This window comes from Marmota flaviventris, chromosome 8 (genome assembly GCF_047511675.1).
Source record: "Marmota flaviventris isolate mMarFla1 chromosome 8, mMarFla1.hap1, whole genome shotgun sequence".
In the NCBI taxonomy this organism is placed as follows: domain Eukaryota; kingdom Metazoa; phylum Chordata; class Mammalia; order Rodentia; family Sciuridae; genus Marmota; species Marmota flaviventris.
The window spans coordinates 56,215,777-56,336,847 of record NC_092505.1 but is presented as its reverse complement, the minus strand read 5'-3'; the positions used below and the strand labels follow the sequence as shown (position 1 = coordinate 56,336,847).

The 121,071-nt window shown below is 46.9% G+C and overlaps 1 protein-coding gene across 1 annotated transcript; it reads left to right on the top strand.

Moving 5' to 3' along the window:
• The first annotated feature begins 30,186 nt into the window (after nucleotides 1-30,186).
• Pdia5 (protein disulfide isomerase family A member 5) lies at nucleotides 30,187-120,292 on the top strand. Its single transcript, XM_027936098.2, has 17 exons — nucleotides 30,187-30,464; nucleotides 52,753-52,879; nucleotides 55,165-55,252; nucleotides 64,887-64,970; nucleotides 65,226-65,271; nucleotides 69,173-69,265; nucleotides 73,113-73,173; nucleotides 77,858-77,925; nucleotides 86,193-86,284; nucleotides 86,376-86,447; nucleotides 92,570-92,706; nucleotides 103,763-103,833; nucleotides 104,337-104,497; nucleotides 108,255-108,385; nucleotides 112,840-112,910; nucleotides 119,618-119,752; nucleotides 120,065-120,292. The coding sequence occupies exons 1-17, from the start codon at nucleotides 30,225-30,227 to the stop codon at nucleotides 120,143-120,145; spliced, it is 1,758 nt and encodes a 585-aa protein (XP_027791899.2). The 5' UTR covers nucleotides 30,187-30,224; the 3' UTR covers nucleotides 120,146-120,292.
• The last annotated feature ends 779 nt before the right edge of the window (nucleotides 120,293-121,071 follow it).

Sequence of the window (121,071 nt, the reverse complement as noted above, 5' to 3'; positions counted from 1 at the left end):
CCTGCAATCCTAGCAACTCAGGAGGCTGAGGCAGGAGGATCGCAAGTTCAAAGCCAGACTCAGCAGATTAGGGAGGCACTCAGCAACTCAGTGAGACCCTGTCTCTAAATAAAATATTTGTAAAAAAAAAAAAAAAGGGGGTGGGGGGCGGGTAGCTGAGGATGTGGCTCAGTGATTAAGCACCCTAGAGTTCAATCCCCGGTACCCAAAATAAATAAATAAATAAACAAATCCAAACCCTGTGACTAATGTCTCTATCAAAAGGGCTCCTGGAAGCATTTTCTTTTCCAATACATGAGTTTGAAGTATTGCTTTGCTCCAAAGGCCAAGAAAACACATCAGGTGTCAGCAAATGCCCCCTCCATTTCCTTCAACATGGTCCCTCCGCCCCTCATTGATTTGTGGTGAGTTCTGGTCACTGAACCTCTGATGTTCTGACACTGGGGAAGGAAGAGAGAATGAACAACCTGGGGTGGCCGGGGGAAGACAGGCTGTAAAGGTTAAAATGCTCCAGACTAGAGCAGAACACAATGGAAATCAGTAAACTCATCAATAACCAGAAGAAGGTGAACAAGGACTCACTCAACCTAAATGCTCGCTGGAGGGGAAGATGATCAAGGAACAGTTAGGACAAATAAAAGAAATGGGTAATAAACTCCAGGAGCACATTACTCCAAGATGTCGTACAAGAGGGAAATATAAATGAATTCACAAAGGGTCTGGACAGATTAATGTCGGAGAGGTCAACGGATGCCCAGGGAGGCTGGCATATGCCCACCTTGAAGGTCGACATGGGGGAAGGCTGTGGGTACCTCCTTCCAAACAATGACCATGTCTGACTACATCCCTAGGGAGGAATTGCCCAGGGGTCAGGAATGAAGATGCGTGCTCTGCATCACGGACAGCGAGAAAACAGGTGTGGCTAGACTGAAAGAGCTTTGGGAGAACAGGAAGGGGATTTGCTGGGATAGGTAAAGAGAGGTGGAGGGAAGGGGTGAAAGGAGTCCGAGATTCATAGAAGGTTGTAATTCCTTTAGTCCAGCCCCTTCCTTGAAAGCATGCAAAAATGGAGCTTTAGGGGCTAAATTCATTTGTCCAGGGGCTGCCTGTGTTAACAGCAGAGCAGAGATGGGAATCCCGAGGCATTTTTACCACACCATGTGGTGGATAGAGTCTGGGAGGTCCTTGGAGAAAGACCATTACTGAATCAATGAGCCTCACAGAGCAAGTGTCTTATCTCCTCTGAGCTCACTATGAAGTGCCTGAACCCTCCCTAGACGGCTCTTGCCTGGGGGTAAAAGTAGACACTTGGCAAAAGTCACAAAGTTGTATTTCTTGGGCTGTACCCTCTTAGCATGGAGAGGATCACAGTATTCTTCAAAATCTTGTCAGTCTTTGCAAGCCCCAGCATATACCTCAGCCAAGTCCTAGAAGCTGCCCTTGCTTGGCCCTCGTTGCCTTGGTTGTTTGAGTTAATGCCCTCAGACTACTAATGCCTCATCTGAGTGTCCTCCTGGTGTCCAACAATATCTCTACCTCAAGCGTCCTCCTGTTTGGAGAGAGGGCATTGTTTTGCAGGATGCAAAACCATTGGCTTCAATTTTCCTCTGACTGTTCTTTTAAATTATCTCTTAAAAATGGAATGAAAGCAACTCGTGGTGTTCCTTCACTCTGGGCGGCAGCTGTCCTGCTGTAGGACTATGGTCACAGTGAGAGGATGATTAGTGACACGCTTTGCCGGCTGCACTGGGAATTCTCCCTGTGCTCCAAAACTGGTTCCTTGCCCTTGCATTTCTCAGTTGTCTCCTGTTCCTAACACAGTGGTGAGTACATTGCAAATGTTCCATAAAGATGAGTTGAATGAACTAATGGAAAATTCCTCATTTCCAGGTGAATGTTCTCTTCCAGCTTAGGTTTTTCAAAGGTGCCTCACACCAATTCCTGTATCCTTGTCCTCCCATTTCCCCTGCAACTTCCAGTTAGGCTTGTCTGAACCTTAGGGTGTAGTTGGCTCAAGTTCCAGCTGGAACCCTGTGCCTCTGGGATGCACTGAGATGACAGAGAGAGGGGTGTCCAGCAAAGAGCCTGGGATATCCCAGATGACTCAACACCATTATTTTCTTTCTTTTGCCTGAGAAAGAAGCAGGAGGAGACATCAAAGGCTTCACACAAGGAACTTTATTCAAAATGAAAGCAATTTGGAGACCATAGTGTATCCACCTCTGGAATAATGGGGTAGTTCTAGTCCTTGAAACTGAAAAGGGCTACAACAGTGTTATTTATTACAATTTTACTTTAGACCTTATCTATTTCCAATAAAGGGTTGAAGCAAGTAAAAAAAAAAGTGTAAAAAAGCAGACATCTATGTATAAAAAAAAGAAAAGAAAAAGAAAGGTATCAACCAGGTTGCTGGGTTCATGTGATCCAATGGAAAGGCTGAAAAGTGAGACTAGCTGGAGGCTGATTTTGTCCAGGGGAACAGAGCCACAGGTCCCAAGGGCATGTCTGGGCAGAGCGGGGATGATTGGCAGTGGATGAATGTATCACAGGTTAGCACATTAGGGAGGGAGACCAAAAACGTACATCCGTGGAATTTCTTGGGTAAGGCAGAGTTCTCAGCGTTTCTTTGATCAATCTAAAAAAGTAGAAACTTGGTGAAAAGGCAACAAAAGAGGTATGCCAATAGATATGAACTTGAAAATGAAAAATACCATTGCTTTGAAGGAGGCAAATTGTACTGATACAATAGAATGGTATTTGAGATCTTAACCACTGAGTTCTTTTCTTCTTCTTCTTCTTCTTTTTTTTTTTTTTTTTCATCTTCCCATCTCATTCTGGCTTAAGGCAAGGAGAGAGAAACCTCCTAAATTTCTAGATACTAGGAGGTACAGCTAGTTCTTGGGAGTGGGACAAGAAAGCAAACTAAGGCAGAGAGCCAGAGGATCTCAGTTGGGATGAGGGGATCACGCAGCAGTGGTCTGTAGTGGGACATGATTAAACTCAGGGACACAGCACCAACAGGACAATGTGGTCTCCATTCAAGGGAGGATCGTACATTAACCCAGCCCAGCCCAACCACAAGGCCTCCAGACAGACACCACCATCCACCTCAGAACTCCACCTTCCTCCAGGAGATCAGATGAAGAAAAATCATCCTGAATGGATATTATTTTGTTTTTTTGTTTTTTGGTACAAGAGGTTGAACCACATCCCAGCCCCCCACCCTTTTTTAAACAAAAAGCTGGGCATATTTAACTTGCACAAGTTGATTTTTTTCCAATTTATAGGGTTTTTTATTCTAATTTGTTACATATGACAGCTTTATGTTTTATTCAGAGACAGGGGCTCGCTGTGTTGCTGAGGCTGGCTTTGAACTTGCAATCTTTCTGCCTCAGCCTCCCAAGCCGCTGGGATTACAGGCATGCACTACCATGCCTGGCTCTGAATTGATACATTTTAAATACAAAAAATGGCTAAGGAATACTGAATTTTAAAGTGTACTTGAAAACGACTAGATTATACATTTCTTCCAAAAGCAGAGTTGAAGCCTGGGGTCAGAAATTAACTTGAGTTGTAAGAAAATGAAGTTACATGTTTGCACACCTGAGTCTGTGGGTGTGAAATCTGTACCTGCCATTCTGATTTTTATTGTTGCTGTTGCTATAGTAACACCTCAATTAACCAGAGAGCATCCTTCCAGGAGCTGTAAGCTGCAGAAAGAGCCCTCAAATGGAGGTGAAGACTGTTTCTAATGGCAAGTAGCCCCTGGTCATGGAGCGGCAATAAAAAACAGTAAAAATAAAAGGTAGGCAGAGCCAGGCAGGGTGGTGCACACCTATAACCCCAGCAGCTCAGGATGCTGAGGTAGGAGGATTGCAAGTTTGAGGCCAGCCTCAGCAACTTAGTTAAGCCCTAAGCATTTTAGTGAGACCCTGTCTCAAAATAAAAAATAAAATGAGCTGGGGATGTAGTTCAGTGGTAAAGTGCCCCGGGTTCAATCTCTAGTACCCCTCTGCCCCATAAAGGCAGAGTTCACATGGATATTGGTTTATTTGTGTGCCAGAAATCCTTATATTCTCTTCTCCCTTCTACCACATCTCAGCTGTGTGACCTTGGGTAAGTCTTTGACCTCTCTGAGAACAAGAACAATGGCGGAATTGTGAGCCTGCCTGAGAAACTGTGATGTACTTCACACGTGTAACTCATAATCTGCCTTGTAGATGATTATATCCTAATGGACATAAATACAACCCAGGGTTGTATTTGTCTCTTAACCCCCCAACACAGCGTTTGTTATGTGCTAAATGTCACAATGTTCAACATAGGTATATGGTGAACTGAACAGGATGAACACAGTAAGCTCAAAGGGCTCCCTGGAAAAATGAAGACCACAAGAAGGGGGGTAAGGAGAGAAAGGAATAGACACAGGGAGAGGAAACAGAGCCAAGTTGAATGATCAAAGCAGGAATGGAGAACAGTCTAGAAGGAGCACTCCAGAGCAGTGTGACCTTGGGCAACTGAATTTATCAATTATTATCACTCTGCTTGTCTTGATGCAAGAAATGTATTCTAGTCACTTTCAAGTACACGCGATAACATTCAGTATTTCTTAGTCATTTTTATTTATTTAAAATATATCAATTCAGTTAAAACTAATAAATTAACTAGTTATCAGTTTTATAAGTTAATTTGGGCCCCATCTGCCAAATGAGAATAATGGTAGTACCTACAGCATAGGATCCATGAGAGGTTTAAATGAGTTAGCATAAGTACCTGGCACGTAGTAGGAGCTCTGTGTTAATTCTATCATCATACACATATACAGTGCCTATGATTTAATTCCATCAGTAATTAAAGAAATATAAATGAAAACAAAACACCATTGTTGTCTATTGGCAAAGATTTAAAAAAAAAAAAAACTGTGATTCTTGAAACTTTCACATCCTGGAGGAATGTAAAAGAAAATGAAGAGATGGTAACAGGGGAGGAGGGGATTATTTTAAGATGATTTCTTCGGAAAGAAGTGTGCATGCCTCTCTCTCTCTCTCTCTCTCTCTCTCTCTCTCTCTCTCTCTCTCTCCACATCTAGAGTGAGACCCTGGCGCCTATTCTTCAACTTAGGCTTAGTGAGGAGGGCTTCAAGGAGACCATGTAGAAAACTAAATTTGTGACCCCTGCAACTGGAGAAGGGGAGCACAGAGACCATCTTCTGTCTTTCATCCCAGGAAACCAAAGGGCATGGCGGGCCGGCAGGTGGGCTGCCCCAGGGGTTGTGAGCAAGATAGGTATAGTCACAGCCATTGCAGGGGAGTCTGAAACAATGAAGAAAACAGAGGGACCCTTTAGGACATGGAACCTGGCAAATAGATTTTGGATATGATGCCCAAAGCACAGGCAATAAAAGCAAAAATAGACGAAGAGGATGACATCAAACTCAAAAGCTTTTGAATAGCAAAGGGAAGAATCAACAGAGTGGAGAGACAAACTACAGAATGGGAGGAAATATTTGCAAACTACTGATCTGACAAGGAATTAATACCCAGGATATATAAGGAACTCAACTCAACAGCAAAAAAGCAAATAATCCAATTAAACAATGGGATCTGAACAGACAATTCTCAAAAGAAAATACAAACAGCCCTCAAGGATGTGAAAAACATCCTCAGCATTTCTGGTTATTGGGGAAATGCAAATCAAAACCATGATGAGATATCATCTCACCCCATTAGAGTGACTGTTATCAAAAAGACAAAAGCCAACAAATGCTGGTGGGGGTACAGAAAAAGAGCTCTCCCATGCTGTTGGTGGGCACATGTATTAGTACAGTCATCACAGAAAACAGCATGAGGTTCCTCAAGAAACTAAAAATAGAACTACCATATGATCCAGCAATCCTAGTACTAGGTATCTCTACAGAGGATATGGGATCAATACATCAAAGAGACATGTTCACTCTTAGGCTGACTGCAACACTATTCACAATAGCCAAGACATGGAAGCAGTCAAGTGACCATCAACTGATGAACAGATAAAGAAAATGTGGTACCTTGAACAAAATGAAATACTACTCAGCCATAAAAAGAATGAAATTCTGCCATTTGCAGCAACATGGACGAACTGGAGGACATTGTGTTAAATGAAACAGGTCAGCCACAGAAAGGTAACTATCACAACGTCATATATGGAAGCCAAAGCCATTGATCTCATAGATGTAGAGAATAAGGCAGGTTGGAAAAGGAGGGAAGGGGGAGATAGAGAGAGGTTGGTCTGTGGGCACCAAATGAAGTTAAACCAAAGGAATAAGCTTTAGTGTCCCATGGCTCAGTACAGTGACTCTCATTAACATTAATTTATTGCATATTTCAAAATAGCTAGAAGAGCTGAGCCTGGTGGCACACGCTTGTAATCCTAATGGCTCAGGAAACTAAGGCAGGAGGATCATGAGTTCAAAGCCAGCCTTAGCAACTCAGCAAGGCACTGAGCAACTCAGTGAGACTCTGTCTCTAAATAAAATATAATAAAGGGCCGGGGATGTGGCTCAGTGGTTGAGCACCCCTGGGTTCAATACCCAGGACAAAAAAAAAAAAGCTAGAGGACTTTCAATGTTCCCAATAAGAGATCTTTAATGTGTGAGGTGAGGATATGCTTGTATGCTAATTAGATCCTTATACATTGCATACATATCAAAATATCACACTGTATTCCATAAATATATGCAATTAGTATGTATCAATTGAAAAATGTAAATTTTAAAACATAAAGATGCCCACAAGAGAGTCAGTTTTCAATAGCTGCTGTGCTATTAGAGCACAAGCCATTTTATGACAGTACTGGTTAAATAAAAACTTTCTTCCCCTCCTTCGCATTTCTTCCTCCCTCGCTGAGACTGTGGAGGGATGAGAAGCAGCAGGCAGTGAGAAGAGAAAAGCTGAGCACTCTCCTTGCCAAAGGCAGACAGCTTGCCTGCAACTGATCCCAGTTGGGGGAGTGGGGGAGTCATCTTATCTTTGAATGAAGAGCGAAGCACTAATAGAATTAACATTCTATCACGGAATTTAAGATAGTATTTGCATCTTAAAGTGATCTTAGGCTGTTTTATTATTTCGAAGCAAGTAGAGTTTACATTCAGGGACAGAGTAGATGTCCACTCCCAAGAAAGTTTAATGAGACCTGGGAACCAGAAGTCGTTGTTTCATCATCGCCTTGGAGGAGACCTGTTTGCTCAGTTTACTGATTTGTGCATTGTTGCAGGAATGGTGCTGAATTGTTGCTGTGGATGACTGTATTTACCTGCCCCTATCCAGCCCCGAACCCCTACATCCAGCCCGGAATTCCAAACCCCAGACCAAAAAACAAACAAAAAAACCAAAAAAACAACAACTCCACCCTCTCAGGTTTTACTTTGTGAGTTAATGGAGGTGCCCCACCCAACTCCTTAAGAGAAGGGTGTGCCTCCAAGCCCAGCCAACTGGATCTCCTCTCCAGATTCTTGAAAAGTTAATTTCCCCCCACCTTGATTAGTTCCTGTACCTGGATCCCTGGAAATTCCCTCAATCCTTTGGGGTACCCTGTGTCCTCCAAATAAATTCCCTTTCCATATAAATTAGTCATGGTTGGTTTCTGCTCTCTGCAATGAAAAGATCCTAGGTGTCAAACTGGAGGGAAAACATGTGGCCGAACAGAGCTGGTAGATGTGACAAGTATCATCCCAGGAGAGGGATTCCCAAGCTCCTCTAATGGAAATGTCACAGAGCACATCTCGGCTCCTGTGGAATGAGGAGGGTTAGATAGAAGGATGGACAGATACATAGGCAGACATAAAGGTAAATATGGGTAAGAATTTTATTTCAAATAGCTTGCATTCTCTCTCCAACCCAAAGCTAATTAACAAGGCAAATGGACTTGAACAAGCAAGTGTGGTTGAGGGAGTCATGTATTTTCTGAAGGGCTGCTGTGGCCTTTCAAAATGAGACATGGAATTAGGAGATTATATCAAGTTAGTGAAAACCAATCACTTCATCATGAAACTATAGACCAATTTTGTGGCTTTTTCGAGGAACTCTTTCCTGAACACTGTCTCTCTTGAGCAGTTTTATAGAGTTTCTGAAACCGGTTTGCTATTATTCGAGGCTTAATGATGTCAATCTCAGTAGGTGCCAGTGAATCCAATGTCCTGGGGTTTGAGAAGAATAAAATAGATTAAAATCAAGAAATGTGAATTGAGCCCTGTAGCAGATGTTGTTGGTTCTCTGACCCATAGCCACCTCCTTCTACATCCTTTCACATAGAATAAATGTAATGTTCAGATATCAAACAGTCATGTATTTCAGGGATGAATTGCCCCAACCCTAGTCCAGCACACAGCCTTAGTCATTCAAAATAATTCTATTTATTTTTCTGGTGATTGTCTTTGAAAAGGACAAGTGACTGAATTATGTCCAGTGGGATATTAGTAGTCATTTGCTGGGTAGATTGTTTCAGGAGAGATCTTAAATAAAACACAAGGAAAATATTGTCCTTTTCTGTTTCTAGATGATGATGTGTGAGAATGTGATACCTGGAGATAGTGCAGCCACCTTATGTCTATGAGGAACCCAGTTAGCACATGGCAGAAAAGAGAGATGGACAGAACTTGGGTCTTTGATGCTATTGTTAAGCCAATAACTTGACCAATCCTAAAATGCCTTACCTCTGCCCTTCTTGTTACCTGAATTAATGGTAAATCTCTTCATCACTTCCCTTATTTTGAGTTGTTTTCTGTTTCTCGAAAACCCTTTCCCTCTGCAAGTTTATAATCTATTTTAGAAATTTCATTCTATGGATCTTTCAAATCTATGGTACCAGTTGCTCTCAGACAAAGATATTTTTCCTAACTGGTACTCACATCCTTTTGAACATTTCAGGAATGATTATTTGAGACCACAGAACTCCCTCGGTAAGCAAAGCATCTTATTACTAAGTAATTATAAAATGCTCCCCGAGGTTATGTTCTGACAATCTTTTTACCATCTTCCTGGCCTCCCCATCACCTTCCCCATTCCATATTACTTCCCTGATCTGACCTGTGGACCAGGGGAATACTCAGAATATGAAGTATTATTACAAAACAAATGTCATGAGCAAGATGCTCTATCATGTAGACACTATAGAGGAATTTTTTTCAGCCTTGTGACAATATTAAAGATATGGCTTTCATATTGCTTGTTCCTGAGAGGTTGTTGGAAGCCAAACACTAAAAAGAACTCCAGGAGATCATGATCAATAGCATACTGGGAGAAACACAGCACCTGATGAGGACGAGGTGGATGCCCACGGTGGCATAAAGCGGGGTTAGAGTACTCCTGCACAAACTCTTCACATCCAGACACAAGCCTCCTGCACATGCAGGCACAGTGGGTCCAAGACTAGTCCCTGGTGGTGGAGATGCAGAAATAACTGGTATGACTTCCACGCTGCTGAAGAGTTAAAAAAAAAAAAAAACATCGGTGGTCACAGTGGAGAAGAAAAGGTTATTCTGGAGACCAGGCAATCACTGGGGAGAAGGCAGCTCTGACCTTTGATTCGCTGATTAATTTTGCAGAAAGGCAACCTGCAGTACATTGCCCCCAAGAGCAGGCAGGCCACAACCTTGACCTAGATATCTGAGAGAGAAACAAATGGCCCCACAGCAAGCTGACTTTGGGGCTTTTCCAAGAGAGCAATTTGCAGGGAGTTCCCTGGGGTCAGCACTCACTCAGACCGAGGGCCATTGTGTCTGCAGCAATTACCACAGTTCAAATAAACGGCCAGTGTTCAGGAGGCTGACCCAAGAGCCTGTGTGGCATGGAGGCCCACCTGTTTCCTACCTCTCCTGCCTCCAGCCTCCACCCATTACTCTTCTGTCACCTTGGCTAAACCTGGTTTTCTGCCTGTGAAGGCCCACCTGTCCTACAGGTAATAAAGTGAGTACAGTGGATGTCTTGCTGTGTGGATTCACACTCCTTTACCAGCGAGGCAGTGCCCCACTCCTCCCAAGTGGTTCCCAGGGCAGTCATCCCATTGGTACCAAGACCAATAGGATGGTCCTTGGCCAAAGTCGATTGGTTCTGAGATACGCATCAACTAAACTGGGTCAACTGGAGTCCTACCCTGAGAAGTTTAGAAACAACAGAGAAAGAGGGGTGTCAATCTTACTTTCAAAACCGAGGACCAACAAACTTGAAAGATGAAGATAGCTCTGTTTGGCAGAGCAGAGAAAGATGGCCAGCAATGAGAGAGAATAAGAAGGGATTGAGCCCAAAGCAAAGGCCAGAAGCTTCCTGGAGCTTCCCAGGGCTCCAGCCTGCTCCCAATCACATCACAAGACCACATTCCACTGGGAGCCCCATAAAATCCTCTGGGATCTTTCTGTTGTTGCCTAATTCAGCAAGAGCCACTTTCTGATTAAAAAAAAAAAAAAGAACAACTGAAACATATTAGAATAGACAAATAGTTTAATTAAAAAAGAGAGAGATCAATGCAAAAAAAAAAAAAACCTAATCTTTCATGATTCAACATGTTAAAGTTCAGGGATGCTCAGCACTCATTCAACCGATGCGTCTCTTGTGCTTTCTCTGTGCAACTTCCAGTCCTCACAGAATGTGCAGTTCGGTGTGGAATATGGGCATTTCACAAATAATCACCCAAATAAATACAGGATGATAGAACTCTTGGTCCCTTTCCCTTAAAGACTAAATTATGTCCCACACAGGCACTTAAGAAGATAGAGATGCATTTTAATGGGTTTAAAAGGTCAAGTCCCGGCATGCCAACGGTTAAACTTCAGTCAAGTGGAAAATATACTAATCCCAGCAGCGATTCACCTCCTGCCAGATGAGTGAGGCGGCACTGTGCATCCGTGGGCTTCACGTTTCCCATCATCACCTTTATTGCCCTCCTTAAATCCTGGGGTTTCAATTTTCCTTCCCATCAGAGTGATTCTGCTTTTAACCACCCAAGCCCTTTCCCCCTGTGATTCTCTAGCCCCAGGCTGGTGCATCCACCTCATATAAGAGAGCCATCTCTCCCAAGCAGAGGGCTGCAGAGACCCCAAGGAACTGTGTTGTCACTGATTTATGACTCCCCGTCCTCTGCCTGTTGAGGAAAATCACTTTATCAAGATGAGAAGTCAGGGGTGGGGGTGGGGCAGGGCTCCGGGCATCTCTCAGAGGCCCGGTGTGTACAAGTCATCAGGACTGCTTGTGAGTGATGCGGAGAGAAATTACTAAACATTGAACAGAGGTGTGTGATTTGCCTTACATTTATTCAGTTATGCTTTTCAGGATTGGCAGGATGAGACGGAGCAGTTCTGAATATAGAAATGAGGCGCGGAGGCAGCCTGCTGGCACACATTTTAGGAAAACTAGTTTTCTGCCTCTTTATCTCCCATTCAGGGGATCTGAACGCACTTGGGGCTCATTAGTATCACCTTCATCCTCATCAGGGTCCTGGTCACACATTTCAGAACTGGAAGGTTCTTGAGCTTCCTTTCCCTTAAAGACTAAATTGTGTCACATGGGAGGAAAGCAAGGTTCAGGAAAGAGAAACAACTTGTTCAAGGTCACCCTGTGAAGTTGGGGCAGGGGCTGGAAGCCAGATCCTCTGACTTCTGATGCATTATTGTCAAGTGCTCTGCCACTGAGCTGCACCCCCTACCAACCCCTTTGTAGGTAGCCTGGATGTATGATGTGGCTTTAGCAGTGTATGTAGCAATCATAACCTTAGGGTGTCCCCAGTATCAGCCAGACATATGAAAAAACACATAGGCAGATTTTTTTCTTACCATCTATTTCCATCTAAGTAATGTGATCATGTTGTAAAAACTTGGAAAGTAGAAAACAATTAATCTTATCCTAACATAATCCATGTTAGCATTTTATTATTTTCCTTTCTAATTTTTTTCCTTTACATTTTTCCTCTGCATGTAGTTGTGACTAGAGTATATCCACACAGTCTTATATTCTGTGTTTTTCATTTAATTTTATAGCATACACATTTTCCATGTTATTACTTTATCTTCATAGCCATAATTTTAACGATTACTTAATATTTTACCAAATAGATGTATCACGGTTTATGTAGCCATCCCTGTACCATTGGATATTAGGTTCCTCTAGTTTTCCATTAACATAAATAATGCTGCAATGAACATCTTACGCATATAGCTTTTCCCCTATGTTTATGTTATTTTTTAGGATAGCTTCCAAAAGTGGAAGAGCTAGGCCAAGGTTTCTGAACAGTTTTATGGCTCTTGATACATATTGCCAAATTGCCTGCTAAAAGCTTCTTACCAATTTACATAAACAATTTTGAATAAGAGTCAAAAGGGTGACCAAATAAGACTTTGCAAGGAATTAAATAAGAACCTCTTCAAGCACATATCGTGTGTGCATGATGGTTAAATACATCCCAGCTTGAATGCTGTGGGGTCATCATATTGCTTTCATAGAAAAGAGGAAGATAGCAAGGGCCCTGGGACTGGCCATGCCATTATTATTTCCAGGCTTCTGTGCTATAGTTTCCGTGGCTGCACAATAGATTCACCTGAAATACTTTCAGACTGCTGAGACCTAGGGCTGGCCCTCAGAGATTCTGGCTTAATTAGATGGACCTGGAGTGCAGTCTGGCTCGGAGATTGGAAATGTTCCCCAGGTGATTCTATCAGGAGTCAGGCTGAACATCCTTGCATGGACCCGGATCTAGGGAGGCCAAGACGACAGAGACAAAGACCTTGAACAACACCCCTAGATCTGTTTCCTTCTCCATTTCCTGTGCCATGGGGAGAGCTCAACCCACGGTACCTACAAGTTTCCCTGCTCCTCCCATCCTGAGGCTGGAAATGCTTGCTGCATGCAGGCCCTGACTCTGGATGCTCTGGGATTCCTCAGAGGATGAGATGAGGAAGCCCACAATGTCAAAGCAAGCTGTGGAGCCTCCAAATGGCCAGCTGAGAGGCCAAAGGATGGGAATCCCAAATGGCCAGCTTTAGGGTACTGGTACTCACAGCATAGTACCTTCATATCCTGGAGTGTCATGCATCCACTTACAAGAGCTTATTTGTGCTGAAATGTATAGTTCTTCAAATTTCTGAATGAAAAAAGGCCAGGTGCAAGATGTAGGTACAGAATGTTCTGATTTGGGTGAAAAGAACACTATTACATACATATTCACTTGTCTGTGTGCAGAAAGTGTCTGAAAAGACCTGTAACAATGAGCAGCAGTGGTGGTCTTAGAAGCGTGGCTTTGGAGGCATGGGGGTGGGGAGAGTGAAGGGAACATGAACTACTCACCTTAGACCTTTTTCTACAGCTTGTATTGTGTGCCCCAACATGTTATTTACTATTGAAATTTAATTTTTTAAAAAATTACAGGTGGTCTGGACCTATAGTGGTTTTTTGACTTATGATTTTTCAACTTCACTCTGGTGTGAAAGCACTATACATTGAGGTAGAAACTGCACTTTGGATTTTGAACTTTGATCTTTTCCTGGATGGACACTATGCAGTATCACACTCTCTTGTGATGCTGGGCAGCTGCACTCCCTTAATTAGGCCATGCGATCACGGGAGAACACCGCCAATGTTCTACAGTGTTCTGTGCTGCTAAGCTATGACATTGGGTAGGATAAGTGCATTTTTTACTGCATTATTTTCAAATTATGATGAGTTTATCAGAACTCCATTTTATGTTGAGAAATATCTATAAGGTTTTGCAACAATGGGGGGGGGGGCAGGGAAGAGAGACGAGAATAATTTTCTTGAACATTCCTCATAGCACATTGCAGTTCTAAAAGTGCTTCCACTATCTCTTGAGATGAGTTAGGCCAATGTTATTCCCATTTATAGAAAAGGAGACTGATGTTCCAAGAATTAAAGAAATAGGAAAAGAATCAGAGCTGGTGAGAGGTGGACTGGAGTCTAGGGCTTCTGACTTGCAACCCCTGGACTCCAGCATCCTATTTACTCATAGCTCAGAAATAAATCCTAGAGGAGCAAGGATCTTTTCCCACGAAAACCCATTTCCATTTGCTATGGCTTCTCCTGACTTCACTCCCCTGTCCCCCAACACACACACCCTGGAGCGTGGGAGGCATGGAAAAGTGCCTTGGGGAACTGATCCCAAAGGAGGCTGAGGAGGAAGAGGAGCTGAGGGCTCAATTGTCTGGAGGTCTTTGGTGATGATCTATGAAATGGTCAGCATGACTCTGCCCTCAAGGGGACAGTTATAAGCTCTCCTGCCTCCCAGTTTGTGGGCTGGATAGAGGGGAGAGGCCGTGTGGGGGTGAACTGGCTGGAAGTGGGGGGCGGGAGGAGGAAATGCAATTATTTATCATTGAAAATGCAAAGTTCAGCGTTTAGGTGGCTCAAGTTGGCTCATAGCCCAACCCCCATCACAGACTCTGGGCAGCAAAAGGTTAACCATCAATCATGACAGAGTCTGGGCTTGAATTCCCCTAGGCCCTGAGGCAGAGCCCTTCAGAGCAAAGCAGAGAAAGAGACAGTAAATAGCTCACACTCCTTCAGAGTCCCATAAAACACCACACCCGCCTGAGAATCTTTAAAGGTCATTTGTGTACCTGCCTTCCTCACAGCAACCTGTCCACCTCTCCCTAGCTAAATCTTGGGAGTTTGTTGGGAGAGCGAGGGTCTGCACCTTCCTTACTTCTATGTCCCCTGTAGTACCTCGCCTCCAGGTGGCATAGAAACGCCTCCATAAATGTATATTGAATAAATGGCATGCACACCATCAAAGATGATGGCCGATATTAACTGTTTCATTCATTAATTAATTCATAAACTTTATAAATTATATCGTATGTAATATGAACCCAACATTATTGTTATCAATTTCAATAGAAAATTGAAATTGTGATGCGTTTATTTACTGATGTTTGATTTATTTAGTTTGTGAAATAGAAACTACCCCTTCCTAAGTCCATTTTACAGATGGAGACACTGACACTTGCAGACATAAAGGAACTTGCCTGAGGTCACACCATAAGTGAGTGGACCACCAGGCCGGCAGGACAGCAAGACTCAGTTGGGCTCTGTCAAACCCAGCCCACTTTTCAAGGACAATGTATTTCTCCAGAAGAAAGCCATAATTAAGCAGTAGAAGATTTCCCAGAGAAGGATGAAGAGTTAGAGTGGTGGATTCAGAGGCAACCTTGATAGGGAAAGATTTGGACTTGTTAAGAATGAACCCGTGAGGAGTGTTTATCTGATGAAAAATTTATCAAGCCACTCTTATGATTTGTGCACTTTTCTGTTCGCAGGTTATGCTTCAATAAAAACTAAATTAAAAAGAACGAGGTAGCAAATAGTCCCCCAGGCTCCTGGTGCTGTCTTATATAGAAGGATGGCTGGTTAATTCCTCAGCTTCCCCCTGGGGTGGGAGAAGGCAGGTGCTTGCTCCCCTGGAATCTGCCCCTGCTCACAGCATCCCCCACACTGCCAGGGAGCTGTCATCCTGAAATAAAGGCCAAATCAGGTCCTCTTCTGCCTACAATTCCTCAGTGGCTTCTTGTTACCTGCAGAATAAATCTCCAACTCCTTGGAAAAGCAGCCCCATTTGTGCCTAACCAACGTCCCAACCTAGTCTTTCACAGGAGAAGAGGCACGGGCAGCACTTAAACACGGAGACCCTGGGCCCCGCCATCTCCTGGCATGTGATGCTGTGCAAGTCCCTGAACCTCTCCGAAAGCATGGTGATGGCTACGTGCCAAGGCCTGGTAAGAGAGCAGGGATGATGGACACCCATGGCACAAAGCAGCGTCTGGCACCCAGGTGTCGCTTGGTGACTGTGAGCTGTCACTGTTTGTGTTTCATTTGACCACTCAGATGCCTGGCATTATCTCTTCACCTTTCTCTTGCCACAGAGGCCCATTCATCCTCTCCATCTTCTTATGCATTCAAATTTTCTTCTAAGATTTATTCAGCTGTCACTCCTCCAGAAAGGCTCTCCCACCAATGTGGAACTTGTCTGTGCTCTCTCCTGCTCCTGTGGAGTACTATCCCCCATCTTCTGTTCTGTAGCACCTGCTGTACCATAAACACTTTTGTGCGTGGGGGGGTGCTTTCTCCTTTCCCTCAGTATAAGCAAATCTTCTTGGTCATCTCCAATAACTTCCCTGGGGTGGACTGTGTCTGAGATGTTTGTCCAACAGGTGAGCCAACATCCCAGCACTTTCTCTGAAACAAGTCCACTGTCCCTAGCAATTATTCTGCATTGCGTGGCTCTCTACCTCCCTCCCCAAAGGACTGCTGACAGAACTAGGGAAGTGCAACTGACTCAAGCTGGACTGATCAGCATATTTAGTCCTGGGATTTAGAAATGGAAGGAACATCTACTTATTGTTCTCGACAGCAGTGTCCCATCCTCTCTGTTGGGTTTAATTGTGCTCCCTACCCAAATAATGTTGAAGTCTGAACATCTAGTACCTGTGAAGGTGAACTTTTTTGGTCTCTGCAGGTGATCAAGATAAGGTGAGGTCTTAAGGATGTGCCCTAATCAAATATGATTGATTGAAGTCCTTATAAAAAGGGAACATCTAGCCAGGCTGGCAGTGCATACCTTTAATCCCAGCAACTCAGGAGGCCTAGGCAGGAGGATTGAAAATTCAAGGATAGCCTTAGCAACTTAGGCCCTGAGCAACTTAGTGAGACCCTGTCTCAAAATAAAAGATCTGGGAAGGTGGCTCAGTTGTGAAGCACCCCTGGGTTCAATTCTCTGTACCAAAGGGGAAAAAAAATGGTGGGGGTAGACATCCAGACACAGAGCCAGAAGATAATGTGAGGACAAGGGAAAGGCGCCATCTATAAACCAAGGAATGCCCGAGATACTAGAAGCCAAGAGAAAGTCAGGGAGCCGATTCTCCTTCAGAAGGAAACAACCCAGCTGACACCTTGATTTCAGGCTGTTGACCTCCAGAGCTCCAAGATAATCTGTTTCTGTCCTAAGCCACCCAGGGGTACTTTATTACAGCAGTCCTAGGAAACAAATGAATCCTCGCTTTGGTGAACTTCTCCTCCCCTCTCTGCTCATGGCTCAAGCAGTATTTACTCCTTCTCCTCCCTGCTCTTTCCCTCCTCGGATGTTATCATGGATGTTGCCCTCTTTGTCATCATCATCATCATCATGATCATGGTCATCGTCGTCATTGTCATGGCTATTGCAGAGCCTTACGTTGTGCAAGGCACTTTTCTAAACACTCTAAATTTAATCTTCATAGCAATCTATGAAATGGGTCCTGGTATGGTTGCTATTTTGCAGAAAAGGAAACTGAGACAAAGAGAGGTTTAAGTGCCAAGTGTCACACAGCTGATAAGTCACAAAGCCCAGATTTAAACCCAGGCAGCCTGCCTTCAGAGCCTGTGTCTGTCCTCCACCCTTGTCTAGTGACCCTCACACCTGGAGACAAGTCCCAAGCAGGGCTAATACAATTCTCTAAGGATTCTTCTTTTTAAAATAGGAACTTGGGGAAGATGAGCCAAACTTGGTTGGCCAGATTTATCAGGCACCATCAAGGGGTCCTGTTCTTTAACATGTAGAAGGAGTAGAGAACTAGAGAGATGAATGTTATCTGGTCCCTGTTACTCTTTGACCAGGAGGACTCACCTCAACCCTGCCCTTCCCAAAGCTTGCTTGTAAGAACCGCAAGTCATACCTTTGTTTGAGCTAGTTATGTTGGTTTTCCATCATTTGCAAACAGAAGATTCCAGACCAGCACACTTGCAAATTAGAAGCTGGGACTGAAAGACTCCATTCTCATTTGAGGGTGGTCTCTTGAGTGGCAGGGATAAAAATAAACCTTGACTTCTGTGAGGTGTCAATCTCTTGCAAGAGGCTGGGTACCAGAGAGAGCTGGGCTTTGCAGGGGGACATGCGGGGAGCATGTGTTAGAAAAGCAGAGAGGAGATGGTGAGAGAGAACACTGTGGAGTCCTGAGAGTTCCTAGTTCTGAGGCTTGGCTGCGTTCCTGCCCTTGAGTTCTAGGAGAGCTCCCTGTATCCATTAATCTACTCCCCCTTTTCAGTTTAAATTGGCACAAGTTGGTTTCAATAGGTTGCATGCAAAGAATCATAAATAATACACATGCAGTAGGAACTCAATAACTGTTGAATATAATGGAGGGTTCTTAAACAAGGCAATAAATAGGATGGAGACCATTCCTTAGGAATATTGCTCTGAAGCTTGCATGAGAGAGAGAATATAGATGGGGTGCAGTGATAACAAAGAGGTACCCACAGAGGTCAGCGTAAGAGGTGACAGGGCCTGAGTGACTGGAAAGGAAAGTAGAGAACACAGAGGAAAATGATTTGGTGGAACTAAGCCTTGAGGAGAGTGGGAGTAGAGGAAAAAAGGATGTCAAAGATGACTGGGAATCTGAGCCAGGTTTCTAGAAGGAAGGATGAGACCATTAATAGAAGGAGGAAAGATGGGAGGGAAGATGAGCAGGCTCTTGCACACCAATGTTGAGCTGAGGTAGCAGTGATGGAGCTAATTAGAGTAACTGAGCAGAAAGAAATGAAGCCTGGCGTTGAGCAGAGAAGACTGGGGAATCAGCCTTAGCAGAGAGCTGGAGCTGGTAGAGAGGCCGAGGCAGCCCAGAGAGAGCATAAAGGAAGGAATGGAGATAGACAACTAAATTTAAGACATAAGAGAATAAATTACCTGCAAACTAGAGAAAGAGCAGTCTGCAAAGTAGGCAGCAGAGCAGCATGTGGAGTTGGAGGAACTGAGGAAGCAGTCTCCAGAAGGGGAGTGGTGAATGGTGCTCAAAATTGCAGACAGGCCAGGAAAGGACAGCTCTCAGGGGATGGAGACAAGGTGATTTAGCTCACTGAGGAGGAGATCTTGAGAAACCACCAAGGGAGCCGTGAGTCACTGATGAGGGAAGGAGACAGATGGTGAGGCCTTGGGGACGAGGGCCTGTACTGATTTAATGCCACAGTAGGAGGGGCTGCTTTTGCCTCCTTGGGGAGAGGCAAGGATGACTTTCCAATGAGGAAAAGATCTGGACCACCTGTTGGATAAGGAAGGTGAAGGCTTTAGGATATAGCCTGAATGAGTTCATAAGCAACCTGAACTACTCTGCCTGATTCAGGGGCAGAGGCTGAGAGAACTGGGCTGGGGGAGGGGGCGGGGGTAGAGACTGGCAGCAGCCTCAGTAGAGAGAGAAGATGTGAGGAACTGATACCATCCAGGGTTCTTGGTTGTAAATAATAGCCTTTAAATTCCGAAATTTAAAGGCTAAAAATAATGCATATCTATAATCACATATTTTCTGGGGGGTCAGAGATTGGGGAGCAGTTTAGCTGGGTGGTTCTAGTTTGTGGGCTCTCATTAGATTGTACTCCAGATGTCAGGTGGGATCTCAGTCTTTTGAAAGCTGACTGGAGCTACAGGAACTTTTCCAAGACGGTGCACCCACTGGAGTCAGCAGGATACCCCAGCTCAGCACTTCCTTGCTATTGCCAAGGAACGTCATTCTCTCTCACTTGGTTCTCTCCGTAATACTGCCTAAATGCACTTATGACATGGCTGCTGGCTTTCCCCAGAGTGAGTAATCCCAGAAAGACAGGAAGGAAGAAACCGCAATGCCTGTTATGACCTCGTCTCACAAGTCACATATCTTCACTTTGCCTATTCTATTCAAGAAAAGTGAATCATTAGGTCTAGGCCATACTCAGGGAAGGGTGATTAAGCCCCAGCTCTTGATGGTAAGTGTATTAAATAATTGTGGGCATATTTTATTTTTTTATTTGTTCTTTCTAGATATACATGACAGTGGGGTGTATTTTGACATATTATGCATACATGGAATAAGTATAACTTGTTCCAATTAGGATCCATTATTGTGGTTGTATATGATGTGGAGTCATATTGTTGTGTATTCAGATGTGAATAGAGGAAAGATATGTCTGATTATGTGGGTGTATTTTAAAATACATAGGAACTAGGCACAGTAGTGCACCCCTATAATCCCAGTAGAATGAGAGGCCGAGGCAGGAGGACTGCAAGTTCAAAGCCAACCTCAGCAACTTAGCAAGGCTCTGTCTCAAAAAATAAAAAGGGCTGGGATGCAGCTCAGTGGTTAAGTGCCCTTGGGTTCAAAAACTATACCCCCCCCAAAAAAAAAAATTCATAAGAAAGTTGGAGAATTAGACTTTAAAAAATAGGCAGGAAGCTCCAGTTCTCCAGTTGAGGCCCACATGAGGGAACAACCTGCTGAGGGAGGACACTGGAGGCCTGACACCTAGACCCAAGTACTCCTCTTGTAAACATTCTCTATGTCATTTGTAGTGTTTTCTCCAACAACAAAATCACTGGTCTGATCGGCTGATTGGCTGAGTTTGGACCACCACCTATAACTGGCATGCAATGTGGTTTGGGGGCTTCTGTCAACATGGGGCAGAATCCTAACTCTCATCAAGACGTACATAATTGCACAGTTTCCACCCACCTCCCACCACCTCCTGCCACACCCCATATGATCAGTCTCCATCCCAGAGAGGCTCCTGTCTGATTCTCCAACCCCAACTGGGTATCCCACCATTCAATTCCATTCTGACATTGGTTCCCAGAGTTATTGCAGACTCTGAAGGTTACAGGACTGCATCATGTTTGTGTCAGCGCAGGGTGAAGAAACCAGAATGCCAATGAGGTTCTTATGCTTCAGTGGAAACAAGATATTGGAGCTACAGAAGACAAAGGAAAACAACTCATCCCTGAAGACTCCAGAATCCTATCTCTGAGAGTCCCTACGGTTCTCCAAGGGAATTTGGTATAGGGAAGCATTGGTATTCCTATTACACAGAGGTTGAGGCTTTGATAAATTTAAATGTTACTGTTAACAGAAGGGTGACCCCCAAAGGTAGAGGATATGAGGATATCTTAATTCTGATACTTGGCTTTAAATATAAGTGTGAAGTCTTTTTTATATGAATGCTATTTTTAAGAAAAAAAAATGCTGTCTTCTAAGGTCAACTCTGGATTTAGTTTTAGCAAGACAATTTTTTTTTTTAATGAGCTAAAGTCTGGGGCCTTGTAGGTGAAACCAGTTAGGGTGCTAAGATCTGAGAAGGTAAAAACAAACAAACAAACAACAACAAAAACAAACAAAAAAAAACCCCAGACATACCATGGAAATAGGTCCTAAGGGAGATCTGACCAGGGGGAGGTCAGGCATGCTCCCTCAGGTTGTTTGGTCTCACCTGGGGTCCAGGCTTCCAGAGTTTCCATAGCACAGGCTGAGGGGTCATGACTGGGTAGAGTTTGGAGGGACCCCAGCCATATGGGAAGGTCATTTTCTAACTAAGGGTCAAAAAGTGTGCCTGAGAGGGCCACAGGTTTGAGCAGCCTACTAGCTAGAGCCAGGAGGAGTAGATGGAAAGTAGGGAAAGATGGCTAGAAGGGATAAAGATCTGGATCTTATAATATGATGCTTTCTTAATGAAATGTCAGATGGAGGCCCTACAACTGGGCCCATGATGAATGTCCAATCAATGTCCAATAATGAATTACTAATTATTGTTCAGTCACCAACTGCAATCTCTCCAGGCCTGCCATGGAAACAAGGGGCTGATAAAGACACCCTGAAGCTGCCCTTAGAAGATGCCCTTTAAACCTGAGGTTTAAAAGGATATACCTTGGTCTGGGGCTGTATCTCAAAGGCAAAGCACATGCCTAGCAGGCATGAGGCACTGGGTTTGATCCTCAGCATCACATACCATGGAGATAAAATAAAGGCATTCTGTCCATCAACAACTACATTTTTTTTTTAAAATACAAAATACAGCTGGGTGTAGTGGCTGTATATATAAAATACAAAAAAAAAAAAAAAAAAAAAAGATAGACCTTCACCCAGGTCTGTGAGGATTCTTTTTGGTTTTAAGATTATTTGATCAGTCAGGCATACCTGCAATCTCAACTACTCAGGATACTGAGGCAGGAGGATGGCAAATTTGAGGCCAGCCTGGGCAACTTAAATTTCTTAAAAAAAAAAAAAAGACTGGGGGTGTAGTTCAGTGGTAGAACACTTGCCTAGTGTATGTGGCCCTGGGTTCGATCCCCAAAACTGAAAAGAAAGAAAAAAGATTACTTGATCAGCCTGTTCTGCTGTTTGTCTATATTAGCATTAGGAAGGTTAGCATTGTCTGTATTGTCAACCTTTCTTGTCACAGTTCATTTCAAACATTTAATGAGCTCTTATTATGTGCCAGGCACTGGGAGGTAGCAAGATAAATGAAGTAAACCAGACACAGCCTTTGTCCTTAAGAGTTTACAGTGTGTGTGTGTGTGTGTGTGTGTGTGTGTGTGTTTTGGACTATGGGGATTAGGGTGGTTGAGAAACTAAACTCCAAAGGAAAATGTAACACATTATGAAGACTAATAAAGAAGAGATGGATATTTATCCATACAAGAGCTAGCCAGATACCTTGTATACGTCATCTAATACTCCTCATTTTAGCCCTGTGTAACTTACTATTCCCACTTACACAGGGAGCATCTGGAGTTACATGATTTCTCTGATACCACCTGGCTAGTAAGTGGCAGAGCCAGGACTCTTGTCCATGTCTTTCTAAGGTCACAGTTGTTTTTTGTTTTTTCAATTGTCATAAATAAATATAACCCCAAATTTACCAATTTAACCTTAAAAAAAATCCTGAAGTCTTGCTTTATTTATTTATTTTGAAATTTACACATTTCCTTTTTCATAGTTTAATTTTTTAAAATTTTGGTATTTTATATATATAACATGAAATTTATAAAATTTATCATCTGGGGCTGGGGATGTGGCTCAAGCGGTAGCGCGCTCAGCACCACATACAAACAAAGATGTTGTGTCCGCCGAAAAACTAAAAAATAAATATTGAAATTCTCTCTCTCTCTCTCTCTCTCTTTAAAAAAATAAAATTTATCATCTTATTCATTTTTAAAAAATATTTTTAAGTTGATGGACCTTTATTTTATTCATTTATTTATATGCAGTGCTGAGAATAGAACCCAGTGCCTCACTCATGTGAGTCAAGCACTCTACCACTGAGCCACAACCCCAGCCCTCATAATATTCATTTTTAAGTGTACATCTGATAGTTTTGTTGTTGTTGTTGTTGTTGGTGGTGGTGGTGTTCTTTTTTTTTTTTTTTGTATCAGTAATTGAACCCAGAGGCCCTCAATCACTGAGCTTCATCCCAGTCTTTCTTATTTTTTATTTTGAGACAAGGTCTCGCAAAATTGCTGAGGCTGGCTTTGAACTTGTGATCCTCCTGCTTCAGCTTCCCAGCGTGCTGGGATTACAGGTATGCACCACCAAATCCAGTTCCAATAGTGTTAAGAATATTTACGTAATTGTGTAACCAATCTCCAGAGCACTTTTCATCTTGCACAACTGAAACTCTGTCCCTATTAAACAAGTTCCCATTCCCCTCCTCCACTCCTGGCAACCATCACACTACTTTTCATCTCTAGGAGTTTGACTATTCTAGGTAAGAAAAATCACAGGGAAAAAGAAAAGAAGAAGAAAAGAAAAATCACACAGTATTTATCTTTTATCTTTTTGTGACTAGCTTATTTAACTTAGAACAATGTCTTCAAGTTTCACCCATGTTTAAGGTATATCAGAATTCTCTTCCTTTTTAGTGCTGAATGGTATTCTGTCACGTATCATACTTTCTATATCTATTCATCTGTCCTCAGACACATAGGTTGCTTCCACTTTGGTTCTAATGTGTACATTGTTGCCATGAATGTGGATACACAAACACCTCTCCAAAATATCTCTTCAATTCTTTTGGATACATATCCAGAGGTGGAATTTGGATCATGTGGCAATTGGTTTTGGGGTAGTGCTTGCAATGGAAACCCAGGGTCTGGACCATGCTCTACTGCTCCATTATACCCCCTTCTCCTGGTAAGTAAATTTTTTTTATAACTTTATTTTTTTTTATTTATTTATTTATTTATTTATTTATTGTTATGTAGTGCTGAGGATTGAACCCAGGGCCTCACACGTGCTAGGCGAATGCTTCACCGCTGAGCCACAACCCCCCGGCCCCATCCTACTAATAAAATTTTTGAGGAACCACCCCATTGTTTTCCACAGAGGTTGTAGCATTTTACGTTCTCATCAACAGTGTATAAGGGTCCCAATTTTCCACACCCTTGCCAATACTTGCTCTTCTTTCTCCCTCCCCCTTTTTTCTCTTCTTTCTTTTTTTTAATAGCAGACATCTTGGTATGAGATAGTGTCTCATGTGGTTTTGGTTTGCATTTCCCTAATGATTAAAGATATCAAGCATCTTTTCATTAGCTATTTGGGGAGAAATATTAGAAATGTGGTCTATTTCAAGTCCTTTGCCCATTTTTAAATTCATTTTTATGGTTATTCATATATTGCAGTTATTAATCCCTTAAGAGATACATCATTTGCAAGTATTTTCTTCCTTCTGTTGATTGTGTCCTTTGATACACAAAAATTTTCAATTTGATGTAGTCCAGTTTCTCTCTGACTTCCTTTGTGCTTTTTGGTATCTAAGAAGTCATTGCCGCACTCAACATCACAAAGCTTCCCCTTGTGTCTTCTCTTAAGGGTTGTGTAGTTTTAGCTATTTAGGTCTTTGATGCATCTTGTACATGGCACAAAGTAGAATCCGATTTCATTCTTTGCACATAGATATCCTATTTTCCCAGCATCATTTATTGAAAAGACTGTTCTCTATTTTTAATCATGTTAAGTTACAGTTCAGAGGCATCAACAACATTCACAATGTTCACAACCATTACCACTGTCCACCTCCAGAATTTTCATCATCCCTTTCAGAAACTCTGCACCTATTAAACAATAACTCCCCATTCGCCCTTCCTCCAGCCCTTGGAAACCACTCTGTACTTTGCATCTCTATGAATTTGTCACAGCCTGTGTTCTGAAGGACCGTGCTCTTCACGGGGAATTGTGCACAGAGCACAGAGAGGGATGCTCAGCCCTGGGCTGGTGGAGTGTTGGTGGGAGGATGAGTGTCAGAAGAGGCTTTTGGAAGAGCGAAGCCCCAGGAGGAGCCGATATCAGCCAAGCAAAAGAGTGAGAGCAGAACAGAGACGCCTGCAGACATGGCCAGCGGAGGCAAAGGCTTGTGAGGCAGCACAGGGAATTCTGAGCATGACCAGCATCATGGTCTTTGCTAGCCCTTCACCCAGATGTAAGGTCTATCTTGTTCCTTTTTTGGATTCTCCTCTTTGCACCTTCTTTATTCAGAGCCAACTATTCTTTCCCTCCAATCTCATCTCTCCTCTTTTTAAAAAAATTGCAACTCTTATTGAAATATAACATGTGTATAGCATAATCCGTGAGTGTGTGTGATGAGTTTTCACAATGTGAACAAACCCAAGTATCCTGACTCAGAGGGTGAAACTGAGCCTCATCGGCACCCCAAGAAACCCCTTCCAGAAACTCCTCACACACTTCCCCCAAGGGTCTCATCCCCGTCTCCTCCTTGTGAACCTTACATACACATGGAGTTGCACAGAACAGATCCTTTTGTGTCTGGCTTCTTGCCTCACTATTTTTTTTTGTTGTTCTGAGCTAATTCCCATCCTGCTGGAATGTCAGAAAACGGTCATTGTGCTAGTCCCCATCCCAGCTGCAAAGATGGAGGGGACTGGCAACACAAATGTAAGGTGCTTCACTATGCACAATACACCACAGGATGGAGGTTTCTCTGGCCTGGCCCCTCCGGCTGCAGCTGGAGAATGGATGGCTCCCATTGAGGGCTGTAATGGAGGAGAGACGGCACTTGCCCTGTGCTCTCCTCCTAATATTTCAAGGAGAGTGAAGCTTAGAATTGTTCAACATTCCCGGAAGGGCCATAAATTGCATTTTAGCTTGTTTCAATTGCAGAATGAAATGGCCTGTTTTCTTGGCAATTTTTACTTCTCCCTCCCAGTCCCTTGTCCTTGGTTCCCTAGCTGATAGGTACATGGTTTCTTTCTTTTCTTCCTCTTATCAACTCTCTCCCCTTTTGGCAGTAGTTTTTTTTTTTTTTTTTTGGTACCAGGGATTGAACCCAGGGGCTCTTAACCACCAAGCCACATCCACAGTCCAGTCCATTTTTATATTTTATTTAGAGACAGGGTCTTGCTAAGTTGTTGAAAGCCTCACAAAGTTGCTGAGGCTGGCTTTGAATTTACAATCCTCCTGCCTCAGCCTCTGGACCCACTGGGATTACAGGCATGCGCCACTGCGCCTGTTAGATTTTTTGTCTGAGTTTGAGCCTCCTTGACCAGGGGCTTTTAGCCAATCTTGGATTCAGAATATCCTGGAGTCATAAGCAATTCTGAACATAAGTGATTGACCCTGCCCTTCCCTGTTTAGTCTTTTTAAAAGCTGAGCTACTGCATGAGTTACACAGAGTAACTTAAGTCTTAGCATGCCATGCAAATAATTAATTCAGCTTGATTAATAAACTCACATTTACACATGGAGACAATCATGTATGGATCATTTAATCAAGATATAGAACATTTCCAGTATCCAGAACACTGGCTCCTTTTCCCCCACTCCTCCTTCTCCTTTTCTTTTTTCATCCTAGGACACCCTTTCTTGCTCTTGAACCTCAAATAAATGGAATCATGTGGTCATATTCCCTTGTGTCTGGCTACTTTCGCTCAACTTCATAACAATCTGAGTTTCATCCAGGCTGTTACATGGATCAGTACTTTGTTCTTTTTTTATTACAGAATATGCTGTTTTATTTATCTATTTTTCTGTTCAAGGACATTTGGGTTGCTTCCAATTTGCGCTATTGTACAAGTTTGCTGGGGCTGCCATAAGAGAGTAACGCAGATTGGGTGGCTTAAACATCAGAAAAAAAACATTTTTTTCCCCTCATGATTCTGGGGCCTAGAAGTCAAGATAAAGGTGTTGACAGGGTTGGTTTCTTTGAGGACTTTGCTTCTTGGCTTAGAGAATCATCTCTCCATATCTTCACATGGCCTTTTGTGAAGATATGTGATCTATTCTTTTATATTTATAAAGGACCTCATTGAACCTTAATTATCTGTTTTAAAGCCTCTAAATGCAGTCACATTCTGCTTGGGGCTGGGACTTCAACGTATGAATTTTGAAGGACACAGTTCAGCCCATAACAGCTTCTATGAATTGAGCTGCTATGGGCATTTTTAAATGTGTTTTATACATGTAGAGTTGTCCAAAGCAGTTGAACCAATTTGCACTCCCATCAGCAATATGTGAGGGTTCCAGTTTTTCTATATCCTAATCAGTTGCTTAATTTTGCAGATGAGAAACAGACTCTCAGAGAAGAGGTGCAAGCCTCACTTTTCCATATGTGGATCAGGAGCTTGAGGTTGCAGAGCATGCTGAGGAAGCCTTGTCCCCATCCTGCTTTAGGAATTTCTGAAATCCCCCAACACATTACTTCACTCAGTCATTCATCTAAAGCAGAATTGGGAACCACCTGTGGCTCAGGTCCTGCACTAGGCTCTGAAAGTGAGGTGGTGGGCAGCAGAGAAAGAAATGTATATGTATATGGGAACAACAGACAACAAACATGACAACTACATAAGTACATTTAGTATTATGGCTTGGATATAGGTATTCCCCCCCAAAACTCTTGTGTTAATGCGGAAATGTTCAGAGGTAAAATAATTGAATTGTGAGAGCTGGAATCAGTCTATCCTAGTTTGACTGGACTGACTGAGTGGTAACTGTAGGCAGATGGGGTGCAGCTGGTGGAGGTGGGTCACTGGGGATATATCATATAAGGGTTGTCTTCCCTGTGATCCGTTCTTTCTTTGCTTTCTGGCTACCATGAGGTCAGCTGCTTTCCTCCACCCTGCCCTTGGGCCATGATGTTCTGCCTCACCTTGGACCCAGATCAATGAACCCAAGGTAGACTCAGGCCTCTGAAACCATGATCTCCAAATAAACTTCCCCTCCTCTAAGTTGTTCTTGTCACGTATTTTCATCATAGCATTACAAAGTCGACTAAAACATTTGGTATCTGCTGGGGATTAACTCCAGGAATACTCACAGATACCAAAATCCATGGATGCTCAAATTCCTTATATAAAATGGCATAGTATTTACATATAATGTAGGTATCTCTCTATTACTGATAATATCTAAAGAATGCGAATATTATATAAATAGTTGTTATGCTGTATTGTTTAGGGATTAATAATAAGAAAAATGCCTGTACCTGTTCAGCACAGACACTTTTTTTTTTAAATGTTTTCAGTCTAGAGTTGGTAGAATCCACAGGCGTGGATTCAGACACAGAAGGCTGACTATAGTTGCAGATTGTGGTTAAGTGCTGGACAAATAATCAACCAAACCCGAGCTAGGGAATAAGGAGTTTAAGTGGGAAGGGTGAAAGTGCCTCTAGATGGGTTGTTCTGAAGGGCCTCTCTAAGGAAGGTCAGAAAGAAGAGCTCCCATGGATTAGAAAGCACCCATCAAGTTAAGGCGAGGGAAAATGTCCAGGCAGGGAGACTAGGAACAGCTTAAGCCCTGAAGTGGAGCTGCTCCAGGGAAGGGAGGGGCCAGGAAAAGATGGTGAGGAGCTGAGGGGGCCAGGGTGGGGGTGAGGCTGAAGGGGAGGTCTAGAGGGCAGGGGCCCAGACCATGCACAGCTGCAGGTCACAGTAGGATATTGGATTTTATTCTAAGGATAATGGGAAGCTATTGGAGGGCTTCGGGGAGTGACCAGAAAAATTCAACTGACTTATCACATAGGAAAGAAGCAGGCACCTTCTTTAGAAGACTCTCACTGTGGCCTAGGAGAGACACGTAAGTGATTTAAAGGGGTGGGGGGGCAGGAGAGATATATTTTGGAGGTAGAACTACTGGGACACAATGAGGGATAGGATGGGCATGTTGAGAAGAGGGGTTGAGTCAAGTTTTAACATCTAAGTTTTGGCTTTGAACCTCTAGATGGAGGGCAAGGGACTTTCAGTTATACTCTACAAACCTCTTGACTGTGCAATTCTTTCATCCAACTAACTATTATATATCTCGATCTTTTGGACATAGTAGGTGTCCAACAAACAGATTTTTTTTTTTTTTTTCAATTGGGGATTGTGGCACATGCCTATAGTCCCAGCTACTCAAGAGGCAGGAGGATCGCAAATTTGAGGCCAGAGTGGGCAGGCCAACAAGACTCTTTCTCCAAAAAATAGAAAACAAAAAGGGTTGAGGGGTAGCTTAGCGGCAGAGTGCTTGCCTAGCATGTGCAAGGCCCTAGATTCAGTCCCCAGCACCACAAAAGTAAATAAATGTTTTTTTTTTTCTTTGAAAAAAATAAAGGATGTTTTCTTTTTAAAAATTTTAAATTAAGGTAACATATAACATTAATTAATCATTTTAACATGTACAATCATTTTAACGTGTAAAGTGACATTTAGTACACTCACAATGTTATGCAACCATTACCTCTGTCTAGTTCCAAAATTTTTCATCACTCCCAAAAGGTGTCCCCTGAATTCAGTAAGCAGTCTCTTCTTGTTTCCTCCTTCCACCACAGCAACCACTAATCTGATTTCTGTCTCTATCATTTATCTATTCTGGATGTTTTATATAAGTGCAATCATTCATTATGTGTGAGCTTTTGTTTCTGGCTTTTTATTAGCATAATGTTTTTGAGATTTGTCTACATGGTAGCATGTATTCATTCTTCATTCCTTTTAATGAGTGAACAATTTTCCAATGTATCAATATACCACATTTTGTTTATCCATTTGTCCCTTGAGGACATTTGGATTGTTTCTACCTTTTGGCTATTGTAAAAAGTGCTCTTATGAACACTGATGTACAAGCGTTTGTTTGAATGCCAGTCTTCAATTCTTTTGAGTGTATATATAAAGAGTGTGGATCAAACCGTTTTCCAACAGCTCGATAAAGTTTTTCTGAGGGAAAAAGAAACGATAGGTGGGAGCCTGGGAGGCAGGGATGAGGGCTTTTTCTATCCTCCCCAAGAAGCACTGGACTTTGCCATTTATAAGCTGTGTGATCTGGATCAAATGCCTTAAATTCTCTGGGCTGATTCCTAATCTTTAAAATAGGAAGAAAGACCCCCCCCCCCCTATACTAATTGCTTCCCGTAAGTCCTTCCTTTTTCGCATTCACTTCAAGCTACTACCTGGCTCCGGAAAGTCCACTCGCCTGAATGCTCTGAGAGGTCGCAAACTACATGTCCCAGCAAGCCCTTCTCCCGGCCACCCCTCCCAGCCTGGTGCGCATGCTTTGGCAGACGTGGCACCGGGAACTGGGAGGCGGGGAGTGGTTGGGAAGTGGCGGTGGCTCTTGGCTCTTGGCGGCGGCGGAGCTAGCGGGCGGGCGTGGAAGCCAGAGTGGAGACAGGAGGCGGCGGCAGGTAGCGGCGGGGATGGCACGGGCCAGGCCGGCGTGGGGGCTGCTGCTGGCGATCTGGGTAAGGCTGCGGGGCGAGGGTGCGAGCGGGGGGCCGGGCCGACACGTGCGCCGGGCTAGCCGGGCTGGCCAGTCCGCGTTCTCAGCTCCCGGCCCTTCCCGGGGCGCGCGGGAGCTGCCTCCGGGCACCCGGGTCGGGGCGTGCGTGGCAGGCAGGCGGGCACCCAGTGGCCGCGCCGGAGAGAGCGAGTTGTCCGGGTTCCGTCCCCTCCGAGCGCTCGCTGGCACCGGGGCCAGCGGCAGCCCTGGAGCGCTAGGCTGTAGCGAGGTGCCTGCTACACGGCATAACTTTGCTAGGGCGCAGGTCAGGGGTCGCCCCCAGCTAGGGCGGGACTCTGGTGGGCCGGGGGATGCCCCTCGCCCCAGACTCCGGCTCTGCACCTGTGTGAGTGCCGCGTGGGTTGAGGGTGCTTTCCACTTGCACACAGGAAACCTTGTTTTAGAGCCACCCTTGTTCTTGGTTTCGACCCCAAAGGGCTAGGAAACTGCGGCTAGCCACCAGGTTCGGCCCCACCGGTCTGGGTGGAGTCGCCACCCGCGGGGAGTTCTCCGACATCTCTCCGATGTTGGCTCCAGCAGTACTTTCTAGCTGTAGCGTGGAGTGGCAGGTCACTTAAAGTATCTTAGTTTCTAACCCATGAGACGGGGACAGTCAAGACACCGCCCCCCCGCCGCTCCCCCCCCCCCCGCACATATATATATATATATATATATATATATATATATATATATATATATATATATACATACAAGGTTGTTGGGAGGGTGGGATGACAAGTCAGAGAAGGAAACTGCAAAAATCACACAGGAATAGAGGATGGGTGGGTCAGGGTGCTGGGAAGGGCGAGAGGAATCTGCTCTAATAAGGGGTCCTCTGGGCGTCCCTGGGAGAGGTTGGAATGGGTGTGCCGGGCCAGCTGAGGACCTGGGTTTGGCTCTTGGTGTTGCTGTGGGTGTGTGATGGGATGAGTGGCCTTCCACAACTTTTCCAGAACTTCTTATCTCTCTCATGTTAGTACCATCCTGGCTCCCTTTTGTCCTGAAGTTCCAGGGAATCTCCAGCTCCTGGAACCCAGATTTTGCAGTTTTTTTTTTTTCCTTTTTGGGTGTGGCAAGGATAGTGGGAAATGGGAGAAGAAAAACTGTTGGCTTAAACATTTCCATCTTCCAATAACTTGTCTGTCTGGGATCACCAGTGACGAGTGGTCCAGCATTTTCTGATTGTCCGAAGACGGTGGGGAAGAAAACTCCGCTGTGAGGTCTCCATTCTCCTTTCAGAATAGAACCAGGCTGGAGTGAGGCTCTTCACTGTCTCTTCACTGCATCTGGGTGTGTTGCATATCTCTGCCATCAGTTCCCTGGAGGTCTCCAAGCCAGGCAGGACTGAGCAGAGGATGGGGCCATCTCCTCCCTGACATCCATCAGGTCTTTGCCCTAAGATTCTTTCAGGGGGTTCTGCCATCTTCCCTTTTTCTCTTCTTGTGAAAATGGAGAGCTTGGGAATCCGAAGTTTCATTCAGCAAACATTTATTTTTATTTGTCAACCACATTGCTTGGCATAGGGTTGGATTTTGGGTAGGGAACAAAATATACATGGTGCCTGCCCTCTGGTGTTGTCCTAGGCTGGGCTGGGTGTTAGTCCTGTGAGTAAAAAAGAGAAGAGCAGGTACTAATACCCTAACTAACTGCTGGTAGCTACCATTGAATGGGAGGCATATATTAATTTAGAGGGAGGTCAGTCTGTCATGATGGTGGGCTGAGCAGCATCTGTAGGGAGTGGGTGCTGTAGTTAGCTAGACAGTGGAGGCCTGCAGTGTCCTCCTCTGGGCCATGTGGAAGAGTAGGAAGGTTTGTGAGAGCACTAGAAGCTGGGAGTCCTGAGCAAACAATGTATATCTTTTCTTTTCCCTAAAACAAGAGTTGGCTTAGCAGGTACAAGTTGGAGGGAATCTATAGGGACAGTGGTGAGTGACTACTGGACACTGGGCTGGGCCTCTGTAAATTTGAATGCTAGTGGATCAGATAAGGGTTTCCTGAGTCCCTGGGAGCAGATTGTGTTTCTTTGTTCATTCGGTATTTGCTGAGGACTGATATGTGCACAACACTGGGCTGAGACCCAAGGAATATAAAGAAGAACAGTGGTCTCCTCCCATCCTTGGATTCACTTCCTGCAGTTTCAGTTACCTGCAGTCAACAAGAAGGGAGAGTACAGTACATTATTTTGAGTGAGAGACTAGATTCACATAACTTTTATCACAGTATAGTTGTAAATGTTATATTATAATTAGTTAATGCTGTTACTCTCTTACTGTGCTTAATTTGTAAATTAAATTTTATTATAGGTATGTGCTCAAAGGAAAAACAGAATAGGTAAGTAAGGTTTGGTACTATCTGTGGTTTCAGACATCCATGGGGGTCATGGGACTATCCCCCTTGGACAAGGGGGACTACTGTATAAAGGAGTCTGCAGGGATTTGTGTTCAGGGATGTACACCCACCACATTATAGCAAAAATATGGAAGTGACTTAAATGCTCAACAACAGCTAGTACAGGTATGTACTTCTGACCCTGTTCATACTATGGAAAGTGGCATTTGTCTTTGTCATTTTGGGCCACCATAACAAATATACCATAGCCTGAGTGGTTTATAAATAGTAGAAATCTATTTCTCACGATTCTAGAGGCTGGGAGTCTGAGACCAGGGTGCCAGCATGGTTGGGTTCAGGGTTAGGGGTGGTCTTCCTGGCTGCAGACTGCTGACTTTTGTTTGCATCCTTACGCGACACAAAGAAGACTGGTGAGCTCTCTTGGGTCCCTTTTCCAAGAGCACTGATCTCCCTGATGAGGGCTCTACCCTCACAGCCTAATCACCTTCCCAAGGCCCCACCTCCTAATACTGTCACAGTAGGGGTCAGGATTTCAGTGTGAATTTTGAGGGGCTACAAACATTCAGCCCATTGCAGTGCTTATAAATAAATGTATTGATTATTGTTAAAATGTGTTAAGCTGTTGATGAAGAGTATCTAAACTTGTGGAAAAATGCCCAAGTGTAATTACCGGAAAAGCAGGATATAAAACCGGATCCCAAGGTGGCTGATGTTCCGTGTGTGAAGAATTAGCTGTGCTCCAAATGTTAGCAGTTATTATTCTGGAAGGTGGAGTGGTGGATGACTTTCACTTACTTCTTTGCTTCTACTTTTCATATATTTTCCCTGTGAATATGTATTAGTTTATAATCAGATAAGTTAAAGATTTTATAAAAAGCTCTCCTTGGAGATCTTCCTTTAACCTCCCAGAAACATACTGGAGTTGAGAGTGGCACTGTCAACACCTGAGACAAGTTAGCCCCAGAGCTCCCAGGTCATGTATCTCTGCCCTTGGGAGCTCCTGTGGTGGAGGCTGTGCTGTCCCATGGAGCCCTGTGAGTGACATCAGCCCTGTTCCTCCCTTTCCTGGAAGCGTGCCTGTGGATTGCAATCCAGTCTCTGTCCAGTCCACAGGATGGAGAGGTGTCCTGTCAGGGCTGGAGCACCCTCCGTAATTCAGTGGTTCTCGGACATCAAGCCAATGACAGCAGCTGTGCTATGATCAAGTTTTCACTGATCCACAGACAAATTGGACAAATAACTAGAGTGAATGTTCTTGCTGGTATTTTTTTTCTCCGAATCCAAATATTTTAAGTTAAAAAACTTGTCTGCTATTTTTTTCTGACTTGATGTCCCTATTTTGGTGGGGTGTTTCTAGTGTTGTTTTTTTTTTTTTTGAAAAATGAAACTGCTGATAGCATATCGTGATTTCCTTTTAAAAAGTCCTTAGTAACATTTATTTTCAGGTGTGTATGATGCATATTTTAATTTAAAAATATATTTTAAGCTAGGCTTGGTGATGCATACCTGTAATCCCAGTTACTTAGAAGGCTGAAACAGGAGGATTGCAAGTTTGAGGCCAGTCTTAGCAACCTACTGAGACTTTGTTTCAAAACTAAACAGCTGGGGATGTGGTACCCCTGCGTTCTATCCCTAGTACTGAGGATATATATATATATATATATATATATATATATATATATATATATATATAAAATATAGCCTGAGATTCAAAAGTCTGAGAACTGCTCTCATTCAACCCTTTTATTTTGTTTTGTTTCATTTTCCAGTGCTGGGGATGGAAACCAGGGCCTTGCCAATGCTGGGCAAGTGCTCCATCACTGAGCTATACCCACCCCAGCCCTCATATTTTATGAGGGAATGATGAGGCTCCCAGAGGGATGAGATTCACAGCCACCCACTTAGCAAGGGCAGAGCTGGAGTAGAGCCAGACCTGCTACATTGTAAATTGGCTTCTTCCCACTCCTGTCCTCTCAGTCCCCCATCTTCCGCCTGCTCCCCTGCTTTGCTCCTGATGGTGACTCGAAGCTCAGACCCTAGGGAACAGTGGGTGGAGGTAGGGGAGACAGATGTTTGCCCCGTTCTCTCCTGCAGAGCTTTTAAGGTACACTCACTCAGGTTCTGTACTTCTCTGGGACCATTATATATTTAATAGGCTTTTGTGGGCTGGCCTGGGGACCTTATTGCCATTTATAATGCTGTTTGGAACCTGGAGTGCACTTTTCCCACAGAAATAAACACATTAAGGAGGAAGTCTTAAAACAGAGCCTGTGCATCAGGTGGAGCTGTGGCTGAGTGCCATCCGCGTGACAAGTACCGACTGCTGGGGATTTGGTACAGGGCCAGGCAGTGGGCACTGAGTGACCAGAGAAGGCTGCATGAAATAATGAGTTGGGAGCTGGCCTCATGAGAAAGGCAGACTCCCAGCCCTGTGACCAGAGTGTGGATCCTCCTGTCTGGCTGACATGTTCCTAGCACCTAGCCTAGCCCTGGTGCGCAGGGGTGTGTGTGTGTGTGTGTGTGTGTGTGTGTGTGTGTGAAAGAATGAATGAGGCAGGCAGGGAAGGAAGCCTCCAAGACTGAGACCCAAGGAGGGAGAGGCCAGGCTTTGAATCTGGCGATGGGTCATAAAGAAGCTTAAATGCCCGGCAAAGCCCGGGGGACTGGATTCTGTAGGTGATGAAGAGATGTGATCAAAGCCGCCCTTTTAATAACAACATCAATCAGGCCTCGTGCTGGGTTGGGTTGGGTTGGAGGGGAGAGGCTGGGTTACTTTTCCAGAATACACTTTCATCCTCTTGCTTTTCTCCCTGTTATCCACAAGATAGAGTCAAGTGTGACGTGGTGGAAAGAACGGGCTTTTAGCCAGCTAGACCTAGCTCGGGAGCTCTGTGGCCTTGGGCCCTGCCTCACTTTTCTTGTTGGTAAGTGGTGATAATAATATCCATCTTGCAGAGTTGAAAGGATCAGAAATAACACAGGTTCGCAGCACAGTGCTTGGTGTGGGAAATTGCCTGGCCAGTGGAGCCTCTGCAGCCATTGCAGGCTGTTAAATACAAAGTGATGGAAGATCAGTGAAGAGGGGTTGGTGGGCAATGGCAGGCCAGGGTGGGGGTGTGACATTGATGCCATATAGGGGGTCCTGTGGTGCTGGGTTGCTCTACTGAGGCCCTTGGGCCTGCTCTTGACTTGCCTTGCTCCCTCTCCCCTGGCCCCTGTAGAGACACTTGGTGTCATATGCAGAGGGGCTAAGGATTTAAGTGCACTGTGTTTTTTCTCTGCTTCCTCCTGAAAGTGGATGCTCTCTTGAGAACAGAGATGCTAACCTCATCAGTCCCTGGAGGGTTTCACCCTGGCTTTGTGGTCTGCTCTGTGGGCTTTCTTGTCTTGCTTAGTGCTTGTGGTAGGTTTTGAAGCTAAGTGACAACAGGCCGGAAACACGCATTACGTATAATGAAGGCTTAAGTTCTTTCACACTGTCTGAGTCTCCCCACTTGATGTGCTACCCACCCTCCCTGCATCTCAGGCCCCAGTGGGAGAGGGAAGGAGCAGCAGCGCTCACCGCTGGTGGGCCGATCCATTCTGCAGCATGTGCTGGAGCCTCTGGCTGCCTGTTTGCTGTGCTGTCCAGAATTTTGTAAAACCTGTTACATTTGTAGAGGGCCTTACCTTAGAGTTTACAAGGCATTTCTACATATTTCTCGTCAATGTAGTGTTGTGTCCTCTGTTAACTTGGTGCGGTGAGCTGGTTAAGTCCTCTGACCCCAGAGAGGGTTGAACAGAGGTCGGAAGTAAGACATCATTTGACAAGATTGGAGGTGTGTGTGGCCTTGAAGGTGAAGGCGTAGAGGAATAGGCTGGGACACACAGTGGCTCACTTGAATGTTTAAGTAGCCTTGCTGGCAGCTGTTTTCCTGGAGTGTCCCTGCAATTTGTTGGTTAGCTCCTGACGGCTGCAGTGCAGGAGGGGCAGCCAGATAGACATGGACTGGCTTCATCCTCCCCAGTAGCTCTAGTTGCTGTCCCCTCTGACCTCCCTATGCTACATACCAGTCTGTGAGCGCTTCTCACTGTTAGCTTTGCAATCATGCAGTGGGGGGTTAATGACACTCAGATGGCATGATGTTAGAATAGCCTTTTTGTGTCTTTTTATTCCTCAAAGTCACACTGAGGTCCCAGTTGTATGTGCAGTTTCTAACTCATTATAGCTTGCCAGGGCAGTGGGGGGAGTATCCATTCCCACCAAAGAATCCTGCAATTCCTCCAGCTCCTTGGTGTCATGAATGAGTGAGCAGATCCTTTAGTCCCTGTTGGAAGGTGCTATGGAAGATCCAGATGGAGAGTTACAAGTGGGGTTCAAGCACCCAGGTGACCCAGCATCTGAGCCCATTTGTGGGCGGGGCTAGAGCCAAGTAGGTGAGAGTGCCCAGGGGCCAGTGGGTTTGCTGTTGTCAGGGGCCTCATTTCGCTATGTTCTGGCCAGAGTATTATGTGTGCCCCACATCAGAGTCCTGTGGACCAGCCTTGACATCCAGTGTGTGTCACAGGTGTGCCCATTCAACAGATACTTCTTTTCCAAATGCATGTTTCCTGTGAATCTGTGAGCCAGTCCCCACACTAAGGTATTGAGGAAATAATGATAAATAAGATTGATACTGTCCCTCTTCCCAGTGGCTTAGTGGGAGAGCCACTGATTAATGATTTCATTCACACAGTAGGTGCTGGAAAGAAAGTGTAAGGTAGTAAGAAAATGTGTATCAGGGATCCCTTGCCTGATGCCGGGCTTCAGGACAGCCTTCTCTGAGAACTTATGGGCCCTCTCTTAGAATAGCTTTTAAATGTATAAATCAGAACATATAGACTTACAAAGGAAACAGTTCTGTTGAAATAGAATACATATTGAATAATATGATAGCAACTTTGTGATCAAATAATACTTGCTTTTTGGGGGGAGACCAGTACCAGCAATTGAACTCAGGGGCACTTAACCACTGAGCCACATCCCCAGCCCTATTTTGTATTTTATTTAGAGACAGGGTCTCACTGAGTCGCTTAGAACCTCGCTTTTCGCTGAGGCTGGCTGGCTTTGAACTCGCCATCCTCCTGCCTCTGACTCCTAGGTCACTGGGATTACTGGCATGCACCACTGTGCCTGGCAATATTTGCTTTTTTTAATTGATGAATCAGACAAGAAGATCTAATTTCAGTGTAGGTATCTTCTGTAATTTTAAGCACCGATGTACATGAACAGTATTTCAGGATATCTGCACCAATTGGGACGTGATTAGAAAAGGTGATTTCTGTTGGTGGCAAAGTCAGACACTGCTGGTAATTGCCACTGTAATGTGCCACCTACTTCAAACATGCAGAAAGCATTCAAACATTCATAAATACATTCATAATAAAAGCTGGATTTCAGTCAGAGGTTGGTGAAAATTAAGATGTAACTTCTTTCCACCCAACTTCATAGACTCCACTGCAAAGAAAAAGGATTAAAACTTGAAAATAAGAGATGACTTTGTAACCTTTTAATGCAATACTGGGGCAGTGTGTAAGAAGCCCACCTGAGGCCCATCTGGTGCCCTGGGTGATGTTTGTTTTTCTTTTGAACCCACACACTGTAGGGTTAAGTAGGATGTGAATGGTTCCTGTTTGATAGAGAAGAGAAACCCAACAGTTATTGCCCTGAAGAACAGAGCCAGTTTGGTTTCTATATTAACTCAGTATTCTTTCCCGCCTCCCCTCATTGGCTATATGTGTATTACTTCCTTATATCCTCTTTTTAAAAGTATTTTTAAAAGCTTTTTTCCCCCTTATATCTTCTTTTGACCAAGCTTTGTCATTTTAGTGGGTCTTTTTTTGTACCAGGGATTGAACCTTGGGGCACTTAACCTCTGAGTCACATCCCCAGATATATATATATATATATATATATATATATATATATATATATATATATGAAATAGATAAACAGCAATTTTGTGATAAAATAATATTTGCTTTTTTAAAAAAATATTTCTAATTGTAGATGGACACAATACCTTTATTTTATTTTATTTTTTTGTGGTGCTAGGGATTGAGCCCATGGCCTTGTGCATGCAAGGCAGGCGCTTTACCAACTGAGCTAAATCCCCAGCCATATTTTCTTTTTTTTACTATACATATGAGACAGGGTCTCACTAAGTTGATTAGGGCCTTGCTAAGTTGCCGAGGCTGGCTTTGAACTCGCAATCCTGCCACTGGGATTACACCCATGCCCACGCCTGGCATTGGGTCCCTTATTAATGAGTTAAATATTAACTTTGATATGTGCTCAGTGTCTGTTTTTTATGGGAGTTAGAGTGTAGGGCAGGAAGAGGAGGTGGCTGAGGGAGGGCCGAGGAATAGCAGCATGCAAAGGGCTAAGGGAGAGGAGGGTGTGTGAAGAAAACAGAAAGGATGACCAGAGAGGTAGAGAGAGACCAAGAATGTCTTGCCTGGTCTAAGAGGTCAAGCACAAGAGCTGATCTGGTGTGGTGAGAGGATGCAGGTTTCAGAGGGATGAGCAATGGATGCAGGTGAGGTGGTAGAAAATTCTGCCTGTGAATGGAGTGGGGAGTGATGTGGGGTCCAGAGAGGTTATTAAAGGGCGGATAAGTGATAGAATTTCTCCAGCCTGGCTGTGGATAAAAACCACTTTAAGAATATGTATGACCCTCCAGACATGTGGGTTGATATTCTCAAGAAGGTAGCCTAGGAATCTGTATTACCAAAAGGCCTATATCTAGAGCTGCGCTTTGGCTACAGAAATTTATAATGTCATGTTTTAGTCAGGTTTCCATGGCTATAACAAAATACCTGTGATAGTCAACTTAAAAGGAGGAAAGGTTTGTTTTGGCTCTCAGTTTCGTGGGTTTCGGTCCATGCTTGCTTTGCCCCATTGCTTCGGTCCTGTGGTGGCCCAGGACGTCATGGCAGGAGCATGTGGTGGAGGAAACCTGTTCACCTCAGGGCAATCAGGTAGCTAAGTCAGATAAGAGGGGGCTGGGGTTGCAATATCCCCTTCAAGGGCATGCCCCAGGGATCTAACTTCCTTCCAGTAGATCCTGCCTCCTGAAGGTTCCACCCCCTGCCCAAAGCACCACCGGCTGGCCACCATGCCTGTAACACACGAGTCTCTGGGGTACTTCCAGATCCAAGCTGTAGGCGGTAACAACATTAGCTTTGCATGGTGGAGAATGTTTAGCCAGGCACGGTGCTGCTCTGCCCCGAGTGGTGTGCCACATGTTCCCCTTCACAACACCTGCTCTGGTGTCATGTGGCCTGAGCACACGCTGTTTTTGCTGAAGGGACTTGGGGGACTGCAGGTAGCAGAGGAAGGAGGATCAGGTCATCCCCACGGCTCTTTGCCATTGGTCACACTCAGTCACGGGTTGGAAGGGAAAGCAGACTTGGCCTCTCGGCTTTGTCCTGGATGGAGCCCTAGGGGAGGGAGAGAGCTTGAGCACTATCTGTGACTCTTCACGTGGGGGTGCATAGAGAAGAGCATCGCATCTGTGCTCTCAGGCGTCTGTCGGGGCCCTGGCCATACGGCCTTGGCTTGACCCGTGGCGAGTCTCTTAACTGCCTTGAGCCTCAGTTTTCACATATCTACAGTGGGAGTAGTACCACCTCCCACGCTGGTTGTTTATAGCAGTTTTGCAAACATTTTTACTGTGACTCCTGCAAGAACAGTTGTACATTTTAAAATATAGTCCAGTATATATAAATAAATACAACAGATATAAAGCTTCCCCTAAATGCTTAGTCTTGCTACCTATGCTACACACTGTGATTGCTGTTTAATGTCATTTTAAAAAGATGCTGGTGTCACCCAATGGATTGGTTTCATGACTGCTCTTGGGTTGTGACCTGAAGGGTGAAATCATGGTAAACCCTCTCCTTTAGAGGACCGATGGTGATAATGTGCGTCAAAGCGCGGCTGTGCACTGTGGGTCATGAGGGGGAGGGAGTTGTTATTTTCTTATCAATTAGCAGAGATTTGAGGCAGAGTTGGATTTCCGGAGTGGGAATTCACCTGCTCTTCCTCCTCCCAGCTGCCTAATTCAATGTTCCCTCTACCAGTTCTTCCTCGTTAACAGGCCTGGCACACCGGGTTGGCAGCCACCCAAAGCCCTCTTGGCTCTAAAAGAGGTTTTCCAAAACATTAAAAGCTTCAGGGACTTAAGTCTTGGTTAAATGCACTGCAGTTGCAATTTCAGGATAAGAACCCTGTTTTTATAAGCTCTCAGATCAATTGTACTGCCCCTGACTTGTCCCTGTTGACAGCCACATTTGTGCTGTGGGGGACATGGGGGGAGAGGGAGATTGCACTGTGGAGCCCTAAATATAAAGTGTGCTTTCTTCTTGTTGTTCTTATCTTTTAGTACTGGGGATTAAACCCCGGGCACTCTACCTCTCAGCTTCATCTCCAGCTCTTTTTATTTATTTATTTTTTTATTTTGAGACAGTCTTGATAAATTGCCCCGCCTAACCTCTAACTTGCTATCTTCCTGCCTCAGCCTCCCCAATAGCTGGGATTACAGGCACGTACCATCGCATCCAGCTAAGTGTTATTTTTTTTTTTAATTTATTTTTTTAGGTGTAGATGGATACAACACAATGCCTTTATTTTTATGTGGTGCTGAGGATCGAACCCGGATCCCCTGTGCTAGGCGAGCGCTCTACCGCTGAGCCACAATCCCAGCCCCTAAGGTGTTATTTTTTTAAAGAAAGCAAAATGTAGGTTGCTATTCCTAATCCAAAATGCTTGCAACTGGAAGTGTTGGATTTCAGATTTTTTTGAATTTTGGAATATTTGCATAGACACATAATGTGATATCCTGGTGATGGGACCTAAGTCTAAACATAGAATCCATTTATCTTTTGTAAACCTTTCATTACACGTGGCCTGAAGGTAACTTCATACCTTATTTTTGGCATACTTGCATTTTGACTCTGATGTGGAATTTTCCACTTGAGCTCATGTCAACACTCAAAAAGTTTTGGATTTTGGAGCTTTTAGGATTTTGGATTTTTAGATTAGGGATACTTCACGTGTGTAAGAAACGCAGTCAGCCTTATTTATGGGAACAAATAGTGAGGTGTGTGTGGCTATAGGAATCTGTTTTCTTTATGCTTCAGCTTGGGCACTGGGGTCTGTCCGATTTGGTTCTGAATCACAGCTCACTTACTCCCTCTGTGACCTTGATCAAGGGCTGTAGTTTTGACCTTGGGTGGAAGATTTGGTTGCCACCTTGTGGCACTCTTGGCAGGGGGTGAACCCTTTAGGAGCTCGGCTCTAGTGGAAAGAAGTAGGTCACTGGGGCCCTGCCCATGAGAGGGCTCTTGTGTGGCTCCTCCTTCATTCTCTTTTGATTCCTGTCCATAAAATCTGCCATCCACTTCCTTCTCTGGTCATCAGGCTCCCTTACCCGAGGTGGTGGGTCTACCTGATCATAGACTAGAACCTTCAAAAAACCGTGAGAGCTAAAAGAAACCTTTTCTCTTGGAGTTAATTATCTCAAGTATTTTGTAATATTGACAAAAAGCTTAATAATACAGCAAAATCCTTAACTCAGTCTCTTTATAAAATGGGTATAATAAAGTACTTCTTATGCTTGTTAAGGTAATTAAATTAGAAAATCATGTGAACTGCTTAGCTCATTGTGGGTCACACTGTTGTTCTGGTCATAATGGGCTAATCCATAGGCCCTGAATTTTGGAATGAAAGAATCTTCTCTTGGATTCTTCTATTCCAATGCTTTCCCCCCTGCACGTTCCCCTTTCTGGGGGTGGTGCTGAGGATTGAACCCAAGGGCTGCTTTTACCACTGAGCTACATCCCAGACCTTTTGATTTTTTTATTTTGAGATGACATCTTACTAAGTTGCTGAAGCTGGCCTTGACTTTGTGCTCCCTCTGCTTTATCTTCCCGAGTTACTGAGATTACAGGCATGTGCCACCACGCCTAGCCATTTCCCCCTTTAATAAGCATAGTTAACTCTCCCAAGTGCAGCTAGCTAGGAGTCCACCCCCCCCACACACACACACGGAGTGTCACTATTTGGGGACTCGTGGTGCTCGTGGTTATTTTGAAGGCTGCCAGGTAGACACTTGAGCATTTGGAAGTGTGGTTGATGAAGTCCCCAATCTTGACTTGCTCTGAGGCCTTCACTTCTGGTGAAGAGTGGTGCTTAGCCGTGAAGTTGATGACTTGCTTAAAATTTGACTTTTAAGGAGCATAATTTACTCATATTTTAAAATTAATGTTCTTTTGTGCATCTTTATCGTCAAAGCCATTCTACAAGTATTTGCAGGGTGTATGTTGCATATAAAGCATTTTGCAGATTCTGTGTAATAGTTTCTGTAAAAAAGCTCTAAGCTCATGTGGGAAAGTGCCACTGAGCACTTATTGGACAGAGACATATCAGAAGGCTTAGGAATAGGCAGGGACAGCGTTGGGTTCTGAGCATCTCTTTTTTTCTTACTTTTGTTGGACAAGTTTTTTGTTTTCATCTGCCGCAGTCTGTCTGGGCACAAAATAACCGAGCCGCCACAAAACCTTGTAGGTTCAAACAGCAACTCTTTATTCCCCAACTTTCACCGGCACTCTACACACACTTCCTGGGAATACACTCCCTCCACCGGCTCCAAGTGCCAATTCTCCCCACTAGAAGTGCACGGGAACTCCAAAGTCCCGGGCGCCCGAGGCAGCAGAATGCGCCCTAATTGGCCCCCAAATTTGGTCTTGGTACCAGTGGTGGGGTGAGGTTCTTTGCCTCACCTCTGTCCCAGCAGGATCCGCCCTAATCCTGGAGCCGCCCTAATCCCAGAGCAGGGTCACCTTTCAACCATTCCCTCTAGCAAAATGCCAGGTGTCATTCTCACTAAATTGTGGCTCTCAACATTCATCCCCTCTTGTTTGGAAATAGTGCCAGACTTATAGAAGAGGTGCAAGAAAAATACAAAGGATTCTCAAATCTCCTTTGTTCGGTTTCCATGAATATTAGTATTTTATCACATCTGTTTGATTGTGTTCTTCCTCTACATATGTAAAGTTTACATATAATATCCTTTGCCCCATAAATACTTCAGTACAGTCTTGTGCACATGTTTTGTTCAGTGATGGTTTGCACTTCCTAGAACTGATTCCTGTAGGTTAAATGATGCATGACTGTATTTCCTAAAGTGCAGGGACATGCTTTCATAACCACACTGTAGCGGTTAAAATCAGAAAGATAGTACAATGGCCCTTCGGTATCTTTGGGGGATTGGTTCCAGGAACCGCTACAGATAACAAAATTCATGGATGCCCAGGTTCCTTAAATAAGATGGTGTAGTACTTGCCTAAAAGCTACACATACACTTTATGACATCATCATCTCTAGCTCACTGGTAATGCTTGGTTCAGTTGAAAATGCTTTGAAAATAGTTGTTAACTTATACTGTTTAGGAATCATAATAAGAAAAATAAGTATTCCTGTTCAATATAGATGAAAATCAAAATTTGTTTTTCCATCCAAAGTTGGTTGAATATATAGATGAGGAATCCACAGATACAGAGGGACTCACAGATTCATTACTCAGTTCAAATCACACATTGCATTTAGTTGTTGTTCTTTAGTTGCGTTTAACTTGGAACAGTGCTTAGTCTTTTGTGGCCATGACATTTTTGAAGAATTTTTCTCAGTTTGGTTTTTGATGGTTTTTTCCATTCGGTGCATTATAGCAGGAGGCATGTGATGTCAATTTGACCCATCACTGGTGTTGGTAACGTTGGCCCTTTAGTAGAGGGGGTTTCTGCCCTGTTTATCCACTGTAAAGTTGTATTTTCTGTGGGGAGATACTTTGAGACTGTTATTTTCATAACAGTAGCCAAGTGGCTACTGTTTATATATTTAAATTGGATACTTATTATGGCAAGTTGGAAGATTAGAGAAAGGGAAAGACTATATAGTATCCAGGGACAAAACCTTGCATTTTTTTCCCTTACCAGTTTTTTTCCAAGTGTAATTTTGTTTGCTTATGGTTGTGGTCATACCATGTGTATTTTGAATTCTGCTTTTCAAAAATTTAACATTAAGGCAAATATCTTTTGCATTGCACCATCTTTGAAAGCATGTCTGTATTATTTTCCACTTTGTATAACCATTCCTCTGCTGATGGACATTTGAGTTGTTTACAGGTCTTGGATCTTCCAAATAGGGTTGTATGAGTCATTTCTGTGTCAGAACTTCTGCTAATTTCCTCAAGGCAGATTCCCAGAAGTGGAATTATAAAATCAAAGAGTACAAATATTTTCAAGATACCTGATGCATTATGTCAATTAGCTTTCCAAAAGAATTGTGTAGTTTATGTGTTTGTCACAGTATATGGCAGTTGGACCCAATATTTTAAGAGATAAACTAATGGTGCTTCTTAATCTTTTTTTTTTTTTTTTTTAAATTTTGAAACTGTAGCCCACCAGTGAAGATATGTGTTGAGATTAATTTCCTGGATTTTGAATTATGAGAGCATTGGTATTTATTTCCAAAGATAAATTATAGTACAATGTAGCCCATTACTCTTTTCAAGTGGTAACGTTGTTCCCCAGCAGTGGAATGAGCTCTGATGTCTTGGAGATGGCAGTATCTAGGGAAGATCCTTCAGGCTGGAGAGGGATTTGAGATCTCATGTGTGAGGGCTTGGGGTATTTCACCTGGAGGGTCCTACAAGGGGATGTATTTGCCATCTTTAGAGTGTGATTGCCTGATAGTTGGTGTGGGAAGTGGAGGAATTTAAGCATTTTAGTGATTGGAGCTGTCCAAGATGAAATGGGTAGGACAGAGGATGTGGATTTATAAGTATTAACATATCAAGATCCCACAGCCTTCTGGGTCCAACTGAGTCTAGCCATCTCAGGTGATTTTGAGTCCTTGGCTCATCTGAAGATGACATGTGAGAGGATTTCTATATAGGGAAACCAATCAGCCCAACTCAAAAGCATTCACTTGCAAGAGACATCCTGGCCTGAGTCTCCTGGAGGGTCCCTTTAATAGAAAAAGGCTGAGGTAAGGAGACTGGAGAGTTAATTGTCTTGACATTTGTGGGTAGCTGTTATGAGATGGCCAAGATACCTGATAATAATAGGGTCAGGGAAAACCTGGAGACTTGGGAGGAACACAGGGCAGATCAATCCCTTGTCAGTCTCTCTGTCTCCTTCCTTATAAACAATTTATCTAAAGTATAATGCAAGATTTGATGCCTTAGGCACTTTGAAGTATCCCCACTGAAACAGATGTTAATATTTCTTTCTAGTTAAGGCTTTTGTTTGAGTAGGTATTCTAATCTATCTGTATATGGGCCAGAAGATCCAGAATAATAGTGCCTTAAAAAGACTATTTATTTTACTCCTATAGAAGGGATGTTGCTGGGCCAGTGTGTCCCTGTGTGGTGTTGGGGAGACAGTCTTTCTCTGTTGTTAACTCCACATCTTTAGTAAGTCCTTCTCATGGTCTCAAGGTGGCTTCTTGAGTTTTGGCTGTCTTGTCTAAATTCCAGCAGGAGGAAGAAGGAAGGGACTAAGAAGACTCATATCAGATGTCTTTTAGGGAGAGTTCCTAAAAGTGACCATGAACACCTGGGCCTACATTCCAGGGACTGGAATTTTGCCATATGGCCACACTTGCTCCAAGGGAGACTGAGAAGTGAGGCTTTTATTGTGGGTAGCCACATGCCCAGGGAATCAGTAGCTTCTTCACAAGATGCGATCACCTCTGGTAGCCTTCAAGTCAAGTGTCCCAGAAGTCACAGTAGGAAAGAAACTTTGGAAGTCACTTTGAGCACCCCCATTTTCCAGAGGAGGAAACCAAGATTTCACGGAGAGATGACTGGTCCAAAGTTGGAGCCAGTAACTGTCAAGGTCAGAATTAAACTTGGGTTTGACTCCAAGTACATTGCTCTGTCTCCAAATCCTGAGCTCTAAGTTCTCATCTAGCTCAAGTCCTCTGACTTCGGGTTCAGACCTCATCTGTTTTTAACCTTTTCCTTGAGTCCCTTCACCACTAGCTTCTTCAGCTTCTAGACTTTTAGAGTCTGACATTTCAAAGCTATTTTGAGCAAAATGTGGGTTAAACTAAATTAAACCAGTTTCTTCACAGCTCCCAGCATGAGAAGGGTATCTTTTTTCAGGTGACAGAGCACTAAAAAGGTCGAGTTGCTGCCCACCTCCACCCCTTCTCCTAAATGTTAAATTTCTGTCCCTAAATCTTCCTTTGTTAGCAAGCCACTTTTACGTAATTAACTGTCTCTGGCTTCAGGATCTGCAGCAGAAAGTAAATCTATAATGACAGACGGCTTTGCTGGTTACAGCGAATATGAGGGCGCTGGCACACGCCCCGGAGACGGAGCTTTTTAAAGCGGAGGGTGTAACGTGCATGGACTGTTCTCCCTGATTATTCTCCACAATTGTACGACTCTTTAAGTCTAGTGGTGATGGTGGGTGGGTAGCCGGCTCATTCGGCTGATGGAAGAGTGTGTGCCGAGTGCACAATTTGGGAGTGGGCACGAGGCCAGGGCGAGGTGGAAAGGAAAGAGTGCCCATTCCTGGACGTGGTCTCTGGGTTCAGATCTGGAGAAATTTCCACATGTAGGATCTTAATGCTTTGTCCCTGAGGCCCCTGGCAGACCCCAGGATCCTCTGGGCTTGCCCCAAAAAGGTTTAGTATAAATTCCCCTGGGGACCTCCTTGCCATGGTTGTGGGAGATCTGGGCTTCTCCTGGTTATGAGGACAGGACCTACCTAGGCAGGAGCTGGTGGTCTCTTCTGCTCGCCTACTGTCAGACCCTGGTACTGTAACCTCAGAGCCTCTGTCTCCTTATCTGTAGAGAGGTGAGCACCCACTCCCTGGGCTATGATGAGGGGTCAAAGAGCCAATGCACGTGATTCCTGGAAAGCACACTCCAAATGTGCTGGGCGACCTCTCGATCTGGGTCGCTGTGCAGTTGGCTGACGCCACCAGGCTCTTTGGTGCTAAATGTGCGTACGTGTGTGCTCCTTCCTGCCTGGACTTGCTGTTTTGCCTGATTGCAGGCAGGGCCCTAGAGAGGAAGAGGTGGTCCTGCTTTTCTGTTGTCCTTGCTTATTAATAGTAGTCATAAAGGTATTTAATTATTATGTTCTTCCATGTGCTGAGCATTATGTTAGGGTTGTCGTATCCTTTTCCCTCCTCATTGTAGGCATTGGTGGTATCCTCTCTATCCTCCGGCCGTAGATGACACTCAGAGGTCTATCACAAGCCTGAGGTCATCATACTATAAATGGTGACACCTAAGTTCACCCAGCTCTGTCCAACTTCAAAGTCAGTGCACTTTCCACAGTGTCTGGGAGCCGGCAAAGGGAGAGGAGGAAGGCAGAGCTTAGAGACATGCGAGCTGGGTGGCTGGAGATGGACAGATACCTGGTACAGGAGGAAGGAACGCTACCATTGGACCAGCATGTAGGCATGCGGGGTGCTTCCTGGGCTCTGAAGAGAGCCTTGTACTTTGATGGAGGCAGGAAGATGGTGGAAGGGGCCTAGTGTGGGGGAGGGGAGGGTGCTAGTGCTGTGCTGTGACAGATTGGGGATCTGATACTGTAACTGGGTAGAGGGCTGGTTTTCTGATACAAGCAGGATCTGGCCTTGGGGCCTCTGTTCCCCCGGCAGCAGAAAAGGGGGACAGGGTCCTTTGCAGTGTTTGACCTGCACTGTGGAGATGTTTTATGAGTGTCAGCTCAGTCCCAAGGTAAATTGGAGGGCTGATAAGCAGGAAGCAGGCAGTGACTGGTGTAGACAGACAAGTTTGCATGGTGAACAAAGGGGAGCCTTTTTCTCCACCTCTAGAGCCTCTGACTTCGAATGTGAAGAGCCTGCCAAACACAGGCAAGCAGGCTGGCTGGGAGCACCTGTCCAATACCACGCTTTCCCCAGAGGGTGCGACAAAAGAATAGACAGTCTTTGCATCATTAATGTCGTTATTGTAGCTCTAGTTATTGTTGTTACTGAGGTTTGTGGGTTGTGACTTATGGAGTCTGCAGGAAGGCCCTGGGCTGGCCATCCAGGCTCACTGGAGCTGCATCTCCTGGAAAGGAAGGAGCGTGCACACTGAAAGGTTAAGCAGGCAGGAGTGGAGAACCTGGAATGTTAAGTGGCCTGAGGAAGTCCCCTTGGGCTTATAGGGAGGGAGGAAGTGCCTCCCTCTTGCCCACCTCTGAGGTTGCTGGCTAGGGTGAGGTCTGTCTGAGGGGACAGAGGGCCTGTCATCCCTCCCTACCTCAGAACCTGAGGCCTCACATCTGAGCTCTTTGGACCACGTCTTCCTGGATTCTGTCTGGATCTTGCTATCCCCATTGTTTTCCCCTCTCCCTTTCAGACCTTCAAATCCTGCTTCTCTAGGCAAATCCTCCTTCTTTTGTGCCCAGGAATGCCTGCGGGCTCAGTCTTGGAGGAGACAGCCCCTCCTCTTGACCCTGCTGGGCCTTCTCACCCCTCCTTTGTCACTAGCTCTTGCACTGGATGTGACTGCTCAGCAGCCTGCTACCAAACCCTCCCCATCTGAAATTCTCCCAGATGTCCTGGGGACCTTGCTAAGCCTTGGGCCCCTTCCCAGCCCCTCACCACTCAGTCTGGCCTGCCTTTCCTGTGTCTCTTGTCAGGTGGGGTCTGAGAGCCGCCTTCTCACCTCCCTCTTGGTTGTCTGCTCCTCTGGCCCACCCACAGAGACTTCAGACATTCTGTGGCTCACCCTCTTTGGGTGCCTTCTTGCTCACACGTCTCCACCTTGAGCCTTACCCCAAGAGAAAAGCCTCCTCAGCTACTGTTCCCACTCTCCCACCTTTAGCTATGGGTTCCGGTCTTCTAGCCCAGATTCCTCAGAGGCATTTGGGCTTTTCATCTTTCTTCCTCGCTTACCTGTGAGCAGTCATTGAATCTGTAGTTTGTCCCTCCATGGCATTTGGATTGACCCTTTTTTCTCCACTGGGGTAGCTGCCCAGCTGGTCCTTATACCACCAGCCCAGTGGCTTGATGAGTCTATACAGTCCCACACTCATTCCTGCACCCCTTTGTTAACTGGCCAGCCATGCTCCCACCTGCTTCCTGCCCAGACCATGGACTCCCAGGCCAGCCCCCTGCTCTTTCACTGGCTCCAACCCCGACCCTCACTGTGTGTTGGTCTTTCCAGGTTCTGTGGTCCCTTCCAGGGCTCCTGACACCTGCCATGTACTAGCCTTCTTTCTGACCTACTCTTGGTAGGAAACCTCTGCAGGTCAGTGTGTTAATGGATGTGATTTGTCATGTTTATTAAGCTGGACAAACATTTCCTGAGGGCTTTCCGTGGACCCTGCCCTCTAGAGTTCTTAATCATGGGGGTGGAGGTGAGGGTGGGGAGACAGACCCTTCATGGAGACCAGCAGGCAGACTGCAGGGAGTGCCCCCTGTCAGCCCAGCTTCATGACTGGTAATAGGTTTCAGGCAAAGTCAATTTGCTCAGTGTATTTCCTGTGGAGCTTAAATTCTCTACTGTGTCATGGTAAACATTGGGTTAGAGGCTTTGGTGGCTGGCTGGAAAGTGGCTTGTTTAATCTCAGGTGGCCTTTGGTCAGATGACCTGAGGGATTGACTGGTTTTATAGGAAGGAAGCTAAGCTGTGCCGGAGACAGGCTCCTGTGGTTTCTTGTGTGGACATGGTTGTCCCTGAGGCCCAGCTGCATGCCTCTGCCTGGGCAGGTCTTCCCTTTTCCTTCTCCAAGGTTCCAAAAGTAGGTGCCTGCCAGGCTCAGGAAGGGCTGGCCTAGAGGTCAGAGTCCTGGGCCAGGGCAGTTGTTTTTCTTGACTGGTCAGATTATCTGAGGATTAAAAACAGCAGCAAGGCAATCTGTTTTTTAAACAGATTTTTTTTTTTTTTTTTTCCTTCTCTCTCATCACCATGTGCATTGAGCTATGGACATTTTAGACTGAAGTTCATTAGCTCCCTGGGAGCAGTTGGATAACACATACTAATCAAGTTGGAGGAGCTTTTTGGTACACTTTTAAGGTTGCACAAGGGCAGTGGGTCCTCAAGCATTGCGTCCAGGTTGGGCAGGATGGGCAGGGTAGACTGAAGGAGAAATAATTCCTCGACTTTTTTTTTTTTAATATCCTTTTAGTTGTCAATAGACCTTTATTTAATTAATTTTTTTATATGCAGTGCTGAGAATTGAACTTAGTGCCTTACTAGGCAAGCCACAACCCAGCCCAATTCCTTGTCTTCCTCTTGGAAGGTTGTACTCTGGGGAGAAGGACCTCTGGATCCCAATGGTAGATGGTTTAGAAACACTGGAGTATGGTCATGTTTTCTGTCTTCCACTCTGCTGAGATGGAAATTTGTGTTATATATTATGGTAACTGATATTGACAGCTTATATGATTTATAAAGCATGTTCACTAAGTCCTCCCATCTCATCCACACAGCAGTCTCACGAAGGAGGTATTATCCCCAGGTCAGATGTGAGTCATGAGGCCCCTGGAAGTTGAGTGATGTTGCCTGGAATCTTGGTTGTAGAGTGGTAGAGCCCAGACTCAACTCTAGACCTCTGTCTACCAAGAAGCCGTAGACTGAGAGGCATGGGGGCGAGCAGAGAGACTGGGATTCAGATGTCCTGGCTGGCCTTATTAGCTGTGTAATTTTGATCAGATTCTTTGTTTTTAAAATTTTCTGACAGAAATCAAAACTCTTCTCAGTATTGTGGAACACATCAAATAGTCTCGAGTTGCCCCTTTTTACTGATCACATCCCTCTATGATTTCTGACCTTGTTCCAGTCCAGACTGGTCGCTCTGTAGCCTCTGTTGTCCCAGGACATCTCTTCACCATCATTATGGTAATTCTTCTTGTCTCTGATCTGCTAGATCCTAGGTTCCATGTTGGTCTCATTTTTCCTTTCTTATTTTGCCACAGCATGAATCCCAGTGGCTTCCTGAGAAAGAGTGTGTTGGTGGTAAATTTTGCAAATCTGATATCTTTGGTCTGCATGAGTAAATCTATGCTCACGACAGTTTGGCTGGTTATAGAATTCCATTTGGTTATCATGCTTCTTTAGAATTGTGAAGGCATCATTTCATTGTCTTTTGGGGTGCATTTTCCCTTTTGAAGCTTATATGATATCCTCTTTGTCCACAGTACTGTACCTTGGTGAGGGTCTTTTTTTGTTCACGATGCTGTGCTCTCTCAGCTGAAGACACACCCTTCATATTACAACATTTTCTTTTTCTTTTTTTTTTGGATACTTTCTTTTCCTTAGTTTTCTCCCTTTGTGTGTATGTGTGTTTTTTTAATTTGGCTCTTGTACCTAATGGATTCATTCACTTATTTTTCTTATTGTGTGTCCTTTTTAATTTTTTTCCCCTAGGAATATTTTTCAGTGCTGAGATCTCTTAGCTGAGTGATAAAAACTAACACCTTTCGTCCATTCCCATCCCAAACACAAAGGGGAGATCTTGATTCTCTGTGGTTTTCTGCTTAGTGCTTCTAAGTGGATGGAGTTTTCATATGGCACCAGTGTGTGGCATTTGGGAAATGTATACAGTTACAGACATTGACCTCCCAGGAGCTTTCTATTGGGGTGATAACATTGTATGCCTGTGTACCCACACCATCCATCTAGCCTCATAAAGTGTGTGGAGCGGGAGGGCGAGGTGGAGACTGGGAGTGGGCAGGGAGGTGCCTCTGGAGGTGAAGAGGCGGGTATGGTGGTGCCCTGAGAAGGTTTGGTAACCTCATTCCTTAGAAGGAAAATGTGCTCTTGGTGCCACGTACCTAGGCACTGATTCTCCCCTGAGCCAGGCTGGGAACTGGGACTCATGGTCCATGGCTTCTTGATCCACAGGTAGTCCTTCCTACGTGGCTATCCTCCACAAAGGTCTCCTCGCTCATTGAGAGGATCTCTGACCCCAAGGACTTGAAAAAAATTCTCAGGACCCGGAATAACGTACTGGTGCTTTACTCCAAATCCGGTGAGTGTCTCTCCTGATCTTGTCATCATCCATAAACTGTAAACTGGTTGCCATCAGATAGAGTGCACGAGAGCAATCTGTTGCTCTGTAAGATGGGTGGGGGTACAGGTGGTAAGGGAGACCTTAGGATTAAGGCCACTGAGGGAGGGTCCTGGGATGTTAGAGTGTCAGTGAAGATTGGGGCAGAGTTACATACAGGCATTTGTTCAGCTGTTTTTGCGTCCCGAGTGTCATTTCAATTCTTGATTATGAATACTCCTTGGGAAAGTGCTCTGGAGCCCCTCACTACCTTGGGAGGACAGTAAACCACAGTGGGATGGACACTGGCTTCCTGCACGGGCAGCGTTGAGCCTCACCCGGGTATGCTTTGCTGGAGCTATTGATGAGCTGCCTGAGTTTGCCTGTTGCCAGCTGAATCAGTCCCAAGTGTGGAGGCACTCACCCAGGCCAGCAGCCCTGGCCCTGCCCGGTCCCCATCTGTCTCCCTCTGGGGTCAGACACAAGACATGCAAGACTGGCTTTGGAGTGGGCCCTAAGCTCGGCATGGCAGCTTCACTGGGGCAGGAGCAACAGCCTGCCTGTCTTCTGACCTTGAGGCTGGCAAGGGCACTGTGGACACAGAGAGAGGTTGGCCTGGCTCTTGGCAGCAACTTTGGGAAGGGCAAGTGGCTGACGGTTGATCTTGTTCCAGCAGAGTGAAGGGTTTTTTTGCAGCTCCCGAGGATGTCAAGTTTTCTGTGCTCCTGAAGAAGCAGCAGCCAGTAGCTGGCCAGCTCTGGGCACAGCTCTCCCTGGCAGTTCATCCTCGACATCATTGGCACTTGTGGCTGATGGATGTTTTGGACGCGTGACCCTCCTGAATCCTGTGCTCCCCAAGTGTCCGTGGCACATGGCCATTCTTGTGGCCACTTGCTGCTCCTTCCTTTTACAAGGGCCTGGCACACACACTCCCTGAGTTTGCTTTTGGAAGCCTAGAATGTGAGGAGCCTTCCTCTGCTATCAGGAATAGCAGGGAAACTGAGGCAAGGGGGAAACTGAGGCAGGGAGGAAGCAGTGTTTCTCTGGAGGTCCAGGTATGGGCCTCTGAATAAACCTGGCTCCCTCCCTTAGACATTCCTGGAGCTGGGTTGGTTGTCAGTGAAGAAGGATGCTCGGCTCCTTCTCAGGATACAAGGTGCTTTTATGACACACACAGTACTTTTATGAGACAATTTCATTCGCTTCCTTGCCACAGGGGAGGTTGTGCACTCTGTCTGATAGCAACCAGTTTACAGTTGAGGTCCTTGGAGCTAACAGGGAGTAACTGACTTGCCTGAGGTCTCCTTTCTAGGGGTGGCAGAGCTGGACCCTTAAGTTGCCTCTGCTTCTGGTGTCCTCTGATGGAGGATAGGAAGAAATTGGTTAATGCTGCAGTGACAGAGGACTTTGAGATCAGTGTAAGGCACAGACAGGGCCTTTTACAGCAAGAGTGAGAGTCTAGCCTTGCCTCAGTTTCCTGACGGTAGAGCTCCCCGTGCTGCTGACTTTCCAGTCTCCTTCCTGCTTTGGAGTGCTGGGGGTGAAGCCTGGGCAGTTATCTCAGCCCCCTGCCCCCTTGCCCACACCTGTCACACAAGTCTTGTGACCCCAGTGGGTTTTCTGAGCATCAGAGAAGCTGAATTTTTTCTTCCCTCCCTTTCTGTGACTGAAAGGCAGGGTTGGGACAGGTGGTGGGGTACTTCTGTATTGCTGTCCTTTATTGCCTCACCCCTGCCTGCACTTTAGGAGTGGCTTGCCCTCCTCCTGCCTGGCCATGGCTTCCTGGGAGGGCCTCCTCTGAAGGCTCAGGAGTATTTCTTGCATGATGCTTTTTATTGGTGTCTGAAAGGATCAGCTTTTTTTTTTTTTTTTTGTATCTACAAACAGCTACCATTATCCACACTGGAAGAGAAGATCCGCGGAGGCTTATAATTCAGACATCATTTCTGCTTGGCTTTGGGACATATCGGTTGGGTTTTGGTGGGAGAGGCAACAGATTGCTTTCCCTGCCTGCATCTGCCTGGCGGGCCTTTTGAGTGAGCTTGCTGACTAGGGATACACGTGGGAAGGTGATCAGAGGTCTGTAGGGTGTCGGTATCAAACACTGGCCACAGAGGCTGGTCCCCAAGACCCTGCATCCTGTAATAGTAGCCAGGTGCTTTGTCCAGATCCACAGGGACTGTCACTGGACCAATGAGAGGCCTTTCCCTTCTGCTGTTCTTCCAGAACCCCTAGATACAAATGTTTAATGTTTTGTTTTTTTACAGAGGCAGCAGCTGAAAATCATCTCAGGTTATTGTCCACTGTGGCCCAGGCAGTGAAAGGACAAGGCACCATCTGCTGGGTGGACTGTGGGTACGTCCTGGAAGCAGAGGGCACAGTGACTGGGGGGGCATGTGGGAGCGTGAGAGCTTTGGTGGTTGGGACAGAATTGTCCTTTGGTTAATACTCTGGGAGAGAAGATGGCAGGTTCTATGGAGATTAACCCTGCCCTGGAGAGGGGAGGTCTGGCGGTCCTTCCCTTTCTTCCCAGTCCTCTCCTTTCCTTCTCATTTCCCAGAGCTTTCACTTTCTATTATGTTTTCTTTTTCCTTTTTTTTTTTTTTAATTATTCTTATTTTTTATTGGTTCTTTCTAGTTATACATGACAGTAGAATCTATTTTGGAACACAATTATAAAAATACGGAATATATTTTGTTCTAATTCAGTCCCCAGTTCTTCCCCTTCCCTTCCTCTGCCCCCGGCCCCTTTCTTCTACTCTACTGATCTTTCTACATTTACCTATAGTTATTTTTTTAAATTAATTTCTGGAGGATGTACATGATGGTAAGATTCACTATGGTATATTTATTTATGTACATAGGAATATTATATCTGATTTGTTCCATTAATTTTCTTTATTCCATTCCCCCATTCCTTCCCTTTATTCCCCTTTGTCTACCCCACCTATCTTCTATTTGTTTTTTTATCCCTCCCCCCGCTTATTGTGGATTAGCTTCTGCATAGCAGAGAAAACGTTCACCCTTAGATTTTTCAGGACTGGCTTATTTCTTTTAGCATGATAGTCTCTAGTTCCATCCCTTTACTGGCAAATATCATAAAGTTATTATTATTTTGGGGTAATAATTTATATATATATATATATATATAATCAAATTCTCTTTATCCATTCATTCTTCTGTTGCTTCATTTTGTATTCCTAGAGGGAGATGGGTGCAGAGGGGTCCTTGTTTTATAGAGGGGGCTGCAGAGAGGCTTTTTTCAGCAAGAACCACACGCTTTACCTCCAGCCCAGGCCTTCCCACTAAACGTCTCTGCTGTCCACAGCAAAGGTGGTGAGGTGGGCTGCTCTATATAACTGGGCCTGGGCTTGGACTCCTGCAATGGGTCTGGCCTGGAAAGGTTTTTTTTAGCCCTTAATATAGCCATTCTTGCCTGAGAAACAAGCCTGCCACTACCCTGCAGTTTAAGTGAGCTTTTATGGGACCCACTTCAGTATAATCCTTTTCTGATTTCAATCTGAGTTCTAAATGACTGTTTTGCAAGTGAAGTTTTATAAGTTGATGGCCTCGGGCTTATTCCACCCACAATTAGAGAGAATTGAAGGATATTCATATTTTAACAAAGCACTGAACAAGCCCAGGAGAATACATCTTAGCCAAGTAGTGTGTGAGTGTGAGTTTGAGTACGTGTGCATGCATCTGACCTCACAACCCCACATTTGATCCCATACTAGCTGAACAGAACAGACTGCTCTCTATGTGGCTGGTGAGATCTTAGCTGCTAGTCGATTCTAGTTCATAGCTGGTCTGAAAGTGGTACTGTCTTTCAGGTGTCTGTCTCCCACATTTTACCAGCAGTGTTCTGCATGACTGGCAAAGTAACAAAGCCTATTGGAGGGGCAAGCCACTTTAGAATTTCCCTATCATCTGAAGATGACAATAGTTCTGCTAAGCTGACAGAGCCCTATTGTGCAGAGTTCCTAAGAGGCTTATCAGTGGCAGGAATGGGCAGAAGAGCTTTGATTTTGCCGCTCTTTTCACCTGGACCTGTTTGTAAGCTGTTACTGAGCACCTACTATGTGCTTTGAGAATGCACAGATGAGCAACAGTGCCCTCAGGGAGCCTGCTGTGCAGGGAGGAGGCTGATACACTGCCAGGTGGAGGACCTGTAAATAGAGGCTCTATATGCAGAGGGGTGATCACTTAATGCTTCCTGGGAAGGCCAAGGAAAGCTGCCCGGAAGAGATGAAGTTCCAATGGGGGCTGAAGCCCTTATGGCTTTCAGGCACTCCCTTTGGGGCAAAAGGCCTGCTGTGGTCCCTAAATGGGCTGAAGAACATCCAACTAAATGATGGGGTCAGGGCCAGAACGTGAAGATGATGTGGAGGATTAGAGCTCAGGACTAAAGTTTGGAGTCCTGATGTCTAGGGCCAGTAAAAATGCCAGTGAGAAAATCCTGCGAATCTGATGTGAGAGCTTAAAAGAGGCACCGTATAGAAAAGGATAGAATGTTCCACATAGTTGCTTCTCAGTTTATTCAATTTGTCTCCATGAGAGGAAGTACACACTGAAATGTTAAATAGCATTAAACTAGTGTAGATAAGTAGGTGGATTATGGCACTGACATGGATCATGTTGGGAGCCGGAATATCTGGATCTGACTTTGAAATTAGAGTCAAAGTACACCTGAATATACCCGAGCAACTCAAGGGACAGCTCTGGTCCCTGCGGGTCACTTTGGGTGGCAGGTCTCAGGGACTGTTGTGAGACAAGGAGATCCCAAAGGCCTGAGTTGGCTTCTGCCCTTCTGTTTAGCCACTCCTGCTCCAGACTTCTAAACTTGCCCTATAAATCCTCAGGGGAGCCCCCCATGTTAACTTGGCGGGGCTGTAGGTTGCTAGTTCCCACTGTGGTCCCACGTGCATTCCGTCTGTGTCTATGAGTGTGTGAATGAGACGTTCCCAGGATGGGCAGACGTGGTGTTGGGAGTGCTTTCTGCTGCTGTCTGCAGAGGAGGGAGGGATGGCGCAGAGCCAGCGCTGCTCTCTTTAGCCCGTTTCCTTTAAGCAACAGATGGTCAGCCAGAGTGCGCCTCCTCTCCAGTGGGCCCTGCTGAGGTTCCCATGTCATCCTCTCCAACTCTGCCACCTCCTGCCCTGCCAGCAAAGGCTTGGTAGCTAGATTGGGGATGCCAGGGCTTGGGATAGGGGTGACCAGGAATATCAGGAATGAGCAGGTGAAGGGCAGGTGAGAGGATCAGGGAACCTCTGGGTAAAAGAAGAGGCTGCTGTGGTGTTGAGGTGTCTTTGTAGGTGTATGGGATAAAAGGCACAGCCTTCGAATAGGAGGAGGCCTGGTTGCGGGGCCAGCCCCTCTTCTTACTAGTCTTGTGACTTTGAGTGAGTCAGTTAACCCGAGTCTGTCCTCGGATGTGACAATGCTACATATCTGTCTTCTTTCCAGGTCTGTGGTAAGGAACAGGTAAGTAAATGTTCTAGACTAGGAAGCAGTTTAAATGGGAAATGCCATTCTGCTATTGTTATTTTTCATCCGGGCAAAATCGATCAGAAAGAAGCTGGATGGGAGAGCACATTTTATTTGTTGAGCAACTTCTTGTTGAGTGAAGTTGCTTGGTTCTGTGGAGTGTGCCCAAGAAGGTATTGGGCATGGGAGTCAGCCACAGCCTGTGGGGTGTTTGCTGTGCCACTTATGAAGTATGGGGTATAGCAGAATTTGTAGGACAGGAATCCTGGCTCTAAGTCCAGGTTGTTCACAAATAGCTGCAGGACCTTTGGCAAATCACCACCTTTCTCTGGGCTTCAGCTTAATCTTCTGTGAAATGTGGAGTAGATTCTTCCAAGTTGCTCTCCTCCCTAAATTAGCCTGGTTCAGGAAATGCCAGAAGCTGCCAGGCTTGATGTGCATGTGCAAGTATGCAGGGGGCATGTGCTTCCAGTGTCTGCCTGGGGGTCTTTTTTTGTGTCTCTCCCTGTTGTGCGTGACCCCTCTCCTTCTCCCTGAGGTGCTATCTTCTGTCCCCACCCCTGTTTTCCTCTCCTCTTACTAAGTTTCTGATGTTTCTTCCCAGAGAGGGGCTGGGTCCCTACTTCTCCCATTCTTTTGGCCTCTTTTCTCCTCAGGGGGGAGCTCTCTTTTCCCCCTTTTTTTGGTTCTTCTGGCTCTTTCCTTGCTCTTCCGCTTATGCACCTGCAGTCACACGCGTGCCCTTCTGTTTGGTTTCTCCCTGATCCCAGGCGTTGTCACTTGTGCTGTGAGATGTCAGCAGAGAGCATGGCTTCTGTCCAAGGGTGTGACAGCTCTCCTTCCCCCTCCCTCTACCTCCCAGCCCTGACCTCCGCAGCCAGGCTTGGTTGGACTGGTGGTAGTTGTCCAGCTACGTGGGTTGTGCGTGAGGGAGTTGGTCATCCCTTGTGCCTTGCCAGCCTGGGGCTGGGCCTTGGTGTGTGGTGCTGCTCTCAGGAAGTTGAGCTGAAGCCAGCTGCTGTCACTGAGCCTGGTGCGCTGGTTCCTGAGGCTGCCCTGCTGGGTGAGACTGTCCTGTCGGGTGCATGCCGCTTTCTTTCCCTAGGAGTTTAAGATCATTGCCTAACCACATTTTCGTTCTACCTTGCTCTCCTCCCATCTGCTTGGTTTCCCTGAAAGAGTGTTGACTCCCCCGATGCAAAATGAGAGGCCTGCCCAGGCAGGTGTAACATTATTTTGAAGTCTTACATTTTCTTCTGAAAATTATTTGTGTTTAGCCTTTGTCCCTTTATATACAAGCATGACAAACATCACTTACCCTGGGAAAAAACAATAAAATAGACTCCCAGAAGTGCCAGATTGTGACTTCAGATTCCTTCTGGCACTTGGACATGCACTTGGGGTGACATGTCCCTTCTAAGAAGCAGAGCCTCAGAATCACTGGCCTGAGCAGGCAGGTGGGGAGGGGCGTCTGTGGAGTTGAAGCCTCGCCCTTCTCTTTCCTCGCCATCACTTACTGACTGCAGGGCCTCCCTCATGCTGTATTACCTACCTGGCCGAGGTAGGTACCAAGGAGAACAGCCAGTCGGAGAGGGTTGCTGTTATTGAGCCCCTTCAAAGAGTGCTGTGTGGCACTGCAGTCTGTCCAAGTTCAAGGTCCAGCTGTTCCAGGACTGTTCTCTCACTGTCCCTGCCTCCTACTCCCCAGCCTCATTCCTTCCTATTGTCCTGGCTGCTTGGCTCCAGGCAGTCACTCTCAGTATCTGCTGCTCTCTGCTTTAACCCTGTGCCCTTCCTGTCTCTGAAGTGAGGTGCTACCCACATTTTCTCCTCATCTCAAGGGGATCACAGGTCCATCTGCTTGGAATCCTGCCATGGCAGATGGGAGGAAAAGATTTACCCTTCTTTGACTGATGGGGAAATGGAACTCAGGGAAGCCGAGGTAGCTAAAAGCACAGAGTTCATGCCAGACAACTGCAGGCCTTGCCCACTGGTTTTCAACCTTGCTTTTCTTTTCTTTTTTTTTAATTCTAGTTCTTTTTTTTAGAGGAGAAGAGAGAGAGAGAGAAAGAGAGAGAGAGACAGACAGACAGACATTACCGCTTGAGCCACATCCCCAGCCCTTCAACCTTGCTTTTCTACCCCATCAGGAGACTGAACGTGGTATGCTATGCTGTGGACGTAAAAATGCAGACCACAGTGGAGGGAGGATCCAGTGGGGCGAGGAGAGAGATAACAGGAGTTCTGATTTTTTTTTTTTTGAGTCTCTATATTCTGTCCTGGGTCCTGGCTCCTCGTTCATGTGTCAGAACGTAAGGCAGCTTGTCTTGATCCTGTAGTGTTAGTTGACCTGGTAGAGGGATCAGAAGCTCCATTCAGCTCACATGGACAATGCCTGGGTTTTGCAATTCAAGAAATCAAGAGCCTCCTCCAAGGTGACAGAGTCAGATCTAGAAGCCACCATTGCAGCTGGCTTCCCTTCAGGGAAGTTTTTGGGACTTAGGCTGCAACTCAGAGGAGACCTAATACCTCCTCCTCTTAGCCTCCAGCACCTTGTTCTCTTTCTTCTTCCTCTCACCCCCACCTGTCATCTCCGGGTCTGACTCCTAGAAGTGTATGTCACCAGGCTCTTGGATAATTATCATCACACGTGAAGATCAAATCAGCACAGCATCACACACCTGCAGCAGCCACCCAGACTATCAGCCAGCCACCTGCAGCAGCTCCATATGACAATGCTGTGCTTATGTACCAAGCGGGAGAGGTGTGGACAGAGCTCTCATCTTTCCTTCCTCATTTTCCTTAGAGAAGATCCAAGTGAGTGGGGGAGGGATGGGTTATAGCAGATCAGTGACCTTGATGTCTTGCTCCCTGGAACAGTAGGTGAGTGAGTGGGCAGACTGATGGCTGGCTCCTGCAGGCCAGGGGCCAAGGACCAGGGTCACTCCATGACTCGGGCAAAGCAGCTCATTTCCCTGCTGTCTGCCTTTGTCTCCTTTCCCCCCTAGAGTCTCAGCCACAGGCTGGCGGAGGCAGGGAAGAAGGGAGGCAGTAGATCAATTAATTGTACTTAATCTATCAACCCAGATCCTTTTAAGTCCCGGAGCTTGGGTAATTTTCTCCCCTTCTTGAACTCTTACGAATTTTATTGTCTGTGCTGCACAATTAGTACATGTTCACGTGCACACTTAGACACTCTAAGAGACAGGATTAGGCGGAGGGGAGCAGGGCTGAGAGTACCCCATTAGGAATTGTCACCTGGCAGGATTCCTGGAGCCCAGCACACAGCCCAGAAAGCCTGACGTGCAGGACCTCAGCCCAGCAGCTCCAAGACATCATTGATTCTGCTCCACCACCCCTTCCCCCACAGTGAGCTTATTTATAGTGCCTATTGTGTGCCAGGTGCCAGAGTGACCCTGGGGAAGGAGGTGTGAACAAAACCCATCCCTTGCCTTCAGGGAGCTAACGTGTGGAATGGGGACAGTCAGTGGACAGGCAATCAGATGTTGAAACTGCAGTGCAGGGGAAGGGAAGGTGGGCATGCTGGATCCGGTGGGTGGCTGAAGCTCTCAGGTCTGTGTCAGATGTGTACTGTCAGGACAGGAGGCCACCTCCTTACCTACCCCTCTGACAGAAGGAGTGTGTGTTCAGAGGGTAGAGAAGGGGAGAGAATTCTTGGGAATTCACATAGCCTAAGGAAGAGGGTGTATAGAGTCTGCCACAAGGAATCCTGGGGCACAGATGGGTGATTAACTTAACTGTAATGAAGGCCTGTTGCTGCAGTCTGGGCCAGACCTCGGGCCATACTGATCAGGGTGCCTCTGTGCCCCCAGCTCCACCAGCCACATGGTTAATTTGGAGCAGTGTTCTTAAGCATGTTCTGGGCCTGCAGGGGATCTGAGGTTGCAGCATCAGGACTTTTCCGTGGTACAGGTTCTGGCAGATGGGCAGAGATTGGGGTAGGAATGACCTGAGCCCTGTCATTCTTCCCTCTGCCTTGTGAGGGTCACAGGCCCCTGCTGTGCTCCTGCTGGCTTCCAGGCTGGGGCTGGGGCTGGGGCTTGGTTCTTGCCCCAGGTGCTGTCTGTTGTTGCAACTGAGTGTGTGGTTGGTGGTCACAGGAACAGTTGAGCACAGGACAACAAAGCCTGAGAAGGAGGGTGCCAGGCCAGTGGTTATGAGTATCCCAAATAGAGTTAACTTAGGCAGGGGAAGGGCACCAGATTTGCTTTGGGTTGCTCTCAAACAAACCTGCCACTTATTAGTGTAGCTTTACAACAGAGTCTGGAGCCCTGGAGGACAGACAAACCCAAACCAAAATAGCTCATGTTGGAAGAGGCATGTGTGGGGTCCTCATAGGGCTTTAGGATGAGAAAGTATTCATCGACCTGATGCTGGGGCCTTCCTTCTACTGTGTACCATCCCCACCCCAGCCCCCACTCTCCTCCTCACCTGCAGCTTATCTCTTCTTGCTGACTCTCATAAGATCTTCGCTACATTAGGGAGGAGCCATTGCGATGTCATTACCCTTTCTTCCTTTCAATGCATTATGCATTTCTTGAGTTCCCACTGTTTGCATGTCCGCAGCTGGAAGCCATCATGGCCGCAGAGGTGGCTAGACAGCTGGGCTAGTGGGGAGGGAAGCCCGGGCCCTGGGTGGGTAGGGGCACATCTCCCCTGACCCACACGTTCTGTCTATGGAGATACGCTTCTTGACTTGCAAATTACATCTTTACACTTACATTGATGTCCTGCAATTTTGCTTGTCCATCGATGAGTGTTGCTGTTACAATTGAGCTGAGTGATTTAATGAGTCCATCTGTTCTGAGGCTCGTGCACAGCTGCGCGAAGCTGATGGCTATAGAGGGAGAAAGGTATGTAAACAGGTGAGGAAAGAAGGGACTTCCTGCAGGTGGCTGTGTACTTGGTAGAAGAGAGTGGTCATTGGTATCTAGTGGGTATTAAATGACCTAGATGCTCTCACCATGTCCGTCCAGATCTGGAGAAATGGCCTGACATAGCAAGCAGGTCTCTGCACATGCACCCTGATGGCCTGTCTTAGGCTGGCTGATGGGGAGCTTGGCTGAATGCAGAGAGGATGGTGAGAGCAGGTACGGCTCTGAGGGGCTGATGTAGGGAGGTGGGGACAAGGAGAAAGAGCCACTGCCAGACAGTAGTCTCACACAGTGGTTCCCAAACTTGAGCATGCATTATAATTGCCTGGAAGGCTTATTAAAACAGTTGCTCGAATACCCCGAGAGTTTTTGATTCAGTGGTTTGGGATGGGGCTGAGATTTTGCATTTCTAATGGGTGATGCTGGTCCAGGGATCATACTTGGAGGTCCGTTTGTCTAGCAGAAAGGACCAAGATTAAATGAGGTCATGCATGAGCACTCTGTAAACCATGAGCAACCACTGATAGACATTTCTGGTTAGAAGAATTGGAAGTGTAATGTCTCAGAGGCCAAGGAAGGGGCTCCTTTCACCAATGCTCCCCTTCCTCCTCTGGCTTTTGTCAGTATCTGATCAAATTCATCAGTTCTTCAATAAAGTAGGGAATTTTCCTCTTTTATGGGTCAGATAGTCTGTAACAGATGACACACGTTAGAACTTTGAAAACAAAATCTTGCTTGGGCCTCAAACCCACCAATCCTGAAGTAATGGTCTGGGAGGATCAGGAATTAGTATGGTTTAAAGTTTCCCAGGTGAATCTTTTTTTGGGGGGGTTGTGTGTTTTTGTTTTTGTTTTTATTTCTTATATACATCACAATAGAGGAGTGCTTTACATTCATAATTTTTTTGCATTACAATTCTTAATACACCTTTATACCACAATTTATCAAATCTCTGTTTGTATATAAGGTATGTTGACACCAAATTTACATCTTCATACATGAATTTTGTATAACGATGATCGTCTCCTTCCACCATCCTAGCTATTCCCATTCTTCCAGGTGAATCTTATAAGCAACCCGGAATGGGGTTTTCTTTCTGTTTTTCTTCCCTCCTCTTCTGCCTGCTGCTGCTGCTGCTCTTGATGCTGCTCCTCTTCTTCTTCTCCTTCTCCTTCTCTCTTTCTCTCTCCTTTTCTTGAGGCAGGGTCTTACTATGTTCCCCAGTATGACTTAAGGGATCCTTCTGCCTCAAGTAGCTGGCACTACATGTGCCTGCCACCAGAGCTGGCTTAGGAATGGATTACTTTTCTTACCACAGTGTGCCATCTACCTGCTCAGCTTCCAGACACTTTCTCTGTCTGGACCCATTCGTGTGGCCACTTAGGAGAAGTGATACTCCTGTCTGCTTGTCCCCGTCTCTCTTGATCAGACTGCATCCTGATGGGTGTTCTTTCCCTAACTCTCTAAGAACCCACTTTTGACTTCTCATCTACTACTGAGAATTCCAGGTTACCAGGCTTATTTCTAAGGCCACCAGCAGATTTTGCTGTCAGCACCTAAGTGAAGACTTTAGGTAACAAATGGTTCCTGACATTTGTGTCTTTCAGTGACACAGAGAGCAGAAAATTGTGCAAGAAGATGAAAGTTGACCTCAGCCCGAAGGACAAAAAGGTTGAATTATTCCATTACCAGTAAGTACATGGGAGACAATTCCAATTTCCAAGTAACTGCTGAAAGCTTTCATTGGTATTCACAGAGAACAGCAATTTTTAGTTAGATTAATTTTATTGCAGAATGATTTTTTCCCTGTGTTTATATTTATTTTTTAAAAGAAAAAAATCCTTAACTGTGTTCCGTAGCTGAGTCTTAGTAAGATGCTTTAGAAAACCAAAGGTATGCATCTTTACAACCATCCTTAAAGTTAACACCTTTTTCTCATTTGACAGGGATGGTGCATTTCATACTGAATATAACCGAGCTGTGACATTTAAGGTAAATTCACTTGCCTCGCTCTCAGCAGGGGTAGAGCCTGAATGGATGCCCAGAGTCTGGCGGTTTCCCTGTGAGAGAAGGAAGGGCAGATTGCACAATGGCTCTTCCGAAAGACCTGAGGATCCTCATCTCTAGATCCTGTGTGAACAGAATTTCTGGAAAAGTTTGTAATTGTTAACACAAGGGGAAAACCCAGCCTCACAGAGAGGTTGACAAACTTCTAGGAGTTTTCTGGTGAGGCAGGTGTGATGTCATGCCTCTCCGCTCCTCAGGACTTTGTGACTTCAAAGCCATCTCCCCGTCTCTGTGGTGGTGCCCATAGTGGACACCCATTGCCAAAGGGGTCGTGTGGTGTGCCCAGGTTAGCATGGATAACTTGGCATTAGGTAACTTGAGCTGATGGTACCTTTGGGCTGATATGGCTTGTTCCAGATGAGATTTGGATGTCACTGAAGTGTTTTCTGCTACCAGTCCAATCTAAATGTAGATGGAAAAGCATAGATGAAAATAAATGAGATCCTTAATGTACAGGTGCCGTCCCCTTAATGTAGAGCGGCTGCCCAGCCCTCAGCCCTTCTCCTTCAGCTCCGGCATCTTCTTCCTCAGTCCTGTCTCCTTTCATTTCTGATCCGGATGCTGCTCCCCCGCCTTGCCTGGGCCTTGCGTTTCCTCTGGCACCAGCCTGGGCTAAGCTCAGTTTCTCTAACTCTCCTGAATCTCAGACTGGGTTGGACCCTGTCAGTCTGTCATCTCCCTTTCTCCATCTGCCTCCTTCCATCCTTTCCTGTCTGTCTGTCTGTGTAGCTGTCCTTCCCTCTCTCCCTCTGTCTCCCACCCCTGACCCTTCAAGTTGCTTCTTGTTTATCTGCTCACAATTTGTCCTTTTGGTTAGGTTACTGTGTGGCTTTCACCCTCTGTAGGGGCTGATTGCTATCAGTCCTTGGAGAGAAGTCATGCTCCCCCGGGGTGGGAGGGGGAATTGCTTATGCATTGAAAAGAGAAGCTGGCTTGTTGTTTTGTAATCAGGTGGGCCTCTGAGGAATCTGTCCTGGGATCATAGATCAGGGAGTAGTGGCCATTCAGAACTATATATCATGAATGTAGCAAGAAGCCTAAGGGGTCCCAATTTGCCACTGAGTGATGGAGGGGACAGAGTCTTGGCCTTTGTTCCATTCCTGTGGGGGCAGTAGCTTCCTCACCCATCCTCTTGATTTCTGCATCAGTGAGCTGGAACAGTGGGCTGAGCCTTGTACAGGGTCAAAGTCTTTGATTTCTGACATAGTGGGCACCCATAGTCCCAGGATTCTAAAGTCCATATGGCTGAGAGGGACTGGGACAGAGTCCCTAGAGTTCTCCAGGGTGTAGGGACAGTGACATAAAGTTCTCTGTGACTACCTGACCACTTCTGCCTCTTCTGCTTGAGCAGCTGAGATCAAAGCCTGCCTTGGTCACTGATTAGCTTTCCTTTCAGGGTATTCCTGGGACCCTGATCTAGAAAGATGGAGGACCTCTGGAGAGGGTGGCACACAGCCTGCAGGCTTATGCTCTGGCTGTTATTGTTGTCATCCGCATGGTTGGGCCCGGGCCTGTCAGAGGAATTGTGCTGTGACCCCTAAGGAAGTCAGAGGCCATATAAATGAGGGCATATTACATCTCCCCACTTGCAAATAGCAGGAAACTCAAAAAAGGAACTTCTGCTTGTCGGCTTGTATCGACCGAGGTCCTTATATGTAAGTGGTAAGGACCTGAGATGCCTGGGAGCCTAGATTCAGATGACCCTCTGATGACCTTCTCCAAAGGTGTTATAGTTCTGAACTATGCCCTCAGCCATGAATATGTCCTGAAGGCCAAGTGCAGCTTTTGAACAATTTCCCAGAGATTCTGAGCACCTAGGGTGGACTCCCTGGTGCTGCTCCTTGCAGACCTTTCCACCAGGATCTCATTCAGGTAAACCAGCGGGAGAGAACCTGTGGATGGGATTGTTCACTTCTGTTAAATGGAAATAATCTCCCCTGAAAACCAGAAGGTCACAAATGTGACTATTGCAGTTGTTATGTTAAAAGAGGCCATTTCTTTTTCCATTGACATTGTCTCTGTTTCTTCATGAGGAAGGGGTGGGGTGAGGAAGTTGTGCTAACATAAGCTTAGCTCATGCAGGGTGTGGGGACAGGAGTCCCCCAGAGCAGCTCCCAACCCATTATGGGTTCCTGATCCCACTGACAGTCATTGCACACTGACAATCATTGCTCTATATGCACAGAAATTCTGTGCATATAGTGTATAGCTGAGCTTGGTGAGTTGGGGCTTTCCACACTCCTGACGTCCATAGTGCACCCTAGATTGAGGACACCTACACCACGTATTTCTGGAACAGCAGGCTGGTGGGCACCCACTAGCATCTTCCTCACATGCCACGTGGGCAGGCACCTATGCAGCTGTGGGTGAGTGTGGGCTTCAGGAAGGTGCTGCCAGTTCCACTTTGGCTCATTTTGTCACGGTGAAGCATTGACAAGGGACTGTGAAAGGACAGGTCTGCCTTTTACTGTGGCAGAAATGGCTGTTCTTCCCTTGCCAGGAAGTACTTCACAGTTTCATTTGAACAGCACTTCATTCAGAAGTGCTACCTGAATGAGACCCTACAGAGGCTTGGCAGTCTCCCATTCTCCCCTAGTAGTTCTTTCCGCATCGGAGGTTGCAGAAATGGTGAGCCTTGCCGAGGTCCTCTTTATGTGTGACCAGCAGATGGGCTGAATGCATCTCATTAAAGGGGTGTTTTCTCACCTCAGACCCCTCCCTCCCAAAACACATGTGCATGTGCACACAGACCCTAGCACCCCACCCCCTCCACACACACACCCTAGTTTAACATCTATCTGCTCATTGGAGCTTGTTCAAAGTTGACTGAAGTAACAGGATTTTCCTTTATCAAACTGTGGACTCGGAGAGCCTGGGGTGTTGACACAAGCCAGCAACTCTCTCCAGGGTGGGAAGGGTGGAGGTGTGACTGGTCTCTGGCAAATCTTTCCTGGTTCTCATAGACTGAGAGTCATTTCCCAGAGTGACCGTCTGAAGGGAAAGAGAATGCCACATCTGTCCACACCAGCAAAGCGCTGCAGGTGGGGCGGGGAGGGCAGCAGGAGGACAGTGCTCCTCTTCTCTGCCCCTCAGATACCTTCCCCAGAAGGAGGGGAGATGGGGTCAGTGGTCCACATGTCAAAGGCCAGCTAAGCTATTTAGCCTTATTCCCATTGGTCTAGAAGGAGGGTCTGCAGGGAGAGAAATATAGCAGGGCTTCTGGCCATATTGATAAGCACCCTGCCCTGAGGGCTTCCCAGGCTGGGACCATTGATCGACTCAGCAGAGGATAGTCAGGATCCAACCTATTCCACAACCAATTTAGAAATAGCAAGCAGGTAATAAGTAAATGTGTTTATTTGCTTATGGGATTGATGGTTTAAGTGACTGCAGAAATATCTACTTGGGACAAGGCTAGAGACCTTTATTCAGTTAATTGGAAAGGCTTCTTGAAGGAGGTAAGATTTAGTAGAAACACTAGTGTGTCTCTGGTTTGAATAAGTCGGTTCATTGTCTGAAATTTCTATTTTTTTCCATGAAAATGCATAATTAAGTATGGATCAGCTGAACAGGAAGGTGTCATGTGCTTGACAAAGCCTGGTGGGAGTGATGGAGGTGCTTAGGGGCACTTAGCATTTGGGGGTACTTAGCAATGATGTCAACAGACAAAGGAAATAGCTCACCCTTCATGCATATGCCACATACAGTCCCAAGCTCTGCACTGCATGTACCTGGGACTCCAGGCAGGGAAACAGGGCAGTTCCCTATTTCCCCACCTCCCTCTTTTCCTGGCTAAAACACATTTTTTTCTCTTTGTTCTCCTCAGTCCATAGTGGCCTTTCTGAAGGATCCAAAAGGGCCTCCATTGTGGGAGGAAGATCCTGGAGCCAAAGATGTTGTTCACATTGATAGTGAAAAGGTAATCTATTCTGCTTCAGTTCTGATTTGGTGCAGTTTCCCCGGTACCTGGCCTCCAAAGGAGCTGAGCCGAGGAGCTGAGAAAGGGGAACTGGACCAGGACCCTAATGTTCGATTCCCCTTCTCAGCTTTGTGATATAATCAACAAGTTACAGGTTGACTGCCTGAGGACTTTCTCCATCTTTCAACACCTTATTTAATTTATTTTAACATGTTTTATTTTCTTTTCAAGAATATTATTTCAAATATCCCCCTAATGGGTGTGTAGCTGAGTGATAGAGTGCTTGCCTAGCCTGGGAGGCTCAGGGTCTGATTGTTAACAGCTCATAAAAATAATTAAATGAATGAATACATATCCTCTTGTTATATCATCGAGATGTTGCTGGGCTTGGTTTTGCATTTTTTTTGACTTGTTTTTTAAAGTGGATTGTTTTTCTCTTTTAAAGAATAATATGAGAATAAATAATCTGATTTAGGTTGAATTACCAAAGACATGGGTCAGGTCTCTACAGTTCTGAGTCATCATGTAACTTTGAACACGTTATTTATCCTCTTAAACTTCAGTTTCCAGAACTGATTCATTGAGGGCTAGAAGGGCAGGCCTAGCTTACAGTCTGCCTCCTTTCCTAGCTGAGGTCCAGCTGCCCTAGTTCCAGGCTGCCCCTCCCCTGGCCTGAGTGTGCATCCTATCCACACTCACCTGTTTGTATCAGTGCCCTGTTGGCTTAGCTGTGCCTTCCCATGGGGCTGGGCAAGGACCTCTCTGTTAAGTTTCACGTGGTCTGTGCGGCATCATGTAGATGGAGAGAGAATGCTTGTTCTTATTGTGGTAAAATAAAACATAACTTTAATCTTATTCTGCCTTATCTCCCTTTTCACTTAAAATTATTGAGTTTTTTTTTTTTTTTTAAGAAGGAAATATTTATTTTGGCCCAAAGTTTTGGAGGTGAATTATACCAACTATCCAATGTCATATAACATGGAGATTTAGAACCCACAGTCTTTATTTATTCATTTTTTTGAGAACGGGGTCTTGCTGTGCTACTCAGGCTGCCTTCAAACTTGTGGGCTCCAGCGATCCTTCTGCCTTAGCCTCCTGAGGAGCTGGGAGTAAGGTCCACTCTACTCTCTCTCTTTTTTTTTTTTTTTTAATATTTATTTTTTAGAAGTAGTTGGACACAATACCTTCATTTTGTTTATTTATTTTTATGTGGTGTTGAGGATCGAACCCAAAGCCTCACACTAGCTGGACAAGCACTCTACCACTGAGCCACAACCCCGACTCTGCTCTTAACACTCCCTACCACAAAAGGAAATGGTACCTTACTTTCCAGAGGAGGGTCACGTGATCTTGTGGGCAACCCAAAGAGGTCAGTTTGTGGTGATTTGGTTTAAGGGGCTGGGCATCAACATTCCCTGGGATAGAAGTGCCAGTATAGGCCAGCTTTTTTAAGACATGGCATATGTGAGAGGGGAGTGGGGCAAGTGTCAGAAGAGGGTGGCATGGTACCCAGAATAGGAAAAAACAAAGTGCCCAAACTGATTGTTGCTCCTGAGATGATAAATATTTTTAGTTTCTCTGGAAAGCAATTGCTTGGCACCTTCCTATCACAAATGTCATGTCCTGAACTTCCTAAGATTGTTCTTCCATAGCTGCAGGAATATTAAGCAGAAGTATTTTCTTCACCCCTGTCAGTAATCTTGTTGATATTCTTTGTGCTCTTTTCTCTCATGCAGAAATGCAAGGTGTAGCTGTTTTTCTGCTTCTAGAATCCCCACATAAAATAACTATAAGTTCAATTTCAGGTTTGAATTACTGATTGAATTTGTAGGCTTAGAATTCTGTACTTGGTGAAAGCAATTAAGCATCCTTTGCATGTAATATTTATTACTTCTCAATATATGAAACCAAATTGCTGCAGGCTCAATAAAACCTTTTCTTCTCACATCTTTTACCGGGTTTTCTCTCCAGAGATCCCAGAGGTAATTTTTAAAGTGTTTGTATCTGTCATCCCTAGTTAGGGTCAAATATATCGTGTGAAATTTGTCAGAATCAAAATGGAGTCATACATGTGAAGCCCTAACAACAACAAAATAATAATAAAATAAATAAAGCCGTGAAGTTAGGAAGGAGAGGTTCTTATATGCATTTATGCCTGACAACAGGAACTGGTGCAAAAGATTACATCAGAACCACATCCTTGCACAAGGTCCTGCAGCTTTATACCTGTAATACTTCTGCATAGACATCTACCCAGTGACTGGTCAACCCTTGGACTGATGGCACCCTTGTTATTGATCTTTGTGGCCAAGGATATTATTTCAAAATAACTTATGTCATCCTCTTCATTTTACCCTTAAAAATTCCCCTTTATCCCATCCCCTTTTCACTTGCCCCTGGCCACCATGCTGGCCTGTTCAATCTTCCAGTGCTCCCTGTATACTTCCAAATAAACAGCATGATCATTTAGAGACCCTTTCTGGTTGTTTTGGTAGTCACTTGGTCACTAATCCTGCTTGAGAACCAGTCTAAATCCTCTAGTTATGTAAATAAAAATAAGCTTTTTCAGGATTTATTGAGAACCTCACCAAAAAATTGCAATCTTTTTTTTTTAATCTATCAGCAAATTTTTAAGTAACACACATTTGTTGTTGAAAATAGGGAAATATAACGTAACCCTTAAAAACCCACAAATCATCCCATACCTTTTCATTGAGAGATTTCCACTGCTGATATGTTTTGTAAGCCTTCCAGGCTTTTAATGTAATGCATACATAAATATTTTTACTCACAAAAGTGTCGGTACATTTTAGTGCCGTTTTGTAACTGGCTCCCCCTCCCTGCTTAATGTAACATGCACATCTTATCATGGCTTTAAGTGTTTCTCATCGCCCTTCGTAATGCTGTGGTGGTGTTCCATTGTGTGGAGTGTGCCATCATTTATTTACCTAATGCCTTGTTGCTGCCAGAAGCTGCATTTTGAGTTTTTCTCTTATTTTTCTTATTATTCAGAAGAAGAAAACCTCTAATTTTCTTTAGTGAAAACTGGTTAGAGGAGCTCATTTTCATCAAAATAATGCCATGTCTCCTTGCTTCTCCGCCCTTGATGGACCCGCTTTTTCTCATCCATCTTTGGCTCTTGTTGGAAGAACAGCCTCTATCCTGCTGACACTTATGTCTTCCCATTAGCATTGTTGTGACCATTTGTCTTTTTACATTTATTGTGTTTATTTAACAAATCATTATATATTGCTTAATAATGTGCCAAGCTCTGATCTAAGGATTTTGCAAATAAGAATGAAGCCTTTAGGCTGTAACCTCATGGAGGGTGGGGCAGGCCTCATCCTTACGCCCCCCCCCCCCCCCCACTGTGAGTTCAGTGGAACACAGGTGGAGCTGGGGAAGAGATGAGTGGACGTGGGTTGACCCCGTGACCACAGCCAGCAGATACTCATCTGGCCAAGTGGGACAAACAAGAAAACAGCTACCTTCGCTACCACAAAAACCACTCCCAAAAGTCACATGAAGGGGCCACCTTTTCAACAGACTTGGGACAAAAATAACTCCTTGCCATCTTTTATTGTTCAGATGGAGCCAAAAGTAAAGCCAGTAGCCTGCTTCTGCACCAGTGGCCCTCGAGTCTCCTTAGGGACTCAGTTTCCCCCTCTATGATATGTAAGAATGGTCTAGAATAGATCCACTCTGAGATTCTTCCAGCTCCTGATGTGCTAAGGCTGTGTTGGTGTGACTTCTGATGTTGACCTCCTGCTGGGCAGGGGCAGGGGGAGGTGGCATCCTGTTGGGCATTGTATGTGACCTGCCAGTGTTGTCTCTCTTTGTGCCTCAGGACTTCAGACGACTCCTGAAGAAGGAAGAGAAGCCTCTGCTCATGATGTTTTATGCCCCCTGTGAGTGAACTGTTCTTTGGACCAGAGTCTGTCTCTCAGTCTCTGAGTGTGGCGGGTGGCTGGGGTTCCTGGGGGCAACTGGGAGCCAGCCCTGGTCTCTCTTGTCTGTTGGTCCACCTGCACCTCTGCCTTTCTCTTGGCCTTTCACTGTCTCTTTCTCCTGTTGTCCACGTTGGTGCTGTCTGCACTAGAATTGGCAGCCTTCTGTCCTCTTCACCTAGAGCTCCGCCCGGCACAACAGGGGAATTGGCTTCACCTTCCTGCGCTCCTCTGCCCCCCGCAGACCCACAGACCCATGTGCCCTCAGTCTTCCTCTCGGTGATGCTGCTGTCCCTCAGGGACACTGCTTCTTACCATCTGGAGCCTGGCCTGTCTCTGAGGCTGTAACTCCTTCAGCTCTGCCTCCTGCATCCTTTTGGGAGAGGTGGGGGAACCAAAAGCAGAGAGAAAGTTGGCCCCAGAATTGGGCTTCATCTTTATATGAGCCCATAAGCCGTGTGGAATGGCAGAAGGTTCATTGAAATGACAACCAGAAGACCCAAGATCTAATTCCAGCTATGCTAACAGCCAGATGGATGAGCTTGGCCAAGTTCTTCATCTCTCTGGGTCTTAGTTTCCACATCTATAAGAGAAGGGGTTGAGTTAGAGCAGTGTCTTTCAAACTTTTTGACTGCATTTCACAGAATTAAAACTATTTTATATTGCAACCCAGTACTGTTAAATATAATGTTATATGTAAATAAGTTTCACCAAACCATTAGGATTACTACCTGCACTACCACTACTTACCCTTAACACTTGCCAGCTGCTCTACCAGATGTAGTATACACTCTTTTCTGTTTTATTACAAAATTATTGGGTATACCTACTGCATCATGAGTCTATAATAAAGGATCAGCAAACTGTGGCCGATGGCTGGCCACAATGTTTGTAAGTAAGTTTATTGAACACAGCCCTTCTTATACATTGTCACTTTTTTTTTTTTTTTTTGTGGTGTGTGTGTGTGTGGCTGCTTTTGAGCAATAACAGCAGATTGAGTGGTTGTGACAGACGCTCTCAACTGCAGGGCCATTCCTGCAGTCCCAGGGGTCCCAACCCAGAGTGAAATCTGAATAAAAGCCTGGTAAGGCCCTTTGGACTTAGACTCTGGGGACTTCACATGCCCTTCAGGAAGCCAGAGGTGTCACTGTCTGCCTGAAGGCTGGAGAGAGAGGAGGGTGTCTGGTGGAGGGAGGTGGGTATACCTGCGTGTGTATGGCACAGGCTATGGTACCAGGCTTCTGTTTACCACCACCACTCCCTTTTTTATTTTATTTTATTTTTTCATTTTCTGTCTTTTTTTGTGATGCTGCAGCTCAAATCCATACATACATACAAGCCTCACATACAAACACCCTGTCACTGAGCTACATCCCCAGCCCTTCAGTTGACTCTCAGAAGCTCATCTCGGTTCCTCCTGCCTGACTTCTTCCCTGAGTTTTCCCCTCTGTGCCAGTGATGGTGGTGAGAACCCTGTCTAGATGCTCCACCATGGGGTTTACGGTGACACTGCCTGGCTTGTCGTGACAACAGCCTCTCCCCAGCCCAGACCTCCTCTCCAGACTTTCCCAGGCCCAAGGGCGTTCCTGCCCGTGTGACGGGGCCTTGGCATTCACCTGCAGACCCTGTTCTGCCCAGAAAGCCTTTAACCTTGGCTCATTCTCCTTATTAATGTTCACTAGTTGGTTTTACTTTGTTTTCTCCTCAGAGGGATTTTTTTTTTTTTGGTACCAGGGATTGAACCCCAGGGGGTGCTTAACCACCAGGCCATATCCTTCATCCCCTTTTTATATTTTATTAGAGACAGGGTCTCACTGAGTTGCTTAGGGCCTCACTAAATCGCTGAGGCTGGATTTGAATCCATAATCCTCCTGCCTCAGCCTCCCAAGTTTCTTGGATTACAGGCATGCACCACCATGCCCGGCTTGGAGAGATCTTATTAACTGCCCAGCTGTGAATTACTTCAAGGGTCACCCTGCCTCCACAGACCCTGGAGGGGTGGGGCCTCCTTTGGTTTACCTTACAACCCTTCAGGACTCAACATGTTGGTGAAATAAATCAGGGTGTGTGTCCATAGGCAGTGGATGTCACAAGGCAGGATTATGGCACAACCATGCAGGTTTTTGTGGAGTGACATTAATCATTTTGAAGTAACGGTTCACTAGCAGTTTGCATCTGATGCTTGTCTGGCCCCACCCCCTCTCCAGGCTGCCTTGCAGTGTGCCTCTCCTATTCATCATGGCAGAGATGTGAGCACAGTGATTATCTTTATATAATAGAAAGTTGGAGCGGGGGAAGTTAGGAACTTCTAAGTGTCACAGAGCATATTAGTGGTGGGGGAGGGAGAGAAAACTGAGTTGCTAAGTTAACTTTTGGTCGAGGATCAGATTGCATGGCCTCCAAGGTCCCAGGGACCCTGGGACTTCTTTTGTTATATGTGTTTTTAATGAAATAAACTTGTGCTTTTATTACACTAGTCCAATCCAGCCTTCACAGCCTAGCCTCATAATTTAGCTTACTCCTGGATACAAAGCAATTCCCAGCCTGGGATGTCTGTTAGGATTCAGAGCCTCTGATCGCATGTGGAGTGAATGAACCCAGAGGCAGCAGGAGTCTTTCACTGTGACAAGGAATCTGGGTCCCCAGGACCTGCTTATTCAGTAAATGTTTGTTCACTGAATTAATGAGAAAATAAAAGGGCTGTCTGCTCTGACTTTTGGGCTTTGAGAATGATAATTAGTCTTACCTTTTCCCCTGTCTCCCAGTTGAATCCACTGAAAGATAAACTCAGATAGGAATCATACTACCAGCTCTATTTTTGGTAAAGTTAAATTGGAAACTGGCTTGGCCTGCAGCTTCCTATATTATTCTTTCCTCTCCTCTTCCTTCCAATAACTTCACCCAGAATTTCTGGCCTCTGCCCTTGGGGACAGCTGGATGGCATATCACCTGTTTGGGGAACAGAAAAGGTAATGTGGCTATAGGCTGCAACTGGGTAGAGCTGGAAGAGAGACCACAGTGTAGAGACAGGTGAGCAGTTAACTCCTGATGGATGATTGGCCCAGCGGGTGTCACACTCAAGTCACTGAGCACAGAGGCTGAGAATGAGAGGAAGGCAGCTTGTGCACCCTTTGTTTCCCTCCTGGGAGTGGAGTGGCATCCTTTTTCTCCTATTGAAGGGTTTTTCCACCATGAAGTAGGAGACTGACGTGTCTCCTCTCAGGGGCCTCAGTGACTCATGCCAAGGGCCAGGCTCTAGCCACTTCCTGTGTGCGTGGGGTGTGTGTGTGTATGTGTGTACCTACAAACCTGTCAGGCAGGAATGTGGGGGAGGGGCTGTGGGGCATTTTGATGTTTCGTGTCAGAATCTCCTGTACCTGCATCTTGCCCAGGAGACTTGGTGCTGGGAAGGTTCAGGTGGTACAGGAGGAACTGCACCTCCTCCTGGTTCTGTAGTGTCTGTGCCTGGCCCCGAAGGCAGGAGACCCCTCTGATCTGGATTACTGTGTTCACGGCCTGCCAGGGTGCTAGCTGGACATAGATTAGAGTTTTTCAGGCTGCTGCCACGTGGGCCCTGGCCCAGCCCTGCCGAGTGGAGATGAGAACCAGCCTGATGGGTGGTCCCAGGCAGCTTTGGTTTCTGTGGCCTACAGATGCGTCTGAAAGCCTGTTTTGCAGCACAGCAACTGTCAGAAAGGATGACAGCCTGGCATGTCAGAATTCCTGGTGGCTGAGGAAACTGCTTTTCATGTCCATTGCGGTCAGTGCAGAAATGTAGTGTCCCGTGTTTGGGCTTAAATCAAGATCTTTCTGAGGTCGTAGCAGATCTTGGGGATCTGGCCAGCCTGACCTGGAGTCCCCCAAGACTGGGGACATTACCACCTCAGGAGAGGAAGGTATCCATGTGGACCACAGAAATCCCAGAGAGGGCTGAGCCAAAGTGTCACATGATCCTCTGGTGTCAGAACCGGGAGGGGCTTGAGGTCATCTGGCCTAATATCTTTTGCCACAAGAAGAAACAGCCCAGAGAGAGGAGATGACTTGGTTACGGCTTTAGCAAGTCGAGGGAAGATTAGCGCCATGTCCCGAGTCAGCCTGGAGCTCTTCCTGCAGGCCGGAGCCAGTGCTGTTCACGCTTGGCCTGCCCTGGTCATTGCTTAATTATCCCTGTTAATGGAAGGGAAAAGAGCCATGAAAATCCCAAAAGTCATTTTATGGTCACAAGATTTTTCCTTCTTAGTGGCTTCTGCCTCCAGTATGTTTATAGTCCCTTGCTGGGTGGTGAGGGGCCGCTTTTCACTGTGCAGGAGGAGATTGCTCTCAGGACACCTCTCCTGGTTCCCTGAATTCCTCTTGTGCTCACCAGCCACGAGGAGCTGTGCTCCCGGCTGTGCTCCCCTCCACTCATGGCAGATTTGCTTATTCAGTCTGACATCATAGAGGGCGTTCTGGGCACTGCCCGTTTTGTGCCACTGAGACTGTAAGCTCTCTGAGGGCCTGAGGCCTCTTTCCCCTGTTCCTTTTGCGTTCCCAGGGCCCAGGACAGCGCTGAGCTTCATGGGGTAGAGGACAGCCTGAGGGGAGGAGGGCAGAGTTCAGAGTCCCCGCAATAACCAGGGTTGCTTTTTCTCCCATCTGTGACCAGGGTGCAGCATGTGCAAGAGGATAATGCCGCATTTCCAGAAGGCTGCGACCCAGCTGCGAGGCCACTTCGTAAGTGAGGCGCCATGGGCCAGCAGAGCTGGGTGGCTCTCAGGCTTCACAGGGGCAGGGTGCGGAGGGAGGGCAGGTGTTGAAATGATGAGGGGGTACTGACCCTGCCACCCAGGTGGCTTCTAAAACAAAGCTTTGCATGTGTCTCAGAGATCTGTTCTCTGTGAAGGTTGAGAAATAGCTCAACAGAATTGCTGGGACCTGGAGTTTGGCACCCGTCAAAGGCTGGTGATGAAATAGTAAAGAAACCAGCAAGCCACACCTGTGGTAATGCCGAGAGGCCAGATGTCAAGGGCAGAACAGCAGGGGACCAGAATTGTTGGGGTGGGCTCTAAAGAGGTCTGAGGAACCCAGTGGCCAAAAAGAGGTCGGGGACATGCGGGGTGGAATAGAAGCACAGAGCAGGCTCAGAGTGGCCGTGCCTTGGCCCACTCCATTCCACCATCCCTGCCTGGCTTTGTGTTCCAGTGTGATGAGAAGAACCTCAGAAAGCAGAGCAGAAAGAGGCAAGCCCGGAAAGGGAGCTAGGAACCCAGCACGCAGGCGATTCCTGAAGGAGGGAGGGCGGGAAGTGGTTGAATATAGGTGTGCACTGGAGATGCCCATCTTTAGGGGACAGGAAGAGGAGCCATTGAGCCGTCAGAGAAGTCAGAGCAACCAGGATGGTACAGAGAAGGCCAGGTGTTCATGAGACAGAAGGAAGTTTAGGCCTCACCCAGGAGGGCTGAGGATCAATCACTGGGTGCTCCCTGCTGTCCTGTCTCTGCCAGGCTTTTCCTTCTGTGCTATGTGCCCAATTATTTATTTATTTATTTTACTGTGACGAGCACTATTTCACTGACAACTAAGCCATTTTTAAGTATAGAGTTCAGTAATGTTAAGTATATTTACATCATTGTGAAGCAGATATCCAGAAGTTTTTCATCTTGCAAAACTGAACTCTCTGTCCATGGATCATGAATTCCCCTTCCCTCCCCACCTCCAGCCTTATAAAAACCTTTCTATTTTTTTTTTTTTAATTTTCAACGACTTTGACTATTTTACATCCCTCATATGAATGGTCATAAAATATTTGTCCTTTTGTGACTAGCTTATTTTGCATAGCATAATATCACCAAGGTTCATCCAGGTTGTAGCAGGTGACGGGATTTCCTTTTTTAAGGCTAAAGAATATTCCACTGTTTATATGTACCACACTTTCTTGATTCATTCGTCTTTATCCATTCACGTTAATGGACATTTGTGTTGCTTCCAGCTCTGGGCTGTTGTGAATAATGATTGCAGTGGACTTGGATATGAAATCTTGCCTCTAATTATTTTTGATAGATGTCTATTTATTTTTATACTTACCCTGAGTAGCGTGCTTTCTTTTGGTGGCAACAGACTGGCTCCTCTTGGAGCATGAAAAGATCCATACACCTTTCGTGGAAGGGGGTCAGAGGCCATCTCAGTGGGGCTGGCCCAAGTCCCATTTAGAGAGATCTGAGGTCTTGAAATTGCATCCTGATCCTTAGGGATCAAATGAAGTGGTGATTAACTCCAAGGGAACTTGTGAAATCTAAGTGACAGCATCTGGATGTGGGGATGGCCACTAGCCAACTGCAAAACTGGCTTGGAGAGAACCAGTGCTTTCTCTTTTGACCTCATTTTTGGGGCAACACCAGGGTCCTGCTTGCTTCTCACTAATGAATTTTTAGAAGCTTGCCTGGAGATGTTTGGCCTTGGGGCAGGCACATCACTCTGGGGAAATTCCACTGCACATTTTTGGTGTCTCAATAGATACCATATTTTAAGATTATTTAGCCTGGAGAAAAGACTTAATTACCCACTGTGTTCTCCCTGCCTGTGCAGAAAACTGCTCGGCTTGACTTCCAAACTCTGTGGGGTGGGCTCTAAAGAGGTCTGAGGAACCCAGTGGCCAAAAAGAGGTTGGGGACATGCGGGGTGGAATAGAAGCACAGAGCAGGCTCAGAGTGGCCGTGCCTGGCCACTCTGGATAAATAGCTCCAGCCCCAAATCAGATCGTGAATTATCCCAGCCAGCCCCGTCAAAGCAGAAGAGGACTTGATGCCAATCACGTGCCACTTACGGACCATCCTTAGCTGGTGCTGCATCTGCTGCCAAACTCAGTCTTCCTCTGGGCCCCCTCCCCTGCCACCACAGAACTTATCTAATGTGCTCGGCCAGGTGCATCCGTCCTAGCTTTTGTTCCATGTCACACTCTTCACTTTGGGATACTAATTATGACATGTGACCTTCCTGGGTGTAGGAGCTGGGTTTGAGTCACGTCTCCTCCTTCAGTACATAGCACAGGGCCATGTTCACGGGAGGTACCCAGGACATCTGATGGAGGAACAGAGGTGTGGTTTATCACTCACGGGTATTTTTATTTTAAGCTCTTTATGTACAGTGATGTCTGGCTTCTGGCATTTTGTTTTGTATTGTGGGCTAAAGCTTGAACCCGGATCCTGGTGCATGCCAGGCTAGCATTCTACCACCAAGCTGTACTCCAGCCCCGTTCTCCTCTCTTAAGGGAATCCAGATCTTTAGTATTTTATGACAGGGACATGGGGGAAGGAAGTTCTTGGGACTGGGACCCGGGTTCACACCAACCTCTTTTGCAAGGTTGGTTCTGAAGAGCACTTGTGCTCAGAGGAGCTGCTGTCATGCCTGGGCCTCAGTCTAGAGGTGTAAAGGTGCCCCTTCAAGGTCGCTGGATGATGTTGCAGGAGTCAGGAGGCTTGTTTGAAGCCAGCAGTGGCCAGGGCTTGGTTGCCTGTGCTCAAGGCATCTGTGTTGTGAACTCAGGTTACCTTGTTTGTGTATTATTGCTTGAGGTTTATTTTGTTCCATTTTTACTTTAGATTTTTAGGAAAATTTTTTCTAACCCTTCCCAGATACATAAAAGGGGAAGGCCCCTGGCCACCATGGGTACCACTTGCTTTAGGAGGCTTCTGGGGGCCAGGACTCATGGTAAAGCGGCAGCTCCCCAGGGCTGGAGGCACTGGCGACCAGAGGTGTTGATTGCTTTCTGTCTTCACACGTGTAGCCCAGCCTGGCTCGCAGATGGGCTGCTATTCCCCAGGAATCAAACACTCGCCCCTTCGCACCACTGAAACCCAGCCAGCTTCGAGCTTCCTGTCTTCTCTTCGACTTCATCATCTTTGAGCCCTTTTTGGCTGGCTGCGTTTGTGGCAAAGGTCAGAATTCTTCCTCCTCTACAGGTTTCTTGGGAGGTATCCAATGTGGTGATGTCATAAGAAGGAAGCCAGGCCAGGTCAGGGATGAGCGGCCTTTGCCATTTCCAGATTCAGATCTGCCTCTTTTTGGCTGTCACTGATGTCTGGTGAGTCATTGCATCTGTCCTCCCCACTGCTTGCTAATTGACATCCTCGTCCCCGGCTGAGCTGCTCCCTGTCTCGGCAGCCATCAGAACGAGCCCCATTCCTGTCTGCCTCCTCTCCCCAGCCTTACTATTATCCATGTCCACGCTGAGCCTCAGAGCTTTGCCTGGTCTCTTGTTCACCTTGGCCACAGTGGACCAGCCTGGGTGCAAACACTGGGAAAGGGAGCAGTTCTGGTGACAGATTCGTGTAGATCAGACGCTTGTGCTGGCTTTTGCCAACCAGCTGGGAGATCTTGGGCAAGCTCCTCTGCCTTGGAGCCCCCATTGCCCCATCTGTGAAATGGGGCTGATAAATGCCAACCCTGCCCTTTCGCTAGGTTGTTGTGAGGTCCACATGTGTAGGAACAGCTCTGTGGCCTATGGAGCATGTGGTAGATAAAGAGGACTGACCCTCCACCCACTGGCCTGAACCTGTTCCTCCCACTCACTGGGTGGGGGTGCTCGAAGACTCTGCTTTCTCTTTTTGGCATATGGAACATGGGCCTTTGGCACCATGCTTTCCTTGTCACTATGGTCTGTTCCTCAGTAATTATCTCTGTCCATAGCTTCAGCAAAATGTAGCTCTGGTGAGCCCAAGTCCTTCCCCTAAGCTCCAGTACCACATGTGACAGCTTGCTTGACATCAGTTCAGATTTTTTCCTCCTGGGTCCCAAATGCAGGATATCTAAAATACACCTCAGCATCTATTGCCAGCTTTCCTTCAGGTCCCCTTCTGAGTCTCCCAGGCTTCTGCACGAGCTTGTCCTGTGTTGTAGCCTCATCAAACATCTCTTCTCTCACGTCCCTCTTCTTGCCCCTGCCCACCATCCTGGCTGAGGCTCTCTTCAGGCACACTGGTTGTCAGAAGCTCTGACTTGTCTCCCTACCCCACAACTTCCCCCTACACAGTGGCGTCAGACCAATGTGTGTTTCTGCATCCATAGATTCAATCAACTGTGGGTTGAAATATGGAAAGAGATTGCCTCTCTACTGAACATGTACACACTTTTTTTCCTTGTCATTATTCCCTAAACAATACAGCATCACAACTGTTTATATGGCATTTACCTTGTATTGCATATTAACGTAGAGATGATTTAAAGCATGTGGCAGAATCTGCTTAGGCTCCATGCAAATGCTGCTCCCTTTTTAGTAAGAGACTTGAGCATCCGAGGATTTGAGTATCTTGAGGTGTCGCAAGGAGGCCAGCACCTCGCCAGGGTAATGTTTCCTGCTCAAGGGGGAATAAGCCACCTGAGAAAATAAATTCTGGAGTAATTAGTGAAGAAATAAGAGGCAGAGAATAGATTTTCAAAGCAGAGCGCCTGATAGGATCTTTCAGTCCACACAGGAGCTGGAAGAGAACAGCTTAAAAAATGGCTCTGGTTGTTTATTTAAGGGGGTATGTGAAAGGCAGGGATAAGGTTTTAGGGGTGGAGTCTTGCTTCATGATGTCTTGTAGTCAACAGGTTGATTGGCATCTTGGCAGGCCACACCCATCTCAGGTGCTATGCCAGACCTTTGGCAGAGCTGGGTGGGAGTTCACATGTATTTGGGGCATCCTACAGCAGGCTTGCCACTGTACAAGTTCTCAGACACCAGACTCTCCTACTCAGTGGGCTTCCATGCTGATCTCGGCTGTTCACATTTTTTTTTTTTACTAGTAATGAATTTATTTGTATCTTAATTTGCACGTTTCACAGGTGGCTCATGACATTTGGGGAAGGGGTGGAACCGTGCCCCACCCATATACAGAAGGACAATGACTTAAATAAAAGCAGCCGGGTTAATAAAAGCTGCACTACTTAGACCTTAGTAGCACTCCATCACCTCCTGAATAGAATCCCAATTTCATAGGCAGCTAAAGCCTTTTCCAGAATAATGCCCCCTGCCCCCAGCTAACTTGCTTAGCCTTCTGTCCTTCTCCTTTCTGTGTATCCCACAGTTCAGTTAGGTGGAAATGTTCTCCATGTTTTGGGCCACGCTGTCTTGCCTCCGTTTTCCCTTGGGAAAAGCTCACATGCTCCCTGCATCATGTAGCTTCCATGATTCATCCTGGCTGAGGGCTGAAAGTAAAAAATAACACGTCAGGTGTGCCAGCTGTACAACCCCACACACGTGTGTTGGCATGTGTCACAACCGTGACCTTAAATTTGCCTTAGACCAAAGACCAGGTATTTTGCCTCACATGGCTTCAAAAACTCCAACTCCAAAAAGTATGCATAATTGTTCAAAAAATGTATATCTCATTAACTAACCAGTGCCTCCAAAGTCACCCAGAAGTCCTACAGAAACTCAAGAGAATTAAGAGTCACCCCAGGGCTGGGGATGTGGCTCAAGCGGTAGCACGCTCGCCTGGCATGCGTGCGGCCCGGGTTCGATCCTCAGCACCACATACAAACAAAGATGCTGTGTCAGCCGAAAACTAAAACATAAATATTTAAAAAAAAAAAAAAAAAAAAAAAAAGAGTCACCCCAAGCAATGGCTTCCCGGGGAGGTGAGATTTGATTTGCTGTAAGGGATGGATGAGTCTTGAGTGGCATCCAAGTGCTAGAAATAGGCATCCTTAGGAATGGGACCAGAAAGCACAGAATGGGGGCCAGGCAAGAACCGTGTGTGTTCTGGAACTAGGAGAAGAACCACAGAGGCTCTTAGTAGTAGTAATAAAAATCACTAATTCATCTGGAGTGTTAAAGATGCTTTGCTTGTGGGCCAGGGTGTTACTCAGCAGTGGCCTGGCATATACAAGGCCCTGGGTTCAGTCTTTAATTACATACACACACGTACACACACACACACACACGTACACACACAAGCAAAAAAAAAAGATGCTTTATTTGTTTATTCACATTATCTCAGTTAATCTCCACAAGCACATGGTGGCTGCAGATGGGGCAAAGAGGCACTGTGACTTGTCCAAGGAGGAGATGAGTCTGCCAAGTGGGGAGTCAGGACTCCAGCCCAGGAGTCCTGAGCAATGAGCCCCTGCTCTCAGCTGCTGCTGAGCTCCACAGGGCCTGAAAAGGCAGAGGTCCAATTTCCTTTCTGTGCAGAAATCTCGAGCTGTCTTCTTCCCAGGTAAATAAAAAATTGAGACCCTAGCAGGTATACAAAGAAGAGTTTTGTAAAAAAGGATTCAAAAATGAGATTGGGACCATATGGGCTGAGTATGGAGTTGGATTTTAGCCTATATTCAATGGGATTGGGAGGTTTTTGTGCAGGGAACTGATGTAATGAAAGAGGAAGTCGTGTACGATTAATCTTATAGTGAATGTGCACTGACGCAAGGGAGATCAATTAGACAGAAAAAAAGAACTTTAAAGTAGACGAATATTACTGGAACAGGCTGAATCAATCGGGAAATGAGCAGGATGGCTTTTAGAGGGCTCCAGGGCTTCTAGTAAGTTCTGTTTTAGGTTTGTTCTCTATTCTTTGCAGCATCCCAAAATGGCCTGGGGAAAAAACAAATCAATGATTTAGCAAGCATTTATTATGTACCTGCTGTATGCCAGGCATTGTGTTAGGTACTTGAAACAGATGGAAAGACACATCAATATGCCTCTGGGGATAGAGAGACCAGAGGCACATGTAGTCTCCGTCACCAGGAAAATTTATAGGAAGTAAGAACCTTGATGGTCACTGAACACTAGTTCTGTGCTAAAGCTGTTGACACGGGTTATCTCATTCCATTCTCTTACAAGCCCTGTGACTATATCATTACCCACATATTCCAGACAAGGAAACTTGCCCAGGGTGATTTGCCCAGGTCTTGTCTTCTGGTGCATTGTCCACTGAAACCAGTTGTTCCTTTCTCTTCCTGTGTGTCCTTATGTATTGGAAATAGTGAGATTGAGCTTCATGGGCTGCTTCTCTTATGCCGTAACTGCTGTTGGCCCTGTGGAACTTCCTTTCCCCTTGCCTCTCTGCCACCCTGCTCTGTGGACAGTTCTCCCCTGTCTGTCCATGCTAGGGATGTTCCCTTATAAGAAGAGATTCCCAAGTCCTGCTGCCTCACCCAGCCCTAGAGAAGAAGGTACCTGTTGCAGGAAGGGAGGAATCTCAGGGGATGTTGTATTCTGGGTTGTTCTTAGTACTTAGCCCCATGTCAGTAGCATAGCTACTAAAAGCTACTCTTTCCAATTCTGGGGTGTTGGCCAGGTGGATCCCTGGAACCAGAACTTGTTGGCTTCTGTGGTTATGGTCAGATGAGGGTGAGCGTCACAAACAGGAAGAGGGAGTTAGGGAGACATGGCAAAGTCTGAAGGAAGGAGAGGTAGACACAGATACCTTGTTTCTCATGTTGTACCTGAGAACCACCCAGTCTCCTTGACCACATCTGAGCCATGAGTTCTGAGAACGTCATGTGTCAAGTGTAGATGGAAAGACTGAGGACGGCCTTGAGGTATGCGAGAAGTATCTGAGGCCTTGTACTGAGCTCAGTGGTGTCTGAAAGCCACTTAATCCATAACCTAGGAGAAGGGCACAGCCTGAGTTGACAAGGGCAGACAGAAAGACATACAATGCATTTGGGTGGCATAGCCCCATTCCAGGTCCTGCTTGAACTCGGTAGCAAGGCCAGGTTTCTTCCTCGGCTCTCAGGACTTTGCTTTTTCCTCAAGCATGGCCACCCTACAGGGCAGGCATGAAGGAGCAGCTGTATGGAGTGCAGCACTTGGACACAGAAGTCTGACTCTTCCAGGGCTCTCCATTGTTAGTCCCAGATGGCTAGCCAGCCTGGCTCTCTAGTGGCCCTGGTTGTTCTTCAGTCTGAGAGAGTTGTCCCATCTCTCTTATGGAATGGACACATACACACACAGTGTGTTTAGGCACAGATAGGACGAGCGTGCAGAGGGTGGGCTAGTTCCTCTGCCTTCCCTCCAGGTGCTGGCCGGGATGAACGTCTACCCCTCTGAGTTTGAAAACATCAAGGAGGAGTACAACGTGCGTGGCTACCCCACCATCTGCTATTTCGAGTAAGTCCCCTGCTTCCCTTCTGGAGCTTGTCCCCTCCCTGATGGCGTTGACGTCCCTGGCTGAGCCATGCTGTTTCTCCATGTTTCTCAGGAAAGGCCGTTTTCTGTTCCAGTATGACAACTACGGGTCCACAGCCGAGGACATCGTGGAGTGGCTGAAGAAGTAAGTCAGGCATTAGGGTCAGAGGGTGTGCAGCCAGAGGGAGGGGGCCTGAGAGTGGCTTCTCAGTCACAGGGCTCTGTGGGAAGAGAGTGAGGAAGGAAAGGAGATTCATCGTGCTGCCTGCACGTGTGGCCACAGCTCCAGTCTCTCAGGGGTGGATCAGAAGGGTTTGGACTGCAGGAGTTGTGAGGATTTGGAATGCCTTGGGCCTGTGATGATCAGATGCTGGTCAGAATATGTCTCCCCTCTCCCTCTTCTGCATGACCAGGAGTTGGGATGGGGCCATCTAAACCTGTCAGTGCTCTTAGATTAGTCAAGGGCTTTCTGAAGTCTTATCACTTTTTTGTTTGTTTGTTTGTTTTTGTACTGGAGATTGAACCACTGAGCCACATCCCCAGCCTTTTTTATTTTATTTATTTTTTTAATTTCAAGACAGGGTCTTGCTAAGATGCTTAGGGCAACAAACAGGAGGAGGGAGTTAAGGCTTCACTAAGTTGCTGAACTTTGGGCTTTGAACTTTGGACTTTGAACTTTTGCTTCTCCTGCCTCAGCCTCCTGAGCTGCTGGGATTGCAGGTGTGTGCCATTATGCCCGGCTCCACATTTCAAATTGAATCTGTTCCCTGCCACACACTATCTGATGGATAGAGGCATTTCTCCCCCAGGATATCAGATTTGAGAAAAGTTCCACTAATGGTCTCTCTGAAAATAGAATTCTCACTTGAACATTTATTTCAAACACAACAGTGTATTAAATACTATGACGCTATTAAGAAATATTCTCAGGGCCTCAGACTTTACCTTTTTGCCTTCGGCCCCCCACCCCTCCAGACCCTGCTTTGCTGCGGTGTGCCCTCCCTGGTTTAGAATGTAACCACTGAATACCAGATCCCACCACTCATTGGCACCAGCCCTCACCTGGAGCCCCATCGTCCTGCGTCCTGATCACCCCTTTGATTGTTCTCACCTATCATAACAGCTAATGTTTTGAGTGCTCCAGTTTGTGGCTGACACTATTCTAAGCACTTGTTTAAACCTCACAGCCAGGTGCTGAGGCAGGTCTTAGAGACCTCTGTACTTCAGTTTGCATTGAGGTCCCTGAGGCACTGAGGAACTGTGGGAGAGCAGCTTGCCTGAGGTCCTAGAGCTGATCCCACTCCCCATGGAGGTGGCTCTCCACCATCCAGCTCAGCCTCCACTGAGTTCTGTCCCGAGTCCCCTGCCTTCCCCAGTTGCTAGTACGTGGGTGCTTATTGACACCCTCACTTTGGGGACCTACTGTGCAAATCCCAGAGTCAAATAATTAGTTAGCGAAAGATAGGGAGTTCAACGTATGTATTTTCACAATGGTAAAAAGGTTGGATTTTGTATTAAAAAAATTTTCTAAAAGCCCCATTGGAAACAACTGTTGGATACCTAAAGGTTGAAAACCTCTGTCTGCTGCTCTCCCCATTCCCCAGGGCCTGGAGGATGACGCATCCTTGCAGTCCCACGTTTGCATAGCATTTTTTATTTCTCCGAAGGATTTTCACATCTCTGTCCCCATCGGCTGCCTTATTTTCAGCCTCTGCCTGAGAAGGCTGCTCCCCATTATCATGTATTCATTGTCTCAATCTGGCCTTCGCTTTCCTATTTTCCTTTTTCATTTGATAATAAGCATGTCCTCTCCTCCAGCCAGACATATCTCACTCTGCTTTGGGAGAAGGTTTCAACAAATAGCAATCTCATTTGTCACCAGAGCATAAAAATCTGTCTGCTTCCCTCCCCCTTCTCTAACCTTTCCTGGTTTCAAAACACCCTCATATCTTTGGAAGGATAAGGTCTGGTTTTCTGTTTCTTTTTTTAAAGTGTTCAGAATCGCCTGCTAGCCCCAGACAAGGGGAGCACATCAGTGGAGTTTCTGAGACAGGTTATGACCTCCCAACTGGAGCATGCCACCCTGTCCTCCCACTCTCTCCTCGCTGTACCCCCACCCGGCTCCCCACAGACCTTGCTCTGGCCTTCCTGAACCCAGGGCCACCTGCCTGGACCGGCCCCTCTCCACCTCCTACCTCCCACTTCCCTCCTCCCTTTCCTCTCTAGTGGGAAGGAGCCCCTGTTCCTTACCTCAGGTTCATCCATAGTCTGAGGGGGAGAGATGTGGATACCTTCAGGGAAGGAAGGGATATGGTATGTGGGGTCCCTATAGCCCCTCCTGGCCACCCACAAATACTGCGTTGAGGCACACATGTAGGTCAGCCATGCTGAAGGTCGACTGCAGCCTGCCGCCTAATGGGGCATCCTGAGAGCTGCCTGCCCTCGTGCCCCAGCAGGAGTTGGTGATGTCACTGTGCTGCTCACAGGCTTGATTTTAAAGTCTTTTCTAATTTTAAGGATATTTCAAGTTTATTATAGAAAATCTCTAAAGTAGAGTGTAACCAAGAGAAAAAAAAATATATATATATATATATCTCCTGCCCCATTACCCAAAGCAATGTAATATCTTGGTGAATTTCCTTCTGGGTTTTTCCTCCACGTATACCCAGCTGTATGTGTGGGTTTTCCCTGTCCCATTCATTTTAAGTCTTTATCAGATTCCCCTCACAGTCCTGGCAGGTGGTAATGATCTCACCTTCCCTGGGCCTCTCTGTTGGCCTTTAGCCACTCAGGGCGTATGAGGCCACACATAGAAGGCCAAAGGTGAATCCAGCCTGGCTCACTTTCCAAATGACTTAATAAAAGCCCAGGAGAGAAGAACCTACATTCTTCTCTCTACCAGGTAATGTGGTGGGTGGCATGGAGAGATGCAGGTCAGGAGTCAGTCCTGATGCTCCAGTACGTGAGGTCCTGGAGCAAACACCCTGACCGTGGCAGTTGTCCCTGTTTTGGGTTGGACTAAGAAGGCAGGTAGGGGACACAGGAGCGGCTACGTGCTTTGGCCTAGCCACGTTTCTGCTGTGTATTCTTAAGCCAACCAGAGCTTAGTGGACATGAAGTATTCTTGCCTTACAGTGTTCCTAGTCAAATCTTCCCATCTATGTACGCGTACCTCCCTGAGATGAGGAACTGGTGTGTGGTCCTCAGTGCTAGAGAGCCTGAGACAGCTGCCCTCCCCAAACCACAGAGCATGTGACAGCAGTCAGAGGCCTGGAAGGGCTTGGAGAAGACATGAAATGCCCAAGCAGTGCCCTCTGAATGCTTTCATCTCCTCCGTTCCCTTTGCCTTGTGTTAAGGTTGCATCCATATTGGACGATTCTTATGGATAAGGTCATGTATGACATCTAGGAACACTTGGGTAGCATTTTCAGATTTACAAAGCAGCTTGCATGCATTCTCTGCCTTACCTGAGAGGCAAATGAAGGAAGGATCACACACACACACACCGTCCTACAGACATTTTAAGTCCAGTTTGCTTGCCTGAACTCCTGGAGCTAGTGAGCAGAGGAAGTCAGACCCAACCAGGTCTTGTCACTCCCACTCTGCTCTCTGTCCCTCTCTCCTCTGATGTCCTGCTGAGTGGATCTTAGCTTATGCTGAGCTGATGTTTCCTTCTCTGGTGCATCCGCTTGTTGGTGTTGATGCTCCAATATGGGGCCATAGAAAACCAGAATTTCTCTTGAAGGCAGTGTGAAATGGTTGAAGATAGCCAATGTGTTCTCTCATGTTTTCCAAATTAAACATCCCCCATTCCTTTAACCACTTTTCTCTCAAGTATTTATTGGGCATCTGCTGTGTGTTGGATTCAAAAAGTAAAGGGCCTCTGGGGAGGCCCACGGTGGAGGGCAGACTCAGTGCTCTGGGCTCAGAGCTTTGTTCATTTGCTCTTTCCAGCACATTTTCTTATCTCCACCCACCCTGCAGGCTCCACGGACATCAAACTTCTGGTCATCTGTTGGGTGGGAGTGAGGTGCTTCCCAGGACCTGGGGGTCCGGCTGCTCCAAGTTTAGTGGCATCTGTTTTCAGAAGGGGCTGCAGCTCTGCTTTGAGCCTGGTGCCTCTGGGTCCTTGGGGGCCCTCATCTTTGTGCATCACTGTGGTCCTCAGGCCCTGCCTTGGGCCCTGTCCTCGCTCTCCCCACCCAGTACCTCACTTTTCTGCCTCCCGTTTGTGAAGTTGATTTCCTAGCTTCTAATATTGTGCTGGTATCTTTTACCCTTTTCTGCTTTGTATTTTGTACTCCAGAGGATTCATATTTTTAAAAAACAACAACTATACTGTCACTTTGGTGGTTTGGGGGTACATTCTCCTCCGTGTTTAACCACATATATCTTAGGCTCTTTCATACATGTGTGACCCGACCAAGTCACAGCTTCTCCATCTTGTATTTATTCTCTTGCTGGATTTTTAAAAAAATTTATTTTGATTTTTGGATAGATTACATTAACATAATAAAAAAGCTTTTTAAAGATACTTACAAAGTATACATCAAAAAGCCTCTCTTCCACCCATTTCCTCTGTTGTATTCTCCTCCCACCCCCTAGAGGTAACAACTTCAACTCATTTCTTGTCTGTTCTGAAAGTCCTTATGCAGAAGCAAGCAAATATGAGTGAGTTTATTTTGTCTTCCCGTTTTTATGTGAGTTAATAAATCATAGACCATTCTGTCCATGTCCAGCAGTCTGTCCATGTCATTATACAGAGTGGTTCTTCCTTCAGTACTCAGCCCTCCATTGTTTGGTGGGACCTCAGTTTACCCTACCTGTCCCCTCCCTACCTGTGAATAATGGATTGTATCCAGTCTCTGCCATGTCATATAATCTGTGGTAAATACCTTCCAATTCACGTAAGTTTGTGTGTGTGCAGGTGTTCTTGAAGATGAGTTCCCTAGTGGAATTGGTGGTTGGGGGGTTCGTGGTTTGAATCCAGGAGTAAGAAGCTGGATTCCATGGTGTGGTCTGGGACCATTGTCTGGCTGGTGACTCATTCTGAAGCTTGATTTTTGCCACCAGTTCCATCTGACATTGGATATGCGTGGCCTGAGATGGTTTGCCATCTTCCTGCCACTTTCCATCTCTTGGGACCGGGGAGGCTGGGGCTGCCGGTAGGACCCAGTCAGAAGCACCAGTGTGGGCTTCCGAAGGTAACATCCAAACCCAGGCTTTGCTGTGGGGGCGTGGGGTGTTGGCAGGCTCCGTTGTGTGAGCCCTGCTGCTCTCTTTGATGAATTCTCCAGCCCTGAGCGCTGGAACTTTAAAATGTTTCCTACCATCAGCCCTCATGGGCAGGAAACAGTGGTTGTCTTTTCACATTTGTCATACTAAAGGGTTTTTTCAAAACTGCACTTAAGGTGCTTTTTTGGCAAAGGTTCTTGTGGCAGTAAAGCAGCAGGGATCCCAAGCAAGGGAGGGCACTGGGAGCCTTTTCCCTTGCAGATATCAGCGTGTAGTTACATACTATGGGGGTGGGCACCTGACAGGTCAGGCAGCGGCCCAAGGTTTTGCAGCTAATGAGTGGTGGCATTGATTTGGGCTCTGGGAGAACTGCATAAGTTTGTTCTTGGCCTCTGGAAGGATTAGGGAGGTGGTGTGGACACTGTCACAGTTAGGATACCCCAACCTTCTCTCCCTCAGGCTGGTCAGTGGTCACCCCTGCACCCCCATAGCAGCTTCTTCTCCCAACCTGGATTTAGTCTTTCTCATACACCTGGCCACTTTCCTTCCTCCTCAACCACTGCACACAGCCACCTCCCTCCATCTCCCCTGTCCACCCTCCACCCCCACCCTGCGGGGAGTACTGAGCACAACAGGGAGCTTTTCCAAAGGTCACACTCTCCACTGTTGATGTTTATTTTGGCCAGTTTGCTGATATTTTGCAATAGCTTGAGAAAGCTAACAAGCCCCCCACTTCTGGGAGGAAGTGAGATTTCCTGAACTGCCTACAGAGCGATAGCTGAAAGCCACTATTTGTACCAGGGTATGAGCTAAGTACCTCTCTGGGACTCTCAAGGGAAGTTGGAGGTGGGCAGGCCATGCCACTCATTCCATGACTCCTCCACCAGGCCAGTTTCTGGCATGTTAAAGCCCAAGCCCCTGGCATGGGACATGCCAACCCAGTGGGAGCTTTGTGTCCAGAGGGCTGGATTTTGTAAGGGCTTCTCAGGCCCCGGGCTTGCTCTGAGCTCTGCCTGTTTTTGGTCTTCCAGTCCGCACCCGCCACAGCCCCAGGTCCCCGAGACTCCCTGGGCAGATGAGGGCGGCTCCGTTTATCACCTGACCGATGAAGACTTTGACCAGTTTGTGAAGGAACACTCCTCTGTCCTCGTCATGTTCCACGCCCCATGTGAGTGGAACTCTGCTCTCCCCTCTGCCCCCTCCACCCTGCAGAGTAGCATGGGCGTGCTGCTTTGGGACCCAGGTCCAGCGGGCACTTACTGTTGGATGCCAGGAGCAGTGGCATTGCTGGGGATGCAATGGAGACAGGCGGGATCCCCGCCCTGCATTATCGTCAGAACCGTACAGAAGTCCTGATCAGGCCACAGGTGTCCCTGAGCTAGTGCTCAGTGAGGCTCCACCACCTGCAGGCCTGGGCTTCCTCTACACCAGCATAAAATGGAGGAGTCAGGATGGGAAGTGGTCTTAAGAGTCTACCTAGAGCAGTAGCCGACCCTCCTCATACCTGGGCTGGGGAACCAAGGCACAGAGAGGGCCTGTGCTTGCCGGGTAGCTGAGCAGGCATCACGAGGCCAGCTAGAGCCTCCGATCGCCCAACTCTAGACTGTCTTCTTTTTGCTTCACCTGGTTTCCGTCTCAGCCTGTTAGTAGGTATGTCGGCACTGTTAGCAGGTACTTGCAATAATGGCTGGAAGTCCTGCAGCTCAGGATCTTTCTGGGCCAGTGTCCTCCCCACACCTATGGAGAATGGAAAACTGATTTCCAAGAGGAGGAAGGCCACTCCTGGAAGGGTGAGCAAGGATCATATGAGCGCAAGGGGATGGCACCCCAGGGATGGAGCTGGCCCCTCATGGGTGAGAAGCTGGGCTGCCCTATCAGCACAGCCTGGGACAGGGCCTGCATGTGGGGTGTGTTCTCTTGTAGCTTCCAGCCAGCTTTTTGGCCCAGTGATGGTGAGTAAGAGATTATGGAGGAGAACAAAACAAACAAACATGAATTACAAGTTTCATGGATCAGTGTCATAGTTGTAATGTCATTGGATCCTCATGCTAATACTTGTGTGTTGTCACACTGATGATGACAGAGTGGCTTCCAGAAAGGTCATGTTTCACCTTACCCACGGTGCCACAGAGTGAGTATGATTAGTCCCATTTTGTAGATAGGGAGACTGTCACACAGAGAAATATCAGCTTGTCCACTGCTCCTGAGTACTGTACTTCAGACTTCAGGGGCCACAGAGACCTGGGAGGAGCAGGGTCAAGTCCTGACCCCAGGCTCCTGCTCACTCTCCCCTTCCCCGTAGCATCACATGCGTTTGGTTCATCCGGGAATTGTCCATAAACATACTATTACTCTCGACTTCCCTAGTTCCTCATTAAGAAGTGCTCACTTCTTAAGAGAATCTAAAGGAAAAGTGTTTCCTATGGTTCTTCTGAGTTTCTAGAAAAGAGATGAAAAAAGCTCAAAAAAGTAAGTTTCAAAGATATCTCCAGTTTGGGACCCTCCTGATTAAAGGCAATAACAGGCTTTGGAATGTGTCACTCCCAGATCTGCTGTGGCCTTGTGAGGTCGTCCCCAAGGTTAGAGGTGCCTGGAAGACTGCCACTGTTGGACAGCTGGGCTGCGCTGCCGTGGCCTCCCTGGCTCACTTGTGCTCTGCTGGCCACTCTCAGAGCTGCTGCTGAGGAAAGAAGGCCTTGCAGGAAGCTATGATGTTGATGTTGAATCCACAGTCACTCTACTTGTCTCCCTGTCCCTGCTATAAAGGCAGATACTGGCTGGCTGTTTTCACTTGTCCCCTGGGACAAGTTCACCCCCATCCTCTCTCTGTCTGAAGCAAGTGAGTCTACTGTCCCCTGGCCATTCATGGCTCTGTGTGTGTGAGTTTACTTCTGCTTCACCTGGAGTGAAGAGGGATCTGGCCAAGGCTGAGGTTGATGTCCTGATGACATTGCATCAGATGGCAGTGGCTGTGCACTGAACGCTCTTCTCTCTGTGCTCACCTCCTTATCTGGAAGCATGTTCTTTGACCTGGTTTAAAGGGGATTCAGAGTTCAGGATGGAGAGCTGAGAGCAGAGCTCTCTGTTGCTGGACTTTACACCTGGTGCAGAAATGTTCCAAAAAGCCCACAGTGATCAGGAAACCAGGGCAAGTGTCAGGAGGCCAGAAACCCACGATGCCATCCCAGGCTTCCCAAGTCCAGAAAAGATGACTTCTGCAAATCACAGTATTATAGTTGTCAGTCCATCCCAGGTCAAATAGGGAATAGTTTGGGAACAGACTGTTGCGGAGATTTAGGAAAATAGGCTGGGATCTGTTACGGAGCAGACCATTACATTCTACTTAGGACTGTTGGGTGTGCGGAACAGGGTGATTGGAATAAGCTGGCATACCTTGCTTAAGACATTTGCCAGAGTGAGTTGCTGTTTTTCTGAGCAAAGGAGAGAATCAGGCAGGATGGTGCCACTATGGGGGAGCATCCCTCTGTGCCCTTGAACCTGGCCTGGACCTGGCTAGAGAGAGTGCTTTTTGTTTTCAGATAGCAGCTTTGTTGAAGCTGTAAGAAACATGGCATACTTTCAGATTTGCAAGGGTTGGAGTTGGAAAAAGGATAGCCAGGTAAAATACCAAACAGTTGCAGAAAGAAACACCCCAACAGACTGAAATCGTGGGGCTCAATATAAACAGCGGAATTTATTTTTATGACACTTAGCTAATTCTAAATGTAACGGATGTACATTTGTGAAGGGGTAACATAGGAAAGTATGGAAAAGAAAATTAAAATGATTCCTGGTACTTCCAGAGAGAACCCACAGACCGTCTTTGCAGTGTTGTCTCTGTGTTTGTGTAGTAAGTGCTCAGTCGCTTAGTTTCTTTACGGGTCCTAATTTGCAAAGCCTGGAGAGAGGGGGTCTTCCGCTTTTCTCCTGACCCAGGTGGGCCTGCCCAAGGTGGGTGCTCCCCTGGCGACTGAAGGTTCCAGAGGCAAATCACTTGCTTCTCTGCCTAGAACTTTCACGGGATGCCTGTGGAGCACATTCCTGGGTCCTCGGCAGAAGCACGTAGGACCTGGCTGTATATCCTCACTATGCTGAAGCTGGACCCATCTTGAGACTTCTACTGGCCCCCAGCTCCTTTACCCTCTCCCCAGCTTTCTTGCCATTCACTCCCCTGCTCAGCTTCTCTGTGGCCTCCTCATCTTCCTTCCCTCTCCCTCTCAGTGAATCTGTTGAAAGCCCACGTGCATTCTTCAGTGCACCGGACTCCTGGGTCATCAGTGAATAATAAGCATAGGTTAGCACTAGGCTAGACCCTCCACATGGGCTAGCTCCAGCCTGCCCCGGCTCACATTAAGATACTAGGTTTGTCCCAGGGGCCCTCTAGGAGCCAGGCTGGAGGGGTATGTCCACATACACAGTGCTGTGTGTGACAGAGCCCTCTCCTGCAGCCCTAGAGCAGCCTCCCTCTGGCTCATCCCCCCTCCTTTGTCTGGGAGGCTTCATACCTGGCCACCCTCTGGCCCTTGGTGCACATGGGACACGGGAGTCTGCAGCTCCAGGCTCAGTTCTCCCATCACACAGAGAACAAAGATGGGGTCTGCAAAGGGCAGCAATGGTTGCTGCCATTCCCTGGGACCTTTTTTCTTTGTGTGGTATTTTGTTTGAGAAGTCAGATTGCCCACTGTTACTCCTCTTCTCTTGCTGTTTGTTTTCTGTCCTTTTCCATGTCACTTCTGGGGAAGGACGTGGTGCAGTGATTGTGGCAGCTTGGTCAGCATCACTGGAATGGGTTGAAAGGAGCCAAGGGCATCCCTGAGAAGCAGCTTCGTCCCTCCACCAGGCCCACCAACACCCACGCAGGTGTGGAGGCCTAAGAAGAATCTGCTAGGGAGCCAGAGTCACCTGCCTGTCCTCCGCCCTGTGCTGCAGGAGATAACTGGAGGCACGCACTCTGCCCCCACCCGCCTCCTGCTCCATCTGCCCCTTGTCCTGGGCAACAGGCCTGAGAAGAGATGCTTTCTTTGGCCCAGCTCACCTCCAGCAGGTGTGTGCAAGAAGCCTCTGTGCCTGCCTGCCTTCCTGGAGCTGGGCTGTGTCTGGTGGCAGGTCCCTGTCAGGCTCCAGATTTCTTTCTCTTACGGTATTTTTTTAATCTTTATTTTTATCTAATTCTCAAAGTGATATATGATCTTTGTAGAAATTCAAAAAGGCACAGAGTAATATAAATGATGAAGGAAATAAAACTACCTGTAATTCCATTATCCAGAGATAGCCACTTCATTTTTAAGCCATCATTCTTACAAGTCTTTTTTTCTTATATTTTCCCCTGTTTTTAACTTTTAAAAATTAATGTCCAATAAAATTGACCTTTTTGTGAACATGTGTATACGTTTGTGTAACTGTCACGTTATAAACACCTTCATGCTATCACTTTTGCTTTTCTAATTGTCCAAATAATTTAAGAATAATATTAACAGCTTCCTCGTTGCTGGCAGGGCCAGGTTCAGGAGGTACATGAGAATCCAGTGCAATCAGTGGAAAACCACCCCCTGTTTTCCTGGGATTAGGCATTACTAAAATTGGCATGGCCTTCTTTCACCTTCCACAGTACTTCTACCTAAAACACAGGATTTTTGTCCTAACAAAAAAAGGAATATAATTATTCTCTGTTTATTTTTCTGTGATTCTGATTTTTTTTTCACTTATCACTAGGCCTTAAAGATGTTTTCATGTGAGTGTAGTCTTTTACTCATGCATCTTTTTTCTTTACACTTTCCCTATATTGTTCTCTTATATTTCCTTATGTAATTAAAAACACCTTTTTGTACATGCTTTTGGTGGCCATATAATATTCCATCACATAATGATGCTATAAATTGCTCAACCAGCACCATGATGTCGAGGGTTTGAGTAGTTCACTGAATTTCACATTATAAATCATGTTGCAGAGAACATTTTCATGCATAAGTGTTTGTCCATATGTCAGATTATTTCTTTAGGATGGGAGCCTGGAAATAAGAATTTAAATACTTTCCACGTTTTGCACTCCATAAGGGCAGGGGGATCCACTGTGCAAGAAGAAGGGCTGGTTTGCACTGGTTTTCATCAGTATGTGAATCTGCCTGGGATGTCTGTGTCAGTGAGTCAGCTTTAGTGCCTAGACAGCAAGAAAGAACCTTGGAAGAACCCCCAGGGTCTCTGTGAGGCCCCTCATAGTGGTCAAGCATCAGTGAGTCTAACAGTATTTGTAGGAAACCTATTCTTTCTGGTCCATCCAAGACAAGGTCCAGTAAGGCAGGAGCCAGGCTCACCTAAAACCCAGGTACTTCCCAGGGAACTGGCTACTAGGGATCTTTACAGATTAATGTGGTCCCCTGGAAAATTGTAATTCTAGTTCTGAGGGAAGTGCCATAGCTGATCTGTAATAAAATCATAAATGCAATTGCATTTAATGAAATGAAGAGGAATCTGAGGGCTTAGGATTGACAGGAGACCAACATTTCCACAGCCCAAAGAGAGTGTGATCGAGGAGTTGATGTGCAGACCTCCAGGCCAGATCACGAAACTGCGAACAAGTGCACTCACACAGATGGTAAAAACCCAACGAGGAAGTTTGGCAGTAAAACTTAATGGCCTGTCAAATCACAATGAGAACACTAAATGCAGCAGGCCAGAGCTCTGCTTCCCATGTCTCACCCTCCTCCGCTGGTTACCCTGCAGCCCACACAGCCAGGAACATGCCGAAGGCCAGGCCCAGGAGGCTGGGGCTCAGGTCAAGGCAGACATCATTTGTCACCCCGGCTCTCCAGGACAGGCAGGTGTCAGGGAGGGAGACCTTTGCTCAGCCAGGCCTTTCTCCTCCTCTGGGCCTGGCCAGTCTCATTGTAAACTCTGTTTTCAGACGTTTATTGCTTATCCTTAGTGTCTTGTTCGGGGCAGAAGGAATTGATGCTAGAACTGAAAATCAAACAATATCAAGAGAGCTCTAGGGTATGTATGGGAAATGCTAGAACAACACCAATAGATGTTGATTTCTGAAGACATTTCTAGTGAGGAGCGAGGGAAGCACACAGACGGTAGTGGGGAGGAGGGCAGGCATGTGCGGTGACTAACTGGATCGCCAGCTATGCCAAGCAGAGGTGCTGAGTCAAATCAGCAATCATCTGAGTGCAAGTCCTGACCCTTGCCCAGAAAACAGTAAGTTAAGCCTTTTGTGTTTGTTTTTAATCACTGTGACAAAATACCTGAGATAACCCCAAAGCAGGAGGTTTATTTTGGTTCACAGTTTCAGAGGGATTTTTCCCACGGTCCATGGGCGCCATTGCTTTGGGGCCTGTGGTTTCAGTACATCGAGGCTGGAGCACGTGGTGGAGGAGGTTACTCACCTCACGGCACTGGGAAGTGAAGGAAAGGAGGAGCTGGGGTCTCATGATCCCCTTCAAGGGCACGCTCCCAGGGACCTAGCTTCCTCCTGTTGGGCCCCACCTCTTAAAGGTTCTCCCACCTCCCAACAGCACATGGACTGGAAACCAAGCCTTTAACACTTGGGCCTTTAGAGGATGCTTTCCCTAACCATAGCAGTTGTGTGCATAGGTGTAAACATGAACCGTACCATCCTGAGGTTAATTCAGAAACTGTGCAGAGCACCGTCATCTGTCACTATCAGCTAGACATTGCAGCTGAGGGACAGACCGGACACAAGTTAGCGGGGCTGCTCCAGCTATTTTGAGTACTGTTAAGGAAATAAAGCTGGGTAGTGGAAGAGAGCTGAAGGGTGAGGCTCCTTCTGGTCAGGTGGTCAGGGAGGGTCTCTGTGGAAATAAAAAGTGAGCAAAAGCCTCAGTGATATGGAGTGAGCCTAACATAGACTGGGGGAAGACCATGTTCCAGGCAGAGGCAAAGCATATTCAAGGGTCCTGAGGTAGAACTGAGATGGGTGTGATAGGGGAGGAGAAGGGGGCCCGAGGCTGCAGCGTGGAGTATGGCGTGGACCTGGGTATGCAGGAGCCAGAACATGCAAGGCTGTGGCTACAATAAGGAGTTTGAATTTTAATCTCTCTGTGATGGGAAGCCCTTGGAAAGTTTTAAGCAAGGGCATTTGAAGTGATTTCTGTTTTGAAAAGGTACCCTGGGTGCTCTTAAATATCAGAGCACAGCAATGTAACAGTCTCAAGGCAACATAAAATTAAATGCCATAGAAATACTTGAAGAAATAAGAAGTATTTTGTAATGCTGGGAGACGTGTTGCATGTCTGTAATCTCTTAACTTGGGAGGCTGAGGTAGGAGGATTGCAAGTTCAAGGCCAGCTTTCAGCCATTTAACAAAGCGCTGAGCAACTTAGCGAGACCCTGTCTCAAAATTTTAAAAAATCGGTAGTGGTGGTGGTGGGGGGTGTCTAGGAATGTGGCTCAGTGGTAAATTGCCCCTTGGTTAAATCCTCAGTTTAAAAGAGAGAGGGTAGGGGGACTATTTTGTGATTAGACGAAAAATAACTCATTCATTGGGACTGGAGTGGACCCGGAAGAGTGCAGAGAGACCTCATCTGTCAGGGAAAGCGTTGTGATAAAGAGGTAGAAGCCCTGGTGGACTTATCACTTCGTCTCCCGGAACCATGATTTCTGGCTCTGTAAAACAGACATATTGAACTCTGCCATGAATCTCTTGGGGCTCCACAGATAGACTGTGTAGAAGTCTCCAGAAGATAGCTTTTTCTTACTTGGGTAAGTCTGAGGAGTTTCCTGGCACATACTCCAGCCATCTCTCCCTCCACGTGTGTGGCAGACCCCACAGGTTGATGGCCACCCCTCTCTGGCTGTCGCTGATGGAAACAGGCAGGGCAGTGGCACCAAAGGACAGGACCCTGGTTCAGAGGTAGCACTCTCTACCCCCAGTGCAAGGTGGATTCTCTAATCTTCAGGGGTCCTGCCACATGCACTGGGTCGTTTGGAAGCAGTCATTTTCCATTAGTGGCAATGGCTGCCTTTGTCTTTCCTCCCGTGATCCTTACTCCAAACCTACTGTCCACCTTGATCATGGGCGCTGCCAACAACTGGCCTGACTGTAGCGCCACCACATCATATTTAGGAGAGAGTGTGGTCGGGGGACATCTCCCGAAGCCTGCTGGGCATCTTTCCCTGGGCCAGCCTATCTCGGGGTGGTGCTGGGAGGACTCTGCAGGATCACCCTCTTCTTCTCCAGGGCAGCCTGGGCTCTTGGATGATGGACCTGCAGCAGCAGCAGTGCCTCTGAGCTTTCTTTTCTCAAGGTCTCTGTGCAGTACAAACCTCCTAACTCCACCCCAGTCAGCTTGGGAGCAGGAGAATGGTGGTCCCCTCCTGTAGGGTGCAGGGAGCTGTCAGCCTGGAGGTAGACCTGGGGCTGAGGGGGTAAGATTTGTAGAACATTTCAACCTGACCATAAACCCCCCAAAATGATCTCTTCCTTTCTTCTTATCCTAATTAGAATCAAATACTTTTTTAATCTTAGTTTTTTTTTTTTTTTGTGGTAAGTCAGTAGAACCTTCCACAGAATGTTCCATTTGCTGCTGACCTATGGAGTGGCATGGAAGGACACCAGTGGAATGGCTCTCCAGGTCCTTCCATGGACCTCCCCTAGGGAAAGGATTGGCTCAGCTTTGGGCAGTCTTCTGCCCTGGCCTCTTGACCTGGGATCTGAGTTCTATGAGCCAGTGAGGGGATTTGAGATCCCTTGGAAGTCATTCATGAAATTGGAGGTGTAGCTGCGTCTTTGTGGGGGATGCCGGGAGGAAATTCTGTTAGAGGCGGTAGCCCCAAGGCCTGCCACCGCCCTCTGCCCTGATGGAGCTCTCTCTTGTCTTGTTGCCTGGCAGGAGGGGCGGCTCTGGGTCTCCAGCTGGGTTGCAGGCTGTGCCTTCCCATCTGGGGGCAGGTTCAGTGAGATGGAAACACTCTGTGTGCTTCAGGTACATCCTGTTACACGGGCATTTGCCGTCACTCCGGGGAATCTGCTTGTAATCTGAGTATAAAATGGTTTCTGTGGGGAAAACAAACAACCAACTTGCCTTATCGACCCTTTTGTAAACTGATTGTTTAGAAAATGACACATGGATTATGATATCACTAGAAGTTCACTTATGGGAAATAATGTTCTTATTATTCAAAATAGCGATGACCTTCATCCCTCTACAAGTCCTGGGACAGGGCGTCTGAGCCTTAGGACAGTGGCCCCTCCTTGGTCTCAAAGGCAGAATTCCCACTGCTGAGTGGGGCCTGGGGCGTCCCTGTTCCTCTGGGCTGCTCTTGCTCTGCCGAATGGGGTCTGGGTGCTGCCCCTCCTACTCCCCTCCACGGGTCCTGTCATCTGCCTCCTCCAGAAGTCTTCCCAAACCCTCTACTAATTACTTAATTCAGTATGTTCTTTTCTTGCCAACCAATAAATACTTATGTTTCTATTAAACGGTGACCCTTTTTGCTGTGGAGGTACAAGGTAGAAAACCCCCAGGCCCTGCCTTTTAGGTATCACAGTCTGGTAGGTGGAACCCTGCATGATGACAGTGTAATGCGTGTACAGCATGTGGCAGGGTCCAAGAAAGAAGCCTTCAGCTCCTCAGGGTGTGGGGGATGGGGACAGGAAGTGCGTTTTCTGGTTCATCTCTTGAAAGCGCTATTTCCCTCTCTACTAAAGACCATGTTCCTCTCTATCTTTAAATGGGAAGAGCCTCCCCTCTCCTCCGCATTGCGGCCCAGCTGGAGTAAGGAGCTCCCTATGCAAGTGTTTGGTGCTCTCTCTCCTTCCTGCCCACTGGGCCCTGTGGACTTCCAAGCTGAGGAGTTTGTGGTGTCACTCTGCCACATACCCCCTTGGGAAGAACCAACATATTGGTGTAGCTAAGAACTGCAGCTGCTGCCCGGGCTGGATTCCGTCCAGGTCAGTTTTCTTGACTGTGTCCAGTCCCCAGTGCTTTTTCCAGAGGAGGGGCTTGACGGCACTGTCTGGGAATTTGATGATCTGTTAGGTTTTATGTTACCAGTAAGTGGGAGTAGCTACTCTGAGGCCCCTTGTCCCTGGGAGGGGCCGGACAAGGATGGACTGAAGAATAGAATGGAAGGAGTAAGGGGGAAACTGACTCTCGTCACAGTGACCTTGGAGGAGAAACAAGAACCTTCATCCCCGCTCAGGGCTCAATGGAGGCTGATTCTGTGGCTCAGGTGGCTCTTGGAAGGACGTGGGAGGTCTCTGATCATACAAGTCTGTCTTCCGTGCCTCTTGACTCTCTTTGTCCTAACAGTCAGAATTTCTGTGCTGTCGGCTCCCACATAGTAGCACACCCCAAGAAGGCTGAGTTACATCTTGGCATCCGCTGAGCCTGGTGTATGCGGGGTGCCCATGCAGTCAGTTCCCCTCCAGAGCAGCCTGCGGCCTTGAGTCAGTCCCGATCGTCTCACCTCGTCACCCCTCCAGCACCGAAAGCCAGAGAGCACTCTTTCTATGAAAATGAAGAGTTTACCCCAACCCTGATGTCATCTGCACATAGTGCCTGTTTCCTTCCTATGTTATTCTTCATGACATCCGACTGCATTCATGTGGTTGTGAGAAAAGGGCACAGCTGTCTTTGTCCCAAGAAAATGCTATTCATTTGGAAACAGGAAGTCAAATCTTTTTGTCTGTTGCATCATAACCCCTCTCCTGTGGGGACAACTAGAACTTAATTTTCCCTGGGAAAAATTCACTTTTGCTTCTATGAGTTCTTATTCTTAACTCAGACCCAGACATGATGGGAATAGGAGGCATATGTTTCCCATGCCGTGGCCTCCAGCTGGGTTACTTGGATTTTCAGCCTGGCTCTATGACCTGTGGTTGTGTGTGCAGCTAAGGGCAGTCCCCACTCTCTTGGTGCCTCAGTTTTTCCATCTGTAAAATGGAGATCCTGTCAGTTCCTACCTGTAGGGCCAGCGTGAGGATATAAAACACTAGATCAGTGCCCGGCACACCGGGGCTGTATTCGTGTTGCAAGTGTTGTTATATAGTTGTCTCATTTTTGTCTCTTGGGCACCCTGCCATCCCAGCCCACCCCAATGGATTAGGCTGAAGAGCTCTTTTCTCTGAGCTGGCATCTGTCTTCTTTTCTCTCACGTACTCCAGATTCTGGGAACGGGGTCAGTCTGTTTTGGGGAGGCAGCACAGGGGACATCACCAGGGTCTTCGCGCAATGGAAATGGTTTCTCTTGCTCTCCCCCCACAGGGTGTGGACACTGCAAGAAGATGAAACCAGAGTTTGAGAGTGCAGCGGAAGTCCTCCATGGAGAAGCAGAAGTAAGCTTCTTCCCCTGACTCCTCCCCTTTCCCTTTGAAGAGTCACTGACACATAGAATCATTACAGCGACATCCCCTGCGTGCCCTGAAAGCAGCTCTCCCAGTCCCTGGAGGCCTGCAGTGCTTCTGTGTCCCTCGGTAGACACATCTTGGTTGGGACATGTGGGGTCCCCACCAGGGGTGGAGGAGGACAGAAAGCCTATGGGGCCGTGTTCCCATTACCTGTCCAGGTGACCTCTGCCTTCTCCATCTTTTCTCTGGGACTTTGATATTGGGAGCTGGCCCTAGTCTGCCCAGCATGGTTAGTGGGGCAGTTTCAAAAACCTCCTCTCAGCCCCTGCCAGTGTTCAGCTGTTCCCTGGGATCTGTGGCTCCTGGGGACCAGGCACCCCAGTTAGACTTTGGCAGGACCAGGAGGGGTGTGGGGCCAGCATCTGGGCTCCTCTCTCCAGCAGCACCACGTCTGAGGCTGTAATGCATGGTTGGCCTTTCCCCCATCCCAGAGCTCTGGTGTCCTTGCAGCTGTCGATGCCACTGTCAACAAGGCCCTGGCAGAGAGATTCCACATCTCAGAGTTTCCTACGTTGAAGTATTTTAAGAATGGAGAGAAATATGCAGTGCCTGCGCTCAGAACAAAGAAGAAGTTTATTGAGTGGATGCAGAAGTGAGTTTTATGATCTTAACGGCACATCCTAACTGCTGGCTATCGGCCACTGGAGACTCCCTTGAAAAGATGAAGTAAACTCTGTGGCTCACAGTCCTTGGCCCAGGGCTCACAGGAGCCAAGACAGAGTTGACATCCTTGGTCCTAAGGCCACCTCTCTCACACTGACCTCATGCCAAGCCAGCGGGTTCCCAGTAGCCCCAGTGGATTCAGTTTCACCAGATCCACTGTTTCCTGTCCCCCTTGAGTCTCCCTAGCCCCACAGTTCATCATCTCTATTGAGCTCCTCCCATTTGAGTGAATGAAGGGAACACACGGCTCCTCACATCCAGAGCCGCCTTCATTCCACCCCAGGTTTGCTGGTGGTTGCTGGGCCTCCTATAGTGCCCACAGAGTATACTGCTGTAGTTTGGGGTTTAGGGTAAGCTTTCAAAGAGCCCCCTTAGCCTGTGTGTTAGTTTACTAGGGTCACCAAAACAAAAAACATGAATTTGGAGGGGACACAGTTCAACTCACACAGCCTGCAAGTCCAGAGAACCTACATAGCTTTGTGATTATTGACCCAAAGACCCAGGGAGTTTAGAGCCCATGATGGTTGGCATTTCCTCCTCTGTGAGGGGGCTAACTGGGCCCAGTGCATAGGTGCACAGAGACAGGGAGGAAGCCTCCAGCCATGCTTGAGTACAGGGCACAGTTGAGCGACCTTCTTCTGCCTGCCCCACCCCACCCCTAATGGATTCGAAGGTTCACACAGAGCTTGGGTATTTCAGGAGGTTTCCTCACTTCAGCAGTTGGGGAAGGTAAAGTAATAGAAGACATTCCAGCCTTTGCCGAGGTCCCTAGTACACAGGGTAGTGATGCCCATGTGCAAAGCACAATGAAAAGTCACAAAGCAACACAAGAACTGTGCAAAATAACAGCTCTTCAATTGACGTACTTGGTCAGGACATTAGTCCTCCAACTTGATGTAAATTAGCATTCTGTGGTGAGAAGTGCTTTTTTAAGGCCGAATTCTGGGACTCCCATTCCTGAAGCTTTGGTTCAAGAGGTGTGAATGGGACTCTCCACCACCATGGTGTCTGGGGGAAAGCAGCACACAGAACAGGAGCAGAGTTGGCACTAGCAGAAGACAACAGGCTGAGGGCCTGGGTCTGCCTCTCCCACTTTATCCTGCTCGTCCACTTGGGCTGGATCCTAAGGGAAGGCAGGCCTGTGTTCAAGGGACCAGAGGGAGTGACTTGCCTCCAGAAGAGCTGGTGCTTGCTCCTCCTGAGCCTTCTGGTGCCTGGTATCTACGATTCATTCACACCCGCCATTCCAGCCATGCTCTGGGTGGCACTGAGGCATGGAGGATCAGGTCACAGGTCCTGGTGATGCTGAGGGATTCAGAGCGTTAATCATTGCTCATCAGTGCTCCAGAGTCCTGCACACAAGTGGTAAGCACAGGTGCCTCTGTCCTTCCTGTGCATAGTCCCCACCACTGAGAACATGAAAAGCATGGTCTTCATGGACTGTGAGACCTGCTCTCCGAATATGACCCTCAGCCATGTACTTGACCCCTCGAAGCCCGTTTCTCCTCTGTAAAGTGGAGACAGCACTTCACCCGTAGACTTCTCTAGGGAATTAAGTGTGAAAAGTGCTTAGCATGATGCCTCTCGTGGAAATACTCAAAGGAGGTTGTTTTTATGACTGACTGGAGCTGTCAGGGCGGCTTTGACTGACAGTGACAAGCGATGATACCACTGAGCCTTTGTAGAAAGCTTTCCCATCTCTTTTTCTTTTGCCTTTTCACAGTGCTGGGGATCAAACCCAGGGTGCCACACTTGTAAGGCACGTACTGTGCCACATCTCCTGTCCCTTGCTTTTCTAACTCACACCTGTGTCATCACAAATCCTACTGAGGAATTTCTTTTTTTAATAAGAGTTTTTATTCCTGTTTCATTAAAGAAGAGAAACTTGGGTGCAGAACCATGAAGGACCCTGTCCAGGGACGAATTGTAGTTCTTTCAGGCACATGGAAGGGAGCCTCCAGGTGGTACACGGTCAGCAGGTGGCTCTCGGGTAGAGGATTGAGGCTTCTTACCCAGACGCAGGGAGAGCAGACGGTGCCAGGTGAGGTGCAAGGTGTCTGCCAGTGTCTGCACAGGTGGCCAAGCTGCAGGTGACTGAGACGTGCCTGTAGGCCGGCAGCCAAAAAAACCAATATTCAGGATAAGGGAAGAGCAGAAAGGTCAGGTTGGTGGTGTCATCCATGGAGCCAGGGAGCCTGAAGGACAAAGGGAGGAAGACAGGAAAGGGGGGAGGGACCAATCTTGGTCCCAAGCTCAGGAGTGCTGTGCCAACATGAGAAAGTTGGGGGAGGAAGACCAACTTGGAGATTCAAAGGAGGAGCAGGGAAGAGTGAGGTGTTCTAAGTCTTGGTGGGTTGGAAGTAATAGCGGGGCCTCTAACTGAAGTGGGTGAAAACCACCTGGAGCCAGGCATTAGGGCTTCAGTTACCCTCAACTGTGGGTGTCACTAAAGCCATGCAGAGGGATGACATCTTTTTTGAGAATTGCAAAGGCTTGGAATAGAATTGGAAGAAAGGGCTTTGTGCCAGGTGGGGGACACGGTTGCTTTTGGTGCAGAGAGGGCCTCAAAAAAAGTGAGTATGGTCAGAGTAGCTCCGTGCCTGGCTGGCTGTGCACCAAGCCTGGCAGTAGCTATGACGAGAGTGCAGGGGGAGGAGGAAGGGAAAGAGGGCTGTAGAGGAGGGGGAGCAAGAGCAGTAAAAGCTTTTAAATGACCCTGCAGCTCCCTGATAGTTGGCTTTACTGTAACAAATATCTGAGATCATCAACTTAGAAAGAGCAAAGGTTTATTTTGGCTCACAGTTTTGGAGGTTTCAGTTCGTGAACTTCAAACCCAGCAGTGACCTAAAACCTCCCACTAAGCCCCACCTATTAAAAGTTTCTGCCACTTCCAAATAATGTCATTCTCGGGAACTGTTACTTCCAACCCACCAAGACTTACTTACATTACTCTTACCTCCTCCTCCTTTGCACCTCCGAGTTGGTCTTCCTCCCCCAGCTTCTTTAACACATGGGCCTTTGGGGAACATTCCACAGCCAAATCACAGCAAAATTTCTGTATCCTCGTGTGAGGCAGAGTGGAGGGAACCAGCGGACAGGCATTTATTTACTGCCTGTCACTTATTAGAGCTTCCAGGTTCTTAGTAAATGCCCATTGCTGCATCAAATAGGTGCTTTACATGAACTGTCTCTGCTCTTCATTGATAACTGCAGATGTAGGTGCCACTGCGTTCATTTAACAGAAAAGAAAATAGAGGCTCAGAGGGATTTAGTGACTTACCCAAGATCACACAGCAGGCTAGTAATAAATACAGTTTTGAACCTGGGCCCACCATACTTCTTGGCCTGTGCTAAGAACAAAAGCTTTGGAGAAGAAGATGGTTTAGGAGCCCCTAAGAAGTAGGAAGGAGGGCTGAGAAGAGGTTCTATACCCTTGGGGAGGGCTCATGGCCCATTTCCAAAGATGTGCCTGACCTAAAAGAGGAGCAGATCTCCCACGGCTCCACAAATGGCTTTCCTCAGAAGGAATCTTTTTATGTGGACCTCAGAGAGTTTAAACGGAGGTTTTACAGTGAAATTTCAGAAGTAATGCAAAGGGAATTCATGTGTGTTCCTGTGGGGGTGGGAACACCTGTCAATCCCCAACTCCCTCCTCATAACTGCTCCCCCACCCCCGCTTCCTGCAGCCCCGAGGCCCCTCCACCCCCAGAGCCTACTTGGGAAGAGCAGCAGACAAGCGTGTTGCATCTGGTGGGGGACAACTTCCGGGACACCCTGAAGAGGAAGAAACACACCTTGGTCATGTTCTATGCTCCGTGTAAGTAGCTCATTCTCCTGAGGGGTGAGGTGAGAGGGGCCACTCCCCAAACCAAGAAGACATCTCCCACTACACCCCAGGGACCAGAACAACCACTTGTCAACTCTAGAAACATCTCTACTAGGAGCCAGCCTCCTTGGTTTCAACCCCGGCTGAGAAGGCCTTAAATATCCAGGCTTTCCTGTTGTCAGCCCTGGGGGGGTCTCACCCTCATTTGGGGGACACCTTTTTCAGTGTAAAGCCCTCTGCCTCTGTCTGGGCTGGGGCCCAGTCTCCTCCCATCCTGGGTTCTTTGTGCTGCCTGTCCCGGGCCCGCCGCTTCCTTGCCGCCCCTCTTCTTCCTCCTCCTCCTCCTCCTCCTCCAGGCACTGTCTTCGCCTTTGGGACTTTGGAATCCCCTTCCCGTGACCTTCCCAGTGGGTCTGAGCCATTTGGGTTTGATTCTGTGGTGCGGGAACAGGCACAGTCCCATCCCCAGTCCCATGTGATTCTCATTTTAATCACAGCATAAGCTGAGGATGTGACAGGTCTGCTGCCGTGGGTGTCTGTGACCTCGGGTTTTTGTGTATTCCCATTTTGAAGTTGTTAATTGACACTTAGAAGGAAAGGTTCTTAGAATTTCCCACTGTGTTCTGTTGCCCTTCTCTCCCTCCCCCAGGTTACAGCTCAGCTTAATGGAGTGAGGATAATAAAAGCTGCTGTCTACGGAGAAGCCAGGCAGCTCAATCTAGTCATAAACCTGCTCAGTTGTAGCCGGCCCTCCTGTTTGCTCCCCTCCTGCCCCCGCTGTTCTAGTGGCAGTAATCTGTAATGTCTTCTCACTCTCGCTGGCTGGGAAGGGCCACTGCCTGGACCTGGCAGACCCCGGCCTCCGACTCCATCTCTCTGGTGGCCAATGCGTGTATGCTGGTGGCCTTCCTGCCCCTCAGCTTCTGCCTCTTGTCAGAGCTGGACTTGTTCCCCGAGTTCCTTATAGAACTTCTCACTGTCCTTAGAGTGGGCTTAGAAGCCTGACTGGATTTTGAGAACATCTTCCTTCAGGGCAAAAGAAGGCAGAGATGAGACCCAGGAGAGGTGTGCCCTGCTCAGGGTCTTGTGTCAAGTTAGTGGCAGGCCTTCCTCAGCCTGGGTGGCTCTCTGTCACAGGCACAATTCAGAAAGAGTTTTCTTAGCAAGTGAGCACTTGGCTACAGGAGTCCTTGACCCGCTACCGGGTGGACATCACAAAGTGCAGATTAAATGCTTTCTCCAGAGCGTTCAGGCCTCTGAGCTAGAGCCCTCTGACTAGAGGGCCCTCGTGACTGACACAAAGGCCCCACCAGATAAGGGAGCAAACAGGCTCTTAAATCTCCAGGAATTCTGAGGTAGCGACTCCTACCCTCCTGGACTGTAAAACTCACCGTCCTTTCTTCTTTGATCAAATAGTGGCTATGTTGGACAGTGTCCTGGCCCATGGTACAGGAAGCACCATGCATGTCCCTGCCATGCCTCCGGGGCTCCCGTCTACTCTGACAGTCCTTTTGGGGCCTTGTCGCTCAGTGACTCATTTTCTGGCAAAGGTTTAGCCCTTAGAGTTTTCCCATCTCTCTCTTTTGCTCTTTTCTATTTCCAAATATTTTTTAATTTTTTTAATTTGTATATGGACACAATGCCTTTATTTATATGGTGCTAGAATGGAACCCAGTGCCTCACAGGTACTAGGCAAGTGCTCTACCACTGAGCTACAAGTCCAGCCCCCCTATTTCCAAATCTTACCCCAGTATACCTGGGGGATACAATTTCATCAGTGTGGGGGTGGGGGTGGGGACAAGGGAAGACCACCCATGGACAAAGAAATATATTTTTTGATAATAAAAGATAATATGTACTTATGTAAACTATGTACACTATAGTATACTTAAACTCATTTATATACAGAAGCTACCCGGCGTTGTGATGCACATGTGTAATCCCACTACACCAAAGGCTGAGGCAGGGAAATTGAAAGTTCAGCCAGCATGGGTAACTTAGCAAGACCCTGTCTCAAAATAAAATTTTGAAAAGGCTAGAGATGTAGCTCAGTGGTGGAGCACTTGCCTGGCATGTTTGAGGCCCTGGGCTCAGTCCCCAGAAGGGAGGGTCAGGGCAGACACAAAGAGAATTTAAACACTGCAGCATTGCAGAAAGGTCAAGCAGTGCAGTCAAACACCTGATGAAAGTCAGAAGCAAAAGCTGGCCCTCACGTCCTGCTACCCCCCTCTCCTGCTCCCCCGTGTCTGCCTTCCCCACATCCCTCTCATCGCTTCACCCCCACCTCTTTAGGCCCCCCATTCCTGCTTCCCCATCTCCTCACACCCCCACTTCATTCCTACATTCCTGTGCCTCCCATGTCACCCCACTCCTCCTCCTCCTGCTGTGTCATTGCCCTGTACCATGTGTGGCCCAGTCATGGGGACAGCCCTTCTTAGGACAGTGTGGCCAGTCTCTGTGGGACTTTCCACCCCACTCTGACTCTTGACTCCTCTATCCCAACTCTGGAGGAGGCTTTTCCTGCTCCACAAGGTGGGGTGCCTTTTTTTAAAAGCCCCAATTTTTAAAAAGCATGCCTGCCTGATCCACCTGCCACCTCTTGGAAATGTCTCCGTGTGCTTTCCGAGAAAGACCTCTTGTTACTAACCAGCCATGCTCTTCCTTCTGGATAATGAGAAAATGAGATGCAACTGAGGCCATTAATCTGAGGCCCAGGTATTTTAAATTGATGGTACAGAAATGTGCACTAATCTGACAGTTAACATTTATACTTTCAACAGCAAAGAGGTTAAAAAGTGAAAATTAATAGTGAAACCAGATTTTGAGGATGGGGTAGATTATTTTCAGCCAGCCTAATACGGTTAGTGGATGCGCAGGGGCCTGTAGTTGCCTGCAAGTTTGATAGATATTGTTAACCAATAGTTTGTGTTGTTTAAATGTTTAGAAAATCATATAATATCACTCCTTTATAGTGTGACATCTTCTTGCGTTTGAGCTCTTTATCCGTCTTTTAGGACAAATTAGTTAAGTGTTACTTGTAATTGTCATTTTAGGCAATTAAAACTCATCCATCTGGTATCTGCCATGTAGGCTGCACTAGGCACTTTTTCTCATTTAGTTCTGATATAACTCATAACCAGCCCAGGTCTCTTCTGCTCCTTCTGTGTCAGATGTTGGGGAAATCCCTCTGAGCCCCCTCCCCACCACCCCCAATGTTGTTCTGGCCCAGCCGGCCACTCCACCAGCCAGACCATATGGCCCACCCACCCACCTCAGAACACAGCTCAAGTGCTGATTAAATTCAGATTAAATTTGTAGCCTAGCCTTAAATTGGTTTCACAAAACCCTTTGAAATGCCAGTCATTATTATCTTAACTCTAAAAAGGAGAAAGCAGAAGAGCAAAGCTATTTCTGTTCCCCACCACGTCATTCTCTTCCCCAGGGCGGGGGACGTGCAGGCTGTTTGGCAGGAAGTTATGGCTACAGCCAGGTCTCCCCCTGGAGCATGTGGCCTCTCACACCTGTTTTGATCAGAGTTAATTACCACAGTCAGGGTCAAAGCCATTCTGTCCTCTTGGCAGTTCTGTTCATCAGTATCTTGGGAATGGAAAGAGAGGAGGTGGGTTTGGGTTCTGATCTGTTCACACTGAGGGGAAGGCCAAAGCAGCCTGAAGCTTCTAGAGAAATGGCCACAAACAGGTCCTGCCCTGCACCCCGGGTGGAGGGCTCAGGATGATGCACAGACCAAGAGACAAGATCACCAGGGAAGGGCACGCACTAGCGGAACATCGAAGGCCCTCATCCATTTTGACAGGCCTTTTCCTGGAGACAGGAAGTGTCCAGGAGCTTGAGGACTACTGTCGACCCCCTGTAGTTCATCTTCCATCCTAGCCTGTCTTGAGTCTGTCCTGGTTTCTAGGTCAAGGTGTAGGGCAAAGGGTGGGGCTTGCCAGGAGTCTAGAAGTTAGCAGTGGATCATGAACCTTGGGAGCTCAGACTGGTTGCCCCGTCCCCTGTCTTTCCCAGTGCCACTTCATAATCATGAAGTGTAGATATTTTCTGTCATCCTGGGGCAAGAGAAGAATGTAACAGGCTCGGGAATCCTGAGCACACGTGCTTCTTCCTGAACCCAAAGCTCCCTCTGCTCCCTGGATCAGGTTCTTCCTAGTCCTGAGGGCAGCCTCTGTGGAAGAATCCTGGAGAATAAGGATTGAGGGGACGGTAGATGGGAGGTCCTGGGGCAGGAGCGCACTGATGCTTGTATCAGGGACTCCTGGAAAGCCCCCTGATCAAGCATGGGATGGTTTAGGTAGCAGGGTTGACACATGGACCCTGACGGTGGGGTGGGAGGATGTGGGACTCCTGGAAAAGCCTCTCTGGAGACTTTTGGAAGTGGCCCTGGCTCTGCAGTCTCAGTGTGTGACGATCTGTTCCCTCTCACACAGGGTGCCCACACTGTAAGAAGGTCATCCCATACTTTACTGCCACTGCTGATGCCTTCAAAGATGACCGAAAGGTAAGGATACCCCCTTCATCTCTTGTCCTATCTATCTTGTCTTTGCCCTACCACTGATCCCTACACCTTCTTCCCTACCCAGCCAGGTCGCTGTTTCTAAATAGGTGCAGTTTTGCCAGTTCCTTCGGGAACCAGGACATATTTATTTTCCTTCATAAGGCAGGACAGAGCAGGCTGGATTTGTGCTGCAGCATCCACCAAAAGGGATACACTGAAGCGTTACAGCGCTGACTTGGAGGAGGGGTGGTACAAAGGGTCATCTGTCTATTTTTTTAACGTTCAAACCTTTTTACAGTAGGGTTGTAGTCATGCATCACTTATATAATTAAAAACACAAATAAAAAAAAACCCACAAAAGTCAAATGGAGGAGAGCCAGGCCATGCCAGTGGATCCTCATCCTTCCTGAGCGAGAGGCTCCTGCAGCCGCCAGCTGATGAAGCATAAAATTAACAAGCTGGATCTGCAGATTGGATTAGGATGCAGGCACCAGGCACAGCCCCCAGGCAACTCCAGCAACAAGACTGCCACTGGGAGAGGGCAGTTTGGGGCCCTTAGGGCAAGACAAGTCCCCAGAACTCGGGGAAGTTCCATGAGCCCCCATGTCTCTGCGTTCCCTCCTTTTTTGTGGTGATGGGATAGAGCCCATGGACTTGCTAGGCATGGGCTATGTCTCTGAACCGCCCCCCAACCCCCGGCCCAAGTTCTTGAGTTTCTTTCTCATCTTCCCAGTGAGCGGGCTGGCAGAGATGATTCTGAAGATTCTTCCCAGCCCTTGAACTCAGTCACAGCAACCTTACAACAAACAGATCTCAGAAACACAAGGTTGTGGGGGAACCCATGCTCCCACACTCATACCCCAAATTACTATTGCCTTATTTTCCCAGGCAGAATCTTTAGGCTGGGCCAAGACAGGGCGATGTCAGGAGTCACAAACAGCATACAGACCAAGCAGCCAGATTAGGGTTCAACCGAGGTGGGGAGAGGCACATGTGAAGCAGAGGTAGATTACTGTCCTAGGGCTGGTAGAGAGAGGTTTTGATCAAGGGCCAAAGACTGGCAGGCCTGCAAGTGCTCTCCAGGCCCATGGAGGCAAAAATGCAGTCCTGGAGAGAGTGGCCGAGATGGGTGTTGAGGACTTTCAGGGATAAAAAGCCAGAGAAAGACAGGCTGGGGAACATGGAGAGTGGGAACAAATTAGGGACCAGATTCCCACTTAGCCTCAGACCTTCAGGCTCTTCCCTGGAGTCAGGGAGTTCTACTGTCCCCCCATAAGTCCTGGCTGTGCCCTTGAGGCATCCCTCGTCCCACCAGGAGGGAGTATAAAGACCTGCTGTTTGTCCTGGATTGACAGAGGTATGGCAAGAAGGGGCGTCCCTTACCCTGCCTACTTCACCATCCCCACCCACTTGTGACACCCAGGCTCTGTGCATACCATGGGGGCTCCAGAGATGTCCAGCCAGCACAGCTGCCCCCTCCAGGACTGACGTAGCTGTCAACCCAGATCAGCTCTCATCACCCTTACTTGAACACTGCTCTGGGGCAGACAGAAGAACGGCTGGGTTGGTAATCCCCCTGCCCTACTTGCTGCTTAGGTCTCTACAGCCTCTAGGAGATCCGGGAAGGGATCCTGGGCATCACTGATGAATGATCCTGGGCTGGCGTCCTCCAGGGGAGCATGGTGTCAGGGAGTAGGGTGCAGCTGAAGTGCCGGGAGGGTCAGGGAAACCCTAGAGGATGGCCTATATTGACATGACCCTCTCTACCCACTGGACCACTGCTGGGATCATCTGGGACCAACCTGTCCTGTGGCCTGACTCATGTCAGTATAGGTGGGTTTACCAAAACCACAGTGGGCAACCTAGAGCCAGCCTCCCTCTTCCTCATTACCCCTCTGCTGATACACAGGGTCCCCATTTTCCTTCATGCCTTCCTTCTCTTGGACACTGATAAACCTTTGCTTGACTGTCTTCAGATGGGCCAGTAATGTTACTGAACTTTTCTTGGGTTCATTCCTTCTGTCTGTCCTCTTCCCTCTGTCTCTCCTTCCATCTTCCTGTATTCCAAGCCAGGGATCACCGTCACTCACAGCAGCTGGCCCACCTGAGGTTCCTGGAGGCAGCACACAGTTAAAGCAGTAACAGCAGCCCTCAGGGTCAGCATCTGGCCTGAGGGCTAAGGTGATGGTGCCCGCTCCAGGCGTGGTGTATGATTGTGCGATGCCATCCTGCAAATGTCAGATTGGAGGCTCTAGGGGAGGTTCTGGAAATTGGTGATTTTGGAAAACTGGTATCTGGGAACCACTGACCTGTCCACTCTCTCCTTTTAATCATGAGATAGCAAAGTTCAGAGAGGAGCTGTATCCCTTGCCTAAGGGTATCCAGGAAGTTTACTGACAGCCAGAATTGGGTCTCCAAGTCCCCATTCTTCCTGCCACCAGCTTGCTGCCTCTTCTTAGCTGGAATTGTATTTTTCCCCCCTACCCTGCAGCCAGTCCCAGTTCCTTCCCCAATCAATATGCAGTTGGTTCTTCACTTCCATTTTCATAGCCAAAGTCAATATTAGCTCCTGCAGAGATTTATTTTACTGAATCAATAAAGCTGTGTGAGGCAGCTCATATTTTAGCTGGGGAGCCTCTACCCGCTCCCAGGAGCTTACTTGGGGACTTTATCAGTTGACCCGCTGTTGGAGAAAGGGCTGCAGACTGTTAGCCTTGGAACACATGGTGTTATTGAAGGTGCTTGGAGGACAAGGATCCATGGTGGGAGCTGGTGGGCCAGGGCAGGAGCCTGGGCCGGTTAGGAGGGGCTTGCCTTTCAGTACACTTAAAGGTGTACCCAGCCCAGGTGTGGGATGAGGCCAGCAAGAGTGTGAAAGTCACCTTGGGAGGAGGCCATAGGCAGCAGGCACCCCCTCTGTGAATGCCATCTCACTGCTATAATCTTGCCGCATGGCATGGGCCCTCTTATCATAAGGCTGGCCCTCTGGCCATCAGGAGTAAAGAAAGCCTCCTGAGGGCAGGGACCTCAGTGGCCCTTGAATTCCCCACAGCCTTGACACCTTAGATCCCTGTAAACATTGACCAAATGAAGGAGCGGTTGCATGTCTGCTGGCACCTGAGTGCTGTTCTTCCACTAACAGCAGTGTGTCATGTAGTCCTCACAGTAGCTTAATGGACCAGGGATTATTACAGTCCTCAATTTATAGAGAAGATTGAAGCTCAAAGAGGTTAAATGACCAGCCCTCAGTTCCTCTGTAGGAAAGGAGCAGAGTCAGAATGGAATACACAGGCACATGGAATTTGAGCCTCCAGAAGTAGATCCCTACCTGCGACCCATGTATGTGCAGGGAATTTACTTGGGAGATGATCTCAGGAAGCCCCACAGGGGATGGAGGAAGAGCAGTGAAAGGAAAGAAGCCAAAGCAGGTGTGTAATAGGTAGATAACTGTGGGTAACTGAGGCTCAGTCCCATGGAAGACCTCACCAGGAAACATGCCACTCAAAGGTTCAGAAAATCAGAGTACTTGTCCTTAACCCCCATCTTTCATTGGCCTCACATCCAGCTCCTTGGGGCTGAGAAGGAGCTCCCAGCATGTGCTAGGCTGAGGGGACCTATCAAGATACTTGACACTGTACCCAGAAATTCACACCAACTACTAGAACAAACCCAGAAGTCACAGGTGTACACCGTGTTAGGTGATTGTCCAGATCCTGAATGGGTCCAGTGGAGCAGGCATTAGGTTAGTGAGCCAGGGAGCATGGAGAAGAGGTTTATTTGCTGCCTTCTTCCCAAAGAGTAAGCTGTCTGTCTTCTATAGAAAGCAAGTATGGATTCCCCGTTACAACTAGAAGTTATGTTCTGGGTATGCGGCTGGCAGCAAGTGTAAGGATTCAGAAGAGGAGCACATTTTTAATTTAGTAGATTTATAAAATCATACAGTATGTTTCCAACAGCTCCGGGGCATGTATACAAATTAAATTCATAATTTAAAGCGGATGCAGGGAGAGCAGCAGCCTGGGGCCATGTTCATCAAACACTCTCACAGCCTAGCAGAGGACCTGCCACCCATGGCCAAGGGATGGACACTGAGGTCCCTTCGCTGCTGACTGTGTGGAGGCAGAGTCATGGACACACCTGTCCTGAGAAATGAAACCTGCAATTGGACAACCCAAAGAACATCTGCTTCACCTTTCTAAATAATTCAGAGAACACTTTAGAGGGTGAGCCGGGGTTCTTTGAAGGCTGTCAGGGCCAGTGGCCAGCCTGAGTGAAGCTGGCTCCACGCTGACTCTGGTGAAGGGTACAAGCGTCGCCAGAGGAGACAGTAGTGTCTCCACCCCAGCCTGTAGGAAGGCAGGGCAGGTGCCACTGAATCTTCTGATGCTTAAAGAAAAGTTGGGGGACTGAGGTTATGGCTCAGCAGTAAAGCGCTCGCCTCGCACATGCAAAGCCCTGGGTCAGATCCTCAGCACCACATATAAATAAATAAAATAAAGTTAAAAAAAAGAGAGAGAGAAGCTGGAAAGCCACATTTTTATATTAAATCTTCTGGCTTCTTTTTCTTTTGGCAGTTAATTCAAATTTATTTTCTTTTTAAATTCTATGTGGGCCAAATAGAACAGGACTGAGAGCCAGCTATGGATTGTGTGCAGAGAGTTTGCAAACTCCCTTCTAAAAAGTCTCACTGCTTGGGACGTTCCGTGGCTGAAGAGGCAGTAGGAAACGTGAGGTGAGGGAGGCAGGTGTGGCTTTCTGGTGGCTGGGGGGAAGGTCGTACCTCATTCCCCTCTCTGTCTGTCAGTCCTGTAGTTGACAGAAGCCTGCTCACCTGGACACAAAGTAAGTGACCAGAAGACGTGGCCATTGATGGCCTGCAGAGCTCTCCTACCTAAAAAGGGGGCCCCATCCTCATGTGAGTAATCAGCAGCCAAAGCACTATGAATCATGGTTAGTCAGCAATCTTAAGTAGACTCACTGAATCACGGACGTCCTCAGAGTATTCTCTGGGCTCCAGAATGATCTCATTTGTTATGTGGCAGATGCTTAATGACTGGCCTTTGTTAAGGTCACCCTTGTACCTGTTTCTTTGCATTGCTATGACCAAAATACAAAAAAAAGAACAACCTTAGAGAAGGAAAAGTTTATCTGGGGTTCATGGTTTCAATGGTTTCGGTTCATTGGTGGGTGATTCCATTGCTCGGAGCCCAAGGTGAGGTAGAACTTCGTGGCAGAAGGGTGTGGTAGAGGAATATTGGTCAATTATGGCTACCAGTGAAGCAGAGGGTTTCACCTCTGAATATTAACACCAGAGCTTTGGGGGACACCTCATGTCCAAACCATAACTCCTTGAAAAGTCTTGGCACATACAGGTCTTTAATACAAGTGGGCTGGTTAGAGGACCCCTCCCTTTGTCCTCATTGAATTTGCCTTTCCCACAATACTTCTGTATTGCATATTATCATTAATTGGCCCTTTTTCTTTCTTTTCCCATTTGTTACCTTCAACAGAAAAAAAAAAAAATCCTCCATTTCTGCTTTATACTCTCTTATTTTGAAAGATCAACAAAAAAAAAAAAGAGAAAGCTATCAGTGTGGAATTTGTTAGATAGGCAAGAAGAAGTCAGTGGCCAGTTTGAGAGCCTCTTTCTGAATAAAGACTCGATTGCCTTAGTCACCCTAAACTCCTTCCCAGCTTCTAGAATACGCCCTCCTGGCTTTCTCCTCCTCCATCCTTCAGGCCTTGGCTCTCATGGTGAATGATACAGAGTGCCTTTGGTCCACTGGCACCTGGGCCACCTGCATATCATAGTTCAGAGTCACACCCTGTTGGGATTGTCTGTTCATCCGACTCCCTCTCCAGGTGCTGAGCCTCTGGGGACAGCCTGGGTATGGGTCTGGAGGACTGATTGCCGTGGCAACTGACACTCACCATTGTGCTGGGCCAGTTCCCGTGCGCGTCGACCTCCTTTGAACTCTCTTACTTAGTCTTCTGGTATCCCAATAACTTAGGTTTTATTACCCCATTTTACAACTGAGGAAACTGAGGCCCCAAAGCTAGGTCATTTTTTCTAAGTCTCTTTTTCCCCCAGTACTTGGAATATAGCACAGGGGTGCTGTACCACTCAGCTATAGCCTTAGCCTTTCTTTTTTTTTTTCTTTTTCTTTTTTTTTTAAATAGCACATTAAAGTTATACATAGTATCTAAAGTTCATTCCAACAGAATCATACATGCATAGAATCTGACCCACTCCATTTCAGTCACTATTCTTGCCCCCACCCTGCCCCATCCCCCCATCCATTCCACTGATCTTTCCCTTGCTCATCCATTATCCTTCCTTGATTGGTGCTTTCCATACACACAGATAGGCATATTTGTATATGCACCTAACATGATTTTGTTAAATTCATTCCACCTTTCCTCTCCTTGCCTATCCCTCCTCCCTCCCTCTCAATCTTCTTGTACTCTGAGTCTTTCCTATACCTTCATGACACAGTCTTGCTGAGTTACTGAGGCTAGACTCAAACTTGGATCCTCCTGCCTCAGCCTCTTTGTTGGTTGGGATTATAAGTGTGCGCCATAACACCGGGCTTTCTAAATCTTAATGTTCAAGCAACCCAAGATTTGCACTTGGGAAATGACTTCCAAGCTCTTGCTCTTCATCTCTGTCCAGCACGTCGCATGCTGACCATCATTACTTCACCCCCTAGATTGCCTGTGCTGCTGTGGACTGCGTCAAAGACAAGAACCAGGACCTGTGTCAGCAGGAGGCCGTGAAGGCCTACCCCACTTTCCACTACTACCACTATGGGAAGTTTGCAGAAAAGTATGACAGCGATCGCACGGTGAGTTGGGACAGGCTTCTGCCCAGAACTCTGCTGCTGAATCAGCCACTAAGAAGGCAGCAAAGCACAGCTTCTCAGGAACATCACAGCTGTAAGGCCCGGCACTGACAAGACACAGGGCCTGGGACCAGACAGAGCTTCACATTGCTGGAAGAGATCCAAGAGGCTGGCCTCAGAGGTCAAGCAGAGCCTCTCTGCCTATCCTGCCCACCCCTCTGTGAGCTGGTGGAACGATAGGGGAGGGAAGGGAACAGGCACTTTGGCCCAGGGTTTTAAGTCCCTTTCTCTCTCTTCTCCTTCCCTTCCCGACAGGAATTGGGATTTACCAATTACATCCGAAGCCTCCGGGAGGGAGACCTCGAAAAACTAGGGAAAAAGAAGGAGGAGTTGTGATTTCTGCCTCAGAGGAAGCTTTTCCACTACACTGTGAATGATACCCGTTTTGTCGTTCTTTCTGAATTTCAAAGTGTTCTGAAGACAAAGTTTTTTATAGCCACTTATGGCCTTTTGTACAATTTTGAAATAAAATTGAACCATTTATTTGATGGTGTGGTTTATTTTCACAGAGCCCTTACTAATAGGCTCACATGGAGATGGAGACTCACATTCTGCTTTCCTCCTGGGGAGGGAGAGTCGCTCTCCAGTGTCCTGTCTGCAGGGAGGGGGTTCCTGGAGACATGAGGCACTGGCGCCTGTCCATCATTTGACAGTGGAACAGGAAGTGGACCACCAAATACCCTGCTGGGAAGAGACTAGTTGATGAGGTTAACACATGATGGTGACCAGGGGCTGAGGTGCTGAAGTAGCCAAAAACAGCCTTAGCTGCTTCTGGATCGTTGTGGTTTCAGTTTGGGCAACTTTTCTGGGGACTTATTTACATATGTCTTTCTCCAACTATTTCCGTCTTCCATCTCCTTTCCCTCCCTGCTCTTCTGCCAAAGAATATTAAGTTACCATTCAGAGGTGCATGCAGTGGCATATGGCATGGTGTGGGGACCTTCTTGATGGCTGATGGCTGTGCCCACTGTCTGAAAGGGAAGGCAAATTCTCCACGGGCAGATGTGTGGCCTGTGAGCCGGCTCCCACCCCACACCACAGCTGCAGACCTCCACACCACGTCTTCCTCCACCACACCTCACTGCCTCCTGCCTGTGGGTATCTCTTTCCTGACCTATCTGTCCCACTAGTCCTCTCATGTTCTGCAGCCATGTATGACACATCCAGCTCTATGCCCCATGGTGCAGCCAGAGCCCCAAGCCCCTGTGACACCGTTTGCCCCTCAGTGCCATTTCTCCAGGGTTAGTAGGACAGTCTCTCAC

Excerpts from the sequence above, each read along its gene's own strand:
- Pdia5 (XM_027936098.2), top strand. The coding sequence starts at position 30,225 with ATGTCCCAGCAAGCCCTTCTCCCGGCCACCCCTCCCAGCCTGGTGCGC. Across the intron at positions 65,272-69,172 it reads ACCGAGCTGTGACATTTAAG|TCCATAGTGGCCTTTCTGAA; the intron begins GTAAATTCACTT and ends TGTTCTCCTCAG. Across the intron at positions 86,448-92,569 it reads ATCGTGGAGTGGCTGAAGAA|TCCGCACCCGCCACAGCCCC; the intron begins GTAAGTCAGGCA and ends TTGGTCTTCCAG.